Source organism: Fundulus heteroclitus, chromosome 15 (assembly GCF_011125445.2).
Source record: "Fundulus heteroclitus isolate FHET01 chromosome 15, MU-UCD_Fhet_4.1, whole genome shotgun sequence".
Lineage (NCBI taxonomy): Eukaryota > Metazoa > Chordata > Actinopteri > Cyprinodontiformes > Fundulidae > Fundulus > Fundulus heteroclitus.
The window spans coordinates 14726313-14850164 of NC_046375.1; the positions used below are offsets into that span (position 1 = coordinate 14726313).

At 39.8% G+C, this 123852-nt stretch overlaps 7 protein-coding genes across 9 annotated transcripts in view; all 7 read right to left on the minus strand.

The window, feature by feature from the left end:
* blk (BLK proto-oncogene, Src family tyrosine kinase) overlaps nucleotides 1-606 on the minus strand; it is a 10380-nt gene extending 9774 nt beyond the window's left edge. For both annotated transcript variants that reach the window (XM_036147486.1, XM_036147488.1), the window contains exon 1: nucleotides 513-606. The gene's annotated coding sequence lies outside the window, so the exon portion shown is untranslated. The remainder of the gene's footprint in view (nucleotides 1-512) is intronic.
* Nucleotides 607-11621: 11015 nt separating this feature from the next.
* On the minus strand, nucleotides 11622-30978 carry LOC105938808 (retinitis pigmentosa 1-like 1 protein). The gene is made up of 6 exons (XM_036147602.1): nucleotides 30815-30978; nucleotides 29616-29669; nucleotides 27251-27898; nucleotides 24653-24818; nucleotides 23257-24416; nucleotides 11622-18490 (listed from the first exon to the last, which is right to left on the minus strand). The coding sequence occupies exons 3-6, from the start codon at nucleotides 27740-27742 to the stop codon at nucleotides 12344-12346; spliced, it is 7965 nt and encodes a 2654-aa protein (XP_036003495.1). The 5' UTR covers nucleotides 27743-27898; nucleotides 29616-29669; nucleotides 30815-30978; the 3' UTR covers nucleotides 11622-12343.
* On the minus strand, nucleotides 18481-21450 carry LOC118566175 (nucleoporin NSP1-like). The gene has a single exon (XM_036147489.1). The coding sequence runs from the start codon at nucleotides 21433-21435 to the stop codon at nucleotides 18508-18510; it is 2928 nt and encodes a 975-aa protein (XP_036003382.1). The 5' UTR covers nucleotides 21436-21450; the 3' UTR covers nucleotides 18481-18507.
* Nucleotides 30979-47655: 16677 nt separating the features above from the next.
* Nucleotides 47656-50673, minus strand: sox7 (SRY-box transcription factor 7). Its single transcript, XM_012880710.3, has 2 exons — nucleotides 50442-50673; nucleotides 47656-49491 (listed from the first exon to the last, which is right to left on the minus strand). The coding sequence occupies exons 1-2, from the start codon at nucleotides 50671-50673 to the stop codon at nucleotides 48497-48499; spliced, it is 1227 nt and encodes a 408-aa protein (XP_012736164.2). The 3' UTR covers nucleotides 47656-48496.
* Nucleotides 50674-55471: 4798 nt separating this feature from the next.
* pinx1 (PIN2 (TERF1) interacting telomerase inhibitor 1) lies at nucleotides 55472-86369 on the minus strand. Its single transcript, XM_012880711.3, has 7 exons — nucleotides 86278-86369; nucleotides 85741-85850; nucleotides 82867-82959; nucleotides 82520-82601; nucleotides 80862-80951; nucleotides 73124-73206; nucleotides 55472-56580 (listed from the first exon to the last, which is right to left on the minus strand). Exons 1-7 carry the CDS (start codon nucleotides 86294-86296, stop codon nucleotides 55918-55920), a joined length of 1140 nt encoding a protein of 379 aa, XP_012736165.2. The 5' UTR covers nucleotides 86297-86369; the 3' UTR covers nucleotides 55472-55917.
* Nucleotides 86370-92952: 6583 nt separating this feature from the next.
* Nucleotides 92953-99766, minus strand: tdh (L-threonine dehydrogenase). Of its 2 annotated transcripts, none has more exons than XM_012880716.3 (9): nucleotides 99464-99766; nucleotides 97237-97431; nucleotides 96841-96883; nucleotides 96634-96704; nucleotides 96177-96326; nucleotides 95913-96085; nucleotides 95674-95764; nucleotides 94174-94443; nucleotides 92953-94010 (listed from the first exon to the last, which is right to left on the minus strand). In XM_012880716.3, exons 2-9 carry the CDS (start codon nucleotides 97421-97423, stop codon nucleotides 93871-93873), a joined length of 1125 nt encoding a protein of 374 aa, XP_012736170.2. In that variant the 5' UTR covers nucleotides 97424-97431; nucleotides 99464-99766; the 3' UTR covers nucleotides 92953-93870. The 2 variants fall into 2 exon arrangements, with proteins under 2 accessions (XP_012736170.2, XP_012736171.2); XM_012880717.3 differs by lacking the exon at nucleotides 99464-99766 and adding an exon at nucleotides 98587-98667.
* Nucleotides 99767-104035: 4269 nt separating this feature from the next.
* On the minus strand, nucleotides 104036-116651 carry mtmr9 (myotubularin related protein 9). Its single transcript, XM_012880715.3, has 10 exons — nucleotides 116521-116651; nucleotides 115937-116121; nucleotides 113448-113556; nucleotides 113204-113329; nucleotides 112711-113102; nucleotides 111747-111908; nucleotides 111507-111648; nucleotides 111173-111393; nucleotides 110867-111018; nucleotides 104036-106205 (listed from the first exon to the last, which is right to left on the minus strand). Exons 2-10 carry the CDS (start codon nucleotides 116116-116118, stop codon nucleotides 106042-106044), a joined length of 1650 nt encoding a protein of 549 aa, XP_012736169.2. The 5' UTR covers nucleotides 116119-116121; nucleotides 116521-116651; the 3' UTR covers nucleotides 104036-106041.
* Between the last annotated feature and the right edge of the window lie 7201 nt (nucleotides 116652-123852).

The following is a 123852-nucleotide window of genomic DNA, read 5'->3' on the forward strand; positions in this document are numbered from 1 at the left end:
AAGAACATCGCATTTTGTTCCGAGTGTCTTGTTAACATGTTTAAAGCGTATTTTTCAGGCCAGGATGGGTTCAAAACTGTTGAAAGTTGAAAAATTCAAAGAGGCTATTGTTTTTCTTTCCATTAAATCACATTTACAACTTTCTAATTTGCCTCCTGAAAGGGTCTGCTGTTTGGCGCGGAAGTTCAACTTTATGGCTTAGGATGCAAATGCGCATAAATGGTGACACTTACAGAGAATTAAACTCTAAACACTGTGCCTGAGCCGTATCATGAAAACTTACATAAAAGTACCTTTAACATGTTATTTTGGATTTATGCTTTGACAATACTATATTTTTCTTCAAATTTAGTTGCTGCTACTATGGTCCAGTTGACAAATGTCTTGGCAAAGTTTTGCAAGTTACGTTTTTTTTTTCTATGTGAAAACATAAATTCTTTGGAAGAATCTAAGATCACGACAATTTTGACCGAAGTAATTCTAAGAGAAAGAATAACAGAGGAGGTAAATACCTTCAGTTTGTCCTCAGAAGTAACCAAGATGCCCTGAGTTTCCTTAATAAAAACCAACTGCTCGTCAGTGTCACTCTCACTCACTGGTTTGACAACTTTTCTCTCTCTCTCTCTCTCTCTCTCTCTCTCTCTCTCTCTCTCTCTCTCTCTCTCTCTCTCTCTCTCTCGCTCTCTCTCGCTCTCTCTCTCTCTGTCTGTCTCTCACTCTCTCACTCACACACACACAGAGTAATCAAACCTCCCCGAGGGACTGTTGTTTACTGGAAAACAGGCAACAGCTTCGGTCGCCCTGTGATTATCACCGAGCCTCGTTTACCATCAAGTTTTGCTCTAAATGGAGCTAAAGGCCTCTCACCTAAAAGCTATATCTGTAGCGGAAAAAAAGTATTTCTGTTGTACCTGCTGTGTTTTTCTAGCTACTCGTTCTTATGCTTAGGTGTGGTGAGTAAAACAAGCAGCATGGTTTCCATGACACAGTTCTCAGTTCCTCTAGTGGTCTGGGCTTTTTATCTGTACAGTACATCTTAGAAGCCGTGCTAAGCAAGCATGCTGGTGCTCTACTGTAGGGCTATTTCAGTGTGTGGAGAGAAAATGGGGAAGTAGGCTGTTTGATTAATAACATTTTTGTAACTACTAATAGTAATGAAAGAATAAAAAAAAGAAAAAAATATTAAGCATCATTGATGCCAGCATGAATATATGTACTCATGCTACTAAGTCACTGCATCCTCTTTCACTTTCAGGTTATAAAGGAACCTGATCCTTAAAAACACTCTGAGGAAAACTACAAAGAACAAAAAAAAAAAACACCTCAGGAGTTTTCATTTAAAGTAAATGTCTTTATAAATTTCTCACAATACTGTGGAGGAAAGCATTCAACTATATAAAAGTCTCGCAAGAGCCTGCTTCAGCTTCTCAATAAGGACTGACTGTGTTTTAGACCATTGTCCTACTTTATTATCCTGTTTTGGCCAAGCTGTAACTTTCTTGCAAACCATGTAAGATTTGACTTGAGGATACTCTGGTAGACAGAGGAGGTACTTCATAAACTACCCAGGTATAGAGGCAAAACCAGTCCTAACATCACACCTCCTTTCTGGGCCAGACAGGCGGTTTGGTTTTGTGTGTTTTGATGTTTTCTGTTTATAACTTTTAAAAAAGCATTCATGACACCTAACATTTTCATATATTGCCACATTACAACCACGGATATCATATTATAACTGGGAGTTAACGTCAAAGACCAAGACCATAACTGGGAAGTTGAACTAAAAACATTTATTGTTTTCAAAATTTGTTTAAACATCCAAAAGTTTCTGCCGCAACTTCTCCAACTCCTATTGCAAGGTAAGCTGATTCACATAGCACTTTTCAGAAAAGATCAGGTGAAGTCGTCAGCAACGCTTGAAGTAGTAGAAAACATTGTGGCCTTCATCAGGGTCGTTTAAAAAAAAAAATATATATTTTTTTTTTACAAATCAGAAAAATATTGTTGTTATTGTTCCGTCAAAGTCAATACATTGTAGAAACACCCTTTGCAGCTACAAGTCTCAGTATGTCCTCTGTACCTTAAAAGACTGGTAAAGAAACAGATTTCCGCACCATGTTTTCACAATGCTCAGACAGACAGGTGCAGTGTTTTGTCCACAAATTTTGGACAAAACTTCAACACGTTTGCTGTGGCCCCTGCGTTGGTTGTGACAAACAGCAAATAGGACTTCCTGTGACCTTATTTTAGTAATGGCTTTTTTCTCGCCATCCTTCCACAGAGGTCAGATTTTGGAGCCAATGACAAGTAGTAGTCACCAATTTCTCCCTCCTCAGTGGTGCATCTCCTCCAGTTATTTTGGGCTACTTCGCTGCTTCGAAGAATAAGGTTATTCTTGGCCGGCCTGTAGGTTTTAGCTGACAATCATGTCCGGACGGGGGGGGGAATTTGCGCCACACTGTTTTCAGGTAAGCACTCCGTGACATATTGTGGTATCTTCACAACTTTTTTCCTGACCTGTCTGCTGTGCTCCTTGGTCTTCATAAAGCTGCTTGTTCACACACAGGTGACCTCTTCCTAATAGTGAGGTAACTTCTGAGAGTAATTGATTGATTTTTGTTTTTAGCAGGCAAGTATCAGAGTAAAATAAGGCAAAAATATTTACCAACAACACACTTTTTCGATTTTTCTTTGAAAAATAATTAATTTGTTTTAATTTACAGTTATAATTTACTTTCTTTTGGTCTTTCAAATAACATCAGAAAAGTTCAAGGAGACTAATTATTTTTGTAAGTGACAGCAGTCTTTTTTTGTGGGCAATATTGTTAAAAGTGTCCTCCTCTTACAATTTATCCAAATAAAACTCCAAATCTAAGAGACGCAGTCACGTTCTTTTGAGAGAACAAAGATTTATTGCAGGCAAGTTTTCAAAACAAGCAATAGGTAATTTTTTTATTCTATCCTAAAGCCTGTAAACTTTGACGTCTAGCTTGTTTGTTTCTTTATTATTTATTTTAGTATTACACCACGTACTCAATAGATGAGCTTTAACACCCACTTTCACATAGATTTATATATAGATCTCATTTATTTTTGTCTTTTGTTGTAAAAGATATTTTTTTTAGTTAAGTTGATTAACTCAAAGCTGCTTGGAAACACCAGTTCAGCTCTACCCAAATTGCTTCAAAGTCAATCTACAAACTGATTCTGTTCTAAGAGTCCTCATGCTTGTTGTTGCATATTAAATTGGCACAGTTGAGTTGTGTGCTATTGATCACCGTAACCTTTTTATTTGTTAGCAACAAGACCACTATTGGTTTTGGGATCGGACTTTGGTGCATAAATGGAACCAACTACAATATTTTGCATAGCAGAACAATAAATCTCTTCAGCTCCTGGCTGTACTGACTCACCTGAGGGGGTAGGGAACATATGTGAGAAGGGCGGCTATTTGTGGACTGCAGCTCAACGTTTAATACCGTGATCATGGGCGTGCCGGTGGTGCAGGGGTACCGCAATATATACTTTTAGTAAAGGCCACTAGTGCCACAAAAATAAACATTGTCGTCAAACATTCACGCCATAGGGGTGTGGACTTAGCTCCATCCTGTGTTTCTTCTTCTCTCGTGACTGCCGCCATCAACTCCATAGTGAAGTTTACAGATGACGAAGGGGATGGTCGTCAACTTTAAGAGGCTGTAGATAATAATTCAATCTTCAGAGAGGGTGGCAACCGTGTCCGACATCAGGTTCCTGGAAGTGCATTTATGTGAGAACTACTGCTTTGGTGAAGAAGGTGGAACAGCGACTGTTCTTCCTGAGGATGCTGGAAAAGACCAGACTTCCACAAGAGATGCTAATAGCTTTCTGCCACTGCTCTATTGAGAGCATTTTAACATACTGCAACACGCAGCTGACAGAAAGGCCTTTTAGCACCCATAAAGTTGTAGGAGCTCAACTCACAAAGCTGCAGGATACAGAGTGTGAACTCTGCAACACAATCACAACAACGAACTGACCGGCGCTTTGTGTTATGTTGTATTATTGTATTGTGTCCACATTGCAAACATGTTCACTTTTTTTCTTTTCATTTTTGCACAAAAATGTTTCAATCCTGCTCCTCATTCACCATAGTTACTGCTGTTTTATGCTGTCAGAGAATGTTTCTCATTTTCAATGCTCCATTCTCTTTCTAACAGTTTTAATTCGAGTGTGTTTGCTGTTGTGCAAGAGGTTATTGCTGACAAAAATGTTTGGTTGTTGTTAAAACTGATAATTTTTGTTCTACTGCTTTTAACTAGGCAAATTATTGGTAAATCACACAGCTGCTTAAACAGATTTTATTGTCGGTATGCTTTGTTCTCTAATATGTTCTGTGTTGTTTAACTGATGTTGAATGTATCTTATTTGATGACCTAATCAGTGCAAAATATCTCCTCTGTAATGTCCTGGAAAATTCATTTCAAAATTTCTACTTTTTCCCTTGATTGCATTTTGTTATGAAAGGGATTCACAGGGCAACTTATTAGTTATTGGTTGCTGTTGTTGCTCAGTTTTGACACCAGAGGGTGTAGACACTCTGATGCTCTAACTAAGACCCTCCTGGAGTCCGCTGCCATTTTTTCTGTCCTTTTCAACAAGTTCTCCCTGAAATCATTCAATCTCTATTCATAGCCAACTCTTACTGTGACCTCATACAGAAAGATGATTCTATGAGCGTTGGGCCTTGGGGATTTTTATTGTGTTTTGCTTTTACATCTGTATGCAGGGGGGTGAGAGTGTGCAGATGTAAATTTAGTTGCAAAGTCAGGGAAATTTGGGGGGGGGGGGGTGTACTAACCCGATGTGTGGTCAATCTATCAAAGTGTAACAATGCTTTGCTTTTTTTGTTTTTTTCATTCCTTACAACACAGTTAACCAGCTCTTTCCTTTTCTCACCACACAATACACAGAGGAGGGAATTCTCCCTTCTTCTTGAATGAGACAATGAACACATTTGCACATCCCGGAGTTACCTGTCAGTAATAACGAGCCTATAATCGAGGCTCATTGTTGGTAACTTACTGTGGAAAGTTACTGTGAATGACTCAAAGAGTCTTGTAAGGAAGATATAATTTACATTATACTGTAACCTGCAAGTACAGGGTTGAATAAATCTTGCAGCACTGGAAGTGTTTGTTTCCTATCGAGGGGGTGGGGGTGGGCGGTGGGTGATATTACTCTCTGGGCAACACTTCACAGGTTTTTGTCTGGACCACCTGGGTTGTGTGTGGGGACTGTGTGGTGCTGTAGTTCTCTGACGGAACAACCTCACTTGGCAGCACACACACACACACACACACACACACACACACACACACACACACACACACAACACACGCATACAGAGGCTGCAGGTGCATGGCGAGTGTTATTGAGTGTGTCCTGGTCCCTAACTGTTGTTCCTCTTTAAACTCCTTTCTTCTAGTTATTCCATCAGCCCTTGTTTTCTTCCCAGGGCTTGGCGGATGCTTGTGTACGGCTCTGTTGGGGTCCCCAGACACTGCATCCTGCCTGCAGAAGGGTCATAAGTGGCCCCACAGGATAACCTGAACAACAGTGGGAAAGAAAGGGAGCGTGGGTCTCTTCTGGTAATGTAGTTCTGACCACCTCTGTGCCAAAAGTGTCTACATGCTGCCAACTGCTGCTTTCAATGCCCGTTATTAGTGTGAGTGTGCACTATATGAAACTGAAAATGTCTCTTGTGTGCACGTGTGTGCATGCTAACTACTGTGTGTGTGTGTGTGTGTGTGTGTGTGTTTGTTCATTGAACCTAGAAGCTCGACTGTTGCTTTTATTGTCCATCACGTTGTCTTTTTGTGGCAAACAGGGAAACAAGACCTCTCACTTCATGTGTGACAGAGGATAGAAGTGGTTCCCACACAGACAGGAAGTTAAAAAGGGGCCTCTTGTGATGCAGAGGGGGATCAAAATTAAGGAAAGCGTGTGCACGCATACAAGATTGTGCATGTGAATAAATCAAAGCTTAGATAAACTGACTGACTTCATACCTTCCTTTGAATGTTTAATTTTGTACAGTTTTGCAACACACACACACACACACACACACACACGCGCGCACATAACCAACGTTTAGACAAAAGTTTCATTCAGTGTAACTGTACGACATGCAATTCACTGCTTCCTTTTCTTTAAAGTCTAGTGGATATAAGTAAAAGAGTTTTGACGAGATCAACCTTTTTCTCTCTGGTTTCTAAAAACCAGAGCTGACGGGCCTACTGATATGAAATGCATACTCAGTTTAGTTAACAACACTAACAACACAAGCATTCTATAAGCATCACAAGATAGTCCATAAAGAATAGAATTTAACATTCTTCTTCTAACGTATAAAGCCCTTAATAATCAAACTCCATCATATATCAGAGCTCTGATTACCCCGTATGTTCCTAACAGAGCAATTTCGCTCTCAGACTGCAGAACTGCTGGTGGTTCCTAGAGTCTCTAAAAGTAGAATGGGAGGCAGATCCTTTAGCTATCAGGCTCCTCTCCTGTGGAACCAACACCCTGTCTACTTTTAATTAGGCTTAAAACATTCCTTTTTGACAAAGTTTATAGTTACAGTGGCTTAGCTTACCCTGAACTATCTCTGTAGTTATGCTGCTATAGGCTTGGGCTGCTGCAGGACATCAGGGTCTATTTCTCTCACTCTGCTGAGTTCTCCTACTGTTCTCCAATTTGCATTGCTTGTTATTTCATCTTTTAACTTTTTGTTCTCTCTCTTTTTTTTCTTCATAGTAGGGACACCTGGTCTGGCGTTCTGTTAGCTGTGACATCATCCAGGGAAGACAGATCACCCGCTATTACCATCTAATGTAGAACAGATTACTGGATCAATGTGCGCTTCTGTGCTTTTTTGTCTCTCTTGTTGTGTCTCTGCTCTATCTTCTGTAACCCCAGTCGGTCGAGGAAGATGAGCGTTCACACTGAGCCCGGTTCTGCCGGAGGTTTTCCTTCCCGTTAATGGGGAGCTTTCCTCTCCACTGTCGCTTCATGCTTGCTCAGTATGAGTGATTGCTGCAAAGCCATTGACAATGCAGACGACTGTCCACGCTATAAAATAACGTAGAGACATAGAGTAAATTGCTGCTTGTCAAGACTTGATGCGATCTACTGGGTTTCCCTAGAAACGTTTTGACCAATCTGGATAACCTGACTGAATTTCACTTTGTAAAGTGCCTTGAGATGACATGTATCATGAATTGGCGCTATATAAATAAAACTGATTGACATGAAGTAGGTTATATTCGATGAAGTGGATTGCTCTGGAAAAGAAGTGATACTAAACTGTAATGCTCTGACAGACAGACAACCTTATTAAAGAATAAGACAGCAAACAAAAACTTGGCGCAGGCAGGTTAACGTCCAGAGAGGAGCAGGAAACAGCCAGGACTGCACCAGGCTGCTTACAGCAGGAGATGACAGGCTCAAAAGGCTGGAGACAGGAATCGGCTCTGTGAAGCAGGCAAACCTCCATGAGAGTATGGCATGGCTGAGTAGGCAGAGAACTGGACACAGAATCTATGAGAGGAGCCTGCGTCGTACACGGAGACGTCAGACAGTAGACGGCGGACGGGTTCCAAGGGCTTTGCTAGCTACATGGTCAAAAAACAGTCCAAGTTGTTTCCAGAAATCAGAGAGCCAACAAGATGTCCAAGCAAAGGCAAGGCGAGACAGGTAAATCCAAAGACGAGAAAACTTGGTCAGGAAAACAGGCAATGCAAGCATAGAACGTCGGATAACTACTCATGCTAAGACCTTGGACAATGACTGTGGAAGACCATTACATAAAGGTAGCAGCGCAGGTGGGAGAGATCAAGGGTAATTGAGCTGTTATAGGTGCAGCTACAAAGCAGAGAGCAGCAACCAGCCGGCGCAAAAACCAACAGTTCGGGTGGGGGGTACAGGGAAGACAGGGCAGTATCATAAAACTAAACTTAATGCACAATTTAGTACTTTCTTGTGAATGACAGCTTCAAAGCTCCTCCTATATAGAGAATCTTGTTATGTCCATTGTTAAGGTGTAATTTTGACTGTTTTCCAATCTTGCAGGTCGGGTTGCCCTCTTGTATGAGCTCAGAACCATCGTTTCTGTCCATATATTTTCAATTGGACTCCAGTCTGCTGGTTGGCTAGGCCATTCCACCAGCATTGTTTTCTTTCTCTGAAACTAACTGAGAGTTGGCTGTTTGCTGTTTTTTGGAATCACTGTCTTTCTAAAAAAAATAAAAAATTCACCCTCACTTTATCTCACAATTCTTTTCAGGAACATCCTGGTAAAAATCTCCATTCATCCTTTCTTCAATTACATGAAGTTTACCAGCAGCATATGCAGAAATCCAACCTCATACCATGATGCTCTCACCTCCATACTTTACTTTTGGTAAGGTTTTTGGGGTGGGTACCATTTCTACCCAAACATGATGCGTGTGTGTGTGTGTGTGTGTGTGTGTGTGTGTGTGTGGTTACATTCAAAGAGTTAAATTGTGCCCTCATCTGAAGAGAATAAATCATACCAGAATTGAATCAACTTTAGCAAACTTTCAAAGCGGCTTCAGTCTTCATGTGATTTCTTTGTATACCATGTATGTATTACCAACATTAGTTAATATTTCCATCTATAGGCTCATCGGAAATATATTTACAAAGAAAAACTGTATTTGATCATGACATGCACTGCGGATGATGTCTTACTTGTGTCGTGCATTTCTCCACAGTAATCTAGCATTTCTTGACATTAATTAGGATGAATGTCTCCTGAAAATTTCTACAATGAAGTTGGAGGGAGCGGTTCAATCTTGCTTTGAAACACCCACGGATTTGGGCTCTGCAGCACTGGAAGCTGGAAGCAAGTCTCTGCAGCTGCTCCACAGGCAAGTTGCTCTGAGGTAAACATGGCTGCGGGAAAGCCCCGTATTATTGTGCTCCGGATGACGTTCCTCACTCTTCCAGTGTTTACTGTGGAAATTACTGCCAACGGCCAGCGAGCAGGTGCTTCCTCGGAAACCCTTTGCTTATCCAAAAAGATTTGAAGATTAATTAATCTCAGAGTGACAAACTGCCCAGCAGCATGTTTCTCATTCTCAGGCTCAAAATCTCATTTTGTTTGATAGTTTTCCTTATGCTTATTATACCTGAACATATTTCCCTTTTCAGCTATAAAATAGGAAATATGATAAGTTGCAGACACTAATAGCAGACTGGCTTGGGTGTCTGAGTTAATCCTAATGTTTGCAGTGAGATGTTTAAACCTGCTGACTCAAAGTTTCAGTATGTGTGATATTTTATATATTTTAAGCTATTGTACCTCACATATAATAAGTAAGCACTTAAACACTGTTAACGGACCATTTATTTGTATTAGAATATTTGTTTATTTATATATATATATATATATATATATATATATATATATATATATATATATATATATATATATATATATATATATATATATATATATATATATATATATATATATATATATATATATACACAAAGAGATAAAAGAGAATATATTAATATAACATAGCAACTACCATATTGGCATAATGGATACAACATGCTTGAGCATAGCTTTATGTTTATTTGGCTTTATTTGACCAGCTGTCCATGTTGTAGCTTGTTATCCTATGACCAGCACCCTACAAACATGAGGGATGGAGGTGTACTGTAGAAAATGTATTATGTTATTATTTTTGGCCACTTGGGGGCAGAACAAATCTGACATAAAGGACTAACATGAATGGGTTAGTGTAGTTTAGATGTGCTTTTTTTTTTTTTACTTGGTTTAAGATCATAATGCATTAATATCTTACTATTGGGAACTTTCTAAAATAATATGATGATAGGTTCACTATCGCTATCAATTGTCCGGATGTCTATCAAATCACATTCTTTTTATTTCAGTTAAGCAAAAGCTCCAACCGATGGTGAAAAAGACTGGATGACCTGTAGCAATATTTCTATCAGGCTTCTGTCATATGTTTTACTATCTTGTCATGTATAATGGCATTCAACAAAAAAAATATTACATTATGCAGGTCTCAACATAAAGAAATGAACGAGATTTTGTTGAATATCAAGTTCTGTGACATCTTCGAGTATCTGTGTCACGTGTGGTGATGGGTGAAGCTTCAACTTTCCACGCAGCCTCTGCGTAGCATAAGATTGTGTAATTTTGTTGTTGGATCGTTCTTAAGACATTTGCACCTCACCTTGCAGAGCAGACATACAACACTGTCAGTATAAATGTTGTTTTTGAAACGTGTATCAGCCTTGCTGCCTTAGACATCACAATACATGTCCTACAATATCAAATGCATTGAAAAGCAATGTTGGATCATCAATTACTTAAAACTTTGCACGTTTAATTGCCATCGAGACGCATGTCAGGTATGCCTAAGTGTGACAAAGGGATTTGATAAGTTTTTATTAATTTTCAAAGTATAATAAATTCAATAAGATTGTCTGGATTGGCATTACAATTGGATCAAACTGAACTTTATGCTATTTAGTGAATGTGAGTCTGACCATTAAACTAACTTGTAACTGTCAAGGATTGGATTCCATTTCACAGCATTGAAAGTTGTAACTGAAAGGTTTTTAATTTAGACATTAAAAATGTTTGCCTTTTTCATTTTTGGAGTATTGGATGACCTAAACAGCTATAGAAAATGTATAATGTGAATGAAGTTTGAAAATAGTTGCATGTCTGAACCAGGAGCTAAGCCTGCGTGTCGCAAGTTGGAAACTAGCAACTTTGCTGCAGCATTTGTTCATATTTATTGTTGCCTTCCTTCTTAAAATAAAGAAATAAACCCTTTCAGTCGGTGGACACTAATTCAAAGCTATCTGATGCTTTAAAACTGAACACCTAGCAAGTACAAACGAACACTGTTAACCGTGTTAAATCCAGCTGTAAGCAGGCGCAGACTGCCCACTATTGTGTTAAGCAGTCAATCAGAGACACACCAATTATCTGTGTCACATGACCACATGAGACCGTAACAAGAAACTGTGGGAAGGGCACATACATCAGCTCTGTCTGGGGTTCACTGCAGAAAGACAATCAAATAATTCTCAGTGGAGATCCTGATAGCCTCCTGGTCACCATGCTGCATAAAGTAGTTAAATAATAATGCATGTAATATCTTACATAAAATAATCAGAAATGTGGCTTAATAAAGTGAACTTTTAGGTTGGCGGCAGACAGTATTCATAATTATACGAGGAGCTCAATGTAATGGTCTTAAAGGAACTTTGGGGAATTTCATATTGATACAAATTTTTCTATGTAATATTGACTTTTACCTACATAAAGTTTTGACTTGGCATTTTAGAACAAATAATATAAAAAAATGTTTTAGTTTTCTTTTTTTATCTTACATTGCATACATTGTCTAGCATGACAAGGCATGAATAATGCATTATCCACCTATAACTGTATAGGAAACATCAAGCCTTTGTTGTGAAGAAGAATGTCAGAATGTCTTTTCCACATCTTAGATTTGTCAGGGTGACAAAATGAACAAAAATATCACTTTACTTTTTTATTTTTAAAGATGATACAGTTTCTGCAGCTTCTGCTCTTTCTGTGGCACACTGAGCATAAGATTACAAACACTGAAGTACTTCCGTACCGAGAAACACAACTGCATAGTCTAGGACACGGAACAAAAATCATATGCCACGATATAATAAAGCAAATATTGTGCCCTGCCACTTCTGAGAAAAATGTGCCTGCTGCAATGTGATGGGTTTTAAAAGATGCTTCCACGGCATATTAACTGTCATCAAATTTTGTTATGTCTAGAAAAATATATAACTTTGTTTTTAACAGAGGTATTTTAGATAAATTACGGTCAAACACATTTTAACTCTACACATGTAACATAATTAGCCACAACAGAGTAAATGCACTACAGTAGATATACAGTTATGCAAACCTACAACATAAAATATATACATTCAAGTATTTCAGATAATTTTTTTTCATGCAAATGTATCAATAGTTGTGCATATATAGCATGTTTTGCAGTACAATTTCTAAAACAAAGTGCAAGCAATTTTCGGTTTTTGCCTATCTGAAACTAGTGATGCAGTAAATATGGAGATTTGAGACATCTAAATTTTGTAGTTATCCTCTGTTCACTTTGCAGATCTAAGAAGTCTTCCTTACAATAATCTTATGAATGATTTAATACAATCCAGATCATTTACAACTTGTAGCATCGTACCAGTCATGCAAGCCAATCTCTTGACGTTCTCTGTCACAGTCAACTTATACCTTTTTCAAACTCTTTGACTCGAGGCTCGCACCAGCTTGTTGGCCGTGCATTTCAGTCTCAGAATCTTCAATATCAGCATAAGCACCGTCCTCCGACTCAGCTCTCTCTTTTATCAAAGCTTCTAGAGGGATTTGTAATGTTTTCTTGGCAGCTCTCTTAGTTGCATCCAAGCTTCCCAGCTTGTCTGCAACCAAAGGCTTCTGTCTGTCGTCGGTGTCTTCTTCGGGTTCGGAGTCTTCCTCAGCCTCGTCTTCTCCATCGGCCGAGTCTCCTAAGCTTCCACTCCAGCCTTCGTGGGGTGTGTCCGTATCATCCTCGTCCTTTTCAGAATCCTTAAAACTGCTGTTTTCACTGTTTATTTTAAGGATGCCATTCTTCTTCTCTTGAGATTCAAGAGTCATGTCGCTCAAAGCAGCAGCTGCCGCATCTCGGTCTTCATCTTGATCATCAGTGAATTGCGGCTCCTTCTCTTCTACAGATCCATCCTCTGCTTCATCTGCAGATTCTTCAATTTCAGCTTTATCTCCATCATCCCTTCCTTCACCTGCATCCTTAGTTCTGGCTCTTTCTCCACTGTCATTTTGTGTAATCTCACTGCCAACCATTTCTGCTTCACTTAAATCTTCATCCGTTGATTTGTTATCTCCATATCCCTTAGAGGCAGCTTCAGAGCAGTCTTCACCTTTGGATTCAGATTCACTTTCATTTTCAACTGATTCAGATTCTTCGAGAGGTGTTTCATCATCTACTAGTGCGTCAACAACAGATGTGTCACAGTCTTTGCCTTTTTTCTCTTCCTCAAAATCTTCAATGCTTTGTTTCACTTTTCCCGATGATTTAGATTCTTTGGCAGATACACATCGTTCAACAGATTCAGCCTGACTTAAAGACTCGTTCTCCTCACTATATCCTTGTGAAGTCTCCTCTACGATCTCATTATCAGACTGAGTTTCTGAATCGTTGTCTCCCAACTTGTCATCGCCTCTAACTGTTGACGTGTCCTCCTGACCCGTGGTTTCATCTGTGCCCGCTCTTAAACCGCTTTCAGACTTTTCATCGTCTATTGCTGAGCCGCTGCCTTCTTCCTCGGATTCATTTTCACTGACGGGTTGGGAGCTTCCTTCGATCGTAGATCCAGGATCATTCTCTGCAGACGCATCAGATTCTTCACCACCTGTTTCCTCTGGCACTTTCTTATTTGATTCATTACAGGCCTTGTTGATTTCATGTTTTGTCTCTGCAACTGAAGTTTCATCATTCGTAAAGGCCTCGTCGCCCTCTGCAGAGTCCCTCTTGCTTTTAACCATATCTTCTTCCTCAGCATCAGTGGTCTCAATACTTTGTTTTTCTTTTAGCTTATCTTCGTTCTCTTCGTTAGTCTCATCTTCTGAGCCAGATCCCTGTTTGCTTGTGGCTTCTCCGTCTGTGTCCTTACCAGATTCCATTTCAGTTGTGTCTGCATCAATCTCGTCTTCTTCGCTGCCATCTTCAGCTTCACTTGTGAGAGCCTGATCGTTTCTATTGTTTACTTTAACCGTCCGCTTCTTACAGTCAGCCGCTTCTTCCTCTTCTGCGACCTCACTTTTGTCAGATTCGTGTGCACTTGTAGCTGTCGCAGTTGCTTCGTACCCGTCTCGCTCATCGTTTGTGTCGTTTTCAGCATGTCCAGTTGAGAGTTCACCACTCATGGCGTCGCTCTCTTCAGCAGTTCCGTCGTCGTTCGTGGTGCCGTTTATGTCTTCTGCAGAGTCACTCTCACCAGCGGTGTCCGTCTCTTCTCCATCATCAACCGTTGCAGCTTCTTCACTTACTTCATCGTGTTGCCCATCTGCTGCAGTCTCATCCTTTGATTCACCATTTTGTGTCAGGACAATCTTTTTATCTGCAGATATATCATCTTCAGTGCTTGCTCTTTCATTAAGCTCCTCTGATGATTCATCTTCTGTTGATGAAACCCTGTCTTCATCTGCAGACTCATTTGCCCTGACGGCAGAAAGCTTCTCTTCGTCTGAGCCTGCTCCCTCTCCCTCTGCTGCATCTTTCTCGGGTTGATGTTCGCTTGTAGCTGTCTCCGATTCTTCATTTTCATCTTCACTTGTAGCTGAGGAAGCCTTGAGAACCTCTGCAGCATCCGGCTCCTGTCCCGTATCGACCTGTCCTGCTTCCTTAGCTTTCTCATCGTCAGATTCTTGATCGGTGCTAGCTGCACTTACACTTTCCTTTTCTCCTGTGACTGCAACCTGTTTTTTAACATCCATCTCATTTGTTGTTGCCCCTTCATCTCCTTCCTCTGAAGACTCAGCCGTAGCCGCTTCATTCTCATCTAGGAAATCAGTTGAATTGACGGGAGAAATAGTTTGTTCCTTCTCGGCTATGCTTTCCTCGTCAACCTCTTCTCTTTCCGATGTTTGAACCTCAGATTGTGCTCCTTTGTTCTCTTTAGCATACCCAAGTGCTGTCATTTGTTTTTTCTTCAGTTCTGCTTCACTTACAACAGAAAGCTCATCTTCAGTTGCTTCTTCTTCTTGTATGCTTGATAGTTCGTTAACCGTGACCTCCTTTTCAAATTGACTTTCATCTCCATCACTGGTGTGGCCTGAATCCTCCACAGAGTCATGGTCACTGGTGGTATCGGTACCTTCCCTGGCTTCTTCCATGTCAGATTTCTGGTCAGTTAAGTTTGCCACATAAGACTGCTCTTCAATCTCATCTTTCTCAGCTCCATGTTCGCTTGTGTCTGTTGGGGACGTTTCTGTGGCTGCGTTTTCATCTTCTGACAACGTCGCATTAGATGTCATCTTCAAGAGACTGTCCTCGTCCATTTCTACCTCCTCCTCATCTTCTTTGTTGGATTTGACATCAGTTGTTTGTTTTACACTAACCTCATGTTCCTTATCTTCAGCCTCACCACATTCAGCCTCGTCTGACGACTCGTTTTCACTTAAGACTGTAGTTTGTTGTAGCGCAGCAACTCGAGCCTTACCTTCCTCTTCTTCAGTCTGATCCTTCATCGTTTCATTAAACGTAACTGTATCGTTATTCTCGTCATTCGTCGTTGCTCTTTTCTTAGTTTTCGTCTGAAGAACTATTCGCACAGTTGGGAGCAATTTCCTCTTCAAAGTTAACCAATCCTTCCTTGCTTCCTCACGATCACCTTCCATTTTGGATGATGAGGCATCTTTCACTGAAACACATTGCTCTTCTTGCTCAGACTCTTCTTTACTTTGAACTTCAACAGTATCATCAGGAACGTTATCTGCCTGGTTAGGTGGTTCCTTAGTAGAAGCGGTGATATGTTTGTGCTCAGATGACATGATCTCAGTTACTTCTTCTTCATCCTCGTCCTCAGACGCTGTTTCAGTGTTTACTTTGGATCCTCTTTCTCCACTTGGTGCACCAACGGTCCCATCTTCTGAAGCCGTTTCAACCTCTAACATCTTCTTTTCAACAGGGCTTGTGGTTTCAGTCTCACTTTCTGGTGATTGATCTCCAGCTTTGCCTATCTCTTCTTCGTTGTCTACAGCAGAGAGTTTAACTGTTTCTTCAATAGTTGCCTGGTCATCTTGGCTGGCGTCACTTTCTTCCGTTTCATCTGCTGGAAATTCAAAGGCTTTGTCTCTAACTTTGTCCACTTCATCGGATTCTACTTCTTTTATTGCTCCAACAATGACTTTTTCCACAAGTGTTTCTGCTGTTATTGTGTCGTTGTCATTGCCACAGGGAGCTGTCCAATCCATTGCTGTTTTCATCAGCAGAATCCTTTTCAGGTCATAGTCTGTGAAAACAGGTGCAGTTTTTTTGACTTGGGCTGAGAGAGTTGTTCTGAAATTAAGGTTTTTCTCTTCACACGTTTCACAGGGACAGTATTCATCGATATTTTCACCTCGCTGGTCGCTGTAGGATGTCCCTGTTGAATCGCTTTTTTCAGCTTGTGAGTCCATTGACTGTTGGAGCTTGTTCTTCAGCTTTCGCCTTCTCTGTTCAGTCTGTTTACCTGAAACTCTGGGTACTGCCTCATTAGGAGGTCTTGGTAACCCCACCTTACCTTGAATTTTCCTCACTTCCCTGTCAATGCTTATTTGAATTTTTTTGTGCACGTCACTTTTGAGTTCCTCTATCATCATGTCAAGCTGATCAGTGTCTTTCAGGCTCCATCTATTTTTCAACTCTGTCATTGCGCTGATATAATGGGTCATGAACTGCTTTTCTATTTTGTTCAGTAGGGTTAGCACCCAAACCGGATCAGGGTCTTGAAGCTGTTTCCCAGAGCGAGTTTTGTCATCACTGCTGGATCCTCTAGAACTCTTGTTTGAGGATGATGGGGTTTCAGGAGCTTCCTTGGGACTATCGTTGCTTCTTATTGTTTCATCTGTGGCTCGATCGTCCTCCTCCTGGTTTACTTCCTCTACTTCCAGTTTCCACTCGGCATCTGTTTCCTCGTGGGCTTTCTCAATCATGATCAAACTGTTCTGAGGTTGAGATCCGTCAGCGTTCACATCGTTGCTGCTCTTTACTCCATCACTGCTCTTCCCAGAACCAGTGGATCCGCTGTTTACATCCACACCAGATGATGAGGTGTGATTGTACTCCCCCTCAACAGAATGATGATCATTAGTATTTTGTAAATGTTCCTTTTCTGGAGGCTCAGAAAGCCAAAGAGACTGAAGAATACTCATGAGCTGCTGGTATCTTTCGTTCTTATCATTTGCATTCTCAGGGTCATAATCTATCAACTGCAGTTTCACGAGACAGTCTAAGAGACCTTTAGCTGACGTGCTTAATTTGCGCCCATACACATGGGAGATTTCTGGTAAACTGTTGCATCTGTCAAGCTTGGGGTTTAAAAGTACCTTCATGACCTGTATGGAGGAGTTGAACATTTTGGAGCCGTCTTCTCTCTGAGTACAGGTATTATCTTCATTTGGTGCCTCTGTGCTTTGTTGGCAGTCATCATTATGGACATTGCTTATGCAGTTTACTTCTTTCACATTTTCAGCTTTGGACTCGTTTTTATCGACACCCTCTGATCCATCTGCTTCCTCAGCTGCAGCATCATCTTTAACTCCATTCCCATTTTCATTAATTTCCTCCATCTCATAAAGGTCTTTCTCTGTTGGTAAGGTTTTGAGCCATTCATTTACCACCTCGGTTGGGGATGCATTAGGTAAGATAGATGGAACCAGCTCAAAGTCTCCAGCATCCATGCTCTTTTTCTTGTGTTTGCTGCTTTTGCCACTATGATCAGAGACGCTGTCTGTGCCTTCCAGTGGACCATTTCCTATCCTCTTTGAAACATGAGATTTAGATTCTCCAGGGGAGGAAGTTTCACAAACCTCTTTCATAATATCTGAACAGGACAGTGTTTGCGACAGGTCACTTTCAGCTGAGTCTTTGTGGCAAATTGCTGGATGTTTATCTGGACAAATGCCTACATCTTCTGTACCCTGCCCTCTTGACCTTTTGGTCTTAGAGCTTTTATCATCAGTCGGGCCTTCTTTGACTTCCTCATCCAAACAGGGTGCTCTGTCTTCTGTAGGAGTCACACCTTCTCCTGTACTCTCACAAACCGCACTAGCAGTGGAAACATCTGTTGCATTGGTTTTTCTAGATCTGACAGACAAATGTGAGTGCACGCTCAAAGAACTTTCTGACTTTCTTGCCCGTTTTGCTCCATGAATCTCAGAGGTTCTTGACTTTTTTGAACGCCCTGAAGTTTTGGACTTTGACGGCGTAGCAGTGTTGGATCTGTCTTCGGTTTCCTCAATTGTTACAGAGGGGACTTCAGATCTGCTTAATGCTTCAGATAGATCCGTTTTTGTTGACACGGGACTAACTGCTCTCTCTTCCACTTCTGATTTCTCTGAAACATCTCCATCATTGTGAACTTCAGATTCTTCAGTGAGAATATCAGGATCTATTAAATTGTTTGGTTTTGCACCTAAAGTTGAATCATTCATGTCTTCGTAATTTCCAATCCCCTCCGAAGGGGTGATGTTAGACCTGTTTGACTTTATGGTTCTCGAAGACGTGTCAGACTTTATTGACAACACACTGTGAGTCCTCTGGTCTTCCTCTTTGGCTCTCTGTGAACATGAAGCTTTTGATTTTGTGGATACTGATGATACATTTGTCTTCACCGACTTAGCAGAAGTAGGACTTAAAGGTTTCCTCTCAAGGTCCTCTTCTGCGTTGTCATCAGTGACATTGGAAATATTTTCAGAAGAAACGTCATTTGATCGGCCACATGTGAATGCTTTGATCCAATGGCTTTTTCAGATGCATGAGAGCAACCTGTTTTAACTGACGAACAGCTTTCAGCTCTGTCTTGCATTGTTTCTTCACCGTCGTCCTCATCGGGGGTCTCAATGCTCTCAGCAGATGCACCATCAGAGCATCTGGACTTTTTTGAACAATCAGAGACCTTAGACTTGATCGTCTCAGTCGACGACAAGTTTCCTCCTCCTTCAATATCCGAAGCGGCGATATCCCGTTTGTGTTCAGATGGGATGTTAGAAGCTTTCGATTTTGTAGATGTTCCAGAAACATTTGATGTTGAGGATTTGATTGACAAATTGCTTTTTTGTCTTGCTACCTGATCATGATCACGGACAGATCCATCAGTTGGATCAGCTGAAATCTTTGACTTATTTGACTTTGCAGAAAAAGTTGACTTGGCAGACATTGCACTATCTGATCTGCCCTGAGAGGTTTTCTTATCTGTCCTCTCCCCTGTTGGGTTAGAATCAGAAAAAACTCCAGAGCTATTTGACTTTATAGAAATAGTTGAAGCAGGTGAATCTGGTCTTGCGATGATTTGTTGAACTGGGATATCACTTGAACATATCGACATGCCTGATCTTGCGGAAATATCTGACTTGACAGAATGGATTGACATTGAACTCACAGATCTGCTTTCATTGTCCTCTTCCTGACATTTATCTTCATCGCCGTTTTTAGCACTGGGCTCACAAGTAACAGCAGAGGCTTTTGATTTCCGGGATACTTTAGAGACATTTGATTTGGCGGATGTCACTGATCTGACAGACATACTGCTCGGATTTCTGTCTTCGTGTTCTCCCTCTTCTTCTGGACGTTCACTGTCTTTTACTTTAGAAGATTTTGTAGAAATAGCTGACTGTGCCGTTTTAGATGATAGAGCACTGTTTGTTCTTTCTTGACTTTGAGTCACTTCGTCATAAATTTCCACAGTTTTGCCCGACTTTGCATCAGAAATCTCTGAGCGGATTGACTTTGCTGAAGCACGTGACTTTGTTGATTTAGCAGACGAAGCACTTGCTGGCCTGTCTGCAGACTTGGAAGACTTCTCAGACACATGTGAGAAGACTGATTTAGCTGAGGAGCTGCTGGGTGGTCTTTTATGCTCTTCATTTTCTAGACTGTCATAGCCAAACCTTTCGCGTTGTGACTTAACTGACTGAGCAGACACCACACTAATTGTGCTTCCTTCACTCTCCCCTTCAACAATTCTTACATCGCATTTGTCAGCGCTATTTTCCGAGAGAATGTCACAAACGTCTGATCTTTTGGATATGTTTGATTTTGCCGATCTCCCAGATTTGACTGACAGATTACTGGGTGATCTCTCTCTTTGTTTCTCATTATCCAGTTTTGCGGACTTGGATGATTTGTTGGAAATGGAGGAATTTGTAGATTTGACCGACATGACACTCGGTGTTCTCTTGTCATCTTCACTGTCTACTTCATCAAGAAGAGCAGCTCTTCCAGACGGTACTTCAGAAACATTGGTTATGTCTGATATCATTGAGGCATGAGACTTTTCTGACAAACCACTCGCTGCTCTCTCTTCAGATATGAAAGACATTTCCGAGACACTTGACTGGACTGAGCTAGTTGACATGCTGCTTGCCGCTCTTTCTATATCTGTCTCTGTGTCATTTTCCTTATCTGAAATATCTGAGTTTTTTACAACTGCAATATCAACGCAACATTTCAATTTATTTGATTTTACAGATGCTTTTGACTTAACAGACTGAGGTGAGAAAGATTTTTCTACCCTGACATTTTCTGCAGCTTTTTCTTCAGGATCGGCAGCTTCATGTTCCAAACACATTTTGGAAACGTTTAACCTTTTGCCTCCTTTAGAGCCACTTGATTTTGTTGATTTTTCAGATTTGGATGACAGATTGCTTGGGGCTCTCCTCACATGGCCGTCATCGTCAACCGCACTTTCATCTGCACGACAATCCAGTCCTTTTGATGTGGTAGATTTGGCAGAGCTTGCTGACCTTTCAGTTTTGCATGACAGCACACTCTCCGCTCTTGTTTCTGTTTCCTCAAGGATGTTGCTTTCACCAGGACATTTTCCTGAACATATCTTAGTAGTACTCGATTTTCCAGATTTCGCTGACAAGGAACTTGGTGTTCTTTCTGCAGACTTTGTTGATATCTCCGACATGCATGACTGGGTGGATTTGGCTGACATGGTGCTTGGTGATCTTTCCTCATCGTTCTCTTCGTGTTTCTCTCCTTCACTGGCTAGTGAGTCATCTTCCACTTCACCGGTAGCTGGGTGCATTGACTTGTTTGTTTTTGTTGAAGAAATTGAGTCAGCTGAGTATGGTGACATCAGTCTCGATTCACTCTCTCCTTCAACAACTCTCTCTTCAGGGTAGACACCTTCCAAACAACCTGAAGCAGCCTTTGACCTTTTAGAAACTGTTGAAGCATTGGATTTTGTTGATTTTTCTGATCTGGCAGACATATTACTTGAAGCTCTTCCCACCATTTCCCCGTGATTAGATTTATTGTCATACAGACTATCATGTTTTGTTGACTTGGAGGATTTTGCAGATGTAGTTGACAGTGCACTCTGAGCTCTCGGTTCAGCTTCATCTTCATAGTCTCCATCATCAGAGGGTCTAGCAGCTGTGACTAACTCAGCATCCGAAACTTTTGATTTGGCTGATAGTGCACTATGTGGTCTCTCTGCAGATTTTGCAGATCTCTCAGAAACAGGTGAGCCCCTGCTTGGTGGTCTATCCTGAAGCAGCTCATTGTCGATTTCTTGATTAGAGGCCGTTGAAAGTTTTCTGCTGTAGAGCATCAATTGAACACTTTGATTTTGTTGATTTAGTGGAAGTAGCAGACTTTGTAGATCTGACTGAAAGTACACTCGGAACTCTCTCTTGAATTGCCTCCTCGTTGGCGTCTTCACCGGGTCTTATGCTTGAACACATGGTTGAAGTATTTGATTTGGTAGATTTAGTAGAAATTTGAGATTTTGTTGATGTAGCAGACATAGCACTTGCTGATCTCACTTTTTGCAATTCAGCTGATTTGGCTGACGTGCTGCTCGCTGCTCTTATTTCAGTCTGTATCTCCTCACTGTCTTGAGGAAACAACTCGGTGCCTTCAGCAGCTGGGGGACGAGTAGAACAGCTTGACCTACTTGATCTTGAAGAGATATTTGACTTAACTGACTGCACCGACATTGAGCTCACTGATCTCCCCTCGATCTCTTCCTCACTAAATATTCCTTCAGAGGGATTGCAACAGACTTCAGGGGCCTTCTCTTTTGCACATCCTGCAGAAGCATGAGAGACTGAGGATTTAGTAGATGCAGTTGACAAATTGCTCGAAGCTCTCTGTCTTTGCTCTGTTTCATCTGCAGAGCATCCTTGAGCAGTAGCATCACTTGTCTGTGACGGGTTTGATTTTGCAGAAGTTTTTGAAAAGGTCGATTGGGCTGATTTTACTGACAGAGCATCGTCTTTGTCACAGCCTTTTGAATTACTTGATCTGGCTGAAATGTTTGACTTCATGGATTTGTCTGACATGCAACTTGATCTCCCTGCAGTGGCATGCAGCTCATTTCTTTCACCACAAAGGTCGCCGTTGTGGGTTGCAGAAACATGAGTAGTTTCTGATTTTAAAGATATTTCAGAGGTGTCTGACTTGCTAGATTTTACTGAGATGACACTCCCCGCTCTTTCTTCGGTTGCCATATTATCTCTACAGGCATTTGGTTTAGTGGGTGTCACAGATAGTGACCCAACAGATTTTTCTGACACCACACTGTCTGGTCTTTCTGTAATGTCGCAATAATCATCCTTTATTTCGTTGCAACTTTCATTATGAGCAACTTGTGATGTTTTAGATTTGCTAGATTTTGCAGATAAGTTTGATTTTGCAGATAAGTTTGATTTGACAGACCTTTCTGATTTGACTGACAGCTTGCTTTGTGATCTCAGTTCACTCTCACCTTCAGTGTTATCGTTTTCTGCCATGTTAGCCTTTTTTGTAGTCTTTGATTCTTTCGATTTTGTGGAAACATTGGATTTTGTTGACAAAGCACTGGTTCCTCTCATAGATGTTTCCTCCAGTCTCGGTGAGATTCTGGATGTTGGAGACACAGTTGACTTCCGAGAAGTAGCAGAGATCGAGCTTGGTCTTGATTCCCATTCAGCTTGATTGTCCATTAAGTTTTCCTTAGTTGCCCTTTCTGAGGCTCTTGACTTTCTAGAAGCAGACTTCTCTGATATGCCGCTTTTTGCTCTCGGTTCATAGTCTTTCCCATTTTCTTCAGCCGCATTCTGATTGTCCTCCTCCTCAGATGCCTCTTGTGCAATATTTTTTAATTCAGCTGACACGCTGGATAAAGCTGACAGTGAACTCTGTGTCCTCGGCTCTGAGTCATCCTCAGCCTCGTCAGACTCATGCTGTACAGGTGGTGTCTCCACAGATTTAGAGGATTTAAAGGATTTCACAGAGATACGGCCAGATGTCCCCTCTGGTGTTTCTTTGTCACGATCTGCTTGCAGTTCTTCAGTTGCAACGTCAGAAACAGCAGAATTACAATTTGTTGGGGTATTCGAGTTGACAGACACGGCACTTGTGGATCTTCTCCCCTCTTCTAAACGTTCTATCTTCTGAATTTCTTCATATTTGTTTGATCTACAAGATCCATCTGATTCCACAGACTTGGCACTAGATTTATCTCTTTGTAACTCACCTTCTGCTCCAGCTTTGGTCGTGATTTTTTCCTTTGGTTTGATCTGAACATCTGCAGCTTCTCCACAGCGACAGATGTAAGATGGTTTTGAGGTTTTTGGCTTGGTATGGTGTACCCTGAGCTTTTAGATGCTCTTTCTTTTGAGACTGGAGATGTATCAAACACGTTACTTCCAGTGGTCTGTGTTGTGTCAGGGTCGCTAATTTGAGCAAATGACCCATCATTACCATCATCCTTCTCTTCATCACCTGTAAACATCTGAGAAGCACATGTAGCAGATCCGGCTTGTTGCTCTTCTTGGTCTGCTTGTTGAGCAGTTTTGAGCTGAAGGTTGTATGAACCAGTAGACTCACCATTTCTCTCAGTGGATGGTTTCACATTGCACTTTGGTGAACAAGTCTCCCTCCGGACGGTGCAAAGCTCCACCGTTTCAGCTGCCTCGATACTTTGCGTGACGCATGTCTCCACCACGTGCTCTGCAAGCTCTTCGCTTGATCTCGACATGGTTTGCCGTTCAATCACCGTCTTTCTAGACACCACCGTATGTGAGGACGCACTTGAACTAGAAGTGTGACCAGATCGACTTGCACCATGCGTCTCTGGTACATTCTTTGATGTCTCATAACCCTGGCAGTTACTGCAGCAGTATGGACAGTGGGGTTTATCTTTGTGCCCCTGATAGTGCTGAGTGAAATAAGCATCATCAGCAGACATTATTTCAGATTCCGAACAGCTTACGTCACTAATTTGTGCTAAATTAGGATTAGTGTGACCCTTGATATGATCAGCGGTCCGTCCTGCTGTCTTTTTTACTTTGGTAGACCAGTGTAATGTTTCATCATTTGGTAGTCTGAAGCGCACTTTCATCTCCATGGACAAACTCCCGTCTTTATTAACACGAACCCGTTTCTCTATGTCATCTTCTCTGATGCTGTCTCCGCTATTTGAGCAGGAAATGACGTCTGGAGAGTCTCTTCCATCTGGTGCAGATTTGTCAGATGAAACTGAATACTTGTTAGCTCTCTTGTCACCTTCCAGATTTGGGAGGTTGATACTTGTCTTTGCAGCGAGTCCTTAGTTAATCAGAGGCAATAGGAAAGAGACAAATGAAAATGTTAGTTCTCTCTTGCATCTGTAGCTATTTACCAAATGTTATTTACAGCAGTCTGTTAATTCATCAAGGAATTGCTTGCTTTTGGTGACAAGAATGGAATCTATTGTTCCTGACATGGGAAACAATTATCAAGCCTTCAATTTAACAAATATTGGGTCGAGAGATTGTACGGGAAATAAAAACGTTTTCTCCTACTTTCGTTCCTGTCAGTGCGTTCAGAGGCAGATGGCTTTCCACTCAGCTTGGGAAGTTTGCAGCTGTAGGTTTTCTCAAAATTCTCCATGATTAATGGGTGAGAAGGCTCCCGTCCCACACAAATGAGAACGCCTGGACACTGCAGAAGGCTCTGAATGCTGTCAACCTAAAAAAAATATTTGATTATAAACTTATCAGTGAATAGACAGACATCACCAATCAACCAATTACATGTGGAGCTCCTCAAGCTTGCATACTGGGGTCTGTCCTGATTTATTGTTCATGCTGCCCATGGGATGCCATTCCGTTTGCAGATGATATGCTGATCTATCTGATCATCAAAATAAAATCCAATAATTAATAGAACATTTTATTGATGGTGATAAACATATAACTGAATTTATAAATTCAAATTGCATCTATTTTAATAAAAATGAAGACAGAAACTTTATCTGGACAATTAGACTTTTCTTATAATACATACAAACTAGTCTATGTGTTTTACTTAATTTGTAAATTAAGTAAATTTTTCATATCTATTTTTTGTTTTACTATGCTCCATATTTTTCTGAACAAGATCATGTTTATAACTTTTAATAAACATTAAAAACTACTTATTTTTAAAGAAACAGCTTCTGATGCTTTTATTACGAAATAGATAGATCTAATGCCTTCAGTAGTGTCAAAGATCTGATAGATTTATAGTAAAGGATGCTACCACATGCCTTTTAACGGAAACTGAAAAGTAAATGTGTATAACCCCAGTTTTAGCCTAACGCTACTGACATTCTGTCCATATAAATAAATATTTTACAAATTCACCTTAAAAAAATCATGCATTAAAAAACTGATCAGTCCTTACAAATATATAAGGGGCTCTTAAAGCCCTATTTCTCCTCACTGGCCTGACGGCTGAATTGTTTTTTATCAGCTTTGTGCACAATACATGTTATGGTATTAAATCAGTTCAGACAGGTATTTAAAAACAGAGTTTGTACAATGACTAACGCAAATATAACACTTCACCAGTTGCTACTGTAACTTTATTTCCATGTATGCTTTTCAGTATTAAATACTACTGCCAAGGATTTATATTGGCAACAGGGAAACACCCTTAAAACAAGTTCATTTTGCTTATGTGCAGTTGGTTTTGATGACTTTGCACTTTTCCATCTTAAATCCACTGTCAGAAAAGGCAGATGAATTGCTTCATCTGTGGTCACACAAAGCCCTGGTGAAGATAATTAATTGCCACCGTGGAAGTCACATTTCTGAAACACCTCTGGTATCAAAGCAGGGAAGTTTCAACATTGACCTGTTTCTCCTCTCTCAAAAATAGCTCTGATTTGACCAAGATTAATGAGCTTTTGAGAAGATATCCATAGTCTGAATGGGTGTGTGAAGGAATATCCTCATTTCATTCCCTCATACACACACATACTGGTAATCCGTATCCCTCTTGGATAAAAAAAGCTTCTTAGTTCACACTAAACGGTAATAATATTTTCCTAATGCCCTGGATTTATAAATGCCACTCTACTACACTATCTTATCACACTAATTGCTGCCCTCTTGTCTTTTGTGTGAGTTTTTGTTTATCAGCATAATTCAAGTCAAGAATATCGATTGGATTATATTACTGCAATGAATCACCATAGGATAGTATTTGATGTGTACTGTCTGGTGACTGTCTGGTAACAGAGGAAAATCTGTTTTGGAAGGCAATACTTGTTGAAAGCATGAACTATCCTTCAGTATCAATTCCTGCACATGGGGATTTTCAAAATCCTTTCCAATGTCATTGAAAATATTCAGCATTTGTTTATTTTAATATATGCTGTCTGTTATCTATCTTCTTTATGAGGAAAATATTACTTAGGTATAGAAATATGTAGCTTTCAAATATGCTGTGATTCAGTGTAGGCTATAATGATATAACCCTGGTGCCCATCTCCAGCTGTCATTTTGTCAGAGGTGGGGCATGCACCCTGGACAGGTGTCATAACCAAACGTGCAGATTTTTGGACTGTGGAAGAAAACCGGAGTACCTCCAGAAAACCCATGAATGTATGGAGCAAGGCTGAAAGATCTTCAACCAGAACTGTCCTGCTGCAAGGCAACAGTGCTAACAGCCCATGACAATATGTGATAAAGTGTCAGGTTACCTACAGCATTTAAACTGATCTGAATTTCTCCTTTCTGCTTAATCACATACTGTGACATATTCGCTAAGTTATAAATTAGAAAAAAGTAAACATGAAAATGTTTACTTGCTTACCTACATTCATGGATCTGATTTGCATTCAGTGTTATGTCCCTACTGTCCTCACCTTCACTCTAGTTAGCCATCTTCTGTGCGCATTAGCGGAAGGGGGTAAACATGCTTTTAACCTATTTTTTTTTTTTATTGTTAAGATTCCAAAACAATGTAAGCAAAAGTGGTTCCTAGCATTACTGAAATTATTGGATTTGATCATTAAGCTACATTAAAAAAAATAAAAATAAAAAATAAAAATAATAATTTTCTATAATTAATTAAAGTAAAACAAAAACTACAAGTAAAATAAACTTGCAGCGGCTAAATCTTGTTCAGCTCACCTTGCAGCCGTCCTTGGTGTACAGTTTCCTGATGTGGTACTGCATGAGATCAGAAACTTCTTCCAAGAAGAGACCAAAGTTGCACAGACCCCTGGAGTGCAATATTATGGTCTTCCTAAAGGAAGGATCGCTGTTTTTCACCAGCACAATCTTTTTATTGTATCTTTGCTGATGACCGTGGCAATGATTGTCTGAGTATGTCTCTTCAAATCCGTTTGGCCCCCTAAGAACGTACTGCTGCGGATGATGATGAAACGGTGTGTGAGTGTGATACAAAGGCAACAGCTGGTTCTCTGCGTCTTCAACAGTTTGGGCATGTCGATGCGCAGAACAGAGATAGCAGTCCTGCTCCAACTCGTGATAGGTCGCTATGTCACGTTGGGGGATCCTGGGTTGCCGTGGGGTGTGATGCTCAAAGGGGAGAGAGGAAGTGTGGGAGCCTTCTCCTCCAACTGCATTGAAGCAGTGAAAGTTGCGCTTGTGACGGGACATCGTGGCGTGTCGCGACGCTGGTAATTGAGTCCGAGATGTCAGAAGTGCAGAAAAAGGTGGGCGAACAAACGCTGACAGACGTTTGACATGGTGTTCATGAGTGGCCTAGAGACAGGTGGTCCACACCTTTTCCTCATGACTTCCTCTTATCCAACGCTAAAAGAAAGATGAGAAGATAGTGAAAAACTGGAAGGTGTGTTAATTAAGACAGGAAGGGGGTGTATATTAACTCAAAAGAAACGTTACATTTAAAAACTAAAGCAGAAGCTTTTGTTCGCTGGGGACAATTATTTAGAATTAGTATAAGAAATGCAGCATAGAGCTGCCACAGGAAGCTAAACAGTTACTCCAAATGTTATTGGATTGTTTGTTAGTTTTAACAGATCATTATTGTGAAAATTGTAATGCTATTTGTACATATCAGGGTTGTCAAGGATTTTGCATTGATGTCCTGCATTTATAGCTGCAATAAGATATTAATCCAGGTGTTAATTATGCTGCAACTGATCATAAAATTATGTAGCTGTCAACCATCACACATAAAACTTGGACTGTGCATTTTTACATCGCTTAACGGCCTCGCTCCTCCTTTTTTATCTGAACTTTTAAGGGTTTGTGTATGCAGCAGGTCCTTGAGGTCAACTAGTCGGTTTTTATTGGACTTTTAAAGGACTGATCTTAAATGCTGGTGGTAACCAGGCGTTTTTGGTGATGGGACCCACTTTCTGGAACCAGCTTCCTATGAACCTTTGTGTCATCACTGAACCTGGTCTTTTTAAAAGAACATTTCCTGCAAAGGGTTTTAGTGAACCTTAGCTAATTCTTGTTTAGCTGAATTGTTGTTGTTTTTTTTCTGTTTTTTGTGTTATATTGTTGTTGTGCGCTTTGATCTCTTCATTTGGATGTTTTGAAGCACTTAATAAATCAATAATTGAAATATAGATCAAGCAAATGTTTTTCAGATTTATTTCATATTAAAATCAAAACTAGAATGCTTTATACATGCTAACATAAGCTTTATATCATGAGCTTACAACTAGTCAACCTCGTTTTCTGCTTTTATTTACATTTACGATCACGCTGAGCTGCTGCTTTACTGTGTGGCATTTTAGAAGGTCAGGCTCGGTCAGGCATTATTTAATTTTTATTTATTAATCAAGCAAACCGGCATCATGATAGTTCTGCAATACTGTCGCTAGATGCCGCCACACCTGTTTATATCTGCTAATCGCGCCCGGTGCTGGGGTTATTTTTATCCACAAAAAGGACCATCAAAACATTATCAGGCTGGAGGCTTGGTGTATATAACCTTATTTTAACATTATCAAACACTTTTTGGTGTTTTTAAAGCATATAATGTGGCTATATGCCTTTAAAGTCAACATATTCTATTATTTTTCTACTTACACTTAGCTGAAGAACATGTCTGTTCACAAATCGTATTGTAGAAAGATTATTTTCTAAACTGCTGATGTGCTCTTTATAAAACTCTTCATCTGCCCAACTAAGAATCATGCTAACTTCAAGATTTAAAAGTGCTCTCACAATCAGACGGTTGGAAATTTTAAGAGGCATGAGGACATGACCTCACAGAGCAAGGCCACAGACTATTTTGGTTAATTTTGAAGCAGAACAGACTCCTTAATGCTTTGGCTTACAGTGCTGAGTGATAAAAATAGTCCTAATCTACAATTATCTTTGCCATTTTAAGCAGGATACAAAGGACATGGTTGTTACATGGGGATTGTACTGACTGGTGCGGAGATCAAACGGTAAATGAAGGCAGGGATAATGGGTATACAGCCACAAATAAATCCCCCCAAGTGACTTTAAACAAGCTTACGTCTGTACGAGCAGTGAAAGTGGACATTACCTCAGTGATTGTCCCCGTCTCCGACAAAAAATATACATCGTTTGCCAGTTTCTCCTGCAATAAAAATCCAAGGATTACTAACCATAGCCAAAATATTACATGTGAGAACAATGTATTCTTATTGTGACCATACTTAGGGGGCTGATGACAATTCCTTCTGATGGGAAGGGATAAAAATGCCTTCCCGTCTACAATGAAATGCAAAGCAAAACATTTTGGAAGTGGTAAAATAGGCTAAGCTTGACTGACATAAAGAACTCCTTTGTCTGTCAACCTCTATTTTTTCCTATTAGCAATTTGTTATTATAGTAAAATACTTTTTCATTGTTGAAAAGTGTGGCAAGGAAACGTCCTTTACTGCTACAAATGCATTTACAAATCATTCTGCCACCGTTTCATTTGAATCTTTTCCCATTTATAGGCTACAAATTCCTTTTACTGTCTCAAATGTATCTTGAATATATTGTTTTTTTAATCCTGTTCAATCAATTTAGCTCAGTTTATTTATATTCAGGGTTTTAGAGGTAAATTCTGTTTTCGCCTTGTGTATATCCTCCATATATTTGTGCCATATTTCTCATGGCATTTCATTACTTAGTGGTGACTTACCACATGAATAAGATTGATACTCAATGTTAAAGTTGTCCTGATATACTATGATTATTATGAGAGTCAAATACTCAAATGTGAAAATTTTGTATATTTCTGGTCACAGATGGAAATAAAAGAAATAGTAACTTTAACAGCTCGTTGTGAAGGAGGCAAATATTAAAGATGGAGATCATGTCTGTATAAATCTGGATGTTCTTTGCAAATAAAAAGGTACGTGGAAGGCAAAAAATACTATATGTTCCACTGTCTGATCAATTTCACATATGTGAGTGCATATATTCAGTTTTGTTCTATTTGTTTAAGACCAGAGTCCCTTTTACTGCAAATTAACAATCTCTAAACTGATAAAGATCCTGTTTTTACCTGCTGAATTAGTAATGTAAAAGTTTTCTTTTTCCTGCTCTTAACATAGATAATAATATGCAATGATCCCTTGATTAATGGGATATATCTCTCAGGTCTTGGCTTGGTTTAAAAGTTCTGGAAAAAAGTCTAATCAGCAAAATAAAACTACCCAACTGATCAGTTCAGCTAAAATAAGGTGAATATTATCAGGTGCATGTGCATAAATTAAGAAGAGTACTTACATTGCATACAGCCATAATCCAGATAACTACTTCAGCAAAAAAGAAAATACACTTCCAAAGCTGTAGAAAGAGGGAAGGTAGTTCCTAAAGAAACACCGGGTCCGTTGCACGCATTTGATCCGCAAACCGCTCCAAAGGCTTCCCTGCAGAAGTTGGCCTGCCTGTTAATCAGATGCAAGGGACACTAAGGATAGACTGAAAAGCCTTGCTAATCACTCTGAGGTGGAACTGAAATCTGCTGAAGCTTTGGACACATGACTTGGACCTCACCATTGCATAAAGCCAGTTAACCTTTCTTTTAGGGATCAAGATGGATGCCCACACAAACCCATAATGACTAAGCAAATAACTGTCTTTTATCACTTTTTATTTGTCATCAGCAATTAATGTTTTCTACTTTTACATGTATCTAAACCTGTATGTTTACATATTTATTGCTGTTGATGGCTTCTTGTCATACCTGCCCATGTCATGAAAAAGCATGGTATTTTTAACAATAAAATAAACTTTATGTTACTGGACTTTTTGTATAATCAAGCTATGCTTTTCATATTTTATCAATAAATTAAAGAGCTTCACTTTAAAGGGGACATATCATGCAAAATCCACCCTTTTAGCCGATAAATACAATTTGTTTTTCACTTGGAGTCCCTAGTAGTGAAGAGAATTTGAATGCAGTCTGTCCAGGTGCTGCAAAAATATCTTTATATTGTGTTGGGGTGAACCTTTCTCTCTTTTCTATTGTGTTTTTTGAACATTTACATCACAGCATTTGCTGCGGGACAGCTAAACAAGGTCATAGACATCCGGCTTATCAATTTTGCAAATCCACCATTTTTATTGCTCACTGCGATTTTGTAGTCTAAGCTCAAGGAAGCCGAAGCTATAAGTGGATAAGTGAAAATGTTTGGTTGTTGGGTGTATTAACACACATAATTTATCACACCATACCCCAGCATACTGGATGAAGTGGTAAACTCTGCGACCTGGAGGGGGGCGGAGTGTGAAGTGCCTCCTTTGCATTTAAAGAGACAGCACCAAAATGGGTTGCTTCCAGGCGCACCTCAGAACAGGAGTAAAAGAGGGCCTGTGGGACAACAATAATGAGGAATTCAGACCAAAGCAATGCAGTTCCACTTTACATAGACCACAATTGGGTAATTTCAATGTGAAAAGGAAGGTATTAAATAGCATGATATGCCCCCTTTAAGTGCATTGCAAAAATCCAGATTTCTTCAGCATCAAAAGTAACATTTCACACATCCAGAAGGGTACCAGCGGTCACTTTTTCAGAAATCTTATAGATAAGGAATTTACTTTCCTCCAGATATCCAAAAGCACATTCTTCCTAGATAGAGTGAACCCTTCAGCAATCCTCTGATAATGTTGTAATAAGGATTTATACCGATTATATAAAGACACCTGACAAACACATGAACGAACACTATTGATGCTTTAGGTTTAAAACAATAGTGAACGAGTTCAGCGTGACACATTGAGTTGTCTATGAAAACATTATGTTAAAATTATTGACAAGTTTCTGGTAGAAAGGTATGCTGAAGTTTGAAAACGCCATGACAACCAAACCAGAAAATAATATATCTCACCTTCCCTACAGTTTAAAGTGTCTTTAGGAGATGCCTGGGGGACGATAAGCACTAGACTTTTCTCCGGCTACATATAACAGCTGCAATGGCATCACAAAATGTTCCCGCAGCCCATGTTTGAATGCAAGTAACGTGTGTAACAATAGTGACACATGCAGAAATATTGAAAAAAAGGAAGAAACAAAAATAAAAAGTTGTGAAGGAACAACAAAACAGCTTTTATGTTTACTCAATATTTTCTGCATTGACACAGAGAATTATTTGACGTTTTCAGTGAAGCTCACAGCAAGTTTACCTCTAGTTGGGTCGGAAGTTTGTTGGCCTAAACAGACATGAGAGTTTAAAACAACTAAATAAATGGTATAAATGCAGTCATGAATATATTGTAAGTTCTTTGCTAATTGTTAATTTGCTGTTTAAAAAAATTATCACATCATATCATTAATTATTGTTTTAAGTTTTTTTAGTACCACATTATTGTTGTATTTTCAGTCAAGAGATCCATAACAGGCCCATGTGGCTCGGTAAATCAGAAGATAAGAAAATGCCACATTTCTACACAGCCAAATTCTGACTTGAACTATATGTACATATATATATATATATATATATATATATATATATATATATATATATATATATATATATATATATATATATATATATATATATATATATATATATATATATATATATATATATGCATATATATATATATACAGACAGATAGATAATGTTATCCCTCACTTGTTCCATTCATTCACACTTTCCAATTTAGGAGAAAAAAGGAATATGTGGAGCATCTATCTGAACTGAGAATCTCACAATCCCCAACACCCAAACCCTATCTCTGTCAAATTGTGCATAAAAAGTGATGGAGCAGTGATCAAATACAAATTCTGTAAACAAGTAAATTTATTTAATATACACAAATAATAATTGTTAACTCTGAGAGAAAGAGAGAGAGAGAGAGAGAGAGAGAGAACTGCAAATGAGCAACTGTGAAGATTATCCTTTACCTCAAGTCAACCCAGCTCCACACAAATCTAATTTAAAGTAGAAACACAAATAAAAACAACTAATTTTGTCCCAAGAGCTACAAAGAAAAGAAAAAAAACATTAGAAATGGATTAAGTGTGAACGAATGAAGCTGCTTATAAATACCGTGCAAGCATAGCTGAGGACATTTCAACCTGATTTGTCATTAATTGGATTATCTCAAATCGACACGTGATAGGTGAAATCTGGAGTTGAACTCACAACCCTTCTGATTACAGGATGACTATTCAACTGACTGTACTACAGTCACTGATGGACAATAAAAGTGAGCCTGACTCTGGTCACACCAGCAGCCATTGTCCACCCAGCAGGCCAGGTTTTTGTACACCGTCTGTGCTCTTACCTAAGAAGCTTGACGGATCGTAGTTGTGGGAATTGACTCAAGGTGCACTGACTAACTTAACCCTGAATCATGGGAAAAACAGACTGAAAGACCCCTCTGCTGACTCATCACGTTTAGGTCAGTATGAGTCAGGAGGAAGTGCAGTATACGGTGCTTTGCTCTGAACATGTATGTCTGAGGAAAGCACTGTAACTATTTAGAATGAGATGAACGATGAGTTTCTTTTAACTCTGAACATAATAAATATTAGGATTCCTAATTATGACAAAATCAATTTGCTTTTATTGAATGTCAGACCTCTCAGGGGGGAAAAAAGAGGCGTTTCTACTGTTCTGAGATTAGGCAAATAAAAGTGTCTGACAGCCCGTCAGAGGTGGAATAAAATATCTTCTTCCAATTTCAATAAAATGCTTAGTAATCCATTGAGCTGACGGTTGTCCAGCCTCCACTGTGTGGAGGCATTTCGGATCACAGGCACAGCAGGAGGCTACAAAGCTCATCAGCCCTCGAGCTCACACGTGGGCAGTGATTCCCCGGCTTAGCACTCCCTCCTCCTGGTTGTAGTTTAAATATCAGGACTAATTAGGGAGCTGCCTGCTGTGCAGCAGGACTCCTGCTATATTAAGCCGCAGTCCCAGCAAAGGATAACGCACCACTCTTGCATCATCAGTCCAAAATTATGCAATTACATTAAATGAGACGTCATAACAGAGATGTTAGGTTAGAAAGTGACTTTTATTTTAATGAGATTTTAGTAATAATGTGCTAATCAAACAATCGTTGAACCTAGGCGCCATGCATTTTATATTTTGTCGCTACATGTTTGAGTTTTAGAAACGCTGACATATTCAACAGTAGATATGTCTCAACTGATGCAAGTTCTGTTTTTTCTTTTATAAGTAAATTTCGGATTACTGTTTTAAATTTCTCTAAACAGTTTTTTTAAAGTCAGACTGAAACATGTTGATTACCCAATTTAAAGCTGTCAATCCCTTCTAGGCTCCCAACGACCCCTCCTATCCAAGAAGGTAGGTAACAATAACTTTTAACCTGACTCATCTGTTTATTCATCTGTGTAATAACTTTCCAATTTCGTTCAATGTCGTTAACAATATCAAAAGCATCCAGACAGCTTTGGCCTCAATGGCAAATTTAAATGTTAATGTTTTCAAAGGTTAGATTAAAAATGTTACTTTTGTATTTTAAACTAACTTTGCAGAATTTAATATGGCATGAGACCTATATGAATATGCCGAAACAGTGAAAATTGTGATTAAAAACTTTTGTTTTACATGTTTGTACTTAGAAATGTCTGAAACTGACACAGAATGTTTAGATAAATAAGAGTGTAGGCCAAGACCATTTCATGTATTTTGAAGGTCTTAATCTTTATAGCGACAAAGCCACACCAATCCAATTTATGACAGTGTGGCCAGACAGGCTTTATCTGAGCTCACCTTTTAACCTTTTCAGCCATGGTGAAGACTCGGTCCATGTGTAGTGTCATTGATTCATTTTCTTTAGAGCCAAAAACATATTTAGGTGTTTCATTTTTGTCATTGGTTTTGTTGAGTGTTGCTAGTGATATCTATTCACATTCACTGGTGAATCTGTTCTTAATATTTGGTTTTATTATTTTTAAACTTTTACCTTTACCTTTCACATCTATTTTAATTTATTATTTTAGGATATAGAACAACACAAACATATTTGTGAATAAATGTAAAGAGTTTTATTACGTAACAGTTTTCATTGAAAAATAAAACCATTTTATATATATACTTAAAGTGTGATAATTGTAATCATATATATATATATATATATATATATATATATATATATATATATATATATATATATATATATATACATATATATATATATACATACATACATACATACAGATAGATAGATAGATAGATAGATAGATAGATAGATAGATAGATAGATAGATAGATAGATAGATAGACAGGTAAAAACAGAGAAGTCAGGGTAGGAGCAGCTGAAGGGTGACCTGCTGCCATCACTGGTTCATTAAAATAAGCTGGAGTCATGGCACAGGAGCTGGGAGTGGAAGAGGAGCTGCCGGTGTCTGTCCCACTCTGTTTGGTAGGAGGAAAAACTTGTGTTGGAGCCCTGGTGCGGATGCCGTTTCATCCAGCATTTCTCGCGGAGCAGGAAGCTGTGAGCTGACCATAGCGATGTGGTCTTCTGCAGCAAAGCCTTGGGTAAGGACGCTTAACTCCTGGGTGCTCTCCTTTCGATTAAACCTGCAATCAGACAATTGTCATCATTATAATTAACTGCAATACATATATTTCAAATGTCCAAGTAAAAAAAACAAACAAAAAAACTTGTGCTTTGTTTTTATTTTGCTGGCCTGAGGTAGAAAAAAAAACAAATGAGCTCACATTAATAATTCCTAAAGTTATCATCATAATTGTAATCGAAATAGAACTTAACGGACAGTATTCAACTGGGCACAACCTCTGTGAAGCATGGATTATTGTAAAAGCAGCAAAGCACGTTCAAAATACAAACCTGGTCACATTCATCCGACGGAGTATTAGGGCCACACATGAAGAGAAAAAATACTTTTGCCATGACGAGATTAAACTCGACATTAAACTCAACATTTCGAGAATAAAGTTGATATATCGTTGTGACTTTAATCTCGACATTCCAAAGTTTGGAGAAAAGAGCAACCGCGCTCCACAGCTTCAGTCTCTGCATTTTAATTAAGTGTGAAGGTAGTCTTTGCTGTGCTGCAACTGTATAATCATCACTGGAAGCGGTGGCTTACCAATAACGTAACGTCTTTCCCTAGTGATGCTTACCCTAGCTCGCAGTTCTGAATTTGAGAACATGACATTTCAACTTTATTCTCGAAATGTTGAGTTTAATGTCGACATGGCGACTTTAAAGTCAACATGTCGAGTTTAATCTCGTCATGGCAAAAATATTTTTTCTCTTCATGTGTGGCCGTAATACTCAGTCGTACATTCATGTAAAATACCAAGCAATGTTACTGTATGAAAATAGCTGGACGATCCCTAATCGGCTAGCTAGCGATACAACGGGTAAAACTCAGACTTACGTCACAGAAAGAGTTTGTATCTGTCTGGTGTCTTTGCTACGTACTCAGTATTTCTATTAAATTAAAAGAGAATATATATATTTAAAACTTACCGCTCGCTAAAATATCCCCGACATTTATCTATCTAGGTGGTGGAACGTGATTGGTCAAAAGAAAGCCCACCAGCTCGGGACGTGATTGGCTCACCTGTGCTTCAGGCGGGGACCGATTGGCTGGAATGGGCTTACTTTGCTCCAACTTTGGGAGCAGGCGCAAAATAGGCTAAACATTTACCTCTCCTATAGCTGCTATAACTTTAACATCTGCTAGGGGCGGGGCACTTTTGGAAATACATAGAAAAGGGTTTCTCATCATTTACTCAAACGAGAAGAACGTGGGGATGTTTTTAAATATTCATGTTAAGTCGCACACATTAATGCTGCACTTTTGACAACAAACAAACCGATTAATTTTTCCAAGTAAAAAATAATCAGTTTTCTTACTTTAAATGTGCATAGTGCAAGTTTTGAAGTTAATAATAATTAATTTTCTCTCCCATGCCCTTACAATTGCCCGTCATGTAAATGAGTTATCCTCTATTTACCGCAGTTGCCTCTACAGGCTCAATTAGTTAGTTTATGAGAGAGTGATTCGGCCGAATCCCCTGGGCGTCAAGATTTTTTTACACTAGGAATAAACACAACTGACATCATTTATATGCTTATAGTTTATATGAATATTATTTCTAATCTTTCTTTTTAAAATGTGTTAATCGTATTCTACATTCCTGTCCATTCCAGTCATTTTTGCTGGTATTACCGCTGAGGTTGCGCATGGGAGAATCTGTCAAGGAGTCTTATCATGAGATATGTTGTAAAAATTTGTTTATTGAGTTTGTATGTTTTCTTAAATATACAAATACACGCGATCAAGGGTTTACAGCACCTTGCAAAAGTAGCCACACTCTAGGGTTTTCCACATGTTGCCACATTATAAGCACAGATTCCAGCACGTTTTATTTTTTTATATATTATGCAATAAATAAGCACAGAGTTGTGCATAAGTCTCAAGTGGGAAAAATATGATGTGAGGTATTAAAAATATTTTAAAAGAAAAGCATGAAAAGTGTAACAGTACTTTTTAGAATCATCTTTTACTGCGATCGGCATTGCACGGCCACAGAATCAAAAGTTTCTGCCCACTCATTTTTCCAGAACTGTTGAAGCTCAGTCAGAACGTAGAGATAGCATCTTCCCTGTCCCTGATGAAGAACAGAAACCCCACAGCATGATGCTTCCACCACCTTGTTTTACTGCGGGAACGCTTCAGATCGAAAGCTTGTATTCTATTACAAAATTCATTTTGCACATACCGGTGGGCTCTTTTTGTCCACTGGGTGACTTCTAAAGGCAATTTGTTGCGCTGGATTTTACATTGGGGAATCAGGCAAAAATAGGGATTTATAATGGAGCAGGCCACGCATTTTTCATTCTTTTTCTTTTTCATTAAAATGCTTGAATATGTCAATTTGATTTTATTTCATATTTCTGTGACTTTTTCTGTTGGACCACCACATAAAATCCTAATAAGACATACATATGTTGTACTTGTAATTTCATAAAAATGTGAAACTTAATTAACTTTGGTAAGACAAGCAGAAACTCAAATAAAAATATGCAAGGATACATCTTGAAATCACATCTATTGTTATTATAAAAAAAAGTAAGTAAAACTTACATTAAAGAATAATGTGACAAAGAATTATCATAATGTAATTTAAACTTTGACTTGTAGTCCAGGCTTCAAAGGCCCCTGTATGGGTCATGATGGATACGTGACTTGGGCTTATCTAAGCTTTCAGCTATCACTGCTCTTTAAGTACCCTGCCATCTGCAATGAACATAGACCTATCTAGCTCATATCCTGTTTTGAAGCTGTCAACATGGTGCTCTAGCTGATGGAGCTGAACTCTTGGGACTACCATGTGAGTCATTTCCATGCGTCTCGTTTTTGATGTCAAGTCTTTAAGGAAACGAGGCCGAGCATCCAGCAGGAAGGGATTCCTCCATGCTCAGACATTCACAACATCCCAAATATTGAAGCTAAACCCTAAGATAGGAGAAATGGGTGGGGGGAAATGGAAATGATGCCAGAGTTGGCTGTTGCCAAGGTCAGCCAGGAGCGGTCTCATGGAGAACCCCTGAGTGTAAACAGCTCACGTCAAGGCGCGGGAAACGCTGCGTGTCAGTACTGACGTACTTTGTTTCTGATTAACCAGCAGTAAGAGAAGGTTGTTGTTCTTCTAGTTTGGAGGAACTTGCATCACTGACCAATCATCTTACACAGATCTTCGTACTGCATGAGTAACGTGAAATTACATTTTAAAGATCTTAATAAAACGCTTTTTAGGCTTGTATCAAGTGCTTTTTTATTGATGCTGGCAATGTTTGGGGTGACATCTGTAATGGTTGAATGGGAGCAACAACAGTTTTGGGTGAAACTGAATTTAGCTGGTAGTGCCGTGGATGCATCTTTGAACCCATATATGTTTTAGGAACACACACAGTCAAGGAAGATCCAATTTTGCTGAAGTTTACAGACATCGACCCCATATTTAACAAATTGTGTGACTCTTTAAAGGACGCAGCATACCTTAGCTATACAAACTATCCCGCTCATTTTCAAGCTAATTAAGTGTCGAAGACAAAACTGTAGGCATAATTGCAAACAGTTTTGGACTGGCTAACGTGATGTTCTTCGTGCCCAGACTGGCGAAACAAATAATTCATATCTATTTCTGCCATTGAGAACAGTCTCAGACATGGACCTACTAGCAAAAAGTTTATGACATAATGCATGTTATCCCTAGCTAGTATTACTGCAAGTACTCTTTAGGTTTTTTTCAGGAATAGGAAAAGTAAAAATCACATTTTAAAGATGTTTCTCTTTTCCCATTGCATCGCAAATACATGATTTCATTTCCAAACATTACAAACTTAGTAAAGTCAGGGAAGCATGTTGAAGTTCAATGCTTGGTGGAAGTTTTTTGTTTGTTTGCTTATTTATTTATTTTTGTTTGTTTGTTCTTTTTGGGTCCCACTGGTTTTTAGACATGTGTCCTATAAATTAAAGTGCTTTGTGGTCTCCAGGGGCTAAAGTGGGGGCTAAAGTACTAGTACCTGTACGCCTGTACTTTGGGTCAAATCTGTTATTGGCAGGAAAACAAATCAACTTAATGAGAATTTTCAATCGGTTACATTGTTTTTAATAAGGTTCGGCAGAATACTTATTAAATGCAACATTGATTTGCAGCTTGAAAGGGAATTTAGCAGAAAGACTGAAAATCTGTAAAACGACAAAGAGAATGCTTTACTTGTAGCATAATTCAAGGCTTGAACACTGAGTGAGAGCTCAATTATTGTGACTGTAAGCTATGCACTGGCAAACATGAAAAAGCTATCTTTAATCGTATTAGTCTTACCATGACATGAAATATCGCACATGTTGTTTTTCTCTAAAGATTGACTTGAACCAAATGTAATCGTACACTGCAAAAACAGAACTAAAAATAAGTATATTTTTCTTGAAAGTAGTGTATTTGTACTTTATTTGAGCAGGTAAATAAGATCATTTGCCAATGGAATAAGATTTTTGCACTTAAAATAGGAACAACTCATCTCCATCAACTTATTTCAAGTGCAGTACATCTAATTATCTTATTTTAGGGGTAAAAATACTCTTTCCATTGGCAGATAATCTTATTTACCTGCTCAAATCAGGGGCAAATCCACTAATTTCAAGAAGATTTTACTTATTTTTAGTTCTGTTTTTGCAGTGTAGTGAATGGACTATATTTCAGACATTTAACAGAAACAGCAAGTTTTTTTAATTCTGTACATCATTGCTGAGGAAAATACACAGGTTTTGCTTAGTATGCATGTATAACCACAATTGCATTTCTGCTAAATAAATCATATAATCGATAATTATAGAGAGCTTTTTGTTCCCAAGGGAAACTGGGGGCGATAAAAGGCAAACAAAAATGGCAAATGGAGAAAAACTCAAGTTAAACATGTGAAGGAATATGTAATAACATATATGAAATTCATGCGTTTTACAATACATTTTAACCATTAACAATCTGAATTGGTGGGTGTTTAAAAAAAACTACGAAGAAAGAAGTAACCGGATGAAGAAAGGTTAGCTTCAATTCAATAAAGAGGTCAAAATGAGCTTCCCCTCGGCCGGCTCTAACTGTGTTATTTCAACCAATTCATACAATAGTGTAAAAGTCACAGGGGACCTTTTCCTGCATCGAATATTTCAATAACTCCAAGTAATGTTCTGATTCTCCTTTCATTCTGTTAAATCATAATTCCCAAATCAGAACCCAAACAAAAACATTTTACTTTTGAAAAGTAAAAATACACATCTGGCCAATCAAAGCACATTTAGCTCAGCTGTGAGGGCTCTAGTTCTATTTTATTTGTATGAATCATATTTGCTGAAAAACTGCCGCCTTAATGGCTCTCTTTGTGTCTACCGAGCTGTCATCAGGTGGCCTGGTGGTTTGCTTTGTCTATCCTCCACAGTAGCTGTTAAAAGGGGCTCTCTCACACCGCTGAACTTATACCATCACTCATCTGAATCATTACACCGTCTGCCTTTCAGGATGCGTGCTGAGTAAACTCTGCTAGCGCCGTAACAGGGAGGCCTGAGCCAGCGTGGCTGTACGTCGCCCCATTAGAGTGGAAAAAAAGGGGGGGCGGGCTGATTTAGGATTAAACACACTTTTTGTCTAATTAGTTTAATGTTTGATCATAGATTTGTTCTAAATAATTGACAGCTTGTAAAATACAACTCAAATACGTCCCGTTCTCATTTTACTCTTAGGTCGTTCCATAATGAAAGCTCTGCTTGACATAATTGCAGGTAGTCGTGGCAAAACATGCATCAGAATGCCTCTTCCGAATATTCCCACACCGCGAGATCACTCGTGGAACACATGAGGATGTTCTATCTCTTAAATGGAACAACCACATTGCAATTAGGAAGCACAATAGGAACATCCTCCTCTACATTGAGGTGAAGAGTTACACCACCCCAGGGAGAATGTGCAGCTCTCAAAAACAACCAGATAGCGCTGCTGCATGCCTACGATAGACCAGCGCAACATGCGTTGGAGAGAGAGACCAGTCACAGGCCAAGCTGGACAATTAGGGCATGTTCTGCACTTTTTTTTATACAACAAACACACGCGTTAACGGAGGTTGGGCACTTTAAAAGCTGTTAAAGCACATTTCTCAAAGCTTGTTTCCGGCCGTTCAGCCAACTTCATCAAAAGATTGAATGCCTCTGTTGATTTGGTAATCGGGCTGCATTTTCACATAAATAGAAATCTAGCCTTCTCCTTCTCCTGGATTGGCAGCAGCGCGCTGGCCTCCCTCTGTGCGTGTGCTGCTCGCCTGTATCTGCTCGGAACAGGTGCCCGCATCCCGTTCGGCTGCAGCATTCGCGGCGCAGGTAGGGGTGGGAGGCCCTTGGCCGCCTTGCGCCGTCCCCCAAGTTTTCCAGGGGTCCCCATCTGCGTCCCCTGCACATCTGCTGCCACATGGCACCTGTCCCTCGACGAGTCTGGTCCATTCTTTCGCCGGGCGACCAGCGCGCCTGCCTGCCTGCCACCAAACACTCCGCCTGGTTTGGAGCCACAATGAGATGAAGAATAGCTGCACCCATAATCCCTTTGCTGTGAAATGTGTTTCTCTGTGTGCGATTTCCTTCTTTTCCTCCTTTGGCCACATTTAGGGCCAAGTACAAATTGTGAACAGGTTATTATGCTGCTGTAAGACACTCCTGCTGGAAATGCTCTCCAACAGCATTTAGTGTTTACAGCTGTAGACGGGTGTTTATCCGGCTCATTGAGTAGTTTAATTTGGTGTAAAGTTCATTGCGTTTAGCGTGATTAGCCTGCCAAAGGGGCTTGTTGCGATAATTCCCTCAAAAAGCAACTTGAAGTTTAGACAACCGAACTCTTCTCTTTGAGGCAAATATGTTCTCCCCACTTTTCTTGATAATTTTAAAATCTAGAATTTCATGAGTAGCAAGCATGCAATGATCATAAAGTACAGAGTCTTTCAAAAGTATTCATACCCAAGGACCTTTTTGCACAATTTTGCACATTATTCAATTCAATTCAGCCCATGTGAGTCAAAACTAAGTAGCCCCTAACATTAACTCCCTTAGCTCCCAAGGACATCTGCAGGTCCCAAAAGACCTGCAGATGTCCTGATTGGAGAACCTTTTTATTGCAGAACTTTACAAGCTTCTCACATCTGGCTACTAAAAGGTTTCCTGCTTTCCTGTGCAAAATAGTTTAAGCTCAGTTAGACTGGATGGGGAGTTACAGCGAACAGTAGTTTTTTTTTGTTTGTTTTTTAAGTATTATGGTAGTTTCTCGATTGGATTGAAGTCTAGTCTTCGAGCCATTCCAGCACAATAATCTGCTTTAATCAAAATAGGAATTACCTAATATACAGATCTGTCATCACCACTGCAATATCACAGTCAGCAGTACTGCAATCACAAAGGAGTTCCTGGACGCTGTTATTGGTAGACGAGAATATTTCAGGTGCCACACTTTTAAATTTTTTACCTTGTGAGTTTTCAAACCTACACAAATACATACATTATATATATATATATATATATATATATATATATATATATATATATTTATATATATATATATATATATATTTATATATATATATATACATATTTATATATATATATATATATATATTTTTATATATATATATATGTATATATGTATATATATATATATATATATATATATATATATATATGTGTGTGTGTGTGTGTGTATATGTATTTGTGTAGGTTTGAAAACTCACAAGGTAAAAAATTTAAAAGTGCGGCACCTCATGTTTTCATAATATCATGCAGGCCTACATTCCACTGTAGCTCTGGCTGTGTGTTTATTGTTGTATTCCTGCAGTAAGGTGAACGTCTGCCCAAACACTGGTGTTTTGCAGTCTCTAACAGGTTTTCTTCCATCTTTCCATCAACTCTGGCCATCTACCCTGCCCCTCCTGAAGGACAGCGTTCAACAAGATTGAGAACGGTTTGTTCAGGGTGAGGCAGAGTGCTATATTTTCCTACGCACACAGCGTGTTGTATGTAGGCCAAAAGGTCAATTTGTCCAGAATACCTTCCCCCACATGTTTGCTCTGTCCCCAACATGCCTCGTGGCAAATTTCAAAACAGAATTTATTTATGACTTTCTGCTAGCAATGGCTTCCTTCTTGACACAAATAAATAAAAGCCAGAAAACGGTTGTCCTGTCAATAGAATTTCCCACCTGAGTTGTGGATCTTTGCCGCTCCCTCAGAGTTTCTACGGGCCTATTGGCTGCTTCTCTGATTACTGCTTACCTTACCCATAATGCCAGTTTATGGGGACAATCATGCACTGGTAAGTTTGCAGCTGGCCCACGTGCTTTTCTTTTTGATTTGGAAGACTGAACAGTGTTCAGTAAAACTGAGACGTCTGCTGCGCTTCTTGTGCATCACAATGCCGTTTGTTCCTCATTGTTCCCTGACATGTCTACTGAGATTAAATTACACTCTACTCTACTAGGAAGAATAACGACAGAAGGCAATTTGTTGCTATGAAATTAATTTAGGGGCATCACAGTAAATGTGCCTGAAAAGAAAGGCGGACCAGAAGTCATGAGATTCCTTTCTGTAAAAAAAAAAAAAAAAAAAAAAAGGATCAATCGTGTATGCTTTTCAGTTTACAGTCATGCTCTACGTTTTGCACATTCAATCAAAAATAAGATTCACCGTGCATGGCCCTGTAGAAGATCAGACTCTAAGCTGCATCACTCAAACACCAGGCCAAATATATTTTAAGGGCACGTCTGCCTCCATCAGTGCTATATGCCTTAGTCACGTACTTCAAATCAGCTACTTCCTCTTGACCTACAGTTATTGCATAAAAAAACGTCATATAGCTGGAATAGCCTGCTTCCAAATGAGATGGGACTGGACGCTCCCTCCCTGGCTACACAATGGACTCTGGACCAACCAGACAGTGAGCCTCCTCCGTCCCTCCTGAGAACAAGATCAGTGGCCGGAGCTAGCTTCAGTCCCATCAACATCGATAATACGTTACACAGCTGTGGTGGCTGCAGGTCCGGTATACACACACACACAGACACAGACACACACACCCGCCCACACATATGCGAGGCTGCTACCTTAACCGTTGACGTTGGGTTAGACCCGCAGTCTTGTTTGTTTGCCCAGGGAAGTGACATGACGGCAGAGGAGGAAATAGGAAACATAACAGACTACCTGACAGACTCATTCCACAGGCTTGACCTGAGAATGGAGCTGAGCCAGGCGGCAATCAGAGAGAAATAACAAGAGGAGCCTCTTTTGTTTGTTCAGCCTATATCCTCATGATCACAAATATTGTAAACCGTACGATCTGTAAATGTGCAAAGATCCCAGTTTATCATGTTAATAGTAATTGTAATGGGGGGGGGGCATGAGGGCTATGGTAACAACTCACCATTGAGGCAGAGCGTGTAAAGTGTTAAATCTCTGCAGTTCACAGAAGTGTCATGCTACTACTTGTTGTCACGTTACTCTCTCCTTGGATCCTTGCTGATTTATAGCTGCTGAAGCAGCACTAAAGGCTGTCTCTGGTTTTCAGCTGCCAGCTCTGACTACAGGTTAAAATGACAGTGAGTTAACTTGCTAGGGAGGAAAGAAAACTGAGCTTGACAAGGTGAGTGTTTTGCCATCACTCCCAGAACGTCTAATATTCTCAAGACGCACATATCACTCTGAAACAGTCCCATTTAACTCTCCCGGGAGTTTCACCAGGGAAGGGTGTTTTTAAATAATCTTTGACAAAGGCCATTTTACATAGATTTACTTGTTTGGTTCCCAATTTCCTCAGATGTGGGGGCAATATGGTGTAAATGATAATACAAAAGTCACTGGGTTTTTTTATGTTTTTTTCCAAGGCAGCTCCGCTTATGTTGCCGTGTATAAATAGTAAACTTGTTGAAGTCGGCAAATGAGCAAATAAATATAAACCGGTGTCTTGTTTTTTTCTTTCATTTTCTTGTTAGTTTTTTAAAGTTTCATATTGTTTTATTTTCTTATTTTTCTGAAGGTTAATTTGTAAGCTGTAAAGCTAAAAAGAGGATCATTTAGCCACATTTGCATATGTGGTAATTGTTTCAATAAAATACAGCTGGTCGCCTTTTTTTTTTTCATTTGCATCGAGTCATTGAAATAAAAAGCGATGATAAAAGATTGTTTTTAATTCCTTTCTATGCTAAATCGATGCATCTCATGTACAAGTATCGAGTCTGATGTGGTGACGCTCGAGTCTTTGTCCTTGTCCGTGTTGCCGTGTCCTACCCTCAGGTGTTTGATGTGATTGTTGAGACATTACACTTATTCTTTATCGTGGGAGTCCGCCGCGACCCCCCCTTGGCTAACACAATGACAACTCTCGGGCCCGACGCTCGTCAAAGACCGCTTTTTCATCATGAGAGCCGGCGGCTGTCCCCGTCTGGCTCCCACATTCAGAATGTGGACGACGCTGAAACTGACCCACTGTTGGGTTTAAACCCCCCCCTCCGCTGGTACGCAGGGCAACGGTCTACCTTCACAGAAATGAGAGCGCTGGCCAAGTGCAAAAAGACCTGCTACATGATGAATGTTGTCACTCCCCTTAGTCTAATCACATTCCCAGAAAGGCGTCAGAAGCATGCCATCGGGTTTGGATGCGGACTCGAAAAAGGTCTGATTTGGTACACGCGGTCGCCACAAGTATCTGTGTGTTTGTGGTAAATGTACAAGAGGCCACGTTGTACAAAGCCTCCGACGGCAAGACGGTGGAAGACATGTCGGGGAAGATGTTAATCAGGCCCGGCAGTCCTTCCTTCGGCCTTCTGAGCAGCAGGTTCCCTTCTCTCAATCTAGCTCTTTTAATACAAGGCCCAACCAGGCCCAAACATCCTGACAGAGAGAAGCTTTTCCCTTATCAGTCAGGAAACACTGCTCCTCCGCCACATCCTCTTTACAAGAAGCACGACTCAAACATTCCCGAAAAAAAAAAAAAATGCAGGAAGAGCAAGCCAGACTCCAGGATTTGTCAAAAGCCCCCCCCCCCCAAATTCCTTTTATCAAAAAAAAGGAGAGGAAAAAGAGAGAACACAGAGAGGGCAAGAAAGGGAGGAGTGGGTGAAAAAAAAGAGAAATTAGAAGGGTTTAAAACGTGAATTTGCTTTTTTATTTACTTTTGAACCGATTACAAAAAGGTCTGCATCAGCAAGATATACCACGGGGTGAGTGAGTGGGAGTGGGGGAGACGGGCTGCAAAAGGGGGGGGACCGAAGCGCCTTAGAATGGTACCCAGAATAAGACTCCAGAAAAACAAAAGGAAGGCTGAGATGGAGGCGGGTGGCGATGAATGCGCCTGTTTTACACTAATCCTCTGAAGCGAGATGATACGAAGGAAAAAGAGCGCCAATGGGAAACATGACAGAGAAGGTGGAAAAAGCTAGTGAGTGTTGGAATGGGTCGCTTAAACCTCCACGGAACCCAAAATAGCAGAAAACATGATGATGTGACGCCCAAATCAAAGATGGAGAGATGTCTTACAGTCATTTTTTTTCTCCCAAAACTACCCCAAAAAAGTAGACATTCTATAATGTTTAATGGTTTTATTTATTTTTTATTCTAGGCATCTAGTCAGTTTATGGTGGCATCTCAGTATATATCAGTCATCTCCAGGATTTTCTTTTAATAACAATGAACAACATTTGGTGTCTAGTGGTATCGTCATAATATAAAAATCAAACTTTTGAAGTCTTCCATTAATCTAATTCAGCATATACTTAAAGTTACGAATAACCTTCAATGAAGACATGGACTATATGACTATATAACCAGAGAAGTTGTTAAAAATTGCCTTCCTTTCTTTATTCATACACAATTTAGTTGAATTGCATAAGAAGTGTTCAGCTGAAACGTTTTCAATCACAACTACTGAGGTAAGTCTCCCAAAATTATGAGAGTGATCAAAAAAAAAAAAAAAAAGCCAACATTCAAATGGAAGAGCAACGATAATAGCAATACATTTATGCAACAAAAACATCAACGGACTTAAATTAGCTTCTCAAGAGCGTCTGTACATGCGTCAGTGGCTACATCAACGAGTGAATAAACAAGCCTTTTACAATCGTTGCACTAAGGTTAGGCGTTTTCTAATGACTGGAGGTGGCATTCTATGGTAGTCTCTGTCTGCGTCCCTGAGGTGTCCATCTCCATATCCTCACGCTTCTCAGATTGCTTGTTGTTCACACTCGGCTCCAGACAAACATATTGCTCAGTAGTCAGTTCAGCTCTTTAGGGTTGGAGAAAGTTGCTCCTAGGATGCTAAAAAAACAACAAAAAAAACCTGCTAGATAAGCCTTCATCTCTGAAACTATCTCTACAGTCTTTGAGTGCCTGTAAGCCAGTCTCATATCTGTAAGGGCGACAGCGATCTTATGAGATGCCGTAGTTGTTGTAGTAGGCCGCTGTCGCGTCTGCGAGCACGGAGATCAGGCTGGTTTCCGTGGTGCTACTGGGACACGGCGCGGCGGCAGAGGCGGCGGTGGCCGACGCCACCTGGATGTGTCCACTTACAGTCATGCCGCCGGCTTGTTCTGGGTGGAACCCACCCCCAGTGGAGTTCAGGTACTGGTCAAACTCATTACGGTCCACCTCACCCAGGAGCTCAGCTTGGCTGAGCTGGTCTAAAGTCTCCAGGTGACCCTGAGTCTCTGGTGGGGGGGACAGCTGACCCAGGTGGCCCTGGTGGTGCCCGTGGTGCATCTGCGGGAAAGAAGAGGAGTTGTAGAAGGACAGGGGAGGGCCAGGGATCAGTCCACCGCCGCCTCCGGTTGGGGGCATGTGAGGGATGTGACCCAAGTGTGTGCTCCCACAGTGGATTTGGGTCTGCGTGTAGTCAGTGTGGTAAGGAGGTGGGCTGCTCATGTGCGTCTGCCTCTGGCGGTGCTCATCTGGACAGGAGGCCGTGGATGAGCAGGAGACTGAAGAGCTACCAGACGTTGAGTAATAGGTCGGGGGCATGTGCTCGTGGTCCATGGCGTCTAAGGGCGACATCTCGGGAGGCGTGGGCAGGCCGTAGGGGTAGGTGTCGAAGCTGCTGCTGGAGCCAGCGGGCTCTCTGAAGGTTCTCACGCTGGGCAGAGCGGGACTGGAGCCGGAGAAGCCGCCGACGACTCCGTTGGAGCTGCCCTCGTCTTTGTCCAGCGGGTGGTTGAGGGCTCGCTGCTCAGGCAGGGGACCGTGGTCAGGGGCCAAGCCACTCAGGAGAAAACCCGGGTCCACTCTCTTGCAGATGCGTTTCAGCTGCTTCTTCCTGCGGGGCCGATACTTGTAGTTGGGATAGTCCTGCATGTGCTGCACTCTCAGCCTCTCCGCCTCTTCCACGTACGGCCTTTTCTGCGGGGGAGTCAGTGCTTTCCACGACTTTCCTGCATTTACAAGAGAAAGAAGGAAAATTATTTTATTTGAACTGAAATCTGGATGTCAGTCTAATCATTAAAATACTTTATATTTATCCTTGGCCTTTTTTATGGTGATTTTCTTTTTTTGTTCCCCTTTGGTAAAGAATAATAAATCAAATAAACTTTTTTTTTTTTACTTGCATGTACGTAAAATAAATATTTGCCTTTACTTCAAAGATCAAATTCTTTTACCAGGATATTTTAGGTTTGAAATTCACAAAATGTAAAAACTACAAATAATCATAATAAATGATCACACTGAAAACTTGCAAAAAAAATTAATAAATTTTAAAAAGTTAATAATAATAGTTACTTTATTAGTGTCTTTTTTATCCTAATAAGGAAGAAAAGTTTTAAATATATTTTTGTTGCTTCTTTTAGCCAGAAAACCGACAACCGATAAACCGAAATATAGCTGAAAATGGAAAATCTACAAAATTAATTCTTCACTCATTTTAAAATAAAAAAATCAAATATGTTAATCTATTGAAAAAAACAAAAACAAATAAAAACAAATTAACAACAAATGAATAAATAACTATGTCCTGGATTCTGATTTGTGCTAGAGTTGCCAGATTTAGAGTTTACCATTACGCACTGTACCAGATAGTAAAATGCTTATTTTTAAAATTAATTTGGATTAAAACGATACATATTTAAGGTGATTTCAACCTTTATAAATCTGTTTTCTATGTATTATTATATAGTAAATCATTTATTATAAAACTGTACGTTATAATTAAACATTGTGGTTTGTTTTGTTCCCAGTGGCAACACAAAAAACTTTTTTTAAAGCAACATAGGCTTCAGGGGAACAAAGAGAAAAACCTATGAGTTTGAGAAAGTATAATAATAATAATAATAATAATAATAATAATAATAATAATAATAATAATAATAATAATAACTTTTCTTACCCAACATTTTGCTGAGCTCTGCATTGTGCAGGTCTGGGTTTTGGACCGCCAGCCGTTTGCGCTCATCTTTGGCCCACACCATGAACGCGTTCATGGGCCGCCGGATCCGCGGCTCCGGCGCCTTGTCCACGGGAGTCCTGTGCGAGCCATGCGCGTCGGGGACCTCTCCGTCTCCTGGAGGACACTCGAAAGACTCGGGCCACGACGAGTACGCGCTGATGAGAGCAGCCATCTGCGGCGCGCTCTCTCCTCTCCAAACTTAAGAAGCGCGTCTGAGTCTCCTAAACAAGTTGCGCGCTTTCTGTCTTTAACCCGGCTTAAATCTGAGAAAGGGGGAAAAAAAACTGCAAAACAGACTTTTCGAATTAAAAACCCTGCGATGCTTCACAAACTAACTCCACCTGGAGACGGATGCCTGATCAGATTTTAGGAATACGCACAGCTGCGCAGATGCGGCTGCTCTTCCATGTGGGTTATGATTCGGTCTTTCCTGGTGGATGGGGGAAGCGCTTTATATTTGAGGAGCAGGTTCCAGGAGAAACCCCGCAGGACTCTCGACTCCTCCTTGATTGCAAGTTAAACCCAGTGAAAAGGAAGGGAGAGGGTGCAACATTTCAACACAAGCAACTCCTTGAACTGGCCTAACAACACAACAACTTGTCTTTGGCTCTAATATTAATTTAACAAATAGAACAACTCATAATATCACATTACATGCTTTTTTAAGCTCCTTGGTTTAAAAGAGGTTGAAAACCCACATTGGACCCACTGAAAGTTTAGTTTTTGTGTGTTTTATTTGTTTATTCTCTCTGGTAATGTCAAAAAGATTTTGCAACTTCAATGACTAACTTACCAAACCTGTTTTACAGTCTTCACATCCTCCAGAAAACGCCACTGGTTCCGTGACATTTTGAGATTTCCATTGTACTTAAGGTGTCAGGTTTTCCAGTTTCTTTGTTGTTGTTTTTTTTTTATTTACTATTTATTTGTGCAATCAGAGACAGATTGCAAATCTTTGTAAAATACAAGAGGAAGTTTTTCCTCATTTTCACAGAACTTAAAAGTTTAATATTTTTACACTTCACAACCACTCACCAATAAAAAAATATTAAAAAAAATTAAGTCATTTTCCTCTTCCTGGACAGGTCATTCTGAGCACATTTCTGGCTAGGCAAACAAATAAAACCACTGAACACACACACAAACTAATCAGTTTCCTTCTGCGGCCAACAGCGGGTGCATATCAAATCCAGGAGTTCCTGTTGACAGGATACTCTCAGGCTGCAGTGGTGGAGCAGCTCACACACTCATACGCTCTCTCTCTCTCTCTCTCCCACTCTTCAAACACGGCTACCAACCTCAGGTCTCAAGTTATCTTATCAGCAATATCTTTGGAGATGGGAGAAACCTGACCGCAGAATTAAAGTACGTAAAGTGTTCAGTTTAATGTTAACACGCAGCCCAAGTTGGGATCCATATCTTGTGAGGAGTCGTGCCGCCCCACTCGGTCCAAGTAAGCTGTCAGCCTTAGCTTACCCCCCCCACAGGAACAGGATATGGCACCTGAAGCCACAGATTGTGCACCATGCAGGCACATCAGTGATATATAGTGCCACACTTCCTTTCCCTGTTCTTTCTCGGGCCACGCTGATGAGTTACCAGTGAAAGTCAGAGAGTGAAGTGATGGTGAGCTCGGTGCGGTCAGACAGCTAATGTGAAACAAAGTTTTCAGACAGTTGGATCTTTTTATTTTGCTGGAACATTGATTTAATTGGAGAAAGATCTTTTTCTCTGTGTTTTCAATGATCTAAGTCGGCTCAATATGTGACTCATCGCACAAACCCAAATTGTGGCTGTATTTAAATGCAAGCTATAGATTTCTTACATTTTTAGGAGATACAACCACAAAGTAAAATCATAAGCTATACATATTGAATACAACACAAGTTTATTTATAAATGACTTTAAAAACAACACTGTTGACCAAGTTGCTGCACAGATAGATAAACCCTTTCCAGCTAGTAAGCAAAAATACAATGAAACTATGACTAACTAATAAAACATCAGAACAATAAAACTAATAAACAACAGATATAACATTAAGGCTTTAGAACATCAAACTATATTGTAAGCAAAATAAATTATAACACTTGGTTTTGAAACTCCAAAGATCTTTGCATTACCAGCCTGGATCTGAATTAAAAGGGAGGAACCTCAAGACATCCAAAACCTGAATCAAAAGGGACCGATGCTGCTCTCCTGACTTAAAGAGACCTTTGGTGGCTGACAGAAGCAGTGTTATCCTCTGGGTCACTGACCCAAATGGGGCTCATTACCATGATGGAGCCAAAACACTCCTCATTCTATGATAATTACCTTTATTCGTCATTGCAACTTTTGTATGTTCCAATGAAATTCGTCTTCTGCACTTAACCCATCCCTTAGGAAGCTGTGGGCTCTCACTATGCGGCGCCCGGGGACCATTCTGGTGCTAAGGGGCTCGCTCAGGGACCCAGAGTGGCAGTCTGAGGGATTCAAACCAGGGACCTTGCAGTCTTCCCAAGACACAAGAGGCCTACTACAACCACTGGCCCATCACTCGCTAGAACCACTAAGACAGATTCTTATGTGAGTGCTGGTGAATTTTTTGTTGATTTGTAACATTGGAACTCTTTATTTCCCATTTTCCCACTTTACCATCCCCTCTTAGATTAAACTATGCTGGACAGCTCTGAATTAGACCATCAAAATAAGTTAACTTTCACATAGCTTTCACCAAAGTCTATAATCAGACTTTAAGAATGAATATTTGTATTTTGGTTTGCTCTTCCTGAATACTGTGTAGCCCAGTAGTGGAGTTGTCTTGTAGATTGTTGGTAAATGGAGCTTAATTGGTTCATATTGGATTTGAGTTTTCCTCCATATTCTATAGTAATCTTTTATGATTTAAAATCTTTTAATAATTGTAAAATATAAGAGACCTCCACATCTCCATGGAGTTGTTAGTTTAATGGAAACAAGTAATTATTGGTTCACATTAAATTGTATGGATAACTTATTTAATTACCAATGAGACCAAGTCTTATATGGTGCATTGACTTAATTCCTAAGGTAATTGATATATCTAATACTGAAACTAAGCATTTACCTAAAAACTATTATTTTCTGACGTCAAAAGATTTTTTGGTGTATTTTCCTTCATTGATGAAGATAAACAGGTGGTTGGAGCATCAGGTATATTAGACAAAGGCACTAAGGTTGTCCACCAAAAACTTCTGTTTCAAGTTTGCTGTTAAGACACTTCTTGAAGTCAGCCAAAAGGTTATATGATAATGGTTTTAAACTGCTTACATATTATACATATATGCAGTCAGGTAAAGATTTCAAGCTGGGATCACCTAACAAACCTCATGTATAAAACAGCAAAACACCCCTCAGGAATGACAAGATATACAGCTAGGTAACGTATTTTCTTTAAAAATGTTTAAAGAGAGGTAGAAATGTGCCGTAACAACTCAAACTGAGCACATGGTGGAGAAAAACAGGGTCAGATTCCACCTATACATGAAGACCACAAGGGTCTGAGGTAGAACCAAGATGGAAAAACGTGTGCAATTCTTTTTGACCCGATACTCCTAAATAAACAAAACAAATTGCAACCATTTGGATTCAGAATCACTTTATCCCACATGAAGACCATCGTATGGTCGTATTCCTAGACAGCTTTGGCACGTAGCGTATTAATCAGCCAGGAGGTCTCTGGTAACTCTGGAGGAGCAGCAAAAATCCAAAGTTCAGGCGAGAGACTCTCTTGAAAGGATATTAGTCGTTTTTGCACTCTGAATTTCCGCTTAAGTGCAGCAAACACAAAGCTATTATTGACAGTAAAGCATAAAGAAATGTTAGAACTGCCGCAAACCAAGTTGTGGATACAGCAACAGGTCGATGAGAGCGCTCTGGTCAGAGAAGACCAGAGTTTAACAGCCCGGGTCTACACAGAACCCGCCATGTGTGGTGGAGAACGAACACTACATCCACCTGAGCACACCTTATCCTGCTGTGAAACATGGTAGTAGCACCATTATGCTGTGGGAATGCTTTCCTTCTGCGGGGACAGGTGGTGGAAGATGGGTGGATTAAACCTAAACACATAGCCAGATATGGAGCAGTGGTATAGATCATTGCATATTCAAGTGTTAACAATGGCCCCAAGTCCAGCCTAATTAATAATCTATCAAGATTTTCTATATAGTGTCTAGATGAGCAAAGATGGTGCAGAGGCCAAAATCAGATGCCTCTGTAAGTGCAACAAAGGCAGCTCTACAAAGTATTGAATCAGGGAGGCCAGAAGAATTATGCAAGCAAGACCTTTTTTTTTTTTTTTTTTTTTTTTTAAGAAAACTGTCAAAATGTGAAAAACAGGGATGAAAACTCCTCTGCAAGAAAACCTAAACCTAGGAATAATTATGTCCAGGTAATATATTACATTTTGTTGTGTTTAGAATTACGTGTGGACAAGAAGGTATAACGAAACATGGGACACTTAGCTGCCAGTAACAGGAAATAGAAAGAAAAATGGAAAAGGAATTAGCACACCTACATGCCGGAAAAGTTAGTCAATGTCTTCTTTTGTCCAGGGATGACAAAAAAAAAAAAAAACACGTCCAGATCATTTCAACAGAAACCCAACAGAGGAAAAAAAAAAAAAAAAAAAAGTCTTCATGTGCAACACTGGACACCTGAGGACTCTCCTTTTCCTGCTTTGAATCATCACACACAGGAGCTGGAACAAGGCTGGCTTGTTAGAGTCTTCTGAATTCAGACAAAGTGGAACATCCTGCGTCACATCTTCAAGGTGACAAAATACACCCGAGTAGCTCCACTGATATGTCACCCCCCCCCCTCTCCCCAACTGCTTAGAAACTAGTATGGCTTCCACTTGAACAATGGGATGTTTTCTTTCAACAGGTGTCGTATTATATTTAAAAGTTAAACCAATTTCACTTAATATAATAAAACCAGAGTCTCGGTGTGTATGTGACCGCATTTATTTGGAAACAATTCATAGAGACATTTCAGTTTAACTTTTAAAAAGGCCCATCACGTCAACGCATCAGATGTCATGTATCGCACAGGTCATCTTTGTCCTTTCAGCTTTTGAAATAAAAACAGACAAATTGGGAGATACAGAGAATGTGAAGTTTTGCTTAAATAAACAGTAATGCAAGTACATATAAAGGGGAGACAAAAATGTAAAAAAAAAATTGTATTTTTCTTAATGACCGTACACCTCCTGAATCATTATGCAAGATGCGGTTTGAGTTAATTTCATTTACACTTTCATTCAGTAAAACATGTTTATGTATTAGAGATTTCATTTGATCACAAATGTATGTATAAATGTGAGGCTCCAGGTTAACAGCACAAGTAGAAAGTTTTTGGGAAGTTGGAGAAATTTAACCAAAGCCTGAACACCCTACTCTTGGTTTTGTCTTTTCTTCTTCTTCTTCTTCTTCTTGGATTTTTTAGCAACCAGTTCCTCCTCACACTCCTTCACTTCACTGTTCTCCTCCTCATCCTGGATGACTATGTACTCTTCAGTTTGTTCAAGCTCAATTATTTGCTCCTTTTCTGTGCGTTTAAGCTTCTTCTTCTTGGCGGGACGAGGTTCTTCGCAGTTCATCTCCAGAACACTGGAGGAGCTAGAGTTCTCATTCTCATCAGTGACTTCTGGGGTTTTCCTCTTCTTTTTCTTCCTTGAACACACTTTCTCCTGGTTTTCTTTTTCTTCCAATACAATGGGGCCAAAGCACTTCTCTTCTACAACCTCCAAATCCTCTACAACTTTTTTGTTCTTCTTTTTCTTCTTTTTTCTGGGCTCTTCAGTATCATTGCTGCTGCTGTGGACTGGACCGACCTCCTCGGCTGGGCTCGATGTTTCAGTAGCCTCCGCTTTGACAGAAGCTGCTGAACCCCCAGCGCTCCGGGACCTCTTCAGCTGCGCCATGCGCTGCGCAAAATACTCCTGCATGCTTAGGGAACTTGTGACCGTCTTGGTTATTGTCTCAGTCTTCGATTCAGCAGAAGCACGAGTCCCACTTTCCGCCGATTCAACTGGAGATTCACTCCTGCTGCTCTCCTACACAACAAGAGACGAATAAGGACAGAGTTATTTAGGGATTCTGCACATCCAGAGATGGCACACCGTTGTAAACAAAGGAGCTTAAGTGATTGTCAATCATCAAACAAAGATTACCCCAACAAACTAAAGTGAGTGACAAACCCAAAGGAGGATGTTGAAGCAACAATAGGTGTTAGAACCTTAAAATAAGCAGTCAACAAAAGAGTGGCTTTTCTTTTAGTTCCCCACCTCCAGCTGGGCTGGTTTGCACAGTCAGCACCAAGCTGTCATCCCTCTGTAACAGCTCCACGTTTAGTGGTGAGGAGCTGTTACAGAGAGACAAGGTGTAATTGAGACGTGACTTTGGAATCAAAATGAAACCACACCTACTGTTTGGGTTGGCTTTCTACCAGAGCAGGAAAAGAGCAGAAAACCAGGGCTGCCAATCAACCTAATCCAACACGTTAGTAACTTTCTGAGGAAGGTAAATCTGTCACGCTTCAAGAACGTTTGCAGAATTTCAAAGTCGAGTTAATTCCTCCGTAAGGTCCGTAAATTACTAGTTTGTCCTTTTCTAAAATATTTAGTGGATTTTTCAAGGCATCATTTTTGTGAGAAGCATATTTTATTTTGGTTATTTTGTATCTGACTGTGCAAGCAACAGCATGATTTGGTGGGAGTGGTGACTTAGTGGTTAGAGAGCTGGGCTGCAAAGGGCGCAGGTTCGAAACTCAGTCTTTCACTCTGGTTCCCTGAGCAAGACCCTTGGCCACAGATTGCTCCTTGTGCGCCATTCACTTAGCCTCGTGAGACCATCCTGATCTCGCGAGGTTTCAAGGTTTCACTCGCAGATCAGTCTGGATACTCTCCGTTAAAGAAAATTTGGAGCCGTTCACCAAACGAACGTCCAATCAGCGTTGGCTTTGAGGCAGGTTGCGGTGTGACGCAACGGGAAGCGCGTCAGTTCAGTCTAAAGAACATGGCGGCTTCAGCCGATGAAACTAGCGTTAGCGCGGCTATCGAGCAAGTTTTATCGGAATTACAGAGTATTTCTCTGCTGAGCTAACGAGCCTTTACTTGCAGCAGCAAGAGTAGCTTGGCTTGTGGTTGTGTTTTCGTCGTCGCTCGTAACAGAGCGACGACGAATCTGATTGGTTTATTTGGCCCGTCTATCACCAACATAGGCCAATCAGCTAACCAGTATTTTCGCCCCTTCCCAAAATTACTTCAACGGAAGGTTTCCAGATGGATATGCGGAGCAAATCTATCTGGCGGAGTCAGGTAACCATTCACTGCTCCTTAAGGGACATCCTATAGGGAACCCTGTTATACTTAAACATTTTACTAAGAAGAAGCCTTTGAAGTTTCTAATAATACAATTCAGTAAGATGTTGAAAATGTCAAAAAAAATTCAACTGCCAAAGAGATCATCAGCAAGTGGAGTACAGAAACATTTGATTTTCTTTCTTCAATTGCACCAAAAATTTAAATCTCCCGTAATTTTCAGCCTTTAAAAGGGTCTGTGATGGCCTATGCTAAGTGAGCTGACTGAAATGCAATAATGTAATGTAGGGATGGGCATTTATTGTATCATCTACTGTGAAAAATCTTATTGTGATAAATTATTGTGACAACATAGTTCCATTATTGATGTCTGCAAACAAGAAAAACTGACAGTATTGTTAATAATAAAACTGACAGTATTGTTAATAATGCTGCATTTACTATTTTCTCCCCCATACAGGGCGTACAGGGCTTTCTCCCTTTTCAGCTGTGTCTTTCCCTCTAACTGGTTATTATTAAAAGCATCAATAAATCTCAATTAATTTAAAAATATGATTAAATGAAGTTGCAACACATTTAAGTGCTACACTTTGTGCGTTATAGGAAGCAGCTTATATTTAAGTGGGTATGTAGCAGTAGTGGTGTTTGGGGGCTGTGACCGCCTTAACACGCCGTCACAGTCATCTATAATAAAGACTGCAAACAAGTTGTAAATATCGTTTTATCACTGTTATCTCAATAAATAAATAAAGTTGTGATAAGCTTCTGAATGCATATCACCTATCTCCTAATGTAATGTCAGAGGCAATGCAATTTCTTACTTTTTCCTCTACCAAGGAACCTGCAGGTCTTTCTTCTTTCGAGGACAGTTTTTATGAGATATACTGAGGACCAGGTGAAAACACTGGGCTGACTCTGGAAGCAGCTCCCACTGGATCTACCCTCCACCACTGATTCAGGCTGGCTTTTAATAGCAAGTACTAGTCAGATTCTGATCCTGATCTTTTATCTTTATTGTCCATTCTTTGTTTATTGTCCGTATTGTTTAGCTCTGTGCAGTTTTTAGTTATGAAGCACTTTGGTTCACCTGCTAAACAAAATTTTACATGACTAAGTTTGGATGTTTTATAATCCTTCTAAAGCGATTTTACATTCAGGCTTAGGGGACGGAGAGTCGATCAAAATCCAGTGATCTTCTGTTCTATAGTCCAGGACAAAACTGAGTCAGATTTTAAAAAAATCATCGCTCCAGCCTTTGGGTTTGGCATTAAACGGGGCCCATTTCACAACAGTTAGGCACGACGAGGTCCAGATCGTACCTCCGCAGCATGTACAATTTGTCACCTCACCACCCCTACGAGCCATTTGTCTTCATTTTCCTAATGGCATACTCAATGCATAATGATTTGTCGAGAAGAATACAGAAGCTCCTCTGGAGATTTGCGTTAAACAATGCTGCTGCTTGCTGTGTTGTCGAAGATGGTGAAGTGGATGGCATTTTTCACACCGTACAGATTAGAGATAAACTGAAAACAAAGCTGTATAGAGGCGTGCCATTGTTTAGCATTTAAGCCTTTATGTTCAAATTACACCGATGGAGATGGACACTTTGAAAGTAAAGCTATGCAAATCTAAGTTTAAAGGCAGAGTTGGATACTTGGGTATTAAGTTCCTTCAACAAATGTTACTGTAATAAAAAAAAACTAATATTGATGTCTGTGGTGAGAATGACTCCAAAATAAATTCAAAAGTGAGCCAGTAAACTAACAATCAAAACCAACAGTTCAGTGAATAAAATTATGAAAACAGGACAAAAAAGTGGATTCCAATGAAGGTGAATCAAAACACTATGGCTAAAGAAAGTTTTCCACCACCCAGGACCTTGTCCAGGTATAACCACAACTTCTAACAAGGGCAATATAAAGCCCTTCAGTTGAGGCGCCATTAAACAAAAACTTTCCAGCTTCCCACTAAAAATCTATACTCCCCGTTACTGCACAATGGCGTCCTCTCTGCTTGGGAGAGTGAAGATGAGGCTTAGAGCTGACAGCGCCAAACAGCATGTAACTGGGATTTGGGAAGATGGCTGGGGGCCACTTTAGAGCTGCCTGTGAAATTACTCTCAGGAGAGGGACAGGCTGAATGAGCAAGGGGAAGAAAGAGAGGAGAGTGACTGAGAGAAACATCATCATCAGGGGAAGGTGGCTTGAGCTTGGTACGTGGTTCTTCCTTCACAGCCTGGGGATTCCATTAGACTCTGATACGACAGCAGGTAGAAGTGCTGTGCTGTGCACAGGCTGGACACACACATACAGAGTGGATGTAAACGTACTGATCCAGTCAGCAACACTGGCAGCCCTGGAGAGCTGTTTTTTGGCACCAACTATTGGGGGCGATAGGCTAATAGGAAACTACTTGCCACTAACGTTACAGGGCTTTCTCCCTTTTCAGCTGTGTTTTTCCCTCTAACTGGTTATTAGTCATGTATTTCTTTGCTATGTTGCACAGAACAAGAAAGCACGAGGCTTTACTGGACTCATTCATATTTTGAGTTAATATTCCTAACAAAAACTCAGGTAATTGGTGTTTGATGGCAACAATGCATAAATCTTAAACCAGTGGGAAGAGTGTTAATTTCACTTAAATGGTGCCACATTTGTAAGAAAGACGCATTTGTGGGTGGGGGTTGCGCCCATGAAAAACATGTCTACCAAACAGCTCACTGACTCTTGTTTGGTGTCGCTGAACGCATTAGATGGATGAGGTTTGAAGACAAGAACTTATAGGTGATTTCAGAACTTATTTGTTAAAAAAAACAAGTGCCTCAGAGGTGCATGGAAGAACCAGGCACCACCAGAACAGCTCATCATCATCCTTACGCTGGTCACTAGCTTGGTCACACATTGGGTTGGGATGGGGTGAAATTCTTCAGTTCGCATTTGCCCAAAACCAGAGTCAGCAACAACGTTTTCTTGTTGCTGACTCCGGCATGAAGAACACACCCAAGCTGATCCCACAAGTATTCAATGAGTTTGAAGTCAGCACTGCACGCAGGCCCCTCCATGCTTTCAAATGCCAAACTCTTGAGGTAGTCTCTGATGAACCTCTTCCTGTGGGGGTGAACGTTGATATCCTGGAGGACATCGTTTGGTCCCAAAAAGAGGAGCTACAGGATTGCCACTGGCTGCAGAATCTCATCTAGGTATCTCTCTACATAGAAGTTACATCCAGTGATAAGCCTAATTTTCCCGTGCTGGATTTGCTGCCCTATGGCATTATAACGTCTCCAAACAAAAAGCTTTTTGGCTTTGGCAGAGAGCATTTGTTAAGTTTTTCGTGTACCATAAGACAATCTCCATACTCAACTCTGCTGTTACACTAACAAATGAGTTTTTCCTTACAACTGTGACACCATTTCAGCAGAAATAAACAGGCAGGACTCGCACGTACGTAGTGGCTGTTGATCATTTTCCTTCTCGTATTTATGAGCTACTACTTCTAGACGTGACGCCACTTGTCGTTCAATCTTGGGGAGGTCGTCAGCAACAGACCAATCAGCAATCACAATTTGCCCCAAAGTGAAATGCCCTTTACCTGCAGGAGCGGCAGGCTCTTTACCTCCAACAACAGAGTCAGGATTTTGCATTGCTAATGCATTGTGGTAAGAAGGATTTTGTTTAGAAAATGTGTTAAACGTCACTGGGGAAAGTACAATTCAGACACGAGTTATTCCAAACATTTAGAGTGTGGAATACAGTTTGTTCCTTTCCAAAAACTACTCTAGAAAAACGTAAAAAATGGATAAAGGCAAGGGGTTGACCTCATGAGCAGCTGAACACAACAGTGACCGATGGGGAACCACCACGTTTGTCTGGATGAAGGTAACTGCAAACAAATGTTGAATTTTTGTTTGCATGAATCTTTCTCAAGTATGATCAGTTAACAGGACTCTGATTTTGCACAAAGCTTTAAATAGTTAATGTTAACTTTGCACTCCTAAAACAGAATTTCACTGTAAGTTCTTGTCAGAACTAGCTTGATGGCAATGAAAACATCTTCAGTAACTCTTTGAAGTTACTAATATATATTTTAAGTTAATGTCAATTTGTCCATGATTACCTTGAATTAACTTCACTGATTTGTTGTATGGCTTGTTTGATTGTTTTGCCTTTTTCTAGATAAGTCAAAAATGCCTCAGCAAAAGCATTGGGTAACGCTGTGAGTGTCACTATTGCTGCCATTACAACTTGTTTGTCTGTCTGAGGTACACCTCAATGTGGGCAGTGATCATGCAGTATCCCTCACATTAATTGCTACCCGAGTATTACGATTTCTAGTAGGGAAATATAACTGGATCAACCCTACTGAGCTATAAGCATTTATTTAAATTTGCCCAAATAGGAGACTTGCTACTACATTGACAGATGTGCACAAGCAGCAACATTTTATCGACTGTTTACAGGAACTCCACTGATTTCCTCGAGCATGCAGTTTATTATTTAACCTTTTTTAAAGAGGAAACTGAATAAAATGGTTTCTTCATGTTTTCGGTGAAACAATGTAGACATGAAATAATCTTTTTTTTCTTTAAATCTTTATGCAAATAATCGTCTGAGGAATATTGTGCAGTTAGAACATTGCTTGCAGATTTTGTTGAACTGTCAGGGTGACAAAGAAAATGCATATAAGAGTAAAAACGCTTATTGTCATGGTCACTTATATCATGACATTGCATGTCACATGGAAGAGTGTCCACATCCTGAAGATAGTAAATGCATTCAGGATGTGGATAATAAAATACTATGAGCATTAAAATGTTTACAGAAAGAAAGCAACTCAATGAAACTAACAGATATTTACCAAACAAATATTCATCTAGTTTTTCTTTTGTCACAAAGCAACAATTCTTTTCTTGAGGTTTCTGGCAGCAAATAATTAAATAAAAAATTATCAACAGATAGATGTGGATTGGTATTTAATTTAATACTTTAATATTAATTGGTGTACATTTTAAGCATGCAAGCTCATTGGACTTTATTTCCACGCAAAAAAACAGCTTGTGAATGCATTATGAAAATAAATGTTTTCTTCACAAGCCAGAGTGTTTCGTATAAACTGACAACTTTTCAGAAAAACTTTACACCTACGTCTTAAGTTTGCAAAATTAATGTAGGTAGAATGGCAAAAAAGGCAAGAGTTGAGCAGCAGAGGGTTGGAGAACACACCTCTTATCAAGCCGTATGTACTTCTCCTCCCACATCATCTCCTCCTCTCCACCCAGACGCAGAACCCCAGGAAAAGGATGCGCTCAATGCACTGTGTGCAGCACTGAGATAAGGCTCCTTCAGCAGAGAAGCGGTCTGGCTGGCTATCGGGCCCTTCCTGATCCACTCACTCCCCTGGCGGGGGATAGGGTTGGGCAGGGAACACAGGGAGGGGTCCACAGAGGGTCCCGAAGAAAAGGAGAGGTTGGGAAGACATTCAACAGGACGCCTCCTTCAAGACACTCCAGTTCGATCTCTTCCCTGCTAATGTAACCAACGCAAAGCCAATGGCAAAACATGTGCCAAGGTGCCAAGATAACAGGGCCAATATATTCAGAGGGGGAGTTAATCAAGCCAGGAAAATGAAGGAAAAGGTTCACTTGAGTACATCGCAAACTTTCATTCCAGTGTGATCCAGCAACAAAAAATTCCTAGAATATTGTCAGATTTATTTGTAATAATATTTTTTTTTTAGAGAACGTAATCCCTCTATAAACGGATCATGATCTAAAGAGTGCAAAAAATCAAAGCCAACAATTTTAAAGATGTTCTCATTAAATGTTCGTACAACTGGACTCACATTTGCTAACTTGATCTAAATGTTATGATGGTAGAAGACAATAAAATTAAACAATGATGCAGAATACCACCAGAGATCTTTTAGATACGAAGATGTGCAAGAATACCTCGAAAAGGGCAGCTTTATAAGATGCGCTAACATTTTCTAAAAACTTTACACTGAAACTTAACTAAATCTGTAGCAAAATAGAACAATGTTGCTACGGCGCATAAATAAGTTACAAAACGTCACTTACCGCACCAACACATTCACCAAATACTAAAATGACGGTTCTTCGTTAGTTTTACGAAACCTAAGTCGTTTTACAAAGAGTTTCACGAAAGTCAGGTTGCAAAGTTTCTTTATTAAAAATCTTTTTAAGATGAGAACTACTGTCTGCGTTTGTTTTGCACATAGGATGGTCCTTTTCCAGTCCAACAAACTGAACTCTTATGATTCAAAATCTTTTTTTGAGAAGTTGAAGAAAAATCTAAACATAAATCACAGGCAACACAGACTTCAGTGGCATAAGAGGTGGAGCAAACACCTCCGGCCCTAACAACAGGCCGACAACGTCTGATTGGTGGCCATTGCTCCAAGATGCTGGTGGCGTCCTCCAATACTTTCACATGTATTTGAGAAAGAAGCGTCAAATTTTTAATAAAACTGTCCAAGGCTGAAGCCCAGCAGCCTGTACCGTCTTAGTCCACATCAACAAGATGCATCCATTGAAAGAAACTGAATGACATAACTTAAAAGACGCAGCATACTGCACTCATCTTTTTTGCCAACCCTCAGTCCTTATCTTGATTCTTAACGTCTGCACAAGCCAAAGCCAAATACTTTTAGCAGGTCAGAATACCGTAGTCAATTAGAATGTATATGTCACGCAGTATAGTTAGCGCCAGTCTAATTCAACACCAAGCTTTTTGTAACATGTAGAGGGAGTTTATAAAGAAATTGTATCAAACACAGGACTCAAGGGCAGGTTTACTGGTATTAAAGTTCCTTCAAATTGAAACAAGTGAATTTAGCAAAGAACCATTTCAACAACTCGCCTTTTAAATTTAGCTAATTAAGAGTTTGATTGTGGTGAACATGGCCTTTTATCTTCTGAAAAACTGCCTCCTTGCAACGCACGCTATTTTTTTTCAATAATTTCTCACCAATATTGGCTGGGAGGGTAATTGCATGAGAGTCGTCCTCATTGTCCTGCCACAATAATAAATTTGGCGATACTCGAGGTCTATGGATCAGGGCCTGATTAGCCAGCTGTCTCTCCCTGATGAGCGCATGAGTCCGGCAGCCCATCGTTCATCGGCATGATGTAGGTGGACAGAAAAACAGGTGGAAGCCTTGATTCAAACTATGATTGGATGACTCAGTTAAACATAAAGACACTTTTAATTTAATTTTACTCCTTTAAACTAATCCGAGTGTTTTTCTAGCAACTTTTAAAAAAGGAAACAAATGAAGCCTATAGGCCCCATTAGATACCACTCATCATAAACTTTGCTAAAAGCAGACATTGTGTGGAGTTTAAACACAAATATGGGTTGAAAAATTGCATTTTGTCTCCAGTGCGGGAACGTTAATCATAAACAACAAATGAAGACAACATTATGCATGCGGCTAGTTCAACAGAGCAAACACTTGCCGACAATAGGCCCTCATGAACACCGGGGTTCCTCGCTCCGTCCCCAGGGAGGGAGGAGGCTGCGATTATTTCTCTCAGCCGTGATTCATTAGATTTAAGAGTCGGCGATGAAACGGTGGTCTGTGACTGTAAACAGCTGAGAGGGTCTGAAATGTCTGGGTGGTTAGCTTCACCATGCGGTAATTATCCAGCTCTCATAACCTAGCTTAGGCCTGTAACTAAAAGACAAGACACCTTTTTTCTTTTCTTTTTGATCCAGCACTAATCTCCAAGTGTCAGCGAGCTGGCACTGCCAGCAGGGAGCAGTCCACAGAACAGCCAGGGAGGTAAATGGCAACTGTGTGCTGCATTTATTTACAGGGGGGGAGGGGTTGGACAGGGGGGATTGTTCTTGGCGGGCCCTGGTATTTTCAGCGGTAAAAGTAAAAGGGTCTGTCAACAAACGTGATAAAGACTGGGAGTTCTTTTGGTCGCGGCAATTAGATGTTATCTGAGAACGAGCGGCCTGCAATGAGAGCATCACCCTGCATGAGCGCATTCGAATAGCAGCCACCACGCTGCAGCGATGCACGTTTACACTGTCGGGTCTTTCAACAGATCGGCATTGTTGGTTGAGAAAACATTGATTTAAAAAGGGATAAAATTAGCTTTCCTTCTTTTTTCTATATCAAGAAATACGTTTAACTCAATAAAATGAAACAAGTTATCACATTTTTGCTGAATAGAGTTGAGTAACTGTAGATCCAATACATAAAAAGGGTCTTGCAATTTTGCCGTATTACAATAATACAACCTCCATAATTATAAAGGCTGATTGTTTTCTATTATGTTGATCTGAAAAACGTTTTGTGTTTATTGTCAGCAACAAGAACGCGATGTGGGACAATCTTCCCTTAAAAACATTGCCTGCATTCACACAATAAAACAAAAGTTTTATTTATTAATTTATTTATTTTTTACCAGGAAATTAAAATGAGCAAAAAAATAAATAAAAAAATTAACCTAATATTTTCTATTTTAAGAAAATTCCAATGTCAATAAAATTAACTTAAAATGTGTCTATAAACACCTGTACCAATTTGTATCATTGTTGCATTTTTAATGTGGACCAAACAAACTTATTATGGGTGCTGTAAAAAAAACTGTGTGTCATCCTTAGGACAACACTGGTTTAGGGTACCCTCTTGAATTTCAAAGTGGCCTCTTCTGAATATTTTCCTTTATTATGAGATACAGATAACTTGGACAGCATTAGGCATTTTAAAGCTGATCCTTTTGCCAACACCATTTTTCAGACCATGTGCCTCACTTACCTATCCTGGATTTTTGGGTATCAATGTCGTCTGTTGTGTTAATTTACTCATTGTTCATTATTATTCTCGTTATCGTTATTACTCCTGGATTCAGTTTGGACTAAATGAAAGAGACTCTGATTTAATTTTCCCCACAAAAATAAATACTATATATTCCCAGGTCATAAGCCTGAAGACATAAATAGCTGTGTTTTCGATAATAATGCTGATTTAAAAGGTACGTTCCAGAAAATGACTTAGTTTCCAGGCGTTGTGACATTTATGATTATCAAAAACGACTCGCATCCTTTAATTGCCACCTATGTCCCATGTGACATGGCTGCAGAGAATTTATGCAGCAAAAAAATCTGATTTTGCGTCTGCGCTGTCAGCAAACTTTCACTGCTTAACTCCACCCATCGGCTCCCCGGCGCCTTCAGCGAGGCGTCTGCCAAATGCTCCACCCGTGTCGCCCCTGCTCCGTATTCCTAAACACGGTGGTATCGGGGGAGCCGGTGCCGACGGGCTATCCTTCATGTGCACGACGCGTGGGCAGCCAACGCTTGCAACAGGTGCCACCCGATGAGGCCTGATCCCCCCCGTTCTTTGTGCCTGAGCAGGAGTGGGAGTGGGAGAGGCCGCAGGGGTCACGCTGACCCGAGAGCAGTGCACAGCATACCCACCGTCTGACGGGAGGTTCAGACGTCAAAACAAGGCTGGTACCAATTTAAGCTGGACCATTTTTCTTCTCTGACACCAAGGGAGTACAGAAATAATAAATGGGTTAATGTTGGAGCACCTCTAATGTTTTGCTGAAGTCAAACAGAACAAGCAATGAACAGAAGACTTAAAATGCTGATGTGCCCTTAGTGCAAATAAATCAAATGCAGGAATCTTTTTTTTTTTTTTTTAAATGTGGAAATTAAAGATCTTCTTGAATTAGTTTCCAATTACAATGTTAAATTTCTAATTTTTACACTGCAGATAGTATGAATGAAAATCTTAGCTATGTTTTTTTTCCTGGGACTCCTTCTTGCAAAAAACAAAAGAATGAAATGCAGGTGAAAAAAATAAAACTGCAGCTTGTTTCCACCTTTCAACTGAGCTGGCGCCTATAAAAAATGACTAACTTTTGTTGATGTATGAATCGGCGGGGAGTCTATTTATCAGCGGGCCCTCTGCGGTCGCCCGCTTGGGTCCCTCAAGCCACAAGCCGCGTCGCTCCCCTTTGACTGATTAATTAGCCAATCAGAGGACATTTTTCACTGGGCGGCAGAATGGTTTATTTCAGCTAATGCCGGGCTTTCGAGCTGAGGCCCGTTGGAGCCTCGTCGGCTCTTTCGGACTGCCTGAGTGGCTGGGCAGAGGGGCGAGGGAGATAAATCAAGCTGTGCTGGCCCCTCCATGTGGCTCCCCTAACTAAACCCCCTGAGTGGGGCATGGAGAGCAGGGGTGGTGGAGAATAGGGGAAGGAGGAGAGCAGGACGGCCAGGGGCACTGCTCGCCCGCCGATAAGCGCGGGGAGCACGGGGGTGCCAATGTCCCTGCATTTAAAAAAGTGGCTGGGCCTTTTTGATATCTCGGCAGCGAGAGCCTGTCGTTTGTCATGCGGTGAGTAATTGTGTTGAGGGGAGCAAGAGGAGGCAGGGGATGGAGGAGGCTCGCATGTGTAGGATGGATGATGGATAACGGAAAGCCAAGTAGACGGACAGGTGCTACATCGCAACACACATTGGGCAGAATGTGTAAATAATGGTTGTAAGCTAAGGTTTTTAGGTGGCTAAACAATAAAAATGGAGCCGTGGGTAAAGTGGCTGACAATTTATCTTGCTAGGTTAGTCACTTTTCTATGGCAAAAAGCGTTGCACCCATAAAACCAGCTGCATGTCTGAAATTGATGTTTAAAATCTCCTATTTTGGTAACTGTTGCGTTTGTGCTAGTGCACAGTGCAAAAATATTGACACCGCTTTGGTTTTTTTACATGTTAGAAACGTGTAAAAAATGTTTGTCACAACCAAAATGTCCAATGTATGTCATTTTGAATCTAATGAGATAGATTAACAAATACCAAATTTTGAAGTGAAATATAAGGATGTTTTTTTTTTTTACAAAAAAAAAAAAAAAAAAAACTTGTTATATTTACATATTCAAGTCTTTTGGGGTAAATGTCAACTAGCTTTGACATTTAGAGGTTTTGCTGATTCTTCTTGGCAAAATATCTCATGCTCAGTAGAGACTGGATGCACAGCAATTTTCAGCTCTTCTTTCTTTCAACTCGTAACTTTGACTGGGTCATCATAAGTCATTAATATCTAAACCATTCAATAGCAACTCCGGATGGTTGGTTGGTGGCGTTGTCCTGGTGGACGGTGAACCTCCTCCACATGTTCTAGTGTTCTGCAGGTTTTCTTCCCTCGTCCTTTTTTTTTTTTTTTTTTAGCTCCACCCCTCTTTTCGTCACCTCTAATCAGCTTCCTTGTCACCGCTAAGGAAAAGCCTCCTGCCAGCACCACGTTTCTTGGCAGCAATGTGCAGTGTTAGTTTTCTACCACACACAGCATGTTGGTCTCATCTGACCAGAGACCCTTCGTTCAGATGTTTCCTGTGTCTCTCATGGCAAACTGCATCAGGGACCTCTTATGGCTTTGTTTCAACAATGGTTTTCCTTCTGTCAGTCTACCATAAAAGCTACCTTTGCTGATTGCCCAACTAATCGCTGTCCGGTCAAACTATTCTCCCACCTGTGTTGTGGCTCTCTGAACATGTTCCACAGTCATCGCGGGCCTCTTGGCTGCTTCTCTGACAAACGCTCTTCTTGCCAGCCCAGTCGGTTTAGACGTCTTGGTAGGTTTGGAGTTGTGCCATACTCTATTTCTGGATGACGGACTGAACAGTGCTCCAGAAATATGTTCAAAGCGTGGGGCATTGCCAACTCTGCTTTAAACTGCTCCACAACTTTATCCCAGACCTGTTTTGGTGTGTTCCTTGATCCTTGGTCTTCCTGATGATGTTTGCTCTCTAGCAAACTTTAAAGGTTTTCACAGAACATCTTCATGTACAGTATTAAACACAGGTAGTTTCAAACAAGACAAATTCTGCCAAAGCGTATTCGTTCCATTATGTGCAATTTAATTTTATCCCATACCGAAATCTCTCTTTCATAAAGCACATCAATCAATCGCTACTAGTTATAGCGTGCAACTCAATGCCAGGAAGTTTCCCTAATAATTTCAGACATCAGTTCAGGTTTGATGCGATGCCATGATGGTCAACAGTCAGTGGAGACATTTGAAAAAACAAATAAAAAAACTTTTCATGTGTTCTCACGTTATTTTTAACATGTCCAGTGCTGCCTTTGATGAACAGAGGCCAGTGGGACAGTTGGCTGCATGTGTGTGCGCGCTTGTCTGTTTCATGGAGCGTTGTGCACAGCGATAAGGGGTGAGCAGGAAACATCGCTGTGGAGGAAGGAAAACACCCGCTGTGGGGGGGGGGACTGGTGGAAGGGATGCTGGGGAGACAGTCGTGGGTGGTGGTTGAAGAGCTGGAAGATTCATAAGGGGGAAAGAGGGCAGGTCTGGAGAAATCCGTTAAGCTTCAGGTCTTCCCTTTATCAGAATGGACATAATATTGAAACACGCCACAAAGCCAAAACTCCCAGTCTATCAATATAACTGTTTTGAAGCAGTAAAATTATTCAACATAGACAGTGCATGCTATGTCAATGTCCATCCCAGCGTCACGGTCAGATTCGTAGGAGATCAGGCAAAACGCTTGGATCCTGATTGGTCAATCATAGCTCTTATTAACTCCCAGCAACCTCGGATGTTGCTGGGCTTTAACACAGGCCCTCGTGGGAAACTATTGTAATTGTTGCAGGTGCTTTCAATACGGTCAATGGCGTCTCCCTGGCTGAAAAATAAGAGCCCATAACCAGACGATTAGGGAGAAAATGATGGTGTGTATCGTTTGCATTTCCAATGTTAATCAGCTAGGGAGCGTCTGCTATTGTCATGTTATGGCAGAGCACCTGCAGGGGAATAGAGCAAGGCTTTTTGTGCACAATTTATGGATTTTCAAGATGCCAATTTCTTCAACCCAAGTGCTAGAGATAAACAAAGGAATCCAGAAAAAGGCTTTTTTTGTACTGCTGTCCAAAAGGTAGATATGTCACTGTCCTACAGGCTCTCTGTATAGGGTCGATTAAACTTGGGAAAGTAATACTGGTTTGAAACATGGAGATTGTTTCAAATAAAAGCAATTATTTTATGATATACATTTTTTCCCCACAATTTTTGTGCAACTATTATGGTACCATAAGACCCCGGTACTCCCAGTTTAACGTTACACTACTGTGAAAATCAAACTGACCCATACTTTCTACAATAGGTGTTTCTAAAAAGTTAATTTCAAAAATTGCTTTCAACCTCACATTATATGGATTAAATACACGGAGTAATTTACATCAAGTTTTTATTTCTGGTCATTGTGATGATTATGGCTTATTGCTAAAGAAAAACCCCCACTTAGTTTCTCAAATTAAAACATTACATCGTAATGATCAAGTAAAGAAATGTCATCAAGGGTAATAAACTATATATAGTGTATAGTACGTCCTCTCAATACCTTGTTGGAGCCACTTTTGCAATGAATTACTGCATGAATGCAGCGTTGCCACTGGTTTAATAACGGCCTTCAGCTCGTCTGTATTATTGGCTTAGCCGTCTCGTCTTCCTCTTGACAATACAAGGTCCTCCATGAGGTTTAGATCACATGAGTTTACGGGTCCAAAAAGCACAGTGATACCATTGACCGTGTGAGCAGGTGCCAAATCATGCTGGGAAATTAAATCAGGGTTTCAGCAGAGGGAAGCATGAAGTGCCGTAAGATTTCCTGCTCTTACTTTTGACTTGATAAAGCAACAGTCTAGTTAATTTAGTATTTAGCCCAGCTGAGATGGCTCAGATGTTCCCCTGGTTTAGTTGAGGCTTAACAAAAGGATCACGTCTTGAGCACATCTATGTGGTGGATCTTTCATACACTCAACTTTTAACTTTCACATGCTTGCATATAGGGTTATTGGTAGCACTGTTGCCTTGCTGAAAGAAGGTCCTGGGTTCAAATCCTGGACTCTTTTTGTATGGAGTTTGCATACTCTCCCTGTGCACGCATGGGTTCTCTTCTGGTACTCCGGTTTCCTCCCGAAGGCGAAAAACATGCTAGGTTAAATGGTTTCTCTGAATTGCACTTAGGGGTGGGTGTGTTTGTGTGGTTGTTTGTCCGATATGTCTCTGTGTTGCCCTGTGATGGACTGGCTGTTCCCTGCTTCTCGCCCAATAACTGCTAGAGGTAAGAATCAGACCCACAATCGCATAACATAATATCCTGATAGACAAAGGATGGACAGATGAATGTTTGCATATAGCAGTTTAAAAAAAAAGTTGTTTAGAAATTACCTTTCATATTGTGCCTGCTACCAGAGGGTGTGAGTGACTGTCTGCAGGACAGCTGTTAAGTCAGCAGTTTTCCCCATGATTGCGTAAGCTTTAACCTATAATTTCTGTATAAAAAAAAACAGTCCTATTGTTCCCATGTAATCAAATATTCAGAGAAAGTGAAATCTGGATTTTTTAGCTATTAAACCACAGCAATCAAAACTAAGAAACACTTAAAATGTGTGTAAACAAATCAAATCAACTGAGATGCATCTGCAAATGAGGCAAATAATGTGACTTTATTAAAGCAGACCTATTTCTAAAAACTTCTGCAGTTGAAACTTGCAGATATATATATATATATATATATATATATATATATATATATATATATATATATATATATATATCTGCAAGTTTCAAAAGGATGAGACTACTACTATAATGTCAAACGGCAAAGTGACATTTGGAGGGACCAACCACTGATGCCAAGAGCAAAAAGACAACTTTTTTGTGAGCACCATCACTTCAGATTTTTGCAAACCTCACCACAATCTGGATTTTTGCTTTAATAAACCCTCCTGGCAGACAGAGCCCCCTGATGTGACGGTGTGAGACAGAAGTAGAAGAAGGGGGGAGGTGTGAAGGAGGGGACGCAGAGGTAAGAGTGAAAATCTCTTAACTGGATTTAAGTGCTCTCGCCACCATCAGTGGCCCGTTGGCAGCGTTAAAGCTGTTCACTGCAACATGGCTAATCTGCAGCCAGAGGCGGCTCGGGAGCTGGGCCCTGCAGAACCCTGGGGGATCACACTGTACCAGAGTAACTGTTGAGGACATCAGAACCGATGGTCACCAGCAATTACTGAGACAGATAAGCTCAAGCCACCTGGCTAGAGGTATGCCGTTTGCTTCCCGAGTCCTGACTTTGATTAGGCTAAGAGAGATCAGGGGACAGCCTGCTCAGTTCAGATGACAACTTCTTTTTCAGTGCAAGACGAGTAATTAACTCGCTGGATCAGGTATATAATCTGAGAAGATTTGGAAAAAGGCTCACAGTTTCATTCCTTACCTGCTCTTGGTTTTTAGACGACTTGGTCCTCTTCCCAAAGATGCAGTTGAGGTCTGTTTCACTCCGGGAGGACAGGTCCTTGCCTAAATAAAATAAACACCAAAAAGGAAGATGAATGTTTAAAAGTTTATTGGACTCAACCCCGGCATTTATCATCAAATTAGAACGTGATTTGTCAAAACCACAGCAAGCGATTGAGAAAACACAAGACATTTTGTGCTTGTGTACGAGGTGGTTGTTTGGTAAAGAAAAAACCGAGCTGTGCGTGGTCCACCTCATGTTGCAGGGATAAAACAGCAAAGAAAAATAAACTGACGACAAGGTCCGCCATGTCTCCGGATTCCCGTTCTCAAGACTGGGCCTCAAAGGCTCCAGAAGCATGCAGCCGCCTGTCTCGAGCCTGGGTCCTGTTCAAACAGCTGCATCCTCTTCCTTTAGCGGGACTCTGATAACATTTGGTTATTTATTGCTTTTAAGACCCTATCTCCCCTGCTTTTGACTTTGAAAGTCACAGAGCAGGGCACGTTTAAGAGGTAAAAACCAAGAAAGCATGCTGAAAACTAAAACAAATGAGGTGGAGGGTATTTGGTGCTCGTCGCCTTCTGGGCTTGGGGTCAGATGTAAAAAAAATTGGCAGGACTTGATTTTCTCACCGTTTTGAAAAGGGAACACGTCTACATTTTCTTGCTTTTCAACTGAATGTGTTAAAGAAGCAAAAATAATCACATAACTAGTCAAGCAAGATTTACAATGCACGCAAAGCTGACAGATTAAGTTACGGAGCGAAAAGACTGAAAGTAAACATGCTCCCAACATTGACAGCGCTTGGGTTAGTCATGCTGTAACTTGCGTATAAGGAAATTTGCTAAATTATGTTGGTTTTTTTGTTGTTTTTTTTAAACAACGCCTCTTGGACATCAATCTTAAGCTGTCGCCAAGCCTGTTTGATGCTTTTAAATTGCGTCACACCTGTAGGGAGAATGCAGTCAGCAGAGTTGACTATGAGGTTAGCAGCCAATAAAAACTATCCAAATCCTCTCTGCCAGCAGCATATTCAGCAACCGATTGTAGTTTGGTGTTTCTTATTGGATTGGGTGAATAAAGTTTACCCAATACATCTCGTTTCTTTATTTACTAATTAATTTATTTAATAAATAGGGGTCTTAGTGGGGCCTCGGAGAAAAGCCAAGTACCTCCTCATCATGTAGAATTGGTCAGCAATGCTGCCGGATGACATCCTATTCCTCAAGATTTGAAGAAACCCGGCCAATGTGTTTCGACAGGGTTGAGGTCAGGAAAGCAGACAGGCCGTTTAATCATCTCCACTCCCACACTCTGGGGGTAGTTTCTAATAAACCTTGCTCTGTGGTGGCAAGCACTGAAATCTTGGAGGATAATGTTTGGTCCCCAGGAGTAGAGATGTGGGATGGCCACTGGCTGCAGAATCTCCTCGTGATATCAAGCCTGTTTTTTTTTTTTTCCAGTGACCCACATCACCACCCTGCCTCCGCCATTTGAAGAAAGGGATTTGGGACGCTTTTCACGCTGCCTAACCCACAAATGCATTTTTATAACAATGCGGCGCCGTTTGAATGGGAATAAACAAGCTTTCAAAAAGCTTTGGGTTTAATGCCAAGTACAGCTACTACAACAAAATGAATCAAATAAGCACATTTCAACGGTTTTGTGCAATGTTTAGCTGGTCAAGATTTCTGAAAACCTGTAAAAGAAAGAGGCTGTATTGCAATAACAAAAAGATGCTCCTCCAAAGACCAAAAGCTGTAACGAAGCCACCACAGAGAGGGGAGGGATGAAGAGCTGCAGTTAAATTCTGCATCAGCCACCCTGGCCGCCCTGACAAGTGATAGATGGAGGCAGCAATTAAAACTGGGTTACTGGTTTATGCTGTGGAGCCTGGACCTGAGCAGTGGAGATTTTGGTGCCTTTCGCCGCAAACAAAGGCCATCAATCCTCAGTGCTGGCAAACAGCGAACCAGCATAAGTGGGGTATCGATGGAAAAAAATAAGCAGGACAGTAAACAGGAGGCCTGCACTGAGAGGAAGAGGTACAGATTTAGACGGCTGGTGCTACTTAAGCTACAACCTTTAAACAAAATGTATAAACTAAACCAAGTCATGATGCAACATAAATTGATAAAATCAGCTGCTGAACTTTTTGACCTTTCATTCTCACAGTCAATCAAGAACGTATCAGAGTATTACCTGACCTTTCCAGCCGCTCACGTAACAAGCTTAACAACAGTAAATCTATTAGCCGGCCTTCACTTGGCAACAACCTCATTAAAAAGGGCAGTCGGCATTGAACAAGTCGGTGGAAACATGCAAAGAGGCGTGGTGGATTACACGTCGCCTCTGGCTCTTTGTTGGTCATTACAAATCGCTACTGGCAACAACAACGCATGTCCGTCTAAGCTTGAAGAGAAAATTAAAAGAAAAAATGTTTACTACGACTGAAACTGTGGGGGGAGCACAGATTTGCCCTTTCGATTACCTCAAAACAAACACCGCTGTGTTTGAAACGCACTCGGATTTAAAGTTTGCATTCTAAAAGTACACCAAATTCTCAAATTTCCAATCTAATCTTTGAGAGTTTTTGCTGCTGGGCAACAGTTGTGGCCTTTCTCAGCAGGGACGGGTTAAAGTAGTGTCGTATTGCTAATGACGGTTAGATTAATGCGACTGCTGCCAAATCTGTCGACGCTTTAAATGGCTGAATGGAAGAGTAAACATCCCTGCCTGCAATTCCTCCTAAACTCTTCCATCTTAGTTTCGTCACTAAAGAACAAAAGTACTAAACTAAAACCAGAAATTGAAAACATTTCAAAAAAGGCAAAAAACTTTCTCTGACATCTAGAAACACTGGCGATAATACCAGATTGAATTATTCATGCATAAATAGAAATTATTTTTCGATGGCACAGGTGGAAAACCAGGGATCAATTCCTCATTCCTGCACCAACAGGGAATAGAAAAACATGTCCCTCAATTTCTGTTGAAAAAAGTTATCTAAATGATATTGGGAGCTTTACCACAAATTAACTGAGACCACTATAATGAAGATAACAGCCACCAACAAGTTCTGCTTCAAACCTTTCACCAATAATATACAGAACCTTTCATTCATACTAAAAAAAAAAAAAAAAAAAAAAAGAAATCAGCTAAAAAGTTCATTCATATATTCATTTACGTTCCAGCTCCTTACAGGTTCTGTGACGTTTTTGGCCTGTTTAGTTAAGGGATAATTGCTGGTGTCAACGGTTTGAGAAAGTCACGTTTACACAATTTGCATTCGTTTAAAATGCTTTTAACAAGATGCCAGAGATAGGGTGGAGTGCCTGCAGTTTTTCTGGTTGTATGGGGCACAGAATGACAGCACTGCTCTTTCATCACTCGCTGCTAGTCAGGTAGCTGAAGAAAGACTCCTGGACTTCTCTTTGGCTTCCCAGAAAGCCAAACTGGGCTGTTTTGAAATATTTCCAGTCACAAAAACTGACTGGCAGTCTCGATGACGAAACTTTTGACCCCCAGGGGACGAGCTATGTGCACTATGTCTGTAAAGCAGCCGAATGCATGCTGGCTAACTTAAATAGCTCAGATCAGCTTGTCATTTTGGTGTTACTCAATACCATATTTTTCAGATCCTAAGGTGCACCCAATTATAAGATGCACCATAAATTAACATGTCTGTGTGTCTTTGTCCACATATAAGGCGCACCGGATTATACGGCACAATAAATATTCTTCCCAAGTGTGTAATATCACTCCGCCCCTTCACGTACACTGTTCTCTATCCGTCTCTGTCGGGAGGACAGAGTAGTTGGACTACACTGCCCTGTTTCTGATATAAGGCCAAAATAAACGTAAATTTTATATTAAATTAACTTACTAGGTTTATTTTATGTACTCCAGGCGTGGGCTGCCTAAAAGTTCCCACATACTCAGGCGTACTGTGCACATACTGTAAGCTTGGCGGACACAACGCTGACGCTCCGTGGACGTTTTACCCTTCATAGTCGAGCGTACTGTTGCCTACATTTCTTGTGGCAAATTCCTACAATTCCCACTTTCTGCCAGTGAGACGAAGCGGCGAAACGGATGGTAAAATGTGTGATTAGCTAGCTGAGCACCTAGAGCCATTTCTTTTTCAGCAGGCTCCCACCACACACCTGTCAGTGAGAACAGAGAGGGACTGTGATGCAGCGCGTCCTTGTGACCACCTGCTTGGAGCAGCTCAGTGTATCAAGCTCGCTGTCACATATAAAACAGCCACGAAGTCATAAAAATTTAGATCTGCACATACCTACGTACGCGCGAACCTCCGCGGAGTGAACTACGAGTATGTGGGGGGCCTTTACATAAATGCACTTGTAGTTTTGACATTAGTCAGGCAGCTAAGGGGTCCGATCAGATAGTGACACAGTGCACCGTAATGCTCCAAATATCCATGGAGCGGAGCGGCTTCGTTGCTTACCAAAGTTGTACTTACACATTTTAAACAGATTTTTGATCACATTGTACCACATAAAACAGGTCAGAAAGCACAATGGTAATTTTATATATATATATATATATATATATATATATATATTTATATATATATATAAGGTGCACCTTCAATTTGAGAAAATGTAAGGATTTTAATTGCGCCTTATAGTCCGAAAAAAACAGTACATTTAGCAATTGGTTATTCAAAATGTTTAGGTATATGTGCCAAATTCAAACTAAAAGTAAAATTCTAGTTCACATCGCAACAGCTAAAATTTGCTACTTTATTTCAGCAGCAGTTAGAATGATTATTTTCCCATTTTAAATAAAATTCACATGATCATTTAGATTATCATATCATTAGAATCTTACATCATTGCCTACTCTTCTAAAGGTGAATGGCATGTGGTTTTATAAAACTTTATGAAGTTGTTGATAATGTTCTTGTTGCCGTCACACTACATTCAGCCAGGGTTGGAAATTTTACCGGCCACTCAAATATTTTACCAGCCACTATTTATTTATGTGTATAACATTTGCCTTGGTTACAAACAGCCTTAGTACAATCTAAAAATCTAAATAGTACAATTCATTCTTAATTTTTTAAAGAACATGAATGTAAAGGAAATTAAGAATCTACCATAAATGTGTACTTATAACAGTATATAAACCTTAACAGTGGCGTACTGTAACTAGTTCATTTTAGGTAATTACCATCAATATCCCTAATCTGTATCTGATTCAGATTCTGGCACAGTTTTTATTTTGTTTAAATATTATTTTTATTTTGCCAATCCACCCTTTAGGTGTAAATTGTGTTCCCTGTGTACTGTGCTAAGGTGAAAACTGCATGACAGTAAGTCCATTTTGAGCTTTTGGAGAAGATTGCATATATGCAAAACACCCTATATGTTTTTTTTTCCAAACGTATTGATAATCTAATACTGCACTAATATAATGACTTTATAGCTACTTCCAAATAAAAAGCCTGCAGATGTGTGCATCCTTCAAAAGATAACATGAGGAGAAAAGTTTTTTAACATCCTCTCACACACATATGAACTTGAGTGACATACTTGTCTTTATCCATAAGGTCTAATATAACATCAGCCCACCCTTGGCGCTACAACAACTTTAATTCAACAGGGAAGGATTTCCATATGTTTAGGAATGTCTTTAAGGATATTTTTGACATTTCTTCCAGGAGTTCATTTGTGAGTTCAGACGATGTTTGACGAGAAGGCCGGGCTCCAATCAACCTAAAAGGTGTTCTAACATCTTAAGGTGGAGACTCTTTGCAAGCGGCATCCTCTACTCCTGCTCTTGCTAGTGGACTTACTGGACAGGTGGCATCCCATCACTGTAATGCTGGACTTTACAGAGCTTCTGAGAGCGACCCGTTTTTCACAAATGTTAGTAATAGTCTACATGCCTAAGTGCTAATTCTCATACAACAGAAGCCATAGGAGTGGTTGGAACACCTGAGTTCAATGATTGGACGGATAGGCAAACTATTTGGGCAATATAGTTTATAAAAACCAACCTAATATGGCATCCAAGCAGTCCTTTGTAATTATAAATACTAATATAGATGACTTGTGCAGCACTACATTACTGCCTTTACTGCTTTAGGGTGCCTTTTTTTTGCTGGAAATATTGATTAACCTTCCTCCAAAGTCTGTCTTTCCTAAATTCATTCACACAAAATTTCCACTGTGTGAACCCTCAGTGCTCATCAAGCAGTTTTCTACAACCCTTAAAAACTTTAAAACAGGCTTTAAAATATAAGCAGTTTCCTTAACTGACATTTTTATGTAGTTGAATAAAATCTTCTTAAGCCATCTGGTTAGTTAAAGTAAAACATGATTGAGCATTAGTATAATATAAACTGACAGGCCAAGTTTTTAAATTAGTTGGAATAACATTTTCCAATCATCCCAGTTGGCCATGAATGCATATATCCGATAATGAATAGTGAGGGGGATATGCAAAAGCTGAACAATGTGTGCAACACGCTGCATGAATGATAATTACAAATATTAGTTACAGCTGCCATGGACGCACCTGTAGTCAGCAAATACAAACATACTCACCCAGGGTAATGTTAGATTATAATGCAATTCTGCGAGTCTAAACAGCTTATGTGACTAAAACCTGGCAACGGGAATATACAAAAAATTATAGAATTGAAATGCTGGAAGAAATTCAACAAAAATGCATATTAAAAGATCTTTGCAGTCATAACTTCATGCTCAAGTGTGCATCAGGAGTAGATCTTTTTCTGGCTTGTTCCAAATTAGGAACAACAACGTGAGGGGGTTTGGAGGAGAGATTGAGGCTAGGGCCTATCAGGCCGGCTCATCTAATGGGTCAGAGGAGGTGCTGTTTCTGCATGTGTGGGGGACAGCAGATGCAGATACCAGATGCCCCAAACAGGAAACAGGAAGTTGCTTTTGAATGACGTAAAACATTAAAAAGGTTCTTCCAGGTGAAGCAAAAGTTGAGATATTTGTTTTGTCAAGTGTTCAGATCTGATGAGGTGGATCTGAACTCAGTGACACACAATTACAGATATAAAACCCTACTGAAGACTATTATTAATTAGTGCCTACATCAAATAAGTGAAAAGAAAACCCAACATTAGATTCCTCAGTTTTAGTACTGCATCAGTTTGCTATGATCATAACTGTATTCATTCAAAGTGCAAAGTGTATGTTGGACACCAAGTCGTTATTTACCATTCAAATCTCACTAAGCTATTATGTAATCATGAGACTATGCAGTAAAACATAACGGTTTTCCACTTAAGCCTCCAGTGGTCCTGAACATGCAACGCTCTATGAGCCTATCAGTGTACCGGCCTTGACCAGCAAATCTTTACTTCCTGACGTGTAAAGGGTAATGAAAGGAGTGGGAAGGCCTATAAATAACCTGCACTGGGTCAACTGACCCAGCAGATACCGACAGGACTCTGATCAGAGTCTGTGGTCTGAGACGACAGCACAAGTCTTCATAAGAGGTCATGTGTGCGCTGTAGGGGAGCGCTGGCAGAAGCAGCAGAAGCACTCCTCACTCCGTCTGAATCAGCTTCTAGGATGAAGAGCCTTGTTCTGAGTTTGTAGAAGGACCTAAACCTGAAGGAGCTTGATGTGCAGACGATGTTTTGCTGGTTGGTCGGCGTGAAAACTGTTTCAAGTTGGAAAATGCCGTCTGACAAAATAAATGTACTCACCTTTTGTGAATTTTGTGTAATGAACCCTCTTTTTGGAAGTCTTTGATTTCTCTTCCAGGCTGAAACCTTTCATCTCATCTGGAGGAACTTCTACAGATAAGATGTCAAAGGAAAAACTATGGTCACAACTACAGATTAATAAGCTTTAGTTTGTTATGTTTCACATCAAACCACTACAAAATGCATACGTCAACAATTTTAAAGTGCTTTTTCCATATCTGATCTATAGTGGTAATGTTATTTGAACCATGAAAAGAGAGGAAATAAATCTCTCTTCTATACAAAATGTTGAACTGTAGCACCCTCTGCTGTTTAAAAGGCAACCAAAACTACAATAGAAGACAGATATTTGCATACATTGCATAAACTGCCTAGTGTCCAACACTAAATTCTAAGGTCAAATAGGATTACCAAAGGGATTTTAATTTGTTGAAGGCCAGAAAAATGAGGGATGGTTCTATAAACTTTGTTCAAATTAAGATTACTGTGTCTTTTGTAAAAGCCCAGATGACAGATCAGCCCTGACCAAATCTTCCAGATGCCTGAAGGTGCCATGTGCCTCTGTTCAAACAACTATACCCAGATATGAACATGTTTGGATGGGAATGCAGTAGGGCTGTGCGATTTTGCCAAAAATCTAAATTGCAATTTATTTCTACCATATTTATTTTGATGTTTCTCTGCATTAACCACAAACAACAAAATTGTAGATAAAGATATTTGTAAACAAGGACTAGTTAAAACAAGAAATTTAACTGTTTTTATTCATCAGAATATTATTATTCAAGAGAATAACTTTCAATTGACTTGGACGTCAAGCCTTGTTGAGAATAAAGTGCAACCAACAAAAAAGTCTGTGTATTAAACATTTTGACCAGTAATCAATGCTATCCTGAATGTTTCTAGTGAAAATGTATTGATTATATAAACTCTAAAACAAATAATAAAATTAGACTATCTAACTGCTGCGACTCTCTTCCTTCCATGTGGAGGCAAACCCACTTTAAACATATTACCTACACCTAAAGGACGTGTCTTATCAATTAATTGTTATGTAGCCAAAAATTGCAGACATCTGAGATTTGGAAATTGTGTTTTTTAAAATTTAAACTATATTGCAAATGCAATTAATTGCACAACGGTAAAATGCAGGTATCAACTCCAGAAGAAAAGCAAAAGACCTTGTGAAGATGATGGCTGAAGTTGATAAAGACAGTTTCATTATCCACAGTCCTGTATTAACATAGGCAAGGATGAGGACATTACTCCAAAAGCAACATGGGCCAGATTAGTTTCCAAATGCATTCAAGGACAAAAACCTTGATTTTCTGGGACATGGCCTGTGGTCTGATAAAACTAATATTTGGCCACGATCACCATCATTATATTTTAAAAAGGAAAAAAGGGAGAAGCTTACAAGCCTGAGAAGACCATCACAGGTGTATAAGGGTGACAGCATTATGTTAGGGGAAGTTTTTTTTTCTGCAGAAGGCAGAAACAAAATAGATGAGATCATAAGAAAAGAACATTGCATGGAAATACTCAAGCAATATCTCAAGAGAAGGCATATTTTAAATCAGTGGAATGGGATATTGTTTTCTCATATATGCAGCTGCAAACAGCTCAGAAAAAGTGTTTACCATGCTTCCTGTACCTACCGTTGCTTGTGTTTTGACCATGGTGGTCGTTCAGATGAGCCAGAAGCTCATTAAAATCATCCTGGTGGGCAATCCAGTTATCCTACAAAAATCACAGATCAAATGACGGTCAATGCACAGATATATATATATATATATTGTAGCTCCACATTTCTTGAATTTATACAAATATAAAAAAATATTTTTTTGTCGTTTATGATTTCAATTAAGTCTTTAAATTAATTTGGCAGACGGGGCGAAGGCCCAGAATCAAACAAATGTTAGAGTTCAGAAACAAATGCTTAGTCAATGGGGTAAAAACAGTTAATTTAGATCCAAAGTTAATTTCTCTTCATAACAGCACTGACCTCATGACTGGCATTTACTCCGAGCCCATGGTTATTGTTCTTCAATTTCACTTTGATGTGGTCTGTGGATCCTTGTTCACTCCTGCCCAGCCCCTGAAAAGAACAAAAGACAGAGTAGCAACATGTGCTGGTGAGTTTATTTCTTAACAGTTCCACAGTAATTATAATTCAGGTTATGTGAATACAATCAAACTTCCTCACAAACATTAAACATTTCTACTGTTTGCTTATGTAGTCATTTCCAGTAAAATAGCCCATTCAAATCTGAGAAAAGTGCAAAGTCAATTGCTTTATATATTATGTGTGCTCTGACAACAATAGATTAAAAAGTATATAAAACAACAGATGAGAATTTCAACATTCATGTCCAGATTCCTATACAGAAAAAAGAGAAAGCCATACTCCCTCAACAAAATAAAATAGCTTGTCCCAACATTTTTTAAATCTAAACTTGTGTATACAAAAGTCCCATCAGATTCCAAATTATCACTGTTTATAAAGAAAAATAAAGGCAAAGTTGAAAAGCAAAATTTGTGTAAAAACAATCTAAAAACACACATCTGCAACATTTTAAAGAGAAAGTAGCATCAGGTGCTGCTTTTTAAAGAACGGGAAGTGATGCAATGTTGATTTAAAGATTTATACCTCTGTAATAATTATTGGAAATCAGCCAAAAAGATGGCCATGGTTTTTTGTCCATGACCAGCAAACACATTTGTAATATATTCTAGAAAGTAAAAACTGGCACACTGTGCATCAGACATCAATCTGGCAGACAAAAGCAAAGCATATGTAGTCAATGACAGAAACACCTTCCTAAATTATCTCCAAAGGGAAGAAATATAAGCATCAATGTCCAACTCTGTGGTGAAGACCTCGAGTAACAAAGATTTTAGAAGATCCAAAGTGTCATTCTTCAAATAACATTCATTCTGGTTGGATTTGGCTAATAAAAAAAATAAAATAAAAAAAGCACAGGGACATGATGTAAAAGTTTGAAGACATTTCCCAGAATGATGACACAATTGGCAACTCTTACCAAAGGGTCATTAAAAGTGTTGAGAAAGAGAAGTGCACAACACCAAAACTTCTCTGTCTGGGCTTATTCTAGAATGTGCCGCTTATCGTTCATTAAAAATCTGTTACAAGACGGCAGCTTCAATAAGAACTCAGAAATCACCAATATTTTTTCCAACCAATATTAAGAGGCTATTTGACTGATTGGTTGGTTGTTGTGCAGAAAGACACAAAGTGAAAACACATAGCTATAAAATAAAAACATTTTAAACAAGGTAAGACACTGCCTGACTTCAAAACCAATCCGAGGATGCATTTTGCCTGGTTCTGGCACATTTTTACTTGATCTTTTTAAAGAAAACTTGCTTCAAGACTGACTTAAACATATGCTAGCCATGGCTAATAGATGGTGTCTGACAGTCAATCAATATTTGCTTTTAAAGAGTAAATGTTGATTTATCGAACGCATGTGGGTGATTCAATAACTACTTGTCAGAAAGACCAAAGTGTATGAAAGCATAAACTGTTTTACTTCTTTCTTAAGTGTTTCCAAAGTGGTCCCACAGGGGTCAATACTTGGGCCTCTACTCTATTATTTGTAAAAACAATCTTTGCAATACAATCCAAAATGTTAATTATCATTACTATGCTGATGATACTGTTCTACATTGTTCTGGTTCTACATTAGATCAAGCAATCACTAATCTACAGTCTGCATTTAACATTTTGGACACAACTTGGCCACTTTAAAATGGGGATTAAATTCTAAGAAAACTGAACTGATGACTTTTTCTTTAAAAATAAAAAATAAAATTTCAGTTATTCATACTCTTACAGGCATAGCAATCTAAGTAGTGCCACATTATAAATATTTGGGTATAACTATTGATCCGTCACTATCTTTTACTTTGCATATTAAAAATTAGGTAAAAAGTTTGAAATTGAGATTTATTTATTTTTTATTAAGTCTTGTTTGTCATTTGAGCAAAAAAAAAAAAACAACAACTTGTAAGTGCTACATTTTTATCCATTTTGGATTATGGTGACATTTTATATCTGATTTCTACTTCTAAGCGTCTTCATGCTTTGAACACCGTTTCATGGATTTATACCAAACTCTAAATTTTGTACTCATCGTCGTTTACTATATTCTCAGGTTGGTTGGTTTCCTCTTTCCATTCGACGTTGGATTCACTGGCGTCTTTTAATGTATAAAAGGCATTGCTACAACTACTTCCTGCTTATTCGATTTCCCTTATTTATCAGAAGCGCTCACAGGACTTATTTTTATTGACTGTGCCAAGAGTCAACACTAAATTTGATACAAAAGCATTTAATTTTGCAGCCCCATCGGCCTGGAATCTGTTTCAGGATGGACTTTATTTGAAAGACCTGGTCTCTTTTTATAACTTCAAGGGTCTTATAAATGATTTAGCAGAAACAAAATCTGTATGCCACTGTTTAAATTGATTTTAGGAGAGTTGATTTTATTTATTTAGTTATTGATATTGTTCTGTGTTTTTTGTAACTAAACGTTTAACTGTCTTGTTGTCAGGACACTCTTGTAAAAGAGATATTTGATCTCAACAAATCTTATAAATAAAGATTAAATAAAGATTGAAGATGATGATCTCCTGCTTCTTTCTAAAGAATTGGTGGTGCTTTTGGTTTGCCCCACTAAAACGTTTTGTATTTCTAACTCATTTTATTCTTTACTGTGAGAATGAAACATAATTATCCTAAAGAAATTGCCTGTTTTGAACAGTCTTAACCAAAAACTCCAAAGCCTGCCCTTTCGTTTCCCATTTAAAACTTGAAACTCAAATACATTTTCGGCATAAATAGAGCCCCACTCACTTTTCCCTTGGACCAGCCCATCCGCTCCAGCATTTTCTGGCCAAATTTACTGTCATCATTGCTCCAGGCGCTGTTCCTGGGGTCGACAGACCACTTCTGTTTCCTGCGGGCTTTACAGGGAGCAACTTGATTACATAACAGTCCGCCATGGAAATTGAGAACCAGCTCACTTAGATAAGTACAGTCAGTGTACACAGGCTAAAGCTAGCACACAACACTGTCGTGATGTATTCATTTTTAATGACGTAAGATGTTTGATGTAAAATATAGACAGTGGTTCAGTTTAGTAAATGGGCTGACGAAAAGCTACAATACTGTGAGACCGGGTCCACAAGCCAACACGTGTTTAAATCACCGACGGTAAAATGCTAATGCTAACTGCAGTGCTTCTCGAAGACAAACTACAAAACACGGGAATATTTTCCGGCCAATAATTAATCTAAAATCAAAGTAAAAATGCATCCGGAAACCACAAACAGCATAAAAGGTGGTACAGAAAACATGAAATCCAACAAAAAACTGTGAAAATATACGCACGCTCTGCAAGCATTGACATCCCGGGTCCTTTAACAGATGACGCAAAGGAGGGCTGCCAGAAATTGCCTGAACGCAATGTATTTACTTTCTCACCACCTGCAAGCTTTTTCAGCTATTATCATGATTATTATTATTACGAATAGACATTTGTAACATACACAGGTCAAAATATTTAACAGAAAAAGTACATAACGTTTTAAAGACAGGAAACCAAGAGATCAATGCGGATAGGTATTCACATCTTGCAAATTGTCATAAAGAAGTTGCGTTTTTTTTTATTACGCTTTAGCTCGATTAAACATCTTTTAAAATATTTTTTTCTAAAAATACATGCTACAAGTTGTTTTTACAAATAATTAACAAGTATTTTATTTATTTTTATTTTTGAAAATTCTGTATTTACGCAAACAGGGGTCCGTTCTTCGTACGTCGCTAACTCAGTTAGCAGGATTTCATTGTTGACGATTTGGCATGATCTTGGATCGTTTGGTTCTTCGAAAGACATCCTGCACTTGTTGTCATAGCAACATGTGCGCCAGCTTGAACCTGCTCGAGAGCAGGCTTATTTCATGTAAACAAGATTAGATCACAGCTGTATAAGCGGAGGAGATAGGCAAGTCTGTCGTAGCCATGTCCATTTTTACGACAGCAACCTGTTGCGGAAGGTGCAAGAATAATTTGCAGATTTTTTCGAATTAATCACGTATTGCGCAATAGACAGGATCCTTTAGTGCAGCGCGACAGTGTGATTGTAGAGAGATTTTTCTTGGTGGCTGTTATAAACAGACACACACATCATTTAACATTGGCTTTTGAAGAGGAATAAGGAGTGTTGGAGCCATAAATCTAAAATATTTAAGTTATTTGTATGATAGTTTGCTTTTTATTTTTATCATATTCAGTAAGAAGAGTTGTTCGGGCCATTTTATTGTGAAGTTTAGTTTACTTTGAAAGGCTTGCTTCCTGTCGAGCCGTATATTGTATTTAAAAAAAACTATGGATGGATTATCTAGACACGGAGCAATACAGTTTTACCGTGTAAACTGTGGATGACTTGGAAAAGGAAGATTTTCGTTTTTTATGGATAAAGCTTTTTTTGTTAAAATTCCCAGTTTGCACGTGTCCTTTACCTCCGTCTCTAAGGAATGACACTGAAATTTGGATCTCTTGACATAACAAGTGCCTTTTTAAAATAAAGTGTAATAATGAAAGGCTACCATTTTGTAGAATATTCTTGTATTTCACTTTTACTTGTTCCTTCTAGTGGGTCCTGTGGAGGCTCTGACATAAAAGAACAAAGTAAATATGAGATTATTAAAATGCAAAAATTCATGCTGTAGAAAGTGATAGAAACATCTACCATGGACAGTATTTATGCATTAATTTGTCTGCTGCTTTTTGCCAGCCCTCTCTCCTGGCTTTAACAGATTTTGAGGTGTTTTAATTAATGACTCATATTCGGCATAACCTTCCATTAAAAGCTCTTGTTCTGCTGGGAGAAAAACTGTGGGCGTTCTTTGCTGAACAGCCAATAGCAGCGCTGCTGATCAATGTTTCTACTATCGATACATTTCCCCTTTTAAACAAACGCATGAACGCGCAGTTGTCTCAGATAACTCAACCCAGCCATGCTAATCGTAAACAACAGGTGTGTTCGAAGAACCCAATTAGCCGGATCATGATTAGCCGGATGAAATCATCTTGGATGTCTCATTTGATCTTGGATGTTTTAAGCAACGTACGAAGAACGGACCCCAGATTCGAGAGGTTCTTATCTTTTTTTTTTCCATTATAAATGTACGTTACGATTGCGATAGGTAATACACTCGAACAGGTAACACATAGGATAACACATAATCCGTGAGGATTATGTGTTATCCTATATAAAGGTTATTATGTGCAAGCTTATTTATGTTTTGTTGAAATAAATAAAATATAATAATAATAATAATAATAATAATAATTATTATTATTATTATTATTATTATTATTATTATTATTATTATTATTATTATTATTATTATTATTATTTAGGTAGTTGTCAAAGCGGCCAAAAATCATTCCAGCTTGTTTTCCTGTTTCAACATGTATCGCAACGCATCAGCAGGGGGCGCTTCAGGCTGGCAACTAGGCAAGCATGAGGACTCCTTGTGCTGGGTCTTAACAAGCTCCACCAATAGGCCTAATATATACCTTATTGCACATTTTCACAATTATTTTCACACAAACGGTCACTATAATGCGGGGGGTGGGGACTGGGTGTAGTTTGATGAATATCAAGGACATGCCAGTAATAAAGTTATGGAGAAGTTTAATGCAAGGAACATAGGGTTTACTGGTCAGATGAGACCAAATTGTAACTTTTTAACATACAAAACACTGTTTGATAGAAAACTAACAGTGCACATCATTCCTATGATAAAGCATGGCGGTGGTAGCATCATGGTGTGGAAATTTGTTTCTCAAACAGGGATAGAAAAGCTAAACAAAGGTGATAGAATGATGCAGGAACAATATTTTACAAAAGAGTATAATGTCAGAAGTTAGACAGCAAATGGAGAAGTGGAAATTAGATTTGTGTTGTCGTATTTTTTTATCTACTTTTTGGTAATATACTTAATTGTATTACCAGGAATTACATTTTTATTTTTTATTTTTTAGCAGTTTAGCATCTCACTAACGATTTTTGTGTGTGCAACATTGTCTCTTTGTCCAGAGTAAACATCCAGACTGAATACCAAAATCACTCTTACATAACTGGTATCCCCTTCAGTGACGCACAGCACCTGCACATACAGTATCAGGAGCCAACTTTTACAGTGACAGTTTTTGCTTTGGTCTATATTCTGCATGCTCTATGTCTAGCTGTGCTTGACGTGAATCATTAAACAGTTTGCAATTGTAAGAAATTACTCTGATTTAGAACCTTAAAGTTGGCTTTGGGTTATAAAAGAAGAGTTTTTTGTTTTTTTTCTGAGCAAGATGAAACTTAAACCAGCGATATATGTCACACTCTTTCAGGCTTTCCATGTAGTCCTATCCCAGTTGCACTGATTCCCGTGGCGAAATAAAACAAACACGGATGAATCTCGCCTATTGTTCCAGCAACAGATATCGGTTTCAGAACTGGTCCAAACTGGATCGCGTGAAACTCTAATCTGATCCATGAACTACACCTAAAACCCCTTCCTGGGATTACAGGAAAGTTGCGTAACAGAGGCTCGACTGGTTTAATGCTGTTATCTTCACGCACCAAGACTGCCAGCCACACGGCCGGGGTGTGGGGTTTTACAGATAGCATCTTAAAGTCATTCAGATGCACGGCCATGAAAGTGCACAAAATTGCAGTGTGTCAGTCATGTTCAGAGCAGGAACAGCGAGGTTTCAAATTCCTGGCAGACTGAATGACTCAGCAGCCTGACCTCTCTGACTGTAAGGGGAGGGTTATACTTTCAAGTAAAACATCCTTACACAAAACGTGTGGCGTAAGAGACACAGTAAAGGGTCGTTACGATGGCGACAGCACCCCACGAGGGCCATCAGCTGTTGTAGCGTTCCTGTCCTTTATTTTCTGTCACAGTCAGATGTAATCTGCAGCGCTCTGTGGGGATTTATCAAACAAAGCACAAACAAAATAACACCAGGTCTACGGGGAACGAGGAGGAGCTCTCTGGGAAGTTAGACCTCAAGTATGTGAGCATACGTCTAAGAGACGTCTTGTACAACAATCAAGGTTTTGACAAGATAAGCTTCCAAAATATACTGTTTGCTTTTCACTTCTCCTGAGCTCTCAGAAAGCTTTGAATGCGAGACAAAGGGTGACTCACATTTGCATGGAAGACACTAAAATCTACATTTGCGTGTGGGCGTATTTCGCCTCTTTGACCACAGAGGCTTCAGCCAGTGGGAGCGGCGTGCCTGCAAACCGTGGCTTGCATGCATGTTTTTGTATTAATCTAACCTGAGATAGTACTTTTGTTTTGAGGGATGGCTCCACCAGCTTTGCACATCGAGACACAGAACATGTTTGTCCAATCTTCTATAGCGAAGCAGTTCATTGTCAATCCGATCAGATGGAGAATATCTGTGAACGTCAGTTTTTCAAATATTGCAATTTTGCAATATTGCAAATATTGCAAAATATTCAATGTGTGCTTCTGTGCTTTTTTGTCTCTCTTGTTGTGTCTCTGCTCTGTCTTCTGTAACCCCCAGTCGGTCGAGGCAGATGACCGTTCATACTGAGCCCGGTTCTGCCGGAGGTTTTCCTTCCCGTTAATGGGGAGTTTTTCTTCCCACTGTCGCTTCAGGCTTGCTCAGTATGAGGGATTGCAGCAAAGCCATGGACAATGCAGACGACTCTCCCTGTGGCTCTACGCTTCCCCAGGAGTGAATGCTGCTTGTCGGGACTTTGATGCAATCAACTGGTTTCCTTATATAGGACATTTTTGACCAATCTGTATAATCTGACCCAATCTGTATAATATGATTGAACTTGATTTTGTAAAGTGCCTTGAGATGACATGTTTCATGATTTGGCGCTATATAAATAAAATTGAATTGAATTGAATTGCTACCTGTCTTTGATTGAATTCAGGTTTGGTTATGAACTAGGCCATTTGGACGCAATAACAGGCCTTCATCTAAGCCATTCCACTGCTGCTCTGGATGTATGATCAGGGTCATTCTCTGATCTTAAGCCCAAGCCTCAAGTCTTTTGCAGCATCTGGCAGGTTGTTCATTCCAGGATTGCCGTGTATTTAGTTTCATCCATCATACCAGTTCTGACCAGCTTCCCTCTACATAAAGAAAAGTCCCTCCACAGCATGGCCCTGCTTCTCTTTCCAGATTTTTTTGAAAAATAAAATAAAAAATATATAATTTATAGGCTTAAAGTTGCAAAATATTTGTTTTTGTTTTTTTGCAAATTTAGCACAACTGCAGATTTTCCATTGCAGCTGACTTAACTCCTGCCACTCAAAAAATTGTTTAATTACCATGTATTTGATCCTCTTAATAATGGCATAATAGTAATATTCATGATGAATTGATGAACAAGGTTAAAGTGAGAGATTTCAACAGTAAGCCCAACATTAAGTGAATCTTTTGGTGCATTCAGTCTCTGTGCTCGTCTCCTTCAAAGCCAAGAAACGAACAACCCGAGGTTACCTAGAGCTGCTGCAGCCTGACACAGTGAAACTGAAGAAAGGTCACAGACATCGCTGGCTGCTGGGCTTATAATTCTAATATGTAGACAAAATTAAGCTTCTCGCGTTTAGGGTTTCTGCTGATGTCATTTATATATACAGTCGTATTCAATCCATTAGAATATGCATTTCTCAGTGTTTGTCAGATCAGAATTACCTTTAGAAAAAAAAAATACATACTTTACGGTGCTATTAAATGTACTTCTCATTAAGTCCCCATTTCTGGATGAAAAATTGTGCATTTTTTATTGGTCTGTTGCCATATTCTAATCTTAAATTATGTGTTTGTATTAGCTGGCAGTGAAAAAAATAGATAATTAACAGAAATAAGGGCTTTAAAACATCATCAGTCTGTGTTAATACGGTTCCCTTAGTGAATTGTGTTACTGAAATAAACCTTTCAATAAGATAGATAGATTTACTCTACATATATCCTGAAGTTTCTTATGAGGAATGAATAATGAATAGCCATAGACTGTGGGAAGTCCACATCATTGTTTTTGTGGCATTACCAGGTTTGCATTACATGAGATTTTCCTTGATAGCACCAAAGTTACAAAGTTAGCTTTTTGATCTGATAAAACTACTGTATTTGACACACCCATATGCATTTTAAATATCCCCCTTGTCTAGATCTAGTTTAATCGATCTGACCTATGAGGATTTGTTAAAGCAGCATTTCAGTGAACACATTGTAGTAGGCAGAGGAATATAAAGAATGTTATTTGTTTTTTCTCCTTCAACCAAATCCATTTTATGCATCTCTAGTCTTCAGTGCACTAGTTGCTTTAAACGTAAAGTTAACTCTTGGGGTCTTTCACCATGAGTGAACATAAACTATGCAGAATTACAACGGAGGATGTTGCAAGTATCAAAACTTAATCCGAATCTTTAAATAGTACACAGATTTGCACAACCTTTCTACTTTTATCCATCTTATCTGTTTAAAACCTACATCATTTGCTCTACCGGTCTAACACATTACCCCCAAACAGGGGAACCTTCAGAAGTCCCAACACTGCACTAAATAAGCAAGACGGTGCAAGTTCTATAAGTTCGAGAGTATTAGTTTACCATTGTGCTCATTGGTAGAGAAATCAAGACGGACTCGTTTTCATTACATAAGCAAGTATTCTAAATCCCTTGCTTCATTATTTGGATTGGTACAGTGTTGACACGTGGATGGCTGTGTGTTGTCAGGTGAATGCACAAATTATCTACAATCTATAAAGTCAGAAACCAGTGTGACCTAGCACAAATCCAGCAAAAAAAAAAAAAAGGTTTAATAATTTATTTTACGGTAGGAAAATTTAGTTCCTGCAAATAGTGAGAAATAAATAGCTGTACAGTTAAAAGACTAAAAACTGTGTGATTCGCTTATTTTTGTAAGATAGTAATAACCTCACTCTCGTTAAATCATTTGAATCCCCCCTGACAAGAAAGAATAAAAAAAAAACTCGACAGAAAGAAGTTATATGGAAATATTTAATGTGAAATTTATTTTCTGATCGAAAGAGCTGGAAGAACCTCACTCACATACAAACAGAAATAAGTAATCTCTTTAGCAGACACGACCTAAATATTTCCAAACGCGGACGTGACGTTTGGAGTCACGTTTCGCCCCCGTTTTGTTTTCGTCAAAATAAAAATCAGCGCTAGTGGAAAAAGAACAAAACAATTAAATAACAAAAACTGAAGAGGAAAAACTTCAAGATAGCGTCAAATGCTTTGAGGCAATAAAGCTTCGGCAACATTTAACAGGAAAGAATAAATAACAGTACATGGAAAACGAACTAATTACCTAGTGGTATCAGTTAATCAGCTCCCCAGATCTTTAAGCTCATTTGTCATCCCCCCCCCCCCCCCTCACAATGACCGCATCCAAAGAAACTACCTTTATACTCAATGTTGTAACGGATTTGCATCCATGAGAAAAAATATATACACCTAACCCGAGGGGGGGGGGGGGGGGGGGGAGACAATAAAAAGCACAATCAGCATTTCCCATGATTTTGAAAAATCAAGAATATCAGACAATGTCGCAGAATTCTGTGCAATTCTGCGGTCTTCCTCCTGGTAATCCAGGCGTTGCCACTGACCCAACTGTTCACTGTGACAAAGACTACGCCACTCCACTTTTAACCCAAATGTCCAAGAAGTACAGAGGGGAAAAAAAAAAAACGAGAAAACCAAGAGCAGATGTTCAGCAGAAGGTTTTCTGTCGCCTTCACATTCTGTAGAGACGGTAGCCGGTGTAGCAGGCGAGCGCAGCCCTTTAGGAATTTGTTCTCAGAGAATCGAGAGAACAATCATGTACAGATCAAGTTTCTCTATTCTCTTTGGTAAAGATTTTACTTTATATACAAGCAATGTACTCTAACGTGAAGTTTCAGTTGGCCTGAGCCATGCGCGTCTCCACCCCTAAGTAGTTAAGCATCGTCTGGACCAGCTCTGGCAGATCGTAGTCGTGCTTCCAGCCCCAGTCCTTCCGTGCGTTGGAGTCGTCAAAGTTCATGGGCCAGCTGTCGGCTACGAGACGAACGAGGAAGACAAAAAGGAAAATCTATTGACTCTTGAACACAAACATCGCTTTTTTTTCTTTCAAACCAAAATGGACAAAATCAACACAGACATCTGTTGAAAATGTACGCAAATGTTAGTTAAAAAAATAAATAAATAAATGGATGCTTACCGATTGCCTGTCGTACAGGGTCGATGTTGTATGTGACCTCCAGCTCCGGCATCTGCTTCCTGAGCTCCTGGGCCAGCTCCTCGGGCGTGAAGCTCATGGCGTTGATGTTGTACGTCCTCATGCTCAGCGTGTCGGCGGGCGCCTCCATCACCTCCAGGGTGGCGCGCAGGCAGTCGTCGATGTACATCATGGGTAGCCGCGAGTCGGGCCTCAGGTTGCACTCAAACTTCCCCGTCTTGATTGCGTCGTGAAAGATCTGAACCGCGTAGTCTGAGCGGGAGCGGAATAAAGTGGTTGTTGACATTTTCGTCATTACAACAACAGCTCTGATGTTAAACATCTTGACATCATTAATAGCAAACTCAGGGTAAAGAAGTTGTTGGGAGAAAAATAAGCGCAGAACCCTTCAAAGAAAAGCTCCAATTACCGACATGTCAAGTTTGGGTGTGGCAGCTATTTACACATGGAAAAAAAAAAAAAAAAAAAAAAAAAAAAAAAAAAAAAAAAAAAAAGGGCGGACACGTGTAGATGCCCTAGAAATGCAACAAGACAACTCTGAGCTCAGCTGCATAACCAATATGCAACGTGACAAGAAAGCGTACAGGAATAGAGCTATTAAATGTGAAAGCTAATAAACCAGCTGAGGTCGTTATTCGTCTCACTTCCCTAAGATGCTTCAATATGACATACTATGCTAAACACATTTCCAAATGTCACTTTGAAGGCCACCAACTAGGGCTATTTACATACGCTCTCTAAAGTTGCTCTGGTGCGCTGACAAACAAAAAAAATTAAAACAAAGAAATCCTCTGGTACACCCAATAGAAAAGACTTTAGTTTCGCCCAAAACATCTGTCCCATTACAAACAATAAATTACTCCTTTGTGAAACAATTTCACTTCTGATTTACATAGGAGTGCTATGAATTCAGGTGCTGCTCATTCATGAATATCAGCACATCATCTGAATTTTGATTTACCCAGCCTCCTTTCTCAGATGTACTCCTCCACCTCCCCCCCATTAGTCGTATGACAACTCAACGTGTTAGTGTCACGTTTGACGCACATCCCTCCTGGTGCTTTTGCCTAAGCCCCTTGTGACCGTAATATGACGAGGTTGGATCTAATGACATATGCGGACCGCTTTTATTACAGGACATCTCAAAAGTGCTGCAGCCACATTCGTAGAGCAACAGGGGATCTGGTGGTGTCTTGCCCAACGATTCTTTGCCATGTGAAGCAGGAAATTTAAGGGACTTAGCAAGAAAATGTTTCCTCCAACCAAGATCCCCTCTGGATTCTACATCCTATTCCAAAAAAAATATTTATAATACTGCCGTTTCTAACACCTTTTATTAATTCCAAAAAAAAAAATACAAAAAAAAAAATATCTAAGTCTCCAAAAATGCCTAAATCATCACAGGCAAAAGAAAAATACCTTACAAATGAGATAAATAATGGCATTAGCGGCATTATATTAGATTCGTTCCATCGCTCCTACCTGTCGTGCCACCCCCGGGCATGGTGTCTGCCGAGATGATTCCTGGATAACGGAGACAGCGGAAGTCCAGGCCATAGCGGTGATGGTAATACTAAACAGGCAAAAACAAGCAGATAACATATTAATATATAATTTATATATTGATTAAAGTCCAGCGTGGATGATAAATGGCTTCATATGTGATAATTTGCATATAGCAGCTTTGTGGCGATGCAGTGAATACAAATCCGAGCTCTCACCTCTCCCATTAACTCAGCGTGCACTTTGGAAACGCCATAGATAGTGCGAGGTCTCTGCACACACATATCTGGTGTCGGGTTACGGGGCGAAGAGGGGCCAAAGGCTCCGATGGTGCTGGGGACAAACAGTCGCAGGCCGTGCTCTGCTGCAATGTCCAGGATATTGTGAAGCCCTGAAGAGGAAGTAGCGAGTGCCAATATTATTTCAAACAGCATTCTTTTAATGAATTCATGTTAAAAGATATGCACGGCGAGTGTACCCACCAGTGATGTTCACGGAGCGTGCCAAGGCCACGTTAGCCTCTCCGACTGCACTGAGGAGGGCGCTGTAGTGAACCAGCCAAGTGATGCGGTTGTTCACCACAATTTCTCGCAGGTTCTTGTAGTCTAGGATGTCGGAGTAGATAAAGGGACCTGGTGGGGACAGATTGATGAATACTCAAGGTTAGAATTTACGTATTAACAAACTACGATTGATTTCCATAGAATATATCATTTAGGGTTTTATCGTTTCCACATTAGGTGTTCATTGCTCATTCTCAGAGAAGCCAAAAGCCTGTTGCAACATAAGAAAAAGTTGAATGTTGCGAAATAAAATAACTTTTCAAAGGGTTCAGGATTAGTCACATACTCAGTACGGTAACTGTGTTCAATCATGTGGTTGCCTAGTGTGTATTCACTAAGGAGACGACGTCTCCAGGGGCCGTTTAAAGCAACTCACCACTGTGAAATACGTTGTTAGGAGGTTTCCTGATGTCGGACAGAATGACGTTGTTCTTGCCAAACCTCTTCCTGCAAGGGAGTGAAAGTCAGAAAAGACGGGACGCGTTACAACGGGTGAACCATTGTGTTTCAGCTTATATAACCAGTGAAGCCAGTTGTTGAACAACTTATGTGACTTTAATGTTAGGAGAGTGATAATTCTGACCTCAGCTGTTTGGCTAGTCCAACTCCGAGTTGCCCCAGACCACCTGCAAATGATACAGGGTCGTGTGAGGATGTGGCACCAGGAGAGTGAGGTGCAGCAAATGTTCTCCAGTGCCTATTTCCATGGAGATTTGAGCCACTGGAAAAGAGGGCCATAAGAAAACCTCCCGCTGCACTTTCACTCCGACTCTTTGTGTTTAAGTGGAAACCTTTTCAAGCTCTCTTTGGCCAAAATCCCGCTGTTCTTGAAGCCCCTCCAGAGCACATTATGTACAAGCTCACGAGTTACATTCACAAATCTCGTCTTAACCGGGGGAGCAACGAAACGAGACCTCTTTTCAGGAAGTGGTCCTTTATATTAGAGAGCCATATGCAGCCTGAATGAGACGCTCCATACCTGTGATTAGCACCTTGGGATGATCCGTTTCTGAGAAAGACACAGAGTGGAAGCTTGCATCCGATGTGACCTGCCGGGGGGAGAAGCTGATGGTACGCACAGCCACCGTCAGAGGCTGGCAGCCACAGCCCGGTGTGCTGAGCAGGGCCTGCTTGGCTACCTTGTTGAGGATTCTGATAACAGGCATGTCGGTACCTGCAGAAAAAACAATAAATAAAATAAAATTAGGCATGAATGGATATACGATTTATACAGTATAATTACAGAGAGTAAAATACCATGATAAAGGAAAATGTATCACATGATCTGAGAGCAGAAATGTTTTTTTTTTACTGCAGCTAAAACCAAATAAGATATTGTTTATTACAGTTATAATGCGAAATATAGGATATATTTGTTTTTTTTACGCCAGCAGTTTCAAAAGGATACATATTTTGTATTAATTCTGATTGTGACTGTAATCATTTTACAAATGTTTAAATATTACGCCTTTGTGCCATGTATTAATGTAACGTCGAGCCATAGCAGTAAATTTGGAATTGCTCTTTAGAAATATTGTGCTATGATCAGAAGAGTAAATTACAAAAAGTACATTTGTATTGAGGGAATATTTAACAAAAAGCTAATTAATTTATTCAAATAAAAGGGATAATTCTCTGAAAATCTCAAGTGTGACAATAACCCTCTGCCCACTGTCTGAATGTGCATTTTTATTCTTTACACATGAAATTAATAGAGGAAAGCACAAGTATTGATGAGTTGCAACATGTATTTATTTACATTTACGTTTATTTCATTTACTTCCTGTTCCTCTTGGCCCTTCTCTGAAATAATGGCTTATTAATACATTCTAGTGTATCCTAAAATCATGGACAAAAAAACATTTTTACTCGACTAAAAACACATTTTCTGATATATAAAATCAATTATTTTTTTAATGTGGGTATTTTGAAAAAAATATTCACTAGGCTGTTAAAAAATCCTAAGGGGGATCACGATTATTTATATAGATATAGATTTATATAGACATTAAAAGTCAGAAATTATTTTTTATGTTCCACCACAGCTACTTAACTAACTAAAATCCTGCTCTGTTATAAATATTAGTGGCCCTCATCTGGCGCTGTTGCACTAGGCGCAATGACGCTCGTGCACAAAGTCGTGTCTGACACAAACAAATTTTCAATGTAGCATCATATTTACAACAGCATATAACCAAACCAATACATATTTCTCACAGTGAACACCAAATTTAAAGGAAACTGACTAATTGCCTAAACCCTTGCGTCTAACAAACCGACTCGGCTTTTGCGCAGGGTATTTTTGCCTTGCGCAAAAGCATGAGCTTACCAGATGGTGCTGAGGGCTCTCAAAAAAAGTTGGAAAGCCTGTAACTTGAGAGAATTTATACTGCCCTGCCTTCACAGAGAGCCAATCGGAGAGAGAGGGAGTACAGTGACACACAGCGACAGAGGAAACGGTGCCAAGAACAGGTCGGCGACCTCGATGACCGGATTTGGAAATATTTTTGGAACTCATTAGGAATCCAACTCTTTGCTTTTGAGCACCTTACTGAGAAATTGGAGACTTTCTTATATGAATAGTTTACAAACAGGCAAAAAAAAGCTTTAAAAAAACAGGGGAAAACGTGCATTTAAAAGCAGAAGGCTATTGATTTTTATTACGCGCTCTGCAACGTCATCACTTCATTGCGCATGTTCCTGTTGTGTCCTCCTCACCAGTTAACGTAGACATCATGAGAGCCAATGGTATAATAGGGGCTGATCCTGCCTTGCCTCGTGGAGGCATCTTGATAAGACTACTTACCGGTAGCTACCTGATTAAAAATTACAATCACTTGTATAACATTTAAAATGTTTAATTAGGTGTAGTAAGGTACAAAAAAATAAGAAAAAAATAAAAGGATTTAGCGAGGATTTCCCCCTTTCGGAATGAATGAATGACGTGAAACGGCAGGCCAGACGCCGGCTGAACGTGTCTTTAGCCATCTTAAGCCTTCTAACTACAACAGTTTGTCCCAAAACGCTAATATTGTGTTTATCTTGACCTCTTTGATATTAACATATACAGATAGAGCAGTAAAACAGACGCGCGTTAAAGGCAATTACTCTAATTCATAGAATTATTTTAACACCATGATTTAAATGAATCTTGATTATAACGGATCTGAGAAACAGCTTAACTGGAGGGGGGAAAGGTAACTCACCGGTGATGATAATCGGCGCAAAATAAAACGGCGAAACGCGTGAATTGCTCTAGTAAAATAAAAGCAGAGGAGTGATGCGGCTTCCTGCTTCGAGCTGCTGCTGCTGCTGCTCCTCCTGCGCGCTGACGCGATGCTCGGGGTGTTATCTCCGTTCAAGTGTTGCATCAGATGCGCCCATTCCACTATATATCAGCGGCCATCTGCTCTCTGGGGGGCCGCCCGGCAGCGTTCCTGATTGGCTCAACCTGGGAGGTGCGGTCCTCCCCTCCCAGACGGCTCCCCTCCATTCACGCCTGTCAGCGACGCGCTCACTCTCTCGTTTTGCAAAGTGCCATTTCTTTGTTTTATGCCAAGTTGGCGCTCTGCACTGTGCGCAAGGAGCTGATTTCGAAGTGACTCCACCTGCTGTTTCCAGATCAGCCAGACGTTTTGTGGGCGAACCTTTCAGAACTTCTGCACAGACCTATTGGCCAGTATTTGGTCGCGATATATGATTATTTAGAAGACGAAGGATAACGGCAAAATATGTAAGAAATTTCAAGAATTGATGAAATGTAGTCGTGCAACAAACGCTTTGGCTGCATATGCGGAAAAAGATAAATGCATGCGGGTCCAGCGTTTGGGTAACTGTGCGTAATTATGCTGCAAAACAGCATCAGCAACCGGTTGTCTTTTGTCTTTGGGCTTTTCTTTCCTCCCTCAGCACTAAGGTCAGCAGAAAAGGCGCAGATTTTTCTGCACAAACACAAAGGCCGTGCCTTTGTGTTTCCTGGGACGGTTACACACCTCCTCAACCTAAAAAAAAAAAAAAGTTTAAAAAGTAATAACACCCCTTCAGATTTCTCACATTCGAAGTTAGGATCACAAGCTTATTTGTATTTTCTTGGGATTCATTACAAAGTGAAAATGAAATTTAATTCTCAAACATTTCTTCCAAGTTAATGGCATACTATGCAACATTTTTCAGTTAATTAATGTGTTCCATACCGTTTTGGATGATTAAATGAGTCAGTTCAGGTCGAACAAAGGTTTTCTCGGCCGCCCTGGTGGTCTGTGGGGGAAATACCGCGAGCCCTCGGCCCGCACCCACAGGCTCAGAAGTCTCGTGCTGCTTTACGGCGAGAACTCCATGTGTTTTTGCCCTGCCATTCACTATATGCAAAGCAACAACAAAGAACCGCGTGTTAACGTCAAATAAACATGCAAGCATATCGAGTTTTATTATTATTATTATTTATTTTATTTTTTTTAATGTTGGCGAGACGCTACCGTGGCGGCCGCGGCGGCGGCCGCGGCGGCAGCCGCCTCGCCGCGGCCGCCGCGCCAAGATAGCGCTGTGGGAAGCCTGATGTTCATACTTTCACTGTGTTAGTCATTGTTTGTACTGCCGTTTTTTTTTTTTTACTTTTCGTTGCGTTTGCCTGCTAAGCTCAAAACAACCGCGCCTGGCTTGACGGAGAACCAGAACAGCTGAGCATCTTTATGACAGTGCACTTTTACTTTCGCCCTCTGGGGGGAGCCTCGCTGGAAAATCAACCCCGTTTGCATAGTATACCTTTAAAAGGTCGGTGTACATTTTGTTTAGCCCCCCCACCCACCCATTTCCTATATTTTGATGCATCTAAATAAAACCCATTGTAGTCAGGTGCCATCAGAAGTAACCTAACCCTACATCGGACGTGTCATGGATAATGTTGTGGAGAGGTTTAAAGCGGGGTTAGATTACAAAACGATATCCCAGGCTTTGTACCTCGAACAGTGAAACTGTCAAGCCATCGCCCACAAATGGAAGAAAACCGGAGCTGCTTCATTTTGCCCGCAAACCTAGCGGACTGCAAAAGTGAAAATAAGTTAAATTTTCTCTAAATGAGTGTATTTGTCCTTGATTTGAGCAGGTAGATAGGTTGATCTGCCAAAGATTTTTGCACTTAAAATAGGAACAACTCATGTTCATGATCATATTTCAAGTGCAGTATATCTAATTGTCTTATTTTAGGGGTCAAAATACTCATTCCATTGGCAGAGAATCTTATTTATCTGCTCAAATCAAGGACAAATACAAAGTCATTTAGAGAAAACGTTCTCATTTTTAGTTCCGTTTTTGCAGTGAAGTAGCTTTCGTCAATCCCTTCTAGGTGACTTTGTTTTGTTTATTTTCAGCTAAAGGTCACAGGGAGTGGCTGAATGTAGACTCAGGCTCTCTTTTCAAATTTCTCTTCACAAAACTTTGAAATGGGGGATATTCTTTAATAACTCAATGTGTCCAATTAATAGTAATTGGCATCCTCACTGAATGGAAAAAAAAAAAAAAAAAACGGGACAATGTTTCTGCAGAAGAGAAAATAGTTCTCTTAACGTCTTTTTAAATCACAGTTCCAGTCAGCATCACGGCTCTGACCTGATTCATATCAAGCTGGTAAAGAAAGGCTCATGGAAGGGTGCACACATCCTGTCTTTCTCTTTCAGATTTGTTTGCTGTGAATGAAGGCTGCCTAAAGAGATACTGAAGACAAGTTAAGCCGTAAACTGGCACTTAAAAAAAAAAAAAAAAAAAAACAAGATTAAAAACCTTATTGTACCATAACTAGTTGAACTCTAATAGTCCCCTATTTCCAGGGAAGCATAACAGCAAGATGACACTGAATATCTGTTAGATGACCACTCTATGTTGCAACAAATGCGGGTATTTTTAAAGTTTTCAAAGCTGGGCGTTAAGCGCCTTGATTTATTTCCTCAACGAAGCTAGATTTTTATATATCTTTTTTTTTATTTCAGGTTGACTTCATAAAGTAACGTGTTCAAAAAAAACTGGTGCGCCGATTGCAGGCCTGACTGTAAACAAAGTGGCTGCCAACACATGCCTGTATAAAGGAGCTGCTCTCTGTCTATAAGTTTTGAGTCACCTCATCAGGTGACTGCTCCGTCACAGCGGTGGGAACACCGGTGCAGAGCCTGGGGGTGCTGTTTACTCACTGCTGGGCGAGCAACAAGGGGGCGGGAAGGGTCAGACTGAAACTGAAGCCTTCGGCAGTTACATTAGAAAGCTGCTCCTCTGTCACATGTCACATAGATATGGGTGATGTAAGCTAGTTCTGTGGTAAAAAAAAAAAACAGTAATAACACACGGCTTATTATTCAAGATATATATATATATATATATATATATATATATATATATATATATATATATATATATATATATATATATATATATAGAGAGAGAGAGAGAGATAGATAGATAGACTGATAGATAGATAGATAGATAGATAGATAGATAGATAGATAGATAGATAGGGACAGTACATCAATCACAGATCCTCCACCATACACAACAAAGTACAATTTTAAACATTTCCATTCTTTGTTCCATGCTAGAAATATACTTGTTGGCAAAAAAAAAATAAAAATATTATTTATCTGATCAGATTATAGTAAAAGTGTGTTTAGAGTCTAATAAACCTGATGGTTGCATTCATTACTCATTAAAAGCTCCTCAACACTCCAGCTTGAAAAGCACATTGTAACGGGAGGAAATAAGTGATACAGTAGGGATTGGCGAAAAACCAATAAAAAACAAAAGAAACCTAATTTCTTACCATAATATTATTTTCAAATCAATAAAGGTATTCAAGTAAAAGATTGGATATCTCTGTATTTTTCACTTTAAAATTATGTTGGTGCAATAATAGAGTAATCCGTTTTAAAGCTCATTACACAACTTTGCCAGTGGTGCCATTAGGGATGGAGGGCTGCCAGTCCAAACACAGTGTTAGCTATTGTTGATCAGCTTTCGTAATTGTGGTTGTTTTTGTAACATTTTGTTTATTTTATTGTTTTTACCAGTTTCAGAAAATGTAAGACAGGTTAAGCACAACACTGTGCCCTTCAGTCCTACAGAGGTTGACAGGTTGTTCTCACTCTGAGAACAGAGGTGTACGGCATGTCTTTAAAACACAGGTTTCTAATGCGTACAGACTGTCTGATCTGGAACAACTGTGCAACGATTTCTTAGACATGCATTTCATTTTGAGAAAGGGTTAAAGTGTCACTTCCATCCGCTCCAAAGCTCAAGCTGAAACTTTAATTCCTACGTCACACATCCCTTTACTTGTTGAACTTTAGCATTTTGTAACGCTCCAATGCACCAATGACTGCAGCGAATGTCTAAACGCCGCCACAAAGGGTAGAGGGTGTCATTTATTATTTCTTGTTTTATCAGCCATGTAGTGTTTGAAATCTAAAATGTCTTTTGAAAATTTAGAGCAGCAGCCCTTAAATAGAACTCGGAATATACCTGTCAAATAATATGAGCTTAAGTGGAAACAAAGGATTCATGTTTAGAAAAAAAGACAACTGAAAAATAACATTTATATTCATTAAAGTAGAACTTTTAATGTATTCAAACAAAAGAAAACATGGAATACTTTTGAATGAAGTTTTTTTTTTTTAACAAAAATGTAATCATCAGTGATAAAAGTACACATTAAGATGAACTGTGGTTTTACAATAAGGCATTGCACAAAGTCAGGAAGCAGCACAGACAAAAGAGATCATTTCTCTAGAGCTTGAGCATTGTTTTTTTTTTTAGAGTTCATTCATTGATTCTTTACAGATATAAAAATCAGAGATATAAATGCAAGCTTGAATTTGTACAATTACCACCAATTCCACCGTAGCAAAGAAAAAGCTGGATTTTTGGCTGAGGGTAACACATAGCAATGCAATTTAAAAGTCCTTTAGTGTGATTATTACAGTACATAACCCTTAAGGTGAGCTACGGTGTGCAGATTATACTTAAACAAAGACACATATAATGCATTTAGTCATTGACAACAGCGCTTCTAATGCGTACCCCTGATCCACGTTTTGATGAAATAACCAGAGAGCAGCATGAAGCTTTCTGAACACGGCTAATCCAGAACATTGTGACCGACAGGTTAAAGCAGCATTTAGTGAAAACTCAAGGGGAAAACTTGTATTCTCACAAAGTCAGGGAATGAACTAGTGTCGTGATGACAAGAACCTAATGGGAGAAGCAATTTTAAACTGGAATTTGCGGTACTTTTTTTTTCTTCTTTTAACCAGCCGTCAGTCACGAGGATAGCGTTGATTTCCTGCTTCTTTAGCTGAAGCAAACAAATTACGATAACCCAGTTTGAAAAGTAATGAAACTGAAATGAGAAAGAGGTCTGCGACACACAAAAATCCCAAAAGATGAAATGAAAAGAGTTTTTTTTTTTTTTTTTTGGTTAATGTTTTGCCACGTGTAAACAAAACGCTGGTTTATCTCCGACATGGTTTGCCTTTCTTCAAAATGTAATTTGAATGATTTAAAGGTCAAAGGTTGTTTGGCAAACGTAAAAATACACACAGAACACACAAGGGACAAGGATATTTACTGTAAACTAGTAAAAAAAAAATACATATTTCCACAAAGTGAACATACTTTAAAGCAAAAAATGAAAAAAAAAAACATGTCCCATGACTTAAAAGTCCTAAAGATTTCTACTGTGGAATGTGTTGTCTGTACTAACACCCATTTTAAATATTGGCATGATTTTACTTTTTCAGTACAACTGTTGGACATGATATCTATGAGACTCAATATGACTTTGTACACGCTAAATAAAACAAATAAAAAAGTGCGTCAGGTACCTAATAGCCCACAAATACATTTTAACTCAACAGTATTAAACAATTATTTAGACAAAACACGTATAGGTCTTTGAAGCAACATCTTCCTTTAGTACAGACTCAAGCAGATGAACGTCAATGGGATCGACTCTCAGAAACGGGCCCCTTTTGCCACAGCACCATCATTAAAATGGTCCTGCATTACAAACTTCAGCAATATTTCTATTGGATAGCATCATTTTATGTTCAAGGATGGGATAAACTAAATGTTTTGAGTTGTTACTTATATGTATAATTTCATGCTACCAACTCGAGCTCCAACGAAAAACCTGTTAAACATAGCAGATGTTTCTACTCCGTAAAACTCAGCTGTTGTACAGTACAGAAGGTGCTGACCCAACCTACACGTTTCATCCGAACACCTTACAACACCACGCATGCTGCCATAGAAACGCTGCAGCGCCTTAATGCCGTATACATTTGGCAGCATGCTTGGCAGAAATGTAAACCCCGAATATATACATATACATATATGAGAAAACTGAATATGATTAGAAATTTGGAGTTAGGTTTGATTATGCTTTGCTAAAGTAAAAATCTGCTAATAAGTCAAGCGCGATTTAGGGTTTTTTTTTTCTGCGTGTGCAAAGCTTCATGTATTACGACACAAGATTACGGTGAGATGAAGTGCTTTAATCCAAGCTTGTTAAGAAGCCCATATCAGAAACGTGCGCGTTAAACAATTGACCCCACAAATGCTCGTTGTGCAATCAATACCTAAATTCACTTAAAACCAAAAAGACTGAATTTATTTTGAAATATCTGAGAATCACTTAAGCTTTATTAAAGCCAAAGGACATAATGAACGTGACCTTTCTGTAGTTATTTGGACATTTTCTCCGCCTTTAAACCATCTTGCTACCTTTCTCTCTCTCTCTCTCTCTCTATGGCGTGTTCAGCAGGGGATCTTCGGTTTCCAGCTGAGCCAGCTGCCGGCGCAGGCTGTTCACTTTGTTCTGAAGCTCCTTGTTGTATTCGATTATGTGGACCATTTCATCGTAAGCCTCGTCCAAACACTTGGACGAGCGGTTCCAGCGAAGGAAAACTCCTGCAACAGAACAACGGCGCGGCGAGGTGACTCCCAAAGCAAAATGCAGAAAACGAGGGCATGGTTAAACACGATTTTGTATCGTTATGAATCTCCTGGTCAATGCATGCTCATAATAAAGAATATAACTCTGTACATGTACATGAAAGATCTCAAGTACGCATTAAATTGGGGTTTGGCTGCATTTTTTTCTATCAAAATATCACGCTTTCCCAAACTCAAGCTTCCAGAGTTCCCAATATGTTTTCATCTGCATATACGTATGAATTGCCAGCTAATATTTCCATGTATTATGTATGGATGTATTTATGCATGCATGTACTTATGTATGTATTTAAGCATACATGTGGATGGACAGAGGGATGGATTTCAATCAGATTAGGGTCAAAACTGACTTTAGACTATGTAGGTTCTAAATTAACCACAGAAATAGTTTGCTGATTTGATCAGCATAACCCGCTAATTTCCCTCCTTATTCTAATGGAGGGAGCAAAGCTGTACTTAGTTTTTAAACACAGGTTTCCAATTGCAGCTTCTTTGTCAAATAAATAACGTGACTAGAAGGAATCTGTTGTGTGTTTTGGTTCACATGAGGCTAGATTTCTGTAGTTATAGAACCTGGTGAAGACCGGATCATTTAACCTAGGCTCTGGGAAGTAAAATCCTCGTCTAGACAGTGAGAGCGCCTCCATTTTCATCACAGCGGTATTTTCTAGTATCTTTTTTTCTTCATGCAGAGAGCTCTAACATGAGGGATTTTAAATCATGAACTTGTTAAGACTTGTGTAGGAAAGGCATGAAGGCCAAACTATGTTACTTAACCAGACTACTGCCGTTCAGATGCAACATGCATTAAAATTGGGGTCGATTTGACGGCCCTGGGCAAAAAAACCTCTTCCTTTCTGTTGCCTTTTGCTCTCCCTCTGCTTCAGAGAGCAGCGCACCACACAGTAGGCAGCTTTGCAGCCAGACAGGCAGGAGCTGTCTGGCTATATATAGAGATATAAATCATATGCTTTACATTGCTTTTTTCACATAAAAAAAAAAAAAAAAAAAACAGTATTCTGAAGGTGTGGCAGCTTTTATTTTTGCTGTGGCGATGCACCAAGATCACTTAAAGAGGAATCCCTGAATACATGAATAAAGCCTGTTTAGAGGTGTTGACTACTTTTTTTGGGCCACGCTGCTAACGGCTTCTAACGGCCCTGGGGGCAAGGCGTCCCTGTCTTCCCATCCTAGTGATGGCCCTGTACCAGTTTTGCTTTGATTCTAAAAGAAATGATCCCCTTGAACACCAGAAAACTGTTTATTGAGATAGACGTGCCACAACTTAAACAGTGTTGCAGAAGGAACAGTAATGACCAGTTCTATCAGCAAACGTTTTGCCACAATTATGAGCAAGACCAGATATATGTTGCTAGAGTAAATTACCTCAAAGGCAGATCCTGAAAAATTTCAGACGTTCAAGTGCCTTCAAAATCAAATTACGTAGGCATTTTCGTCCAGTTTGCTTTATTTGTGTCAAACTCTGAAGACTCAACCAGTGTATTAGGTGTATCCAGAATTTGTCATCAAGTTTGGCTACGAAGGTCATTTCCAATAGGAGTGACGATCAACGAGTGTTGAAAACGGGCACAGACTGTGAATAAAGAAAAAACCCTGTGATCCGAAATGAGACTTTAAAGAGGAGAAGAGACCACGGAGATTTGGTCTGGTTTAGAGCTGATTTATCAGCCTGTCAACTATCACAGCTTTTACTCTTCAAATTTTTTTCGCTACAGTAGAAATATCTGGAGAAACAGTTTTCTGAACTTCAGGTCTAATATAGAAAGAAAAAACCTAATATTTACTAAAAGCAATTAGTTTAAAGCCCTATCCAATCCTAAACAAGTGACAGAGTAACTTACATTTACGACTAAGGACACCCATTTGGTCTTTTTAGTTTATAAAATAATCTACCGCCCCATTTGCCGCCTCAGCATTTCCGCGAACGCTTTACATCACCCACTAGTCTTTGTCAGCGTGCACATCAGCAGCTGTAGATCCGGTGCTCTTTGGAGTCTTTCAAACCTACCCAGAAAGGAGGGTCATTTTCAAGTAAAAGGGCTCCGTAAGCAGAACGTCACGTGCTCCAGTGAGTTCTCAAATGTCTGCTTTCACCTCATTTAGAATGAGGGGGTTAGTCTAAAGCGCTGGGCGGTGGGGGAGGCCTTTCACACAGAGAGCCTGAACCCATGTGACCCCTGTGCGCAGACTACCCTCCCCCAACTTTTCTTTATGAATGGTCGGGCACGTATCCCCCGTCAACGGTTATAAACGCTGATTCCCTCCTCCAACGAAGAGCAACGAGATCAAGATGGAACTGGAGACTCTGTGGCGTCCGAAAAATGAAAAGACCTTTTCAAGAGAACTTCAAATCTCCTTTAAACCACTTTTGCATCCGAGCCTCTTTTGCTCAGAAATGCTTCGGATGACGGATAGCGGTCACAACTCTACCATCTATTCACCGCGTCTTCAGTCAACTCGAACATGTTTATATCGCCACAGAAATTGGAAATGTTTTGACTTGGATAGATAAAACCTTGCAGAAAAATGTAGAATATTCAACATACAGTTAGTGGTTTCAAACTCAGCTTGTTGGGACAATACTTCTTGTTATACAGTGATACTGCAGCACAGGGCTCCTATTCTGCGTTCAAACACACTGGTTTGGAGGTATGAAGCATCAGGAAGCCTATATTTATGATACATTTGTCCAAAACCTATTGCTTTTTGGAAAGCTTTATTTTTTTTAAGATGCTGTATTGACACTGACTGACAATTTGTGCAGACTCATTTGGATATAGGGTGCCAACTAACCAGGTGAAAGAACAATTTAGGATTGCATCATCCTGCAAAGCTGTAGGAATCAACCTGGAACCTTGGGAGGAAAAAAAGCCACATGCTTCAATGTATGAGGCTTATGATTATGACTCTTCACTGCCACGTCTATGAGTGCGCTACAGGACTAAGATTAGCCAGTGTGTGATTTATGATGACTAACTGAGCTGGAAGTAAGATGTTCTACGCTGAGTAGCATCAGCGGGCTCTGGTGTCGGTGAGGATTTGCCTTCAGCGCGGCCCATAATGCTGCACAGATAAACATGTTTAGCTGTTCTCTGTTGAATACGACCAGAGGAAGGTTACCTCTAAATGCTCATCCCATCACAAATAAAAGGTCGATAAATTATAACTGTTATGCTTTTAAGCAATGATAGTCTCATTCAAATCATCATTTCTTTGTAACAGGCATTTTTTTCTACAGTTTATGTTTTAGATTAAAAAAAAAAAAAACAGGATTTTGCAGCGAGCTGAGGGTGTTGACATTTTTATAAGCTCAGTGAAAACACATCTATTAAGTCCTGCTTTTAGATGTAGATTTAATTAGTTATTAATTCATGCATTAATATAGTCCTGTTATTATTGTTATCACTAATATCAAACTAGTTTTATATTAGTATCTATCTGGATTCTATTGTACTTGATATTTTGATTTTAAACCAAATATTTGGATCTTTACTGCATTTTCTTTCTATCATTTCATGTTTCAGAACTTAATGTGTTCATAAATGTTTCGGATTATTTGCCTGTGTTGGCTGACACAAGTTTCTCCTCAGTTCCTCATCCTTTAAAACAGTCCACATGTCTAACAATTTTTCCAAATACAATTTTTTTATTTGAACAACTTGTTATACCTCCGAGTCTGTTTTCAGCTGAAGCATTTTGTGCTCTACTTGTTTGTATGCGAAGAGCTCTACAAACTGAATTTCATTGTTTTATTCACTCACTGAGTGACCTTATTATTTCCATTACTTATAATTTATCAGAATAAATGTTTACCTTCAGAGGAGGTGGTATGGCCTGTGCTTTCAGTGTAATATATATAATTCGCACTGAATTAAGGCAGAGTGAGTGATTTGAATTGAATATAAAAATCTGACTCATGAAAGGCTATTATTGTGGAGATCTTTAGTGCCCCCTTCTGGTAAAACTTCAAAATGTTTGTAGGGAAATGCAATCGCAACGTGGCTAAAACAGCAGACTCGTTATTATGCTTTTAATTCCTTAAACATAACCAGAAATTGATTTGTATAGTAGCATTTAGACTACCAATAAACGTATGAGTCAAAGCCCCAGTGGTATAGGAACTAATAGAACAGGATTGCTGGAAGCGGTGTAGGCCCCATCCAGGTCCAGGTTCTACAAATAATCTAACAAACATAATCTCCAAAGTACATTTTTATTAAGTCAAATTGTTTCCAGTTTCCTTTACATGTTTTCTAAACCAGAGGGAACATGTCTCATGCAAAAGGTGACTAAATCCTAACAACTTGGAACCTGGAAATGAAATGTAGCCAATATGATAATATGGAGCTAGTCTCAAATACTTCTGCTCTTCCCGTTTCAGCCTTTCAACCGACCATCTTAAATTTCTTCACAGACGAGGTCAAATATGCTTACTTTCTAGTTGTTGCTGTATTTTAAGCAAAAGTCCGATATGTTTGTACGTTTTTACTCCTGAAAAGTTTAAGAACTTTTCCTTTGGTTTCCACATATTTTTGGACAGCGGCTTTTTCAACAGGGGATTGTGTCAGCCACCTACGATTTCGGCCGCGGCTTACCTTCCCACAGGAGCAGACTCTGAGGAGCCACGGAGGGCCAAATCACAAGACTGTTGGCCTCGTAAAGGGGGTTGGTGAGACGCTCCAGCTCCTGTGGCCGATTCACCCACGACCAAAGTGATACCGTCTTCTCAGGAAGTGACAGTCTGGCTCTGCGAGATATGATGAAAAATAAAACTTGAGCAAAAGGAAAGCAGAAACAGGACCGATCCCATTCATATTCAGCCAAAGAGACAAACGAGGAGGTAGAATCCAACGTGTGTCTTATATAAGCTGCTGGTTCTGCATTTAATTGCTTGAACTGACCTGTCAGCTGCACAGTTACCCAGGAAAGTACCAAACTGAGAGGCATAGGCGTGTTCAAAGAGCAGCACCAAGAAGCTCTCGTTGAACTCAAAGGAGCAAGGAAACTGCCGAAGGATCTGCCACACGCAGTCCAAGAAGAGCAGGAAGACAGGAGCTTCTTGCCGAGGCTTGCTGTTGGAGTAGGCAGACTGGCCGCAGCGCTGCCGGAACGGGTGGCCTGCCTGAGTGGGACGTTAAACGAGAGAGGACGAGCCGTGATGAGTGACAGCAAAACTCCACCTGAAGTTATAAAAACAGCGCGTTCGACAGAGCACCGGAGATAACGGAGCCTCACCTGGAGCCACTCTCGCTCCACTAGACCCTGGAAGCCTTTAACGGTCCTGCACCCCGGATCCAGGATGATCTGAGCCAAGGAGGTCACCTGCAGGGTGGAGTCCGTCCCTTCTGTTCCATGGACAAGCACCGATGCGCCCTCCCTAAAGCACACACACACACACACACACACGACGATGTCCTTTTTTACAACGTCTCTCTGAAACGATAAGAGCTTTCAGATGCAAGAGAGGCCCCTGACCTGTCGATGCACTGGGCCGCCAGGCAAGCAGTGGTGAGGATTTCCTTGATGTGAGTCTGCCAGTTGGAGGCCTCCAGCTTGCTTAACCAGCGGTCCATGCTGTGGGACTGATCGCCGCAGGCCTCCACCAGCTTAATCAGGCTTTCTTGGAGGACGTTGTACCTGAAAAGGTCCAAATAATTTACGACTCCTAAAGAAACAAACTCGTTTACCGTAACACTTAAGTTCTACACTGCAAAAAGGGAACTTAAAGTAAGTAAAATTTTCTTAAAATTGGTATATTTTTTCCTGATTTGAGAAGCTAAATAAGACTATTTGCCAATGGAATGAGAATTTCCAGCCTTAAAATAGGATAATTAGATGTCCTGCACTTGAAATAAGATGATAGAGATGAATTGTTCTTATTTTAAGTACAAAAATCTTATTCCATTGGCAGATAGAATGATTTACCAGCTCAAATCAAAGAAAAATACACTAATTTCAAGAGGATTTTACCTACTTTTAGTTCCCTTTTTGCAGTGTATCATAGAAACAACTCTTTAGAAAAAAGCTACACTGCACTGTAACAGTTCAACTCGTTGTTGTGTCCAGTGCCTTACAAAGTGGTACACAGAAATGAAGAATGAGTTGTAAGACATGATGTTCACAGCTCTCCAGCCTGACTGAGCTTGAGACAATTTGCAAAGAAGAATGGGCAAATGTTTTCTTACAAGCATAGCTGGTAGAAACATACCATAAAAGGTCTTGCAGCGGTAATTGCATTGAATTGTGGTTCTACAAAATCGACTCAAGGGGGATAAATATAAATCAATCCCACATTTTTTTCAAATTGTATCTATAAAAAACAACATTTAACCCATGCATACTTTCCCTTCCATGTCACAATTACCTGTAGGGAGCGCATAAAAGTCCAATGAAACGTCTGCAATGTGACAAAGCACCGCGTCCTTTCGTATCCACTCACCTTTCAATGGCTTTGTGGATCCGTCGCCACTGGGGGTAGTTCCCCTCAGACTCGAACCCGCCGCCTCGAGCCTTGGCCTGCTGGGCGACGTTGATGGTGCGCGTGTCGATTATGTATCCCCGTTTCCCTGGCCTCAGCGTGGCGTTGATTAGCTTCTCGTCTTCCTTGCAGCGCCGGCCGTTGGTGCCGGTGAGGGGCTGCCCCGCCCGCATCATCACCATGCCGTTCTTCTTGTGGTAGTAGCTTAGCACCGGGAAGCGGCCGCTGTGGCGGAACGTGGCCACTTTCTTCAGCGTGTCGTCGTCGATGTTCTTCGGGACTGCCACGAGACGGGGGTAAGACTGGCACACGGTGAAGTCTTTGTTGACATCGCTCAGTCTCCACTCATCCGTCTGAGAGAGGGAATAGTGTTGTGTTACATGAGGGTATGAGCGTGCTGCAGACTTGAAGCTAAGGGTAGGTGCTGTTCTTTTCTCAGTATCTGTCACTGTACCATGGACTCCAGGTCCTTAAAGGCGTCCTGAGGAAGAAATGAATTCCACCCGTCCTCTATGACTTCAAACATGGGCCGGTAGAAGAAAGGATACATCAGAGAGACAGAGTCCAGTGTGGACAGAGCCTTGAGAGGAACAGAGATAGGAAACAATATTTTTAATAATGCACAGAACGTCCCGATACCTCCGCCCCCCTTTAAAAATAATCATTAACATCTCTACACACACTCCCGGAGGCTTTACCTCAATGGAGCTGGCGATGTTGAGACACTCCTCCATGCCAGGAATGTCAAGCTGAATAACCCTCAGGTCTTTGCACTTGACTATGATGCTTCCAAGGGAGCCAACAAATCTAGAGGACAAACAGGCCAGATTGTGTTGGACTAAAACATCCTGTCAGTAAAGACTTAGGCCATCTAACCAACATAGATATCTAAGTCACCACCTGGAAGTCTAAACCGACCGATTACTGTTATACAGTCGCATTGTACATGTGAGAAACCATTCCTAATATGTCTAACACTCGTGTAAGCCAAAGAAGTTGTATTCCAGTTTTTTTATTTTCCTCCACGCTGAAAGGTTTAACCAGCCTGCATTGACAAAAGTGGTAAAACCACATGAGGTGAGGGATTTAAAAACAGTCTCTCTGGGCTTTTTAAATATTCCAGTCTGATCTGTAACCCCTTTCAATAACATTTACTGCGGCAAAATCCAAGTGCACCAAGATCATTTGTGTGGTCTTATACCAAAGTGATGCTAAAATACAAACCAACACCTGCTCTACTAATGAACTGGATTTACTAAGATTTCTTAATAAATAATGGACCATCCTTTTTTATATGAGCTCTTTGTCCGACTGTCCACCTCGGCTCTACGCTGTTTCAGGAGGAGTGAATGCTGCTTGTCAAGACTCGAGGCAACCTGCTGGGTTTCGGTAGAAAGGTTTTTGACAAATCTGTATATATGATTTGATTTAACTGACTTTGTAAAGTACTTTGATGTGACACTTGTTGTGAATTGCCGTTGTATTAATTTTCAGTGACTATATATTGCCTAGCTCAGAACTTAGGCATTCACTGGTAACTGAAAAGTTCTATTTAAACTAAACCCGAGCTGGGGCTGCTCGATTATGGAATAGAAGTCTTTAAAATAATTACTTTGATCAATATTATAATCAATAAATGAATAATTTATTCTGTTTAGGATACCTAATAAATCAAAAGTATATTTTAAAGTGGTATGTAGCAGAATATTTAAATAAATTTTTTTTTTGTAGATTGTATTATTTTGCGATTGTTTGAAGCATATTAAACTGAGCTTAATTTGAAATATATATTCACTTATTTGCCCAATGGGTAATCCACTGATCAGCGGTCTGACTTATTCAGTTCATAGATATAAATGTCTTTTAATCAGGACACATTCTCTTATTTTAACTTGCTTTTTTTTTTCCTGTTTCAATCACGTAAAGCACTTTGTGTCGTCCTTGTACTGACATGTTCTATACAAATAAATGTGCCTTGCCTTTATATTTGTTCTTTAGTTTGTTCAGTTTAAAAAAAGCAGCTTTGAAAAATATATTTTAGCAAGCAATCCAAAAATACGTTATAGTCAAATGACCCAATGGAAGATGTAAACATATAAACTTTAATACAATTGTGGTACACCTGTATAACCCACAAAATGTATTTATAAGCCTTGTGCAGCACTTGCATAGCTCATAAATGTTAAGTGGAAAAATAATTATACACTTTTCTTCCGTATAAAAAAAAATCTGAAAGGTTTGGTGTAAATATATGCGCTCTACTATTTTTAGAACAACCTTTTGCAGTAACTAGAGCTCTCAGGCTTTTGCCGTATGTCTCTACCAGTTTTGCATATCTAGTACCTAAAAAAGCTGCCCAATCTTTGCAGCACAGTTCATTAATATGCTATAATCTAAAATTTATTTTCACTCAAGATTTATTTTTAAAGCCTGACTGGAAAGTGAACTTTCACTCCAGCTGTATGTCTTTTTCACAGCCTCTTAAAGCTTTTCTTCCTGGATGACCCAGTATTTAGCACCATCCATCATCTTAAGGTTTGTAGATGTTTTGCCTATTTTTTTATTTTTATTTTTTGGGGGATTCTGCCAAAATTGTGTCTTTAATATATTTACATGTCTGTAGTTTTTGATTGGAATTGTGTGCTGCTGCCATTCTTGGCCAGGTCTCTCTTGAAAAAAAAAAAGATTGTTAATCTCAATGAGATCTATCTTGATAAATAAAGGTTACAACAACAACAATCTTATCAACTCTGAACTGCTTTTCTGGCCTTGCCGATGAAAGCCATCACCAGAGAAAGATGTTACCACTCCATGTTTCATTATGGAGACGGTGTTTTTAAGTTTTTCATTGCACTGGATTTTATTTAGCGGTCTCCTAATAGTGCAAGCAAAATACATGTTTCAAATATTCATTGGCAAAGTTTAAAAAAAAAACAACTAAAATAATTATGCTCCCATTTTACAATCATGCCCTACTTTATATTGGTCAATCGCACGAAATCCCAATAAAATATGTACATAGTTGAAACAAGACAAAATCCAAAAAGGTTCAGAGTGAATACGTTTGAAAATATCTGTATTTTTCATCAATAATTGATGCAAGTAATTAAAAGCATTTTTAATAGTCTCAGTTCAGAGCATTTATGCGAGCAAACTTGTAAAAGTCCTACGGTAGTACTAATGTCACCTTTTCTCTATGGAGTCTATGTTTGAATGGAGCAGCCAAAGCTCCTCTGTGTTGTCCTGTCTGGAGGAGAGAATCAGGTGGTGGCCGGTTAAACACAGAGTTCCCTCCACGGTGGGCATAAAGGGTCGGTGCAGGACCACCCCGTCCACTCTGGGGGTCTTTATCAGCTCAGCGAACTCCATGATCTATGATAAGAAATATATAAAGAAGAGACACCACAAATAGAGGCAGAACAAGGGTGGGTTTTTAGAAGACTTTTACACAAATTAGCTCATGTCATTGAAAGCTGGCAGAGCTGGTATTAAAATGTACTGTAATGTATATACTGCTCAAGTCCATGTCAACAAACATGTCAGGGACAAAGACTGCAGCAGTCTGTCAGCTGAGCGGTTAGCAAGATTCAGGAAGTCAGGTTGCTAACGTTAGCTAGCGGGTTGATTCTAACACAATCAGCATAATTCAATTTAAAACAATGAACGACATCTTTATAATCACACTTAAATGTCTTCGTTACCTACAATGCAAATGCAAAGTAGAATAACAGACGTTTTCCGACAGAGATTTTTATTTTTTTTAGCAGTTACCTGGTATTGTAGCTGCTGGGCGAGACGAGGAGTACGTTCGCAAAAATATACCGTCCGGAAACAACAGCCTCGAGGGGCTTAGGACCGGATTGTCGTCAGAAAAATAAAAATAAGAAAAAATAGATATCTCTTCCAAAAGGGGCTCAGACTTGTCTTTATGATATTCCTCAAAAAATGTTAGACAAAAAATGTAATATGAACTCTATTACTTAAGAAATGCTAATTCGCTAACTGCAAGCCTTCTTGAAATTTCAAGAAACAATACTAGGTGGCACCACACGACTATTTTTTCTTCATTTAGACGCAGAATATACTTTATACATTTGATAATAATGTCTACTGTAATAGTACAGACATATGAACAAATTTGGATACATAAAATGTTCATATAAATACACATATAAAGCCTTCAGCTGGTCCAAAACGCTGCAGCAAGCGTTCTGGTGAAAATCAACAAGAGGGATCATATTTATCCAATTTTAGCTACCCTTCAATGACTTCCTGTTAAATCAAGAATATAATTTAAAATTCTCCTTCTGATGTACAACGCCCTTAATAATCAAGCTGCAATATATATTTGAGATCTGATTATCCCATATGTTCCTAACAGAACATTGCAAGGTGGTTCCTAGAGTCTCCAAAAGTAGAATGGGACGCAGGTCCTTTAGTTATCAGGCTCCTCTCCTGTGCAACCAACTCCAACAATTGATCCGTGAGGCAGACACCGTGTCTACGTTTAAGACTAGGCTTAAAACTTTCAGTTTTGATAAAGCTTATTGTAGGAGCCAATTATTTTTTGTTATTAATTAATGACATTTTTATTTTTTGTGGATAATCTAGTCAAGGTTATTTATTTTACTTTATTGTTTGATATTTGTTTTGAGATTATGTTTTTTTTGTGTTTTTTTTTTTTTTTTTGGTTATTTAGTTATGTTTCTTTGTTTCTGATTAGGTATGAGCAATTTGGGTAGATTAAGTTTATAAATAGGCTGCCAGCATGCATCTGGGTGGGCATATGGTTTTTTTACCAGCACAGAAGAAGCAGGGAGGAAAATGTTTGTCCATTTCTGTTTGCTTGCTTGCAAAGGAGAAATAAATCACAAACTAAAGGACTTTACCTGGAAAATGTTTTTTTTTTTGTCTGCCTAAATTACTCGTCCATGGTGCATCTGTGGCCCTTGTGGATTTTTTATATTGTCAAAGCTGGGCCACAAAACTTATAATTGGAGTGGCTTAGGTTACCCCAAACTATCTTTTTTAGTTATGCTGCTATAGGCAGGAGGACATCAAGATCGATTTTTCTCACTCTGTTGAGTTCTCCTACTGTTCTCCAAGTTTGGCATTGTTTGTTGTTATTTCAACTTTTAACATTTAATTTTCTCTTTCTTCTTTCTCTTCACAGTAGGTACATCTGCTCTGCCGTTCTGTTATCTTTTACATCATCGGGGGGGGGGGGGGGTCTCTTCTCTGTCTTCTTGTCTTTCCTCTTCACTGTCGCTTCATGCTTGCTCAGTATGAGGGATTGCTGCAAAGCCATCGACAATGCAGACAACAGTCCCTGTGGCTCTACGCTCTTTCAGGAGGAATGAATGCTGCTTGTCAAGACTTGATGCAATCTGCTGGGTTCCCTTAGATAGGAAACTTTTTGACTAATCAGTCTGTGTGATTTGATTGAATTTTACTCTGTAAAGTGCCTTGAGATGACATGTATAGTGAATAAAAGTTGAATTTGCTGGTAACCTTGGACAGTCAATGAGAGAAAAAAAAGAAGATAATATAGATAAGATTACATTAAAGTGAATTATATCATCCTAATTAAATTCAAGTTATTTAAGTTTGAGTTAATCAAGTGTATTTTATGTCGTGTTTAGCTTCTGTTGAAGCCGTCTGCTTCCCCTGGTTCGTTAATTCGTGTGCAGGAGAGATGCACCAGCCAGCCTCTGCGGGCAGCAACTCTGTCTCTCCCCCTGTTCAGGCTTGTTTTTATTAAAGTTAGAACATACATTATACAGAGTCACACAATGAATGACACACACATCTTATCGCTATCTTACTCCCTAATAACTATCTTCTCTTGTTGTCTTCTCCTGCTGCATGTGAACCGGGGTGTCTGTTCTTTCCCACTGCCTAGGACTGGCCTTGAAACTCTCTCCTGATACTTTTGCTCGTAAACAGCTTATTTAACCTTAATCTATTCACATTCTATTCTTCTGACAAACAGACACGGCCTCAAAGCAAATACATTGCATATTAAAAGCATGTTATACCTTCATAAATGTGTACTAAAAAACGAATCAAAGTTAATACATTCCACACTTCCTTCCAAAAAACTTAACGAATAACCTTTTTGTAGGGTTTCCCCACTGTTATCAAAAAATAACTGAACAAGTACAAATGCAAAGGCTGCACAGTGGAGCAGTGGGTAGCGCTGTTGCTTGCAGCAAGAAAGTCTTGGCTTCAAGCCCCTGGGTCTTTCTGCATGGAGTTTGCATGTTCTCCCTGTGCATGCGTGGGTTCTCTCCGGGTACTCTAGCTTCCTCCCACAGTCCAAAAACATGACGGTTAGGTTAACTGGCTTCTTTAAATTCTCCTTAGGTGTGAGTGTGTGTGTGAATAGTTGTTTGTCTCTGTGTGATAGACTGGCGGCCTGTCCAGGCTGTACCCTGGCTCTTGCCCATTGACAGCTGGAGATAGGCACCAGCATCCATCGTGACCCCATGAGGGATAGACGTGTTGTAAAATGGATGGATGGATGTACAAATGTAGGTTATAACCAGCTTGGTAAATATTCCCAATATGTGCAACAAATTAGATTAGAAATGTACAGTCATATTCAGAAAAGTAGAATATGAACTCTGATGAGGATTAGTGTTCAGATTAAAAGTAGGAAACAACCTTCAACAGGGATTAAATATGTTTTTCATTAAATCCACATTTCCTATATTAAAATGTTATTGGTCTAATGTATCCTCATTTTAGGTTTTCAGTAGCTATGAGCAGAAAATCATCATAACAGAAATAAAAGCTTGAATCATCACTCTGTGTGTCATTAATGTATAGAAAGTGTTTCATTTAGAGATGGACTCATTGAAATTAATACTCTTGTATTAAATATGACTGTGTGTTTTTATCTCTTGCACTTTTCAATAATATTAAAATTTATAGAATAGATTTTTGTGTGCTGTGGTGTTTCTGTTTGTCCACCATAAAATGTACGGTTACAATTTTTAAAGCTCTAGCTGAGTTTTCATTTTTCTTCTGAAGAAACATCAAAAACTATTTTACATTGATTTTCTTTAGTATTTGAAGCCCTTCTCTAGACATTTCCAACCATTTCATCTTCACAAAGATTCTCAGAGTTCTCTCAGAGATTTCCTATCTTAGCCTAAAAGTTCCTACCTAGGAGCCTATCTTTAAAGGTGATTCAGATCACTGCTGGGAACGACTCTGAGTAAGAAGACGACAGAAATGTTTATCACAGTGAGGAGGTGTGGTAGACCCTATTGCTAGATGTGATGCTGTCTTTTAAGAGCTGTGATTGGTTGATAGTACAAAAGAACAACAACACAAATGTGCTCCTAGTGATCAAAGGAGAGAAATTAACCGATTAGACTGGATTAAGAAATCTGTGATGTGATGATTAAATTTTGCAAAATTAACTAACTGTCAGACAGCTTTAAAATGTTTGAACACACGTTATTTACATCCTCATTATCATTTTGATTTGCTGGTTTTATTTTCTTGCCAAACTGCTCATTTTACTACATAATTTATTTGATATTAATGCACACTCACCTGTCAGGATTGGTGATTAGGGAAATTCTAAGATTTTCCCTAAAATGACGTCAGTGAGAGCTACTTTTAGTCTTGGGATTCATTGTGAATACAGGTACTGGTTCCATGACCCCATGAGGGATTAAGCGGGTCAGAAAATGGATGGATGGATGGTACTGGTTTCTGCATCTCTAGAGTACCTCTTCAGGTGGGTGGCCAGAGCTTAGAAGATGAGAAGTAGAAACTCTGTGAAGCTTTAATGAGCCCTTTACGTCACTGTTAGCAAATGAACACGGTATATGCTTTAGTCGCGCCTTTTCTGAGCTTTACAGAGGATAATGACTTTTGTTGCTTTCCTGCAACTGAGAGTGCTTTGCTTGTAGACCAGGGCTCCGCTGAATATGAAAAAAAGCAGCATTGCCCCACAAATCAAAAGGCTGCTGTTTATCTGAGATCCCTAAGCATGGGAATTAAGTTTTTAAATGGAAATGATGCAAAAAAAACCCCCATTAAAATCCAGATAGATGCATTAAAGTAATCCATCATCTACGTTTTACTTTACTGTAGGTGAAATATACTGGTGCAATAGGAGGTCATTATTTTAGAAAGACAAAATAAAGAAAAAATTAAAATGAAAATTTAGCAACCCCTCCGCAGTACCTCTGTGACTCCCCTAGGGGTTGCAACCCCCACGCTGAAGAACTCTGGTCTATGCTGAGCAATGTTGTGACAACAAAAAGGAACATTAAGAATATTGCGTATATTTGCTAGAAACTAGTTTAACTATTTAATTTGTACTTAGAGACACCAGTAAATAACAAAGAATGTCCAGATTCATAATGAGTACCTTAACATCCCCATTACTCATGACAGTTTGACATTTACTGATCAGCTCCAACCATTGTCTCCTGACTTTGCTGTGCTCTTAGTCAGTATCCAAACCCACGTTATCCCTCGCTCAAGAGTTTTATTCTAATTCAGATAGACCAACTGTGTGATGATTCACTTCCTTGGTTTTACAAAACAAATAAATAAAAAAGTTTGTTTGCATCCCTGTTTATGTTAAGATATTTTGAACATGTTGAATCAGAGGATTCTGACAGGGCACATAATGTCTTTGATGTGGGAGTGGAGTCGTGAGTGCTAAAATTAATCAAATTCAAATGTCTTGCCAGAGAATTGTTTAACTTTATTGTTTGGCAATATGGATGTGGCCAACATGCAAAGCTATGTAAAAACACTTATGCTAAGGCGGCATGGCTAAAATTAGGCCTGACAGGATGAACCCTGGACACTGATAACATGTCATGGTTGACACATGGCTTCAACGTAAGAAAGGGACAACACCTGTGGCATTCGGTATCCAAAACAAGACCCGCGTCCACACCTGTGGTGTTTATAGACAGGGCGTCCGAGAGCGGCCATGGAGGGAAGCGTCTCAGCTGTGCTCTTCACAGATGATTTGGTTCTGTTGGCATTTTCAAGCCATTCGCTGCAGCATGCACTGCACCAGTTTGCAGTCAAGTGTGACACAGCCTGCATGAGAGTCAGCTTCTCTAAGTCTGAGGTCTGGTTCTTAACTGTAAAAAATGTGAACTGCTCCATCCAGCTCATGGGTCACTCACTGCCTAAAGCAAAATAATTGCTTAAGTGTCCTGGTGTCTTGTCCACATGTGATAGTAGGAAGGACTAGAAGATGGAGTTGAAAAAAACAGGGCCTTGTCTGTAGTAATGCGGGTACGGCTCTAATTCGTGATGGATCGCAGATGCAGGCAGCCAAATGAGCTTCTTCTGTATGATGGCGAGACTCATCCTTAGAGATAGGATGAGGAGCTCCATTATCTGGTTGGAGCTTGAATTAGAGCTGCTGCTCCTCAACATCAAAAGGATTCAGTTGAGGAGGTTTGGGCATTCAATCAACAGGGATGGCTGCTGGAAACATCCCAATGGAGACTGTCTAATAGTAGTGATAGGAGACCCTGAGGAAAACCCAGATCCTGGTGGAGGGACAAAAGGCCCCTTCTGGCCTTGGAACACCTTGGGGTACCCCAAAATAAGCAGTAGAGTGTTGTTGAAGAGAAGGATATCTGGTTCTCCCTCCTGGATCCCATGACATTCTACTGGAAAAGGGGAAGACAACAAATGGATGGATGGATGGATGGATGGATGGATGGATGGATGGATGGATGGATGGATGGATGGATGGATGGATGGATGGATGGATGGATGGATGGATGGATGGATGGATGAATAGATGGATAAATGGATAAATGGATGGATGTCTTTGCAAAAGTTAGAGAAACCCCTCTTATCTTGCCACTCATTGAGACTTGTACTCCACACCAGAATTTAATGTAGTTTTGACCCTGCCATGTATCACATATTTTCTCAAATTTACCACTGTGCTCACAGTGTGCACAATTTCTATTTAAAGTAATTCTCCACCGTTCTGTGTATCTCTGCCAAAGAAGAAATTTCTGCACATTTTGCCGGTCTTCCCCAAATGGCCACCCCACAGCTGTCCTATGCTTTATTATTCAACTGTTCTCTGTCTTAAATGGCCTTTGTTTGAGTATCATATCTGAGTTTTCATGTGACGTGCTTCCCACTGGGCCATTTGAAGACTGTACAGACATCTTCAGGATGGTTTATAATTATTATTGGACATTTATTTAGCCTCAAGAAACCTCTATATTCCCAAATATTGTTGGGTTGTTCAAAAAGTTTTAGTCAATCTTTTCTAATTGTGTACTAGTCAGGAAACATTCCTGGTAAAGAAAACCCAGATAATTTAGAGGGTCTAATTACAGCCACCAGTGAAGGAGAGACGGGATACACACTGGAGAGTTCACCAGTCCATGCATACATACAGACACTGGTCATATAATTAGAATATCATGAAAAAGTTGATTTTCTTTCAATAATTCCATTCAAAAAGTGAATTTGGTATATTCAATTCCTTCATTACGCACAGACTGATAAGTGTCTATTTCTTTTAATTTTGATGATTAAAACGGACTACTAATAAAAACCAAATTCAGTATCTCAGAAAATTAGAATATTACTTAAGACCAATAGTAAATGGCTTGTACTTGTTTAGTGCTTTATTCAATTCAATTTCAATTAAATTTTATTTATATAGCGCCAAATCATGAAACATGTCATCTCAAGGCACTTTACAAAGTCAAGTTCAATCATATTATACAGATTGGGTCAGATAATACAGATTGGTCAAAAATTTCCTATATAAGGAAACCAGTTGATTGCATCAAAGTCCCGACACGCTGCATTCACTCCTGGGGAAGCGTAGAGCCACAGGGAGAGTCGTCTGCATTGTACATGGCTTTGCTGCAATCCCTCATACTGAGCAAGCATGAAGCGACAGTGGGAAAAAAAACTCCCCATTAACGGGAAGGAAAACCTCCGGCAGAATCAGAGGATTCTGCGGGATCAACTCCAATGACCTTAAAGCACTTTACTCTACAGTCAGCCAGTCACCCATTCACACCCTGACGGTGGTGAGCTGTGTTTGTAGCCACAGCTGCCCTGGGGCAGACT

Excerpts from the sequence above, each read along its gene's own strand:
- tdh (XM_012880716.3), bottom strand. The coding sequence starts at position 97,423 with ATGCCTGTTATCAGAATCCTCAACAAGGTAGCCAAGCAGGCCCTGCTC. Across the intron at positions 96,705-96,840 it reads GGACTAGCCAAACAGCTGAG|GAAGAGGTTTGGCAAGAACA; the intron begins GTCAGAATTATC and ends ACTCCCTTGCAG. Across the intron at positions 95,765-95,912 it reads ACGCTGAGTTAATGGGAGAG|TATTACCATCACCGCTATGG; the intron begins GTGAGAGCTCGG and ends TTGCCTGTTTAG.
- mtmr9 (XM_012880715.3), bottom strand. The coding sequence starts at position 116,118 with ATGGAGTTCGCTGAGCTGATAAAGACCCCCAGAGTGGACGGGGTGGTC. Across the intron at positions 113,557-115,936 it reads ATAGACTCCATAGAGAAAAG|ATTTGTTGGCTCCCTTGGAA; the intron begins GTGACATTAGTA and ends TTTGTCCTCTAG. Across the intron at positions 111,394-111,506 it reads TGGAGCGAGAGTGGCTCCAG|GCAGGCCACCCGTTCCGGCA; the intron begins GTGAGGCTCCGT and ends CGTCCCACTCAG.
- LOC118566175 (XM_036147489.1), bottom strand. The coding sequence starts at position 21,435 with ATGCTCTACAGCAGAAAACTTTCAACGGCCTCTAATCAAGAAATCGAC.
- sox7 (XM_012880710.3), bottom strand. The coding sequence starts at position 50,673 with ATGGCTGCTCTCATCAGCGCGTACTCGTCGTGGCCCGAGTCTTTCGAG. Across the intron at positions 49,492-50,441 it reads AGAGCTCAGCAAAATGTTGG|GAAAGTCGTGGAAAGCACTG; the intron begins GTAAGAAAAGTT and ends TTGTAAATGCAG.
- pinx1 (XM_012880711.3), bottom strand. Across the intron at positions 80,952-82,519 it reads TGGTCAAAACACAAGCAACG|AAGTTCCTCCAGATGAGATG; the intron begins GTAGGTACAGGA and ends TCTTATCTGTAG. Across the intron at positions 73,207-80,861 it reads TTACACAAAATTCACAAAAG|GCAAGGACCTGTCCTCCCGG; the intron begins GTGAGTACATTT and ends TATTTTATTTAG.
- LOC105938808 (XM_036147602.1), bottom strand. The coding sequence starts at position 27,742 with ATGTCCCGTCACAAGCGCAACTTTCACTGCTTCAATGCAGTTGGAGGA. Across the intron at positions 24,819-27,250 it reads ACACCAAGGACGGCTGCAAG|GTTGACAGCATTCAGAGCCT; the intron begins GTGAGCTGAACA and ends TATTTTTTTTAG. Across the intron at positions 18,491-23,256 it reads ATATGAAGAAATTCAGAAGA|TCGGTGAAGACAAATGTATC; the intron begins TAGAACGTTTAG and ends ACTTCTGCTAAG.